Source organism: Lutra lutra, chromosome 1 (assembly GCF_902655055.1).
Source record: "Lutra lutra chromosome 1, mLutLut1.2, whole genome shotgun sequence".
Lineage (NCBI taxonomy): Eukaryota > Metazoa > Chordata > Mammalia > Carnivora > Mustelidae > Lutra > Lutra lutra.
Window position 1 is genome coordinate 220,739,179 of NC_062278.1, and position 108,013 is coordinate 220,847,191.

General features: G+C 58.5%; 6 protein-coding genes across 12 annotated transcripts; 4 read left to right on the forward strand and 2 right to left on the reverse strand.

Annotated features, from left to right (window-relative positions):
• Positions 1–3,561: 3,561 nt before the first annotated feature.
• ZFR2 (zinc finger RNA binding protein 2) lies at positions 3,562–40,767 on the forward strand. 3 transcript variants are annotated; one of them, XM_047706135.1, is made up of 20 exons: positions 3,562–3,785; positions 19,157–19,370; positions 20,303–20,420; positions 20,864–21,088; positions 21,192–21,481; positions 24,281–24,463; positions 25,830–26,058; positions 27,121–27,278; positions 28,134–28,253; positions 29,612–29,736; positions 30,368–30,500; positions 31,179–31,369; positions 33,726–33,897; positions 36,225–36,363; positions 37,243–37,340; positions 37,787–37,882; positions 38,540–38,651; positions 39,174–39,271; positions 39,838–40,035; positions 40,406–40,767. In XM_047706135.1, the coding sequence occupies exons 1-19, from the start codon at positions 3,562–3,564 to the stop codon at positions 40,015–40,017; spliced, it is 3,105 nt and encodes a 1,034-aa protein (XP_047562091.1). In that variant the 3' UTR covers positions 40,018–40,035; positions 40,406–40,767. The 3 variants fall into 3 exon arrangements, with proteins under 3 accessions (XP_047562091.1, XP_047562080.1, XP_047562098.1); XM_047706124.1 differs by having other exon boundaries at positions 39,838–40,767; XM_047706142.1 differs by lacking the exon at positions 37,787–37,882 and having other exon boundaries at positions 3,630–3,785; positions 39,838–40,767.
• Positions 40,768–53,526: 12,759 nt separating this feature from the next.
• Positions 53,527–59,754, forward strand: MATK (megakaryocyte-associated tyrosine kinase). Its single transcript, XM_047706235.1, has 13 exons — positions 53,527–54,048; positions 54,225–54,284; positions 54,629–54,742; positions 54,847–54,962; positions 55,066–55,285; positions 55,860–55,953; positions 57,201–57,266; positions 57,996–58,095; positions 58,174–58,258; positions 58,347–58,420; positions 58,523–58,718; positions 59,127–59,213; positions 59,307–59,754. The coding sequence occupies exons 1-13, from the start codon at positions 54,019–54,021 to the stop codon at positions 59,544–59,546; spliced, it is 1,482 nt and encodes a 493-aa protein (XP_047562191.1). The 5' UTR covers positions 53,527–54,018; the 3' UTR covers positions 59,547–59,754.
• Positions 59,755–63,160: 3,406 nt separating this feature from the next.
• Positions 63,161–64,485, forward strand: RAX2 (retina and anterior neural fold homeobox 2). The gene is made up of 2 exons (XM_047706248.1): positions 63,161–63,376; positions 64,082–64,485. The coding sequence occupies exons 1-2, from the start codon at positions 63,161–63,163 to the stop codon at positions 64,418–64,420; spliced, it is 555 nt and encodes a 184-aa protein (XP_047562204.1). The 3' UTR covers positions 64,421–64,485.
• An 863-nt stretch (positions 64,486–65,348) lies between these two features.
• On the reverse strand, positions 65,349–68,858 carry MRPL54 (mitochondrial ribosomal protein L54). Its single transcript, XM_047706262.1, has 4 exons — positions 68,733–68,858; positions 68,301–68,575; positions 67,512–67,677; positions 65,349–66,853 (listed from the first exon to the last, which is right to left on the reverse strand). The coding sequence occupies exons 2-4, from the start codon at positions 68,416–68,418 to the stop codon at positions 66,721–66,723; spliced, it is 417 nt and encodes a 138-aa protein (XP_047562218.1). The 5' UTR covers positions 68,419–68,575; positions 68,733–68,858; the 3' UTR covers positions 65,349–66,720.
• Positions 68,859–69,170: 312 nt separating this feature from the next.
• On the forward strand, positions 69,171–76,882 carry APBA3 (amyloid beta precursor protein binding family A member 3). Its single transcript, XM_047706223.1, has 11 exons — positions 69,171–69,325; positions 69,968–70,570; positions 70,659–70,698; positions 73,913–74,058; positions 74,207–74,293; positions 74,381–74,542; positions 74,981–75,157; positions 75,239–75,451; positions 76,076–76,195; positions 76,303–76,443; positions 76,540–76,882. Exons 2-11 carry the CDS (start codon positions 69,995–69,997, stop codon positions 76,609–76,611), a joined length of 1,734 nt encoding a protein of 577 aa, XP_047562179.1. The 5' UTR covers positions 69,171–69,325; positions 69,968–69,994; the 3' UTR covers positions 76,612–76,882.
• Positions 76,840–103,957, reverse strand: TJP3 (tight junction protein 3). Of its 5 annotated transcripts, XM_047706195.1 has the most exons (22): positions 103,751–103,957; positions 103,435–103,519; positions 92,755–92,811; positions 92,516–92,625; positions 91,669–91,771; positions 91,105–91,429; positions 89,803–89,906; positions 88,613–88,778; positions 88,235–88,343; positions 86,828–86,886; positions 86,527–86,593; positions 86,143–86,299; positions 85,341–85,449; positions 85,027–85,264; positions 84,700–84,911; positions 82,330–82,425; positions 79,483–79,553; positions 78,970–79,180; positions 78,787–78,887; positions 78,344–78,607; positions 77,481–77,527; positions 76,840–77,103 (listed from the first exon to the last, which is right to left on the reverse strand). In XM_047706195.1, exons 3-22 carry the CDS (start codon positions 92,800–92,802, stop codon positions 77,001–77,003), a joined length of 2,700 nt encoding a protein of 899 aa, XP_047562151.1. In that variant the 5' UTR covers positions 92,803–92,811; positions 103,435–103,519; positions 103,751–103,957; the 3' UTR covers positions 76,840–77,000. The 5 variants fall into 5 exon arrangements, with proteins under 5 accessions (XP_047562151.1, XP_047562121.1, XP_047562131.1 ...); XM_047706165.1 differs by lacking the exon at positions 103,435–103,519 and having other exon boundaries at positions 103,751–103,904; XM_047706175.1 differs by lacking the exons at positions 103,435–103,519; positions 103,751–103,957 and adding an exon at positions 97,535–97,613.
• Positions 103,958–108,013: the final 4,056 nt, after the last annotated feature.

Genomic DNA, 108,013 nt, shown 5'->3' on the forward strand with positions numbered 1-108,013 from the left:
GTTGCCCCAGAGCAGGGGAGGAGAGCCAGAGCCTCCTGGCTGGAGGAAGTGGAGCTCTGGGAAGAGACACTTTACTGTCAGTTGAATGGGAAATCCAGGCCAGTCTTTGTGTTGGGCACTAGGGTCCAGTGTGTGAATCAGAAAGACTTTGCTTTTGCAGAACTCCCATTTGGAGAAACAGATGGGCAAAGGAGTCTGGGCTGATTTAGAGACGTCTTTGGAGCAGAGTGGCTTGGGGAAGGGCGCATGGGAAGACTTCCCGGGGTGGAAGGTGGGCAGTAATGACGTGAGTTGGGCCCTGAGGAGTGGACAGGAGTGGGAGGGATGAAGAAGCAGGAGAAAGGCATTCTGGACAGATTGACAAAGCAGCGGTCCGGCCCCTAGGAGCGGGCACAGGGAGCTGTCCGTGGTGCTGCGGCCACTGCCGAGCAGCCTTTGCAGAAACCAGGCTTGGCTCTTGTAAGGTTTATTTTTAACGGTGGTGGAAATATACATACATACCATAAAACTTGCCTTTCTGATCACTTTTAAGTGTCACATTCAGTGGCATCAATTACATTCACAATGTGCAACCATCCCCACCAACCATCTCCAGAACTTTTTCACTTTTCCAAACCGAAACTCTGTCCCCATGAAACACTAACTGCCCTGCACCCGCAGTTCGCCGTTCTCCCATAAGTTTCTCTCTTCTCTTTTCCTTTTTTAAAAATATTTTATTTATTTATTAATTTGACACAGAGGGAACTCAAGCAGGGGGAGTGGGAGAAGGAGAAGCAGACTTCCCACTGAGCCCAATGCAGGGCTCGATCCCACGCCCCTAGGAATCATGACCTGAGCCAAAGGCAGATGCTTAACGACTGAGCTTAACGACTGAGGCCCGCAGGTGCCCCTGCAAGTTTCTTGAGATGAGAGATGTTGCACTTTGTGGTTGTTGTGTCTCAAGTCCCTAGACCAGTGGTTCTCACAGTAGGGCAGGGATTCTGCCCCTAAGGGACACTTGGCGGTGTCTGGGAACATTTTTGGTTATCATGACTTGGGGGATGGAGACGATGTTGGCGTTGGGTGGGTGCAGACCAGAGATGCTGCTCACATCCTACGACGTACACTCCAGGCCCCCCACAACGGAGAATTCTCTGGCTCCAAATACCAACAGCATGGGTTGAGAATCCCTGTGCTAGAGAAACACGTGACTCATAGTCTGTTCTCACTGAACGGGGTTGAGGCAATGAAATTGCTGAAGCTCCTTGACTGTCCTTTTCCTGATTTGCACAGGGGATTAATACAAGGACATTCACGCCCCATTATTAGTTGCTTCTGTATTTGTAAATCTGCCTACTGCCTGAAATTAATCTGTAATGTTTGTAACCTCCAAATCAATACTCCCAGTGGTTTCAGGGTCATTGCAGACAACGCAGAGTGGTGAAAACTTTGAGTGCTGCCACACATGTTCCCAACTGGGTTTGAACAAAGCACCACTTTCCCAACTTATTCCAGCCCAGGTTGTAAATGGCCCCTTTCGGGATCCATTTACTACCACGATTTTTGCATTTTTGCCCTTTCGTTGGTGGTTTTGCTGTTTCCAATGGCCCCCACGTGCACTGCTGTCTGGTGTTTCTGAGCACAAGAAGGCTGGGGTGTAGCTTACAGAGAAAATATATGTGTTAGTTACACTTTATTCAGGCATGAATTATACTGCTGTTGGCTGTTAATGAATCGACCATGTGTATTAAATAAGGTGTCTTTAGACAGAAGCATACAGAGCACCAGATTATGTGTTGATGAGTTGATGAAAATATTGTGACCAGAGGCTCGCAGGAACCTACCCCAGGCTTTCCCCCAGGGGCCATGCTCCAGCATTCATTCTCGCTGGGTTTGCTGCAACTTTATAAGACAGAGCTGCTGCCCATAATGAGAAGGAACTGTATCTACTTCTAGGGGCTACTGTAAGGACCAGATAAGATCGCGCATGCAAAGCGTTTAATGCTTGTAGTAAATAACATGGTGGGGGGGGAGGGAGGGAAAGATATTATGTAATCCAGAGAAAACACTGAAACAGACTTGCTTTTGTATAAAGCATGAAGCCGTCCTTCGCTCCTCGGAGCTGCAGGGATTTGGAAGGATGCCCTGTGTAATTACCACTCTGAACTCTAGCCAGGGCATGGTGGGAGAGTGGCACTTGCCAGACCCGCTCAATTGTTCCTGGTGACCACACATGGTCATGAAGACTCAGGTGGAAGAATGCCATCCACTCAACCACCCATATGGCTTTCCTTGGTACCCTGGGCTTGCCATGGTTTCTGTCCAAGAATTAACTAGCCCTGTGCCCACTTCATATCAAGGAGGAAAGGAATACCACCCCTCCACAGTCGGTACATGTACTGTTTTTTTAAATTAATTTTTTAAAATTGGAAGTAATTATAAATTCACATGCACTAAGAAATAACAGAGATCCTGTGTACCCTGTCCTCTCATCTACTCAATGGTAAAGTCTTACACAATTATAGCACAGCCTCACCCTTGCCTTCCATACCGTCAAAGCCAGATGTCCTCAGCACGAGGTCCCGCACATTGTCCTTGTATGGAGCTTCCACTCCCCATTCTCTCCTCCCTTACCAATCACAAATATGTTCTCCATTTCTGTAATTTTCACGTTTCAAGACTTTTATGTAAATGGAATCACGAGAGTATGTAACACACGTAACCTTGTTGCACCGGCCTTTCCGCATAATTCTCTAGGGCTTCATACAAGCTGTGTGCGTCAGGAGTGGACTCCTTTTTCTTGCTAAGTAGCGGTCTCTTTATCTGAAATGTGCAGAACAGGTAAGCCTGTGCAGATGAAAAGCAACTAGTGCTTGCCGGGGGGCTGGAGACTGAAGGGCGACGGCTGATGCAGACGGTTTCTACTCCGGGTGATGCACATGTTCAGGAGTCACGCAGTGGCGATGGGCGTGCAACTGTGCCCAGGGACTAAGACCACTGAACCGCACACTTCCAAGTCCAGAGTGCGAACCGTTGCACTGACCGCACACTGCAGGTGGGTGAACCGCACGGCCCGTGAACGCCGTCTCGGTCAAGAACGAACTCTCCAAGTGACTCACACTTGGCTGTGGTTTCTCCGCCTGCCACGGGAGCCGGGGCGTTCTCTGTAGGGCGTCCCGGGCCACCACCCACTCCTGCCAGGAGCCACAAAGGTGCCTAGATCCTGCCCGCCCAGTGTCCCTGGAGGCAAACCACTGCCCCGCACGACCACTAATTTAGGGCCAGCAAGTTTTAGGAGCTGAGTGGGCTCTTAGAGGGTGCCCAAGGGACAAGCAGGGCGTAGCCGCATCAGCAGGGCCACCTGCACCCTGCAAGAGCGCTCAGCGCAACCCCCAACCCACCCAAATAGGACACAAACCGGAAGGATCTCGGTCTCCAGCTCCAGCGGTTGAAGGCTGGGCGGGGCTCCGGGAAGGGGCGGGGCTCGAGGCCGACACCCCGGATGTTGAGCGGGAAAGAGGGACTACAGGAAGGGGCGGGGCTTGAGGCGGGGGCGGGGCTCGAGGCAGAGTCGGCCGGCAGATGTGCAGTGGGAAGCGAGAGGGCCCGAGCTTCGCGCGGGGTGGGCGGGGCCTGGGGCGCGTGGCGGGGCGCGAGCGGCACGCGGCGCGTGGGCGGGGCGCAGCTACGTCACCGCTGGCGGCCCCGCCCCTTCGCGCCTCGGGTCGGCGCGCGCTCTGTGGAGACGCCAAGATGGCGACGAGCGACTGCTCCGGCTTCGCGTGGGGCGCCGGCCCACAGTACAGGTAACGGCCCCCGCGCCGCCGCGCCGCCGGCCCGACGCGGGCCCACTCCGGCCCCGGGGAAGCCGCTGGCCGGCGTGTTGGCCGGAACCAGGCTGGACACCGGTTGGGAGGCCTGCGCCGGCCAAGATGGCCGCGCAGCCTGGAGGCCGCGGCTCGGACTGTGTGTGTCGGAGGGTGCGCTGGCCGGGCGGGGGGTCGATAGCAGAGGGGGCGCTCGGGCCCGAGGGGAGGGCAGCGGCCCCCGAGGCGGGCACACAAGCTCAAGCCGGTGGGGCGGGGAGACGCTTGGCCGCAGGGTGGCGGCGGAGGGGCAGAGCTGGCGGGTGGAGAGACCGGGGCCGCGGGGCGTGCGGGACTGTTCCGGAGGGCACCTGACTGCGCAGGGCGTGGAGCGGAGGCCTAGGCGGCGGAGGGGGGAGTGGGAGGGGACTTGATCCTTATTTGGAGGACAGACAGGCCCGGGAGAGGACCTGGCAGGGCAGGGGGAGGTGGGGTCAGGGGGTACTGACCCCTGACGGCGGCGGGGTTGGCGAAGGAATTCAGGGACGTTGGCGAGGGGGATGAGGCTTGATGGGGGTCAGGCGGAGACTTGGGTGGGGGTTCCAGACTCGACGTTGGGGGAGGGAGAGTCCTGGCACCCAATAGGAGGGTGGTGGGCACTAGAGGCTTCCAGGGGAGGGCGATGGGGGCAGAGATAGGAAGCAGCCGAGGGAAGGAGGGATCTCTGGGTCGAAGCACGTGGGGTGCGCTGTACCCCAATGTACAAATACCCCCACGCTGTTCTCCAGGGCCTTGGAGCATCTCTGCCGTCCTTGGAGCGTCTCTGCCGTCTCCGTCCTTCAGCCCGACACTCAAGAGCAAGTCCTGGGCAGGGCTGCAGGGCTGGCGTTCGGGGCGGGGCCGGGCGGGGCGGGGTTGGGGTGGGGCGGGGAGCGCTTCCCTGAACCGGTCCTTCTCCAGCTGTAGCCCGGCTGAACCTCTCGGGCCGGTTTCTCACAGGCCGTGAGGACACGAGGACGCAGACTGCCCATTGCACCGCCGAGACACGAATGTGGACCGCCCTGGGCACCTCTGCTGCACATTTCGGTTTCAGCTCGTAGAAGACAGATGCGTGGACAGTTAGGGCCGAGCTCTCAGCCCCGGGGGTTGTGATCCTTCGAGTTCTTTTCTTCGGGGTCGCAAGGGGACAGAGCAGGGCTTGGGAAGGAGGGCTGTGGACGGGAGGAGGGCTCCTCGTGTTTTCTGCGCTTGGAGTGGCTTCCGAGGTGGGGCGTTTGGCTAGTCATGGATTTTTGGAGGGGGCTGCCCTTTCAGCAACACAGTGTTTTTATTTAGCCTTCTTTGTTCCCTCCGCCCTGCCCTCGGGGTTGCTCTGCTGCCGGTGCTTGGTGGCCGCGGAATCCACTGGTAGGGAGGCTGAGAGGCGTGCACTCTCGGGCGGGCTTTACCTTCTGTCCGCTGGCAAGTGCGTCTTTCCTTTCTTCCTGTTTCTTTCCCGGTGCATTCTTCAGTCCCCAGTGGGAAGTCACTTGGATGTCGCTGTCTATTAAGATTACCTTCCCGGGGAGGGGTGCCCTGGGGGCTCAGTCAGTCAAGTGTCTGACTTTTCGGGGTGTTCTCAGGTCGTGCTCCCAGGGGCCTGGAGTCGCCCCTCGAGCGGGGGCCGGGCTCAGCGCAGGATCTGCTTGTTCCTCTTCCTACCCCTGCTCGGGCTCTCTCTCTCAGATAAATAAATTAAATCTTTTTTTAAAATGACCTTCCAGAGGAGGAATGACGTACTTGCACTCTGGAGTAGGTAATTCCAGGGCTTCAGCAGGTGCATCTGTCCGTTATTTGCAGTAATTACGTACACACTTCAGCCTCGCTGCTGTCTGTGTGCTGATGACGGGTGGCACCGCGTCCTCGTGTGGAGCGAAGGATGTGAAACTACCCTAAATGAAGTGCCAGACTAATCTGTGCTTCGGAAGGGTCCCCAGGAACATGAGTTCTTAAAAGAGTAGGGGAGGGCGCCTGGGTGGCTCAGTGGGTTAAACCTCTGCCTTGGGCTCAGGTCATGATCCCAGAGTCCTGGGATCGAGCCCCACATCGGGCTCTCTGCTCAGCAGGGAGCCTGCTTCCCTTCCTCTCTCTCTGCCTGCCTCTCTGCCTACTTGTGATCTCTGTCTGTCAAATAAATAAAATCTTTAAAAGAAAAAAAAAAAAGAAACGAGTAGGGGTGCCCGGCTGGCTCAGTCAGAAGGTGGGACTCTTGATCTCAGGGTCATACGTTCAAGCCCCACGTTGGTTGTAAAGACTATTTAAAAAAATAAAATCTTAAAAAAATAAAGTAAACTTAGGGGAAACTGAAACACAGGTATCATAGTAAAATAAATTACAGTCTCACAAGACCTTGAAAAGAGATCCTCTGCGTTATCTGAATGACTTTAAGTAGACATTTTCTTCTGGGGTAAGTGACTTTGCTTGGAACCTTCAGCTGCCTTTAGGGTGTATTCTTATATAATGTGCCATGGGAAGACTAATTAGATGACAGATTTTGGGACTGCATGCCAACTTTTTGGTAGCATTTGAATAATAGTATTTACAAAGCCCGTTTCAGAAATTGTCAAAGTGAAGACAACAGTTTTTTTCTTAGAGGAATTTTGAGTAGGTTTTCTTGGCTTTTTTTTTTTTAAAGATTTTATTTATTTGACAGACAGAGATCAGAAGTAGGCAGAGAGGCAGGCAGAGAGAGAGAGAGGGGAGGAAGTAGGCTCCCTGCTGAGCAGAGAGCCCCATGCGGGCTTTGATCCCAGGACCCTGAGATCATGACTTGAGCTGAAGGCAGAGGCTTTAAACCACTGAGCCACCCAGGCGCCCCGGTTCTCTTGGCTTTTAAACTTTTTTTTTTTCTTAAGATTCCATTTATTTGTCAGAGAGGGAGAGAGCACAAGCAGTGGGAGCAGCAGGCAGAGCGAGAAGCGGGCACCCTGCTGAGCAAGGAGCCAGATGGGGGACTTGATCCCAGGATCACCACGTGAGCCAAGGGCAGACACCCAACCGACGGGTGCCCCTTGGCTTTTAAACTTGATAACCACAGCCTCGGATAGGAATATTCCTTATATCATTGTCCTCTATTAGTGTGGGGATCTGAACTTTTTGAATTGTTGGTCGGAATTGGATGCACATTCACTCTTGAAGGTATAAGCAAAGTTGATGATTACTTGTTGGTGTGATGAGTCGCAGTTGTTGTATGTTGTGTGGTCTTCTAAATCTCCTTGGGCCTTTTCAGAGGTAGAGTTAGTGCTGCAGATATCCAGAATGAGGGATTAATCCCATGAGGAAAATTGAATTGGGCAGCGCTTTTCATGAGTCCCAAGTGCAGTTCTCAGTGTGAGCAGCTCAGGAACTCCAGCATGGTTCTGTATGTGTTTAAGTAACTTTGGTGATGGAAGCATCTAGAACTCGGAGCTGTATGCTGGAGGTCCACACTAGTGGAACAGGACACTCTGGCCTCCCCTGTTACATTTCCTTCCCTCTTGGTTCAGCAGTTCTGTGAGGGTCCACCTGCACGGGACATCTGGCTGCCTCTGCCTTCGCACTCCCGTGAAGTCTGAGTGAGGCAGCGGCTGGCTTTGGGGTAAAGCTTGATTTCCCGTCAGGTGAAGCTCTCTTCTAATAAGCTTTTGAGATACTCTCTCACTCTCTTTAAAGATTCATTTACTAGAGAGAGAGAGTGGGAGAGGGACACAGGGAGAGGGAAGAGAGAATCGCTAGCGGACTCCCCACGGAGCACGGGACACAGCACTGGGCTCTGTCTCACGGCCCATGAGTTCACGATCGGAGCCGAAAGTGGGGCTCTTAACTGGCTGTGCCAGCCAGGCGCCCCGCCAGTGGCTCCTTTCTCATTGGAACGTTGTTGGTTGAACCCAGCGTTGGTAACTGGACATCTGTCGTACTTGCTCATGAGAGCCTCACGTTGGCTGTCGAGCCCTGCCTCCCCCTGTCGACATAGGAGGTACATGTGTTAGACCAGGTGACAGTGGGGGTTTCTCTACCTCTGAAAGCAGGAGAGGGCTGGAACCACGCGTGACCCCGCGCCAGTCCCCAAACATTGGCTTTCATCCGCTGGATTCACAGCAGTAGACAGGCGTGGCCATCGTCGCCCTGGTTGGAAATTCTTTGGCTTGCACTGCTTCGGGGGGGCGCACACAGAGTGCTTTCTCTTTGGCTTACCCGGCATAATGTCATCAAGACAGCATTTTGAGGCATCTGCCTGGCAGGCTAACCTTGTGGCCACCCTCCATGTGGTGACCACGTTCCTTTGCAGAAGAATGGAAGAGTTGCCAAGCCCAGAATCCGGCTCACCCTGGAGGCTCAGGAAATGCCCATCACCAGCTTCTGGAATCCCTGCCTCAGAACATGGCGCCGCTCAGTGGCTCTGCCTTGAGGAGCCAGGCCGGCCCTGATTCAGAGCTGGAGGCTCTTGACTACAGTTTAAAGAAGGTTGCAGATGGGGCTGGGGAGTGAGTCTCTGTCATCTTCTCAAGACCCAAGGGTTTAGTTTATCAAACTCCTTTCCAGTACGTTGAAATGTTTTCTGTGGGTTTCTGGATCTGAAATGAGCATTTCTCATGGAGAAGGTAATAAGACTTTGATAATTTATTTATTGTTATTTTTAAAAGATTTTATTTATTAATTTAACAGAGAGGGAGAACCAGAGAGTACAAGTAGGGGGAGAGGCAGAGGGAACGGAAGAAGCAGGCTCCCCACTGAGCAGGGAGCCTGATGCGGGGCTCCATCTCAGGATCCTGGGATCGTGACCTGAGCTGAAGGCAAAGGCTTCACCGACTGAGCCACCCAGATGCCCCAGAACTTTCGTAATTTAAAAAAATCTGCTAGGGCACCTGGGTGGCTCAGTGGGTTAAAGCCTCTGCCTTCAGCCCAGGTCATGATCCCAGCATCCTGGGATCGAGCCCCATATCGGGCTCTCTGATCAGCAGGGAGCCTGCTTCCCCCTCTCTCTGCCTGCCTCTCTGCCTACTTGTAATCTCTATCAAATAAATTAAATAAATAAATAATTTTTTAAAAATCTGCTAAAAAATCAGAACTGTAGGGCCCGTGGCTAGCTCATTTGGAAGAGCATGTGAGTCAATCTCACGTTCATGAGTTCAAGCCCTGATTATAGAGTATAGAGATTATTTAAATAAATAAACTTTTTTTTTAAGTCTTTTTTTTTTTAAAGATTTTATTTATTTATTTGACAGAGATCACAAGTAGGCAGAGGCAGAGAGAGGGAGAGGGGCCCCGCAGGCCTCTGAGTGTTCCTCAGCCCTGTGAATCGCCGCACACGCGCCTGGAGAACCGCGCCGAGGTCGGGGTGCGCCGCAGCGCAGGTGCCCGTCGACGAGAGAGCTCCGGCTGCGGGTGCTCGGCGGGAACGTCAGTCGCGCTTGGCGTGCGCCACGGGACAGTGCTAGGACAAGGGCAGGTCCACGAATAGGTGAAGAGCTTTGTTCTAGGAAGGATCCGGAGAGAAAAGGATGATACCGAGTGAGGTTTCGCACCCGCTGTGATTGCGGGAAAATCATTTTTTCCCCTCAGACACTGAATGTGTTTGGTTGTGCGTGTGCGTGTGCGTGTGCGTGTGTGTGTGTGCGTGTGTGTGTGCGTGTGCGTGTGCGCGTTTTTCTGCCGCGTGTGGGCCGCCGGCAGCGGTGTGTGGCGGAGCTCTCCGAACGCGTCATGAGCTGCTGTACGTTGCTCAGACATACCCCCCTGAGGTGAGGGCCACATCCCGGGTCCGCGTGTCCTTTCATGGTGAGCCTGTGGGAGCAGGCGACAGACAGCACGTTGCTCAGGAGGGCCCTGGTCGGAACCGGCCCTCTGCCCAGTCCCTCCGTCTCCAGCCCTCGCTGGCCCTGTCAGGTGACTGAGCGCGGCGGTACCAGCGGGTCTCGCCGTCCCTGCGTTCTAAAATCTGATCTAGGTGATGTGCTCCCTAACACCCTGCCTCCCTGAGACAAACACGTAGACCAGGAAACCTCTCTGCCGGGGCGGTGGCCCTCGGCCTTGCACTCTGAGCAGCAGCTTCCAGCTCTGTTAGCGCGGGGCCGCGGCCGCCTCCACCCGGAGCAGGTTTGTGGCTTTTCATTCCTGTTCCCGGCCGTCTCGGGTGGGAAGTCGGCAGCCTGCCCACCGTGTTTGAGCTTCACACTCGCTTCCTTCGGCCCGGGCGGGAGGCTCGTTGCTTTACTTGATGTAGCTTGCCGGCGTTTAAAAATCGGGAGACTTTGGGGGGCCTGGCTGGCTCAGTCAGAGGAGCATGTGACTCTTGATTTGGGGCTCATGAGTTCGAGCCCCATGTTGGGTGTAGAAATTACTTAAATAAAAAACATTTAAAAAATAGGGGTGCCTGGGTGGCTGAGTCGGTGAAGTGTCTGCCTTCGGCTGAGGCCATGATGAGCCGCGTGTCGGGCTCCCTGCTCCGTGGGAAGTCTGCTGCTCCCTCGGGCTGCCGCTCCCCTGCTCCTGCACGCGTGCTCTCTCTCTGACAAACCCATAAATAAAATAAAAAATGGGAGAGTTCAGACGGCGTGCGGGGAATCTGATACCCACACTCAGCGGAAAAACCCTGATTTCCAGCCTTGCTTAAAATCGGGAGATCCGGCACCCCCGGCCTGTGCGGGCTGCTGGGCCGCGTGAGCTCCTGCTCAGTTGTCCTGCCGTCTCAAGAGAAGGCTTCGCGTTCTGCAGGCCAGTACACTGCGGGCAAGGAAGAGTGAGGGGCTTGCTCAGGGCCCTAGTGAGCAGAGCAGGACTGAAGCCATCCCCCTGGCCTGTGGCTCTCCTCCCGGTTCCCAGGCTTGAGACCTCTGTGACTCCCGCTCCGTGCTCGCGCACAGCCCTCTCGTGCTTAGGCCTCCTCTCTGCCATCTTACTTGAAAGGAATGTCTCCCTTGAGCCTGTGGGATTTTAAGCCCTGGAGGTGCCTGAGTGTGGACGCGGGAAGGTCCGTGCCACCGCGTGCAGGAGGAATTGATCACTTTCCCGAGAGAAATGCCGCATCGCCCGGGGCCAGCGTAAACCTGCCGTGTAACCTGTCGACTGCTTTTTGGCTCCTGCTGTCCCAGCAGGGATTCTGAACCTGGGGCCTGCGAAGCCAGGGTGACTGCAGGCGAAACTGCCGTTTCCAAGGAGTGGAGGGAAGGAAGTCTCCACTTCCGCCTGACTGGAAACTGAGAGAAGGCGAGGTGACCAGTGACCTCCCATCAAGGGGAGCCTGAGCTGGGGCGGGGTGGTCTCCGGCTGGACGTGTGGCAGCGAGCCTGGGAAGGAGAAGGTGCCTCTCCTGGCCTGGGCTGCTTTTCCCCCAAACGCGAGGCTCGATCCCCCACTCCAGACCTTGGTGTCCTCGCCTGTTTCGCAGGTCTGAGTTTCTCAGCGGCACGTTTGACATGGGGGCAGGTCGCTCTGGGGTGGGCCCCATGGGGGGTGGAGCAGCATCTGTGGCTGCTGACCCGGCGCCAGCAGCACCCCAGTCGTGACAACCGCAGATGTCCCAGCATCACCCACTGTTCACTAGGGGCAAAGTCACCCCGGGTGAGAACCCCTACACCAGATTTCCTAGCTTTTGGCAACCGAATGGGCCGTGCCTGTGGGAGGTCTTTGCCACGAGCTGTGTTTTGGCTCAGTCAACTCCTAAAACCTCAGTGTGGCAGGTCGGTTGCCAAAATGTCCCTGTCCTTCGTTCTTGTGTCCTCACCTTTTCTGCTGTGACCGTGCTGCGTTTCCCATCTGGAAGTGACCTCTGTTTCCTTGGCCCTTGAGTCTGGGCTTCCGTGTGCCGTGTCTTGCCAACGGACTGCCGTGGAAGTGATGCCGTGTAGACTGCAGTTGGGGCCCCCCAGGATTTCTAACTGAAACCTAGTCCTCCAGGTGATGGTAGCGGAAGGTGGGGCCTCTGGGGGGGCTTAGGTTATGAGGGTGCAGCCCTCATGAAATGGATGAGTCCCCTTATGAGAGAGCCCCCCTGCCCCCGCAACAGAGCTCTGTCACCCTGTCCTCCACCCAGTCCCTCACCAGACATGGTGCCTGCTGGCACGTTGATCTTGGACTTGGCAGCCTCTAGAGCTTTCGGGAACACCGCCGCATGAAGGCCCCCAGGCTGGCCGTGGAGGAGGAGATGCCACAGGGTCGTGGCGGGAGTGTCCGTCTGCTCGCCAGCAGCGCTCCAGCTGTAGACTTCAGACGCAGCGCAGCCCCGCCTGCAGAAGCTTGAGGGAACCGATTGACGAGTGCTGCTTTAGCCAGGAATCTGCTAACCTCTTCAGCAACGGGCCAGAGTAGATACTTGCAGCTTTGTGTGTATCGTGTAGTTGGGGGCGGCTTGTCAACAGTAGGAACACCCCCCCGCACCGTTCCGGGGCTGAGCCGAGGGTGCTGGTGGAGGAGGCTGGGTTCTGGTGAGAGCCCCCTGGCGGGTTGTAGACAACGTGCCTCCCCGCTGTGTCCTTGCATGGAGGAGGGGGAGGGGAGCAGTCCCCTCTTGACTCAAGGGCACTCCTGAAGGCTCCGACCTCCTGACGCCATCTAATCCTAATCCCTCCCAGAGGTCCCGCCTCCTAACACTGTCGCACTGAGCAGTAAGGTTTCAGCATTGGATTCTGGGAGACGCAGATGTTCGCTCCCTAACACCAGGCCATATGGCATCTGAGCTCCCCCACGCCAGGGCTGCCGCTAGGGCAAAGTCAGCGGGGAACAGTACCCAAACAAGTGGGCCTGGCTGTGTGCCATCGAAGCCTTCGTTTTTGACTCTGATCTGTGAATGTCATGTAATTTTCACGTGTCACGAAATAGTTCTTTAATTTTCTCCAGCCATTTGAAAATGGGAAAACCATTTTTTTGCCGTGGGCCTTACAAAAGCAGGCAGTGGGCAGATGTGGCAGTCCCTTGCCAAACCCTGCTTAAAACCCTCCCATTTCTCCCCTCTCCTCCCCACCTGGGCACCGCTGTGCCAAGCCTCTCTTGAGAGTGGGTGTGAGATGCACAGCACATGCCCTCCCCGAGCCCGAGGGGCGTCCCACGCTCCATGTCCTCCTGGAGCTCCCTTACCTAACTTAAAGGGAGGCGGTGCTCTACCCTCCCAGACCATAAACACCAGCAGGTGCTTTTGTGGTGTCCCGTGCCACCGGTCAGGATGCGGTGGGTCTCACGGTCCCTTTCCGGGCCGCCACCACTTTGATCGTTGTTCATCACACGTTGACTCCTCTCGACCGCCCTGCAAAGCCCCATCGTAAGTGTTTGGAGAGCCCTGAGGAGGAAAGAAGAGATGTGACGGTGAGGAGGAGCCCTTCCCCACCTCCCAAGGCCAGAAGAGGCCTTGCGTGAAGGGCACCTGGGATTGTGGTGGCTGGGGCTGGGATGTGGTGCCCCCAGCCCCGAGAGAAGGGCTGGTATGGACATTGAAATGGGAGAAAAGCATCGGGGCTGACCAGGAAACGGTGCTGTGTCCTGAGGGCCAGAGGATTCGGGGGGTGGCAGGAGGCTAGGCAGTGGGCTCACGGCTCTCAGATGTAAGGCAGAAGCTGGGGTTTATGCAGTAAGCAATGGGGAGTCACCAAGATATCTGCTCATAAGATTTGTCCTGTTTTGGGATGCTAAGGGGGTGCTTTGGGCTGAATTGTGCCCCCCCCAGCCCCCATTGGGACTGGAGGTAGGGCCTCCTACAAAGTCATTCCAGGTATGTGAGGACACAGCGGTGGGTCTGAGACAGCCATCCTGGCCCCATTCTGTGGGCTGTGCTTGGTCTGTGGTCAGTGGGGTGGGAGCCAGGCTGGGCAGGAAGCCGCGAGAGGAGGCCGGCACCAGGAGGCGTATGTGGAACGTACATGGCTGGTACCTTGCAGCATCACCAATAACGTTTGGTGGTTTAAAGAGATGCCATGAACCCTTCCCTCCCTTCAAAAGTCGGGGCTTAATCCTCTGCCCTGAGGTGTGGGTTAGATTCGGTAATTCACTTCTAACTAATGGCGCGTGGCTGAAGTTCGGCCTCGTGATTGGTGTCAGAGGCTGGGTCAAGTCCGGCTTCCGCACCCGACTCCTCGCTTCTCGCCCTGGGAGAAGCCAGCTGCTGTGTCTGAGAATGCGCAAGCCGTGCTGGGAAGAGCCCGCGCAGGAGGCTCCAAGGCCCCTTGCAAACAACCCGCACCAGACTGCCCTCTGGCTGAGCGAGTGCGCGGGAAGCACAGCCCACGGCCCAGTCTGGCCTTCAGATGCTGCCGGCCCGGCCCCCGCCTTGCTGGTGACCTCAGGAAGAGCAGGAGCCCAGAGCCCAGCCAAGCCACCCCTGCGTTCCTGACCTGCAGAAACGGCGAAGGTCAGCGTCACTGTGCGAAGCCGCAGCAGTGGGATGATGTCTGATGGCAGTACGTAACCCGTGCGCGCTGACCGTGTCCACCAGTAGGAAGCTGGGCAGGAGAATTGTGACCCATTCAAACCCGCCTTTAAGTTCGGGAGGCCCAGCTCGGAAGTGCCAGTGGACCGCGTACCATACGCCGGAACGCTTCATAAACCAAGCTGGCAGAAAGTTAAATACAGTGTGTTTCATCTTACCCTCCTTGAGAAGTAAACCTTCCCAGTGGCCAGAAAACAGAGGCCAGAGTTTTCCTGGTTGGCAAAACATCAGCGATGACTGAATTTCTCTGTTATCATGCATGTCTGGGCATTCTGTTGAGGGACTTGTGCTGTTTGATGTCTTTTTTTTTTTTTTTTTTTTTTTTTTTTAAAGATTTTATTTATTTATTTGTCATAGAGAGAGAAGCGAGAGTGAGCACAGGCAGACAGAGTGGCAGGCAGAGGCAGAGGGAGAAGCAGGCTCCCTGCCGAGCAAGGAGCCCGATGTGGGACTCGATCCCAGGACGCTGGGATCATGACCTGAGCCGAAGGCAGCTGCTTAACCAACTGAGCCACCCAGGCGTCCCTGTTTGATGTCTTAAATAAAATAAATTCGTAAATGATTGTATATGCTGTAAAATTTATTTTTAATTTACTTATATTATTTTATTTCAGCATGAATGATGTTTGTGTGACCAAGATTTTCATATGTCATTTGAGTTTTGCTACTATAATGACCTGAAGTAGGTGTCATCGGTGGGCTGACTTGCGTCCTCCCTAAAATTTATATGTAGAAGTGCTCACCCCCAAGACCTCACTCAGAATAGGACTGTGTTTGGAGATGGGGTCTTTAAAGAGGTGATGAAGTTAAAATGTCACAAAGGTGGGCCCTGATCCCATATGACTGGCACCCCTGTAACGAGGGGATGGGGACACAGACACACGTCCAGGGACGACCCTGTGAGGACATGGGAGAAGACGGTGTCTACACGCCCAGGAGAGACGTCTGGGAAGGAACCGGCCCTACCAGCTGCCTGATCTTGGATCTCCGGCCTGCACAGCACTGTTGGAGCTGCTCTGTTGTGGGACTTTGTAACAGCAGCCGGAGCCAACCAGCACAGCCCCTTTCCTGATCGGGGTTCCACCTCAGAGCTGCAGAACACAGGAGATGGTCAGAGAGCCTGAGTCCCTAGAGGGACGGGCCACAGCCGGTGCCATCCCGGGATCCTCAGAGGGATGTGAATTCTTACACGGACGCCTGGGGGTGCGAGGCCTTCATTTCTGCTGGACTCTCCCTTAAGAAAGGCTGAGAAAGGCTGAGCTAAAAGATCTAACCTTAAAATGCAGTTACAGCTGGAGTGTCCAAAGCAGGTGTATTTGCATCAAAAACACTGAGTAAATATAAAACATGGAAAATCAACATAATATTTCATGTGTTTCTAAAAAGTTTCTTTCTTGGGTGCCTGGGTGGCTCAGTTGGTTAAGTGACTGCCTTCGGCTCAGGTCATGATCCTGGAGTCCCGGGATGGAGTCCCACATCAGGCTCCCTGCTCGGCGGGGAGTCTGCTTCTCCCTCTGACCCTCCCCCTTCTCACGCTCTCTCTCTCTCTTATTCTCTCTCTCAAATAAATAAAGTCTTTAAAAGTTTCTTTCTTAAAATATTAAAACATGGGCGCCTGGGTGGCTCAGTGGGTTAAGCCGCTGCCTTCGGCTCAGGTCATGATCTCGGAGTCCTGGGATCGAGCCCCGCATCGGGCTCTCTGCTCAGTAGGGAGCCTGCTTCCTCCTCTCTCTCTGCCTGCCTCTCTGCCTGCTTGTGATCTCTCTGTCAAATAAATAAATAAAATCTTTAAAATAAAATAAAATATTAAAACATGTCTGTTAAACGTTAAGACAAAATATGGGGGGTGGGGAGTGACTGGTAGTGGTTATGAGGTTTCTTTTTATTGTAGCAAAATAGACATAAAATGTACCATTGAACCGTCTCTAAGCGCACAGCTCAGCGGCATGAGGCACACTCACCCTGTCCTGCGAACACCCCCACCCTCTGTTTCCAGAACTTTCCATCTCCCCAAAAGGAGTCCCCATCCCCACAAAGCACGGACTTCCCACCCTCTGCCCCAGCCCTGGCTCCCACCATCTCTCTGTGTGGACGGGACTCCTCCGGGGAGCTCCTGGGAGTGGGGTCCATGCACCATGTGTCCTTCTCGGGACTCCTCTGGGGAGCTCCTGGGAGTGGGGTCCATGCACCACGTGTCCTTCTGGGTCTGGCTCCTCTCACAGCCCAGTGTCATCGGGGTCCCTCCACGCCATGGCAGGGTCGGGATTCTTTCTAAGGGCAGATAATCCATTATGTATGAGTGTAGACCATACTTTGCTTTCATGTTCTAGAGCAAGAGGTTGGGAGAAGGGTCTCTCCAGGGCCTGAACAGGAGGCCCTTTAGTCACAAGCCGGGGAGGGGCCTCCATGCTTGTGTGCATCTCAATAAATGTGTGTGTGTGTTGCGGGGGGACTTCTCGTGTGGCCCGTAGGTCTTTCTGTGATGGTGGAAATGTTCCCTCTGCTTTCCACCACAGTCACCACTAGCCACCTGTGGCTCATGAAGCCTGAATTAATTACAATGAAACTAAATGTTGAATTCCAGTCCTCAGCCACCGGAGCCACACACTGTAAGTGCATAGGGCCACACATGGCCAGTGCCACCATATTGGACCATGTGGCTCTAGAATGTGGGGCCAGGTTCGGGCCCTCTAGCCCAAGTGAAGGGCAGCGTGGGACACAGCAGAGTTAAAAACGAAGGGAACACAAGTGTTTTATGGAGCTGGTGCCTTCCAGCAGCCTGGGGGTGTCGGGGCTGGAGAAGCAGGAGGCGGGGTAGGGTGCAGAGTAAGGGCGTAGCTTTATACACAACCCAACGCTGACAAACGACACTGTGTGGCATGAAGACTTGCTCCCAGGTAGTAAAAGTCTAACAATCACAGCCAACCCCAGACGGGGGCGGCGGGGAAGGAAGGAAGGAAATCTGATGGGGGATGATTCAGTTTTCATTATTTAAAGAAGTTCTGAAACAAATATGGCAAAATAGGAAGGCTTGGGGCACCCCAGGGTGTGCCCTTGTTATGTGCTAGGCTCGGAATATTTTTGTAGTAAAGAGGCCTTAATACTGAGGGATTCAGATCGCTGGCCGGCCGCCTGCTCCACCTGCTTTTGGCCAAGAAAGTCTCTGAGACGGGGAGAAGAGAGCCCCGATCGCACACGCAGCTCCCTGGGGAAATCCGCGGCTCGCACAGTGCTCGGGGCGCTTCTGTCTCACCTGGGAGAGGAAGGCATCCTGGGTTCTTGCAGAGCTGGCTTCCCTTTGTGTCATCATTTCGCTGTAGAGCTGCAGATTTCGAGTTGTTCAGACGGTGGCCTTGCACCCGGGAGTGGCCCCTGGGGTCCAGGACGCTGCCTTCGATTGCATCTGGAAATCGATGGGAACTGCGGGGCTGCCCCCACCCACCCTTTCCCAAACACGTGTCCCCGTGGACGCCTCTACGCACCTGCTCCCACTGCTGTTACTGCACACCTACCGTGTGCTGGGTGCTACTGCAGTGCCCGGAAAGACCTTGGGACACTGCCATCCTGTGCCCCTGTGGCCTTGTGCTGTGGGGGAGGGGATGACCAGGGCACAGACAGGTCGGAGAGGATCAGGTGGTGCTGGGAAGAAAACTCCAGTGAGGTGAGGGGGAACAGGGTGCTGCTGCTGTCCTAGACGGGCTCAGAGAGGGCTTGTTGGAGGAGGTGACATTCGAGCAGTGACTTCCAGGAGGGGACAGGGAGCACCAGCATCAGGGCTGCATCTCAGAGCCTTGGAGGCTTCTAAGCAGGAGGGCGACACGGGTAGGTGTATGCTGTGCTCTGGTTGCCAGGGGCACGGACATGCCAGGGAGGGGGTGGGTGGGCCCCAGGCAGGGGTGAGGCCCCGGGCTCTGCTGGCCCCCAGCTCCTGCGAGGTACGTTTGCACTTGACTGTGTGGTTGACCCTCGGCGTTCTGCTCAGCCTGGAGGGCATTCCCCATGTTGTCCCAGATGGGCAGCAAGCCACTCAGAGGGACGGGGCAGCTTGGCTGTCATTGTGTGGCTAGCTTTGGGCCAGAACGTGTGTGAAGGTACCAGGTGTGTGAGCACCGCTGGCTGCGGTCCCTTTGTCCCCAGGCCTGCCTGCCCCAAACCCCATGCATACACCTGGGGTTGTCCCCTGGTTTGCGGGAGCTTCATGGGACCCGTGATGGGGCTAAAAGCTTTGACGGTACCTTCCCCACAAAGGGACTTTCCCAAGGACCGTCTACTCAGTGGCTGACACTTAGGAGAGTGAGGGGCGCTTGGGTCGCAAAGATCTGGGTCTGAATCGAGCACTTGACCTGTGTCACTGATCTGCAGAATTTCCACATTCAGAAACGGGACCGACGGACAGACAGACAGACATGGCGACAACTTCACTGTGGCAGTACAGGGAGAATGTGTTGGCGTAGACAGAGGCCTCAGTGCCGCGCAGAGCAAGCCGGCAGTAAAGCCGGTTCTCATGACTACGAGTTTGTGGTTGCATGTTCACCGATCTGCATTTTAGTAATTGGGGGACCCACTCATCCCTCGGTCACAAAATGCCGTTCAAGTCCAGCTTCCATTGAAGAACCTCGATGTCCAGGAAGAGCTTGCTGCCCACACAGGTGGGCTGAGAAGACCAAGGGGCTCAGGCCCTGACTTTGCCACTTCCTGTGCCTCAGTTTCCTCTCCTGCAAATGGGGACAAGGAGGGTCCCGGACGCAGAGTTGTTAGGATGTTGTGTTATTTTGTGAAAAGTGCTGAAACCCCAGCCTGCTCCTGTAGCAAGGTCTTAAGAAACGTCAGTCACAGGAAGAATGGATGCACCGTAGGCATCCAGAGCGGCGACGCCCGCGGGCTGGGGGCACCTAGCTCGTCTGATGTGGCCGGCTTTTGTGTGTGTTTGTGGTTCTAGCACCGGGCCTCCGATGGCTTTTCCCCTCCCCACCTCTGGAGCCAGCCTCTCGACGGGACCCGCTGCTGGAATGGGTCCCGCTGTGACCCCACCGTTTCCCGCGGCTGCCCTGCCCCCCAGTCCTGTCCCCCCAGCGGGGTATGGCGGGTGCCAGCTCCACTCGAGCCCGCCCCAGGAGCCCGCCCCGGCGCCCACCATGGCTCCCTCCTACCAGGTATCCGCCTGGCCTTTCTTTGACTAGCACCGGATAACGTTGAGGGGGCACGTGCAGTGGGCGCCCCGCACGGGCACACAGACGGGGACACGGACTTAACCTCTCTGCCCCTGACAGGGAGCAGGGGATGGGCTTGTGCTCGTTGGGCATTTCTGGTGCTGACGATGCCAACTTCCCCTCCCTGAGCTCCGGGACTAGAGATCTGGCTGCTGCTTTTCCACTTGGAATTGCTAGCGTGTCCCATGCCGGACACGGTCCAACCCTCCTGAGCCTCTGCCACCCACCGCTGGGACCCCCTAATGTCAGAGGGTGTACCACGGGCTGCCCAGCTGGCAAAGTTCACGCTGTCTGGTTCCACCTTCTTGTCTGGTTCCACCTTCTTCCTCCCTCCCTTACTTCTGGGACTCCCCCTCCAGCCTACCCCCATGCCCTTGCGCACCCCCAGGGCTGGCCTCTGCTTTTGTCCTCACCTGCCTGTCGTCGTCCTCTTCCACGCAACACCCTGTGTGCCCCTTGGCACCGCACCCAGACCCTCCCTGAGCCCCTGGCCCCATTTGTCCCCCCGGCCCCCTTTCCTGGCTGCAGCCGCCGAGCTCAGAAGCCCTCTGCTCCTCCTGCAAGCCCGCCAACCGGCTGTCCCTGCCCGGAGCCCCGCCCCCACGCCCGCACCCGCTGCCGTCCCTGCACTGCTCCTCCGAGGAGCTGTCTCTGAGCTAGGCATTCCGCAGAGCACTTCTGCTCTCAGATGGTAACATTTCCACGAGAGCGGCCACATCTGTGTCACTGGTCACTCTGTCCCCAGCTCCTGAAAGGGCCCGGTTCAGAGCAGGAGCCCAGGAACCCTGGGAACACACACGCGTGGGGTGAGCGAGGGCACACCCTGCCCTGAGAGGCTCCCCCGACTCCTGTGTCGCTCTGGTAACCCCTCGCAGGACAGTTACAGCCACGGACCTCCGACAGATGCCGGAAGCTACAGTAGCTTCGAGAACAAACAGTATTGCCTGCCTGCTGCCTGCCAGCCTCAGCTCACGGCCACGGCCTGCCAGCCAGGTGTGTTTCCGCAAGGAGCCACTGGCTTTACGGGGGGGGGGGGGGGGGGGGGGGAGGGGCCCCCTCCCCCGCAAGGTCACACTCCAAACTCTGCAGTTGGGCAGGAGGGCTGGGAGTCTCGGGCTCTCTTCTCCACTATGCCTGGAAGGCTTGGGTGGCGGTGGGGGTGGGGGAGAGAGGACGGGAAGGAAAGAGGCAGAACGAAAATTGGGGAGCTAACCGGGTTTATTCCGGGAAGGCTTTCCCCCTGGAAGGAGGTGAGTTCTGCTGAGAGCCTGGAGTTTCGGGATGGGAGAGCCGGGGGCTCTGGACTTGCAGGCGGTTGTGGCCAGTAGGGGTCTGGGGAGGCCACTGGCACAGTTACGGGGCAGCGTGGCTCCCGCTGTCCGCCTGCGGGTTGTGGTAAAGGGTGGCTTTGCAGAGAGGTTCTGCTTGCCCTCCAGGGACTAAAGGACCTTCTGTCCAGCCCAGTGGAGGGTACAGCCAAGCACAGCCCCTACAGCCAGCAGCCACTGCCACGGCAGGGCAGCCAGCCAACGCCCCAGCCTTGAGCTACACCGAGAACTACACCTACCCACTGGCGACCAGCGCTCTGCCCACGGCCTCTGTCTCCCCACTGCCTTCCTATGCCCCAACCTCCTGCAGCCCCGCCTCTGCCCCGGACACGGGTAAGATGCGTTCCTGTGTACCCGAGGGCACAGGCCATGCCTCTCGCAACGTCCTCCAAACCAACCCGTCTCCCTATGTCTGGTTTTTCTCTCTGCTTCCTAGGACCTGCCTACCCGAGCTATGAAGCAGCGGTGCACTCGGCAGTCGGTCCTCTGTGTCCCCCACCGCTGCCCCTCCAGCTGCCACCGCCTCCCCAGCTGCCCTTCCCACTCCCCACACCCCCAGGTTCCCTGTGGGGCAGCCCCAGAAGCAGTCCCAGGGCCAGCTCTGCCACCAGCAGCCTCTCTGGAAAGCTTCTGGCTCTCCCCAAGGCGTCGAAAGCCAAGGGTGGCCCCAGGGAGCCCCCGCTTCACTACTGTGACATCTGTAAGATCAGCTGTGCTGGTCCCCAGGTCAGCTGCCCTCCACACCTGCTGAGCAGGCCCAGAGGACCTTCCTGGGGACTGTGCTGCCCGCCTTAGCCTGGGAGAGCCCCCTTCCCCCACCTGGCTAACCAGACATCAGGGGCATTGCCTGTCCCCAAAGGCCTGTTAGTAAACTAGCAGCGTCGAGTGCACGTCAGGTTTGCCTTTCCCGCGTGCTTGTGGAAGGCAGAGGGGCAGGCACGACACTGACTGCTGGTGGCAGGATCGGGGTCTTGGGGCTCCCCTTGCCTGAGTGGGCAGCGGTGGGCAGAGCCCCTTCCTTGGCCTTCGGTGGGGCAGGCGCAACAGACACAGTTCCAAGAGGCGCCTGGGGGTGGCGCGCCTCGCTGCAGGGCCCTGGGTGGACGGAGGCAAGCGTGTACGCGCGCGTGTGCTCGTTGTCTAAGGGAGATCCCCCAGCCACACTCCCAGGTAACCCAGCTCATCCTCTGGAAAGGTCATCAGACACGAGGGCCCTGCCTTCACAGGAATCACGTGCTAGTTTTGTCTTTCTGAGAGGAAGCTGGAACCTGGAGGGGTGCATAGACCCCAGGATCGCAGGCCATCAGGGTGCGTGGGGAGACCCTGGAAGCCCCCATCCAGCCCCCACTTACCTAGGCGGCCCAGGGCCCTTTGCTATCTCCTGCGTCTCTCCAGGCCTCTTGATTGAACCTCATGTACGCTTTTTCTGCAGTGAGACTCGCGCTCGTTAAAGGGAGGTTAGTTTTCTCTGCTCCCATCTCAGCTTCTCTGCGTGACTTTTATGCCGCATCTTGGGATTCTTGGTTCCTCTCACGGGTCCAACACCAGCCTCTCCTAATTCTAGACCCTTCACAACACTGTGTTGCGTGAGTGCGGGACGCTCCCCAGGAAGGGGACACATGAGTGCTGTGGGGTAGGTGGGAGCCCAGCCCTGCGCTCCCTGTCACCGGAGCAGGTGTCGAGCTGGTCTCCTCGGGGACAGCTGCAGTGACAGGCTTTGCTCGAGCATGTCCCCACGCGTGCAGTGCGCCACAGAAATGTGACCTCTCGTTCCCAGCTTTTTGCTTAGGTCTGTAGCACTCTTCAGATTGGAGTTTTTAAATAAATTTTATTTATTCATTTGACAGAGAGAGAGAGACCACAAGTAGGCAGAGAGGCAGGCAGAGAGGGGCCAGGAAGCAGGCTCCCTGCCGAGCAGAGAGCCTGAAGGGGGGCTCGATCCCAGGACCCTGAGATCATGACCTGAGCCGAAGGCAGAGGCTTAACCCCCTGAGCCACCCAGGCGCCCCCAGATTGGAATTTTGACGGAGGATGTTGTAGGTTGCAGGCGGATGTAATCATGACTCAGAGACGTCCCTGTGTCCCCAGCCCAGCTTCCCCAGTGGCCGCCAGTCTCCCAGCCAGGGTGTTGACCTTGATCGAGGCTCCTGCTTACCCTCATGTCTGCAGTTTCACTTGTCCCCACGTGCATGCGTGTCTGGTTCTGTGTGCACTCACCCTCCGGGCGGGCTCCTGCTGCTGCTGCCACCATGCCACCACTGCTGGGACCCTGAGACTTTCGAGCACTGACCCACCCACCCCCTGCCCTGTGCCTGCTGCGTGCGAGGGTGTCCGACCCTGGGCTCCCCGTGGCCCCTGGCAGTCCTGGTGCCTGTTCTCGAGGTATCTGTCTAGGTGGCCTCTCTCAGGACGGCCCAGTTGACCGTGTAGCCTCCAGGCCAGCCCTGTGGGGCCAGGGGGAGCCCTTGGAGCTGCAGGAGCAACAGACTGGCCTCTTCCCAACGCGCCCTCTTGGTCTCCCTCTCACATGCTGAACACGTGTTGGTGGCGGGGAGTCCTGGGGCAGGAAGACAGTTGCAAACGGTTCCTCTTACTTTGAGCTTAGGACCCTGTGCTACACATGCCATAGGTTATCTCCTGCCACTCGCTGTGGCCTCTGCGTGTCAGGGGAAGGCCTGGGGCACGGAACACAGGACCTGGGACTGGAAATGAGACTGTGGTTGGTCGAAGCCGTGGGGTTTAACGGGTGCGCGTGTAGGACGCCGGCTGCCTTACTCCCGACACTAGCGGCAGCTTCCCATTAGCGTCACTGGGTCTATCCTTCCAGGCTTTTCTCTGCCCCACAGGCTTTTACCCGGTCTGTGTGTGTGTGTGTGTATTCTGTGGCTCAGGTCAATGTTCAGAAGTTTCCTGAGTTCCAGTAAGTACTGTCTCTGCCCCTAGTCTGCTCCAGAACCAGCCCGTGTCACTGGCCCGTGTCACCATGTTGGCCTGAGTCTTGGCATAGTCAGGGCACGTGGGTTGAGCTGACCCGCTTGGAGCGTGTTCACTGCAGCTGGCCTCGTCTTGAGGGTTCCCGGAGGGGAGTGTGGGATGCCACTAAGAGCTTGGTCACCTGCCGGATGCCATCCAGTATTTCGGGCATGGCGGTGCAGCCCGCGGGGCCTGTGACGCATGCACCTGCTCTGGCCTGGCCCGCTTCGTGTGTTAGCCGCCTTCTGACAAACGTGCCCCATGCGATTCAGGTAGCGGATGTGCTCGTGTGGTTTCTGAGGTCAGATCCTGAAAAGCCAGCATTTTCCTTCCAAGGAGCCCCTGAAGCCAAAGCAGCTCACCCATTTTTAGAGGAAAAAGAAACCTGTGGTCCAGGCTGAGCGTCTGGCCTGGTGACTGGGTTTAACGAAGGGGCACTCGCGCGTCTGCGTGGCTGGTGATCGGAGCAGGGGGCGGTCTGGGTCTCCCCATGAGTGAACCGTGTGGGCGCATACACACACACATCTCAGACCTCTCTCACTCTGCCTGCAGACCTACCGTGAGCACCTGGAGGGGCAGAAGCACAAAAAGAAAGAGGCGGCCCAGAAGGCGGGCACCCAGGCCAGTGGCGGCCCGTGTGGGGTGCAGGGGAGGCCGCACTGCGGGCTTTGTGCCGTGTCGTGCACAGGGGCAGACGCCTACGCCGCTCACATCCGGGGAGCCAGGCACCAGAAGGTAGGAGCCCTTGGGGCCTGACAGCCATGAGGGGGCCACCACCAATGACAGGAAGCTGTTCCTACGGGGCCCCAGGCCATTGCATTCCTCCGAAGGGTGTTCCCCTGCCCCCCTCCCCGGAACAAGGCGTGGAGCGGCCTGACGGCCTTGTCCCCAGACTGCGGGGAGACCGCTCTGGGCCTTGGGTATCTACGTGTTTATAGAAACGAGGGTTCGGGTGTTGATGAGGTCAAACTGCATGTTCTGTTTGGGGTCTGCTATTCAACAATGATGTCGATCCGGTTCAGTTACACAGCTCAGCCAGTAAGTTTTCATGTCGATGTTGATAGCAGTGTTTTAATTGACAGGGAGTAATTTAATACCCGTGTTTGTAGTATCGATTACTATCGTAATATGAACATTTTCCTGTGGCCTTGAAAGTGCCTGTATTATGTCAGCTTTTGGAGAAACTTGATGGGATTCCCCAGCCTGAGAAATGGGAGGGAGACCCCACCTCTCTGCCCAGGGTCTGCCCTTGCCACGCTCCAGCGGGAACTTTTTAAAAAGCAGCAACCCTTCCCAAATGGTGTCGATAACCTGCAAGGCACTGCTTGCTTAAGGGGTGTGTGTTGCTGGCGGGAGGGAAGCCTGGCGGGACGCCAGCTTTAAGCCATGTAGTTAAGGGAAGAAGGATTAGGAAGGCCCCTATCTCAGGGCCCCACACAGAACCTGCCACGCTCCCTCCTGCCCCCGGGGTCTTTGCTCCCACCCTCCCCCGTGGCTGGCCCTCCTCCATCTCCCCACGGCAGAGCTGGGCCACCCTCAGATCACCTTCCTAAGGGCCTGTCCTGTCCCCTCCTTCGGCCCAGCCAGAGCAGGCTCTCAGAAGCCTGAGCGAACTCAGGAAGCCCGCAGGGGCGAGAGCAGGCGCACAGAGGGGAAGCAAACAGCAGGAGGAGGAGTGGGGGAAGGGGAGGCACGGGCCTGGCTATTCGGGGGTGCCGGCAGGAGAGCTGGGACCCAGGAAGCGGGGCCGTTCTGGGGGCCGGGGAGAACCTGTGGCCAGCTCTGGGCAGGGGCAGGTCTGGGCTGTGAGTGTCAGACTTGGAGCCGGGAGACAGTTCTGAGGCGGTTGTCCGTGAAGATGCTGCTGGCTGTGAGGTGGTCGTTCCGGGAGTGCAGTGAATGGGGCCTGGAAGCGGGAAGCATGTTCTAGCAGGAGCGATGCCTGCGTGCGAGCCAAGGGCCGGCTGCTGGGGCCTGGGACTGGACCTGCGCGCTCCCTCCCCGCACTTTGCACCGTCCAGACACCAGGTGCTCTTCCTGCCTCTCGTGGAGGTCTGATTGGGCCCTGACGGGGGTGGGGGGGGGGCTGGGTCTATTCCAGGTCTTAAAGCTACACACGAAGTTGGGGAAGCCCATCCCTGCGATAGAACCCGTGCCCGGGGACTCCAGCTCGACCCAGGCCACCTGCGCCAGCCAGCCGGCCCCCCTCACTGCGGAGAGTCCCCCCGCGGGCTCTGCCAAGCCCACAGCCCCTGCCGGTCCCAGCGTGTGTACCCTGAGCAAGCCAGCACTGACCAAGAGACCAGCGGCTTTGAAGGCCACGAGTGTGGGTACGTGTCACAGCCCAACGCCACATCCTGACTCACTCCTCACGCTGGGATTTCAAAGAAGCGCTTGTCCCCTTCCCTTGTGGCATGCGTGCTAACCATCACCTCTCTCCAGAGGGCCCAGGCCCTGGATGGAGGCCAGGGGTGGGGGAAGGCAGCCTCTCTCTGCCACATTCCAGCCGCATTTGGGCGATACCCTTAGGAAGCATGGACAGGGCCCGTGGGGCGGTGGTGGCAGGATTCACGCCCTGGTGCTCAGGGTGAACAGAGTGGGCTCTGATGAATTATGTGGGTCTCAGGAAATTGAGGCGGACTCCTGGGTCCCCCACCTGCAGCCCCACCGCCCCTGGGTGTGGTCTGCCCTGGGGGTGCAGATCGAGTGGCAGCAGCTAGGGCCCATGTACACACACACTCCGCCGACTGCTTCGTGGCATTGCCTGTTTGCCCTCCGCAACTCTGGAAAGTAGGTTCCCGGTTTGCAGAGGGACAAACAGAGGTGAGGCAAGGTCACATGCCTGGCGCTGGGCCACCTCACATACAGTGGAGGTGGGATTCAGACCCAGGGCCGCCCCAGGCTCTGCTCTCCACCACCGGCTTTGCCCAGGAAGGGGGAGGAGGATTCATTTTAAGTCTCAGTGGCCCTGTGTTTGGAATCACCACACGACACGAACCGCAAACCAAAGAGGGGTGTGGTAACAGAGACCCGTCTCCCCTGGGGAGCCCATGCTAAAAGGGGGCTAGCTTGACCATGACTCTGGGTCCAGCTGGAAGAGTGGGGCGGCCACAGGCTGCTCCGCGAGAGGCCTGCCACCTGGGCCTCCCTGTGGACGCGTTCAGATGGGCACCAAAAGCTGCGTGGTGGGCTGGAGCTCTCAGCTGAGACCCAGGCTGGCATGAAAGGGGCCTTTCAGGACCGGGGATCCGACCGACTGACGTCACGAGGGACTAAATGGGGAGCGGGAGACCTTGGTTTGCATCTCATTCCACCCTTCATGTGGGCGGACGGGAAGCCGGCCCTGGTTTCTGGCTGGCGCAGGTCGTGAGCAGCCCAGCTCTTCCTTCCAGGGCCTTCCAAGCCGCAGGTGGTGGGCAGCAGGGCCCCAGAGGGCAAACGGGCACGCCCCGCACCAGATGGGCCTGGAGGCCCAACTGCCCGCGGAGACTCTGCAGAAGCTTCTGGAAGCTGTGCCTCGCAGCCAGTGGGCCCAGGCTACTTGGAAGAGGTAACCGTGCCGGGCTTCCGCGGTGCCCCGGGCCGTCTGCGTGCCCCCACTCCCCCTCCGGGCTGCGGTGAGGGACTGCAGCTGGGGTCAGGCTTCAGGACCGCGCCCCGGGTCTCCATCTGAGATGTACGTACCTGTCCACGTGCAGTCTGTGGTGAGCCACAACATCTTACGGAACTCACTGGAAGGTCCAGGCACTGGGTTTCAGATCCTAGAAGGCAGGCCTGAGACACACAGAGGCCTGGTATCCCTGGGCATCAGGAGCCCGTGTGCGACTTCCATGGCCACCACCCTGGAGCCCGGAGCCTGCAAGGCCTGTCTGGAACAGCTTCTAGACCCAGATTTGGAAGCCTTTTCCCCTGGCCGCTTCCCTGCTTCCCGGGCTCCCCCTCACTGGCTGAAAGGAAGTGGGCGCGTTAGCACTTCTGGTTGTGTTCAGCCACTTTTGCCCCCCCAGATAGGAGCCCTGCCGGGGAAGCCCTGGCATTTTGTAGTTGAGGCGATGACAAGGTGCGTGAAAGCCTCAGGGGGCATGGCAGGGCCGGGGCCTGTGATGGCTGCAGCTCAGGACGGAGCCGAGGCAGGGGCTCTGTGGACAGGCAGCAGGTGTCTGCACCCCTGGGTGGGGAGCGGGCTGGAGGAGTAGGACAGGACAGTGGCCGAGGGCAGCTGGGGCACTGGAGGGTGTGTTGGTGACATGCCGGCTCCCCCAAAGCCCGCTTGGCAGGCGGGACACCAGCGCGCAGGCCTCCTGGAATGGTCCGGTGTCCCCAAGGGGACGGGGGTGTGCCCCTGCCCGGGGAACCGGGCGTACTGCGTGGGTGGCGGCCGGCTTAGCAGAGCTCTGTGTCTCAGGTGCGCAACGAAGAAGGCAAAGTGGTCCGGTTCCAGTGCAGCCTGTGCGAGTGCAGTGTTGGGAATGCCACAGCCAGGGACACGCACGTGAGGGGCCGGCGGCACCGGCTGCAGTACAAGGTGTGCGGGCTGGGGTGGGGTCTGACCGCCAGGTTTCCTGCACCCCGTCCCACGCCCCTAGCAGGAGCTCCGGGCTCTGGGGGCCTGTCCCCCACATTCCCTGGAGACCACGGCAAACCTGGCCCTGGCTGGGATCCCCATGGCGTCTCTCGGCTCTGGACCCACCTGTTGCCGGAGGGGTCCCTAAGCACATGGAACAGGCTCACAGATGCAGCCGAGATGGGGCACGGGGGCAACGGGAGCCTGGGGGCCAGAGGTCGTGACCCAGCGGCCCCTGCTGCAGCAGGGTGACCATCCTCCGGGAACTGTTCCTCCGAGCGGCCCGGGAGATGGGTGCCGAAACTCCCAGCACCAACAGGGCCTTGGCTGGGCTGCTCCACTCCCCACCCGGGGTTGGCTGTGGGCCCTTCGGCCCCGTGGGCTGCACCGGAGGAGGGGCTGAGAGCTGCCTCCCCCGGCCCCTGTCTCACAGGTTCGCAGGACAGTGGGATGAGTTGTTGTGTGCACACCCCTCTTCTAGCTACTCCATTGGGGTGTCACTCACGTGCCACACAGTTCACCCGAATGAAGATTATGGTTTCCTGGCTTTTACTGTGGTGTAAGCACAGAGCTGTGACCCTTACGTCTCTCTAGTTCCAGAACATTTCATCACCCCAAAGAGAAGCCTCATCCCCATTAGCAGTCACCCCCAGCCCCCAGCCCCCACGAGCCCCCTTCCCAGTCCGCAGACCGGTCTGTTCTGGGCGTGTCACCCGCATGGACTCACACCCCGTGTGGCCTTCTGTGTCTGGTTCCCTCCCTGCGTGTCGTGGGCTCGGGGTCTGTCCCCGGGGGAGCGCATGGGGGCCTCGCTCCTGCTCATGGCCGAGGGACGCTTCTGTGTGTGGGGGGACACACCGTGTATTGGTCCGTCCATCGATGGACACGTGGGCCGTTGGCAGGAGCAAAGGCCGCCTAGATGGCGCTGTGTTCGGGAACGATGAGGGAAGCACCGTAAAGTTTCGCGGGAGAATCTGCGACGCCGTTGAAAACGCGGATTGCTGGGTCTCGCGGCGTTTCCGCTGAGTTAGCTTGATTAGAAATACGCACTTGACGTTGGCTCTGCAGCGACCCATCCGTGGTCAGCGAGGGCGTCCACAGTGGGGTTGGATTTCCTTCTTCCCAGGCTGCTGTGTTGCGGCCGCGCTCCCTGCGGGAGCTCCCTATTTTCCGGGTCCCTGGAGCATCCAGGCTCTGGGGGATGGAGCCCCATTATGGAGTCAGCTGGCAGGAGGCTGTGGGCCATGGGGGCTCCTGAGGCTCCTGGCACTTGTCGAAATGAAGGTTTCCCGTCTCACAGCCCTTCCTGCCCTTTCCAGAAAAAAGTGAACCCAGACCTCCCAATCGCAGTGAAGCCCAGCCACAGAGCTCGGAAGCTTCTGGAGGCCAGGCTGAGGAAGCAGAGGCAGCTGAGCAGGCAGCGGCTCGAGGAGATGCGGCGCTGGTATGCGGGGAATTAGGCGCACAGGGCCCCTGCCGGGCTGCCCTCACCCTCCGCTCGCTTTCGGGCCCGAGGACCCAGGAGCTTGCCCCTGCAGTGTGGGCAGGGGACACCGCCCTCGGGGGAGACAGTCACGCAGGACAGCACAACCCCGCAGCCGTGGGGCAGGGCTCTGGGCTCCCGTTCACAGGGAAGCCCCGGGTCTCTGTGTGCCCTGACCCCGGCGTCCCCTGACCACCGACACATTTGTCACACCTTCCTCCACCCTCTGGAGCAGTTTGAAAGCGTTTCCTGATGCGGTGTCTGATTGACGGAAGATCTGGACAGCATCTGAGCTGGGGAACAAAGCTCAGGACAGACCCAGGGCTGCAGTCACCCCCTCCTTCCCCACCTGTTGCCCTTGGCCTCTGTCCTCCCGGCCCGCCTCGGCTCAGTCTCCCTGGGCCTTGGCGGGCGTTGGGGCAGGCCCCGCCCGTGTCATGGGCCCTGGGAGCCCCGTCAGGTGGCGACAGCCCTCTCTGGTGGTCCTGGAGCCCCAGCCTCGCTCAGCCCCTGGAAGAGGCACGCTTGTGATGCGGCAAGCCCTGGGGTCTCACAGCCGCTTCGAGCAGCTTTTCCCCCTGGGTCCCTGCAGGCGCCAGGAGCTGTGCAGGAGGCGACTGGAGGAGGGGCCTCAGGCCCCCGATGAGCAGCCTGGACCCTCTTCGCCCGACCAGCACTCTCCTTCCCTCGCCAGCAGGCCGGGGGCACCGCCCGGCTCACCTCTGGTGGGTGGTGGCCTTGTCCTCGTGCCAGAATGCCTCCAGCTGTGGAGGCCCCGCGGGGCGGCAGCCTTCTCAGACCCTCCCTAGAAGGACCTGAATCCTTGACTCCTCCAGGAGCGAGGAGCACGACTCTGAGCCACGACCCCCGAGAGGCGCCCAGGGGTGGGAGCTGGCAGGGCCTGAGGGTCACAGCCCAGCCCTGTCACTGGTCACCAGCAGGAACCCCAGGCCCAGGGCTCGTCACCGGCCACTGGAGTTCCCTTGGCTCCCAGGCCCAGGTCACCACTTCCCTCCGGAGCCCTTGGCATCCGTCCATGCAGGCTGGGCCCGGACTGGATGGGAGCCTCCCGTTCCCACCTTGCGGGGGGGAGGCACCCCGCTGAGTTGGCTGCAAAGCCTCAGGCTCCGAAATGGAAGGACATAACCAAAGGGGAGCCCACAGGCCCCACGCAGTCCCACATCCTCACCAGTTCACCGCCTCGTGGGTCCCCATCCTTCCTTCGCCTGGCTCTCTGCTGTCCCTTGCCTGTCACCCCCAAAGCCAGCCTGACTCTGGGGGCTCTCCAGGGCCCCCTGCTGCATGTGCCGTGCCTCAGCGGGCCTGACGCTCACCTTGTCCCCTGTGCGCCCGGCGCCCGGGGCCTCGCTGCCTGCTCATGACCAGCCCGTCTTTCCCTGCAGTCCGCACGGCGGCCGGAGTCCAGTGATGACCGGCATGTCCTGTGGAAGCACGCGGCCATCTATCCCACGGAGGAGGAGCTCCTGGCCGTGCAGAAGGCCGTCTCCCACTCGGAGCGCGCCCTCAAGCTGGTGTCCGATGCGCTGGCCGAGGAGAACTCCGGAAGCCCAGTGCACACGGGCGGTGAGCACAGGTAGTGGGGGGTCACTCTCCGTTCCCCAGGCCCCGGGCCGACTGAGCGGGGCAGGGAGGCCCTCCGGGTGGAGGGTTGGGGTTCTGGACAGGACATGGCTGGCAGGGGGGCGAGGTGCCTCACTCTGATCAGCTTTGAGCTCTCCGAGGTCCCTGGGACTTCCCAGCCTGTGGGCAGAACATTCCCCAAATGGACACTTCCTATCGAAGGTGCATCTAGAAATGTTCCTCATGAAGGGGGAACCGGTCTGTTTCTCATCTGTGAAAGGGAGACCGAGGGTGATTCTGACCCGTCCTCTTCCTCTGAGGGTCGGTGAGGTCCCCGAGTGGGAGAGCCCCCGAGCGCCTGCGTGAGTCACTGTTATAGTCGCTGTGGCAGTGGGGCACAGAGGCCTCTCCACCTGGAATCTGGACGAAGTCCGTCTTCCAAGTCCTTTCTCTCTGGGTGGCCGCCCTTATATGATGCTCGAACACGCCGTGCAGCTTACGTCTCAGCCACGCTGGCGAGGACCATTCCGGGGGCACGGACGACCTTGTGCGCCCATCACCCCGGTCGGCCTCTGCAGCTGGCGGAGATCCGTCCTGTTAAAGTCCGTGCGCCCCCGCCCCTGCCTGGCACCCCCACCCCGCACTGCCCGTCCCCAGTGCTCCACCCGTGCTGGACACCGCACGCGTAGGCCAGAGAGGTCCTGCAGCGTCCTTCCTTTTGCATCTGGCTGGTGCCACTCAGTTCCTTGTTAGTACAGTGTCTGCACCCTGGGGGAGCGCACGCGTGCCCTCGCGAGCGAGCTCACTTGGCCTTCTCTGGGAGAGGGCCCCTCCTCCACCCGTGTGGTCGTAGAAGCAGGGGTGCACCCAGCCCCCCACTGGCATCCTCGCGCAAGGTGGCAGGGTCGCGTTCCAGCTTGACGTGGGTGTTGTGTGTGCACGCCCACGGCGCTTAGCCCAGCCCCTGCAGACTCGTGCGGTCCGGTGACCACAGGTCGGCCTCCACAAGGTGCGTCCCAGAGCCGCCCCTTCACGACCCCACACTCCCCCTTCCGAAACCTCTCAAATGCCGGTGCTCGGAAAAACAAAACCGGCCTCGTTCCCCCAGCTTTCACATGACGTTTCCGTCCCATCGCGTGTGCGGTGGCAGCCCAGAGGCCAGGAGCTGGCCCCAGAGAGCGCGGGACCCGTTTTGACATGAGAGAACCGTGGCGCTGTCACACTTGAGCAGCAGTCCTGCACCGGCGCCAGGAAAGCAGGCTCCACAGAGACCAGACTGTGGGTTTGGGGCTCTTTGGTTTCACAGTGGGTGTGAATTGAGATCCAGGTTGATCGATGAGCCTCTGAGTCTCTCGTCTGCAGCCCGCCCCCCACCCCATCCCCTGCCCTCTGCCCTCCGTGGTCCTTGCCCCAGTCCAGCCATCTCCCATCCGCATGGTGCCAGTGACCTCCCGGCCCAGTCCTCTGGGGGGGCGCTGGGCTCCAGCACACGTGGTCCAGAAGCCGACAAGAAATGCATAAATGGGGGCACCTTGGGGGCTCCGTGGGTTAAGCATCTGAGTCTTGATCATTTCAGGGTCGTGAGTTCAAAGCCCACGCTGGGCTCCTCACGTGCAGCCTACCTAAAAAGAAAAAAGAAAGAGAAATACATAAATGAATTTAAAAACAAAACAAAACAAAAAACCAAAGCCAAAAAAACAGCTCCTCCTCTCCCCAGGAGTGTTACAAAGTGAGCAGCAGCCGCTCCTGGAGCCGCGGGATGAATGTGCCCGGGCAGAGGGCCCAGCAAGGGAGCAGCCTCATGGGGCTGGAGCACAGGGACCAAGGGAGGCTGGGGGTTGGGTTGGGAGAAGCTGGGGTGTCCCCCACCTCCCCCCTGCAGAGGGGCAGCACCGGGAGGGGCCGTGGGGCAGAGGCGAGCTCAGGCTCCCACTGCGGCAAGCTGGCCTGGGCTTCAGAAGGGCAAGCAGGGACCCGGGTCAGGGTGCTGTGGGGCAGGGCCTGAGGGGAGAGGGCAGGCTCCCAGCCAAGGAGCTGAGGTGCGGGCACAGTGACCTTGGAGACGCTTAGGAGGACACAGAGCCCAGGGCCCTAGCTGGCTGAGACCAGGGGCCACGGGGATGGCCATTGGTGGCCTTCCTCAGAACGCGGATTATCAGGAAGGAATAAAAAGCAGCAGTCCTTACTGGGCACGTGCGACTTGGTAGGCTTGTCCCCAGGGGCGCAGGCCCATTTCACAGACGGGGAAACTGAGGCAGAGGCCCCACAAGGAGCCCATGAGTGCAGGAGCGGGGGGACCCTGGCGGCGGCCCTTTCTCCCGACCCCTTTCCCCTGCGGGTCTCACACATTTGCGGGCTTGTCTTGACAGTGGTGGCTCCCCCTCCGCGCGGGTCCTGAAGGGCGTGATGCGGGTTGGCCTCCTGGCGAAGGGCCTTCTGCTGCGGGGGGACAGGAAGGTGCGGCTGACCCTGCTGTGCTCGCAGAAGCCCACGCGCGCCCTGCTGCAGAGAATCTCGGCGCAACTGCCCCAGCAGCTCCCGGTAAGATCCGCGGGGTCCGGGCGGCCGCAGACGGGATGGCCTTGTTTCCAGGCGATTTGAAGAAACAAGAGATGGGCTGTTGGACCCGGACTGGGTTGTTTTTATAGAAAAGTTGACGAGATAGCGATCTCCGGGGTTCCTTTATAAAGCGAGTCTAGGGTAAAAGAAAGGAGGAAAGTGTCCCGTCACTGCAGATGCCGACTTACCAGTCGTTACAGGGGTGAGTGGAGCTGAGCCTGGCCCTGTGAAGACCTGTTTGGGGACTGTGGGAGGGACCTGGGCTCCTCTTCTCTGGACTGTCCTGGGACGATCTCAGCAGAGACCGTGACTGGCCGAGGACCAAGTTTACTGGGGCGGTGGCGGGGGCTGGTTCTCCTTCCTGGTGAGTCTTTTTCTGCATCCCCAGAAAATCCAGCACCGGGGGCTGCACAGACCCAAGCCTCCCCCCCAGGGCCCCCACTCTGGTCACGAGCAAGCTGACATCCAATGTGCCACTTGTGAAGAAATGGAAATCAGATGCCAAGGAAGGAGCACTGGCAGGGACGGGGGGAGGCACATCAGACAGGATGGGGGGAGCCATGTGTCCTGATAGGAATGGGGCCCTCTAGGTGGGAGCTAGAGACCAGGGGAGGCCTTGAAAGATGGAGGAGCAGTGGTCCATGTAGAAGGACCTGCATTTGTTGGGGCCTAGATTACACCAGGCCTGAAGGCCGTATAGGCAGGTAGGCCTGCGTTTCTCAGGGAAGCGGGAAGACAGGAGGGTTTTGAGCAGAGGAGTGACACACCCCCACTTGGCTGATTTAAATACTCCTTTTCATGGCTCAGTTGGTTAACCCTTAGACTCTTGATAGTGGTTCAGGTCATGATCTTGGGCTCAGGGGATCGAGTGCCATGACGGGCTCCATGCTCAATGGGGAGACAGCTTGAGGCTCTCTCCCTCTCCCGCCCCTGCTGCTCCTCCCACCCCCACTCTCGCAGATGAGTGCACCAGCTCTTTATTTATTTGAGAATAAAAATTGATTTAAATAAATCAATAAATATAGATTTAAATAAATCAATAAAGATCGATTTAAATAAATCAGTAAACACCTGTTTCCTTCGCACCCATGGCACGGTGGTTTCCTGCTAGCTACTGTAGGGCTGTGAGTGTGGCTCAGATGCAGCCTCACAAAGGCAGCCCAGGCTGTGGCTGAGCTGGCAGTGCCCCACCCCCCGAGTAGCGGGAAGCATTTGACCCCAGAGTCTGACTTAGGCACCCCCATGCTGGCCAGGTGGGGAAAGATGGCTTAGCAGGGGCAGAGAGCATTTCTAGGGGTGTAGAGACAGCTGCCTGGAGCTCCACACAGCTGGGGGGCGCCCTGGCCAGGCATCTCAGAGACTTCAAAACAAGGGGAGGTACGCCATAAGGCCTCTCTGAGCAGTGCGCACTGGACCATGTGCCTTGGTTCTAAAGTCTCCTGGAAGGGTCTGCCTGTGAGGGTGACCCCTGCAGGGTACCCCCAGTGAGGGCTGCGGGCTGTCCCTGGGCCCCTGTGGCAGGTGACGACCAGAGCCAGAGGGGGCCTGGGTCTTGCCTGGAGGCCAATCGCTGAATGGGTTTTCCCCGTTCTCCCCTGCTGTGCCCAAATAATAGCTTGTTCCACTGGCAAAATCACCTTGCTGTTTTCACTTATCACCTCTAGGGTCCAACCCCCTGTGCATATTTAAGGAGCCTCATTGCGTTATGTGGCTTGAGGCGCCCCTCCGTGTAGTTGGACATTCAGGTCATTTCCAGCGAGCAGGTAACCTTGTACAGACATGAGAGCTTATTCCAGGAGCAGAATTGCTGGCCAAAGGCATGAGGCCAGATGCTTCTGGTAAATGTTGCCAGGTCAGCCTCCACCAGCAGATTATAGATGGCTGGGTTCGCCAGCCCAGCTGTGCCCAGACTGTTGAGGTCTGTCCTCCCAGGGGACAATGGTACCTCATTATAATTTTAATTGGTTCTCTCTTACCATGGGAGAAATTTGTGTTGTTGCATAAAGAGGGTCATTTCTATTTCTTTTCCTCAAGCTACCTGTTATGTCGCACACCAGTTTATTTTTTTAATTGGATTGCTGGCCTTGTTGATCTGTGGGTGTTCTTTACATATGAAGGCCCCTACATACTGGGTTTGTTATCTGTGCGCGTTGCTGTGTAGGTGTGCTCCTGCAGGGTGGGGGCTACATGTAAATCCCTTGCCAGTTCCAGGCCCCCAGCACAGGGCCCAGCACTCGACTATCCTTGCTTGCTTACCTGTGGTTCTCAGCTGGGGTGACACAGACTCAGGTTGCATTCGCCCTTCACAGATGGTGACAGAAGACAAGTATGAGGTCTCCTCTGACTCCGAAGACAACATCATCATTTCCTCCTGCGAGGAGCCCGGAATGAGGGTCTCTGTGTCGGTTACCTCACCCCTGATGCGGGAGGACCCTTCCATGGAACAAGGTGTGGCCAGGCCTGTCTTCCAAATTTGTCATTCTCGAACCTTCTTCACGATTGTTTTGTCTAACCTTCTTAAGTCAGTTCATTTTTGTCACTTAAATTTTTCAAGAGGAGTACCCTTGAACCATTGGTGGAAAAGGTTACCAGTTGTCATGGTTATTAAAAAAAAAAAAAAATACCAGGGATAGAAAAACATCATTAAATTCTTAAATTCTGAAAGCCCCGTTAGGCTTTGCTCAGACACATGAACAAGGGGCATATGGGCAAGTGTGAGTGGTCCAAGGCCGCTGAAGGGGACTGGCCAGAGGGAACCCCTGCTGTGTCCCTCCCCCGTGGGGGTCCAGGGCCCTGCTGGCTGTCATTGGAAGGGAGCTTCGAAAGCCCCTTCTCGCAGACACACCTCTGCTGGCCCCATCTCAGCCTGAAGGAGGGATTGGTCCGGGACATTTATGCACAAGGGACACTCCGTTCCATCGCCTGACCTCTGTCTGTGATCCAGGGCCTCCTGCAGCAAGGAGATGGGTGTGGGGTAGTGGTAAGAAGGCAGGAGAAGGTCCCGCTCCCAGACTTGGGGCCTTCTCCATCAATGATGACACCTGTTAGAATCTGACCTACTTTCTCCCTTGCCGTGATGCACTTGGAAGTGCCTGGAAACCTGGCTTCATTCATAGCTTCCCACCTGAACCATAACTTGCTCACCACAGGATGGCAGAGGGAGAGGATTTGCAGAGAAATAACTTCTCTGTTCCTTGTAGTGTCCTGGAGGAAAGACAGTCCAGAGCCCTGGACCTTCCAGAGACCCAAGGGCTGGGGCCACACGGCCCAGTGAGGCAGGAGGAGGAGGGGGAAAGGGCGCCATGCCCACATGCTCTTTCCTTCTAGAGGGAATGCAGGTGCCTCCGCCGGACCCAGGCGACGTCCTGAGCCTGGAGAAGAGCCTCCAGGCACTGGCTGCCCTCCGCCATGCCAAGTGGTTCCAGGTCAGGGGGCGGTGGTGGTGGCATGCGGGGTCTGCCCTGTTGCTCAGGGGAGTGGGCTTGGGGTTCAACCAGGAAGGGCAGCCATCTGCACGGCATGGCCCCGGCTGGCCGGCCGGCCTATGTCCCCCTGCCCAGCACGAACCGACACTCATGCCAGGAGCGTGCGCAGAGTGCTCGCAGCTCTGGGGGTAGGGCTGTCGTGGCCCCAGATCCACCCGATGGTGGCTACTGGGGGCTCCGAATGGGGCCTGTTCGGTCAGCGTGGGGTGTTTTGGGGAAAGGACTCGGCTCCCAGCTGCCACGTTGGAGGCCAGCCGGCCTGTGCCGCCCCCTCCCCACCAATGAGTCCCTCCTGGGCCTGGCTCACAGCCCTGAGCGTCCGCCCTTGTGCCTGGGGCCCCGTGCACGTGATTCCCTGACCCGACGGTGTACTTCTTCTCTCAAAGGCTCGCGCCAGTGGCCTGCAGCCGTGCGTGATTGTGCTCAGGGTCCTCCGTGACCTCTGCCGGCGTGTGCCCGCCTGGGGGGCCCTGCCGCACTGGGTAAGGCAGCACCACGGGCCTCGTTTTGCCTGAGACACATGCCCCCCGCTTCCCAGGGCTGGGCTGTCCAAGCGCCTGAGCAGCAGCTGCTGTGCCCCCATCCCAGCCTCCACCCCTGCCCTGTGTGCAGAGGGGACACAGCTGTTGACACCACCCCCTTAGGGACACGAGGTCCATGCTGACACCGAGAGGAGTGTTTCCCTATGAGTCTAGAAGCGCCCCCAAGATCATGCGTGTCCCTGCAGGACCACTCCAGGCAGGGTGGCTCCCTGGGGCGGGGGGCGTGCCAGAGCAGCTGGGTGGGTCACTGGGATCCTCAGCCAAATGCACCAGGGTCCCAGAGAGCGGTTCTTTTAACCCTTGGGATGCTGGCCCGTGGTGTTGTGGTGTTTTTGTGCCCGGGATTAGCTGAGGAGTCGGAGATGTGGAGAGCGAGGTCATCTGTGCTCAGCCAGGCCCCAGGGAGGGGAGGCTCCAAGGGTCCCCCTTTGTTGCAGAAATTCAAGGGGGAGTGGCCATGAGGGAAGGAGCTCGGGGTCCCCGGAGACCCCGCCCAGCCCATCATTGCTGCTCTCACTCTGGTTCAGGTGGGAGGCCAGCTGCCCCGAGAGCTCTCCTCCCAAGTCACGGTGTCTCTCCTGTCCCCAAACTGCCCAGGCCATGGAGCTGCTGGCAGAGAAGGCTCTGAGCAGTGCGTCGGGGCCCCTCAGTCCTGGGGACGGCATGAGGCGTGTCCTGGAGTGTGTGGCCTCAGGGACACTCCTGACAGGTCAGTCCCCCCAGCCGGGGAGCCCAGAGCACGAGAGCATACTCGGGGGCCCCGTTCAAATCAGACAGGAGGATGGGTGGACAGACCCACAGGCTCCAGGGGAGGCACGTGGATGCACCCACGGAGGAGAGCGGGGTGCGGGCTGGGGCAGGAGAGGGGCCTGCCCTGGGGCAGCATAGCCCTGGTTCTCGGGGGTCCTCCTGTCCTTTCTGGAGCGCCCCAGGAATCTTGGCAAAGGAAACGGCCGGGGTAACGTGGATAACGGGCTGTAGGCAGGGGTGTTCATGCCGTGTATTTTCCACCGCCAAGGGGAGACCCCACACCGCCCCGCGGTTGAGATGTTCGATGCAGAAAGGGGGTTTCCAGGTTGTTCCAGTGACGCAGGATGGTAGCAGGTTAAGAGAGTGGAAGCGAAGCAGTGACCCATCTGTGTGGTCACACAGTGTAAGGGGCGCAGGGATAGACCCCGCAGTCTCTCACAGGCTGCTCTCTCCTTTGCTGTTCCCACTCCCCCTCGCCAAGATGGGCCTGGGCTCCAGGATCCCTGCGAGAGAGACCAGAGGGATGCCCTCGGGGCCATGACATGCCAGCAGCGTGAGGACATCACAGCCAGTGCCCAGGTGGGACAGCGGCCCCAGTGACTCCATAGGAGTGGGTGCGGGGGGGTGGCCCCCTGTCCCCCCCTCCCTTCTGCAGAGTTGGGCAGCCTGTGGGTGACAGGACTGCTCCTGGGGGCGGGGGAGCCCAGCTCAGGGCCGCATACCCTGGGCCTCGCTGGCTGGGACTTTTCCCCTTTGCCCCCCGAGGCCCCCCTGCCCATGGTGTGCCAACACCCAGCCGTGGCCTCCAGCGTGACTGGAGCCGCCAGCCCTGAGCACCCGGCTGTGGGTTCCCTTTTGTTGGCAGGGGTATTAGCTCTCCCAGCGACCTGGAATCCATAGCGGGCCTGGCGCTTACGACGCGCCCCAAACAGGAAGCGCCAGGTTGTTTGGGATCTGAGGCGAACGGGAGATGCAGCGTTTGGGGTCCCCATAGAGGGGCAGGCAGGGGCTGATGCCCCGAGGGGTGTCCTGGCAGTGTCCTGCCCTCCGCTGACCCCAGGGAGCCCCCTACCTCTCTTCCGCCCAGAGCCCAGGCGGCGCGGGGTGCCCAGGGGTGGGGGTGCTGACCGGCTGTCTGCCCCCAGCACGCCCTGCGCTTGCTGGCGTTCCGGCAGATCCACGCGGTCCTGGGCATGGAGCCTCTGCCGCCCCCCAGAAGCCGGCCAGGGCCGCGTTTCCGCAAGAGACTGAGGGAGGCGAGTGCGGCCCCCGAGGGTGACATCCAGAGGAAGCAGGGCCGGCCGGGCGAAGAGGGGCCCGCGTGAGCAGCCTCACCCCTGCATGTGAGTCCCTGGATTCATCCCGACGTTGGAACGTCGTGTTTTCTCCATGGGTTTCTTTAAAAACACTTGTGTTTCAGTCCTCAGTGAAACCCTGTTATCAGGGCGTGAGAGCCGCAGGGGGCTGCCCCCTCCCCACACTGCGGCCCCTGCCTGTGTGGGTTTCCGAAGTGTTACCTTTGGATCTCGCAGCTGCTCATGCCCTTGAAATCCTGCCGAAGGGCCTTCTCGGCTGGGGAGGCAGGCCAGGGAGAGCAGGGGGCTGGGGGCCCAGCCTGAGGGCACAGCCAGGCCCCCAGCCTAGAGACCCCCCAACCGCCAGAGGTCTGCAGGGCCTGAGCTGGTGGTGTTTCTCCCGCTCTTGGACCCTCAGGGAGGGTGCTGGAGCCCAGCGGTGGTGAGGGCGCAGGCTGGGTGCTCCCCTCGCCCCCCAGAGATGTCCGTGACCCACAGCCGGCCCTGACCCCGTACTGACGAGCACCTTCTAACACTGCTGTCTGCCACTTTGCATTCAGGCCTGGGCTCTGCCCTCGTTCCCACTCGGGTGCGGCCAATGCAGGCCCAGGGCTGGGCCTGGTGGGCGTGGGGGCACCCCCAACCCCCACCCTGATGCAGCCAGACTCCCTCTCTGCTGCGGCGTTTTGTCCAGCTGCCCGGTGACCCTGATAGAGAAAAGCCCATCTGGGCTCGATCTATCCCTTCAGTTCCTTTTCTGTGTTTAGGGGATGGCAGGAGCGTGGCCGCCCGAGAGCTCGCAGGAGCCGGGGGTAAATAAATCATGTCTGTTGGCGTGGACTGTGCGGTCTTGCTTGGGGTGCAGGTGTCCCTGTGGGGCCCTCCAGCTGCTCCCACAGGGCTCCAAGTAGGGCGCCGCCTCTCTCTCTGGGACTCGGGCCACAGGTGTGAGCAGCAAGGAGAAGTCCGAGGAGCTGGGCCGCCCGAAGGCTGCACCCCGACATGTGGGTCCCTCGGGTCCTCCCCACACCAGTGTGCCCTGGGGACCCCACCCGAGAAGCAGTCATCTCGCACGTGCCCCACGGCTGCTCAAGGAACCCATTTTGGCCTGGTCCCAGAAATGAACAGTGGGCCCCTGAGTGGGAAGGTGGGGGGCCCGGAGGGCTTCCTGGAGGAGGAGGTGGTGGTTTAGCTGAGTTGGGGTTGGGGGCTTTCCACCTGCAGGGCCCCTATGGAAGGTTCCTTGGAGTTTTCCCAAATGCTCATTGCAAACCTCAGGGGGGAGGGGGCGGTTCACACGGGGAGCTTTGGTCCCTGGCTGAGTTCACAGCTTCAAGCCCCTGAGGTGCCCCCAGGCAATGGCACAGGCAACAGGGCAGGGAGCAGAGAGGAGGCAGCATGGGGAGTGACACGTGTCAGAGCACAGGCTGGTGCACAGACCAGGGCTGAGAGACACCAGGACCCACTTCTCAGAGCGGGGCAGGGGACCGTCAGCGCCTGGTGCAGGCGAAGCCCAGCCTTGTACTAACCAGCCGTTATCTGCTGCAAGCCGGAAGCAGCCGGCCCCTGTCTAACCACTGCTATCTCCTGGGGAGGGCGGGCCGCTCTCTTCTGCCTCTGGAGCCCTGGGCCTCCTTCCTGGGGGGAGGGGCCCAGCCCCCCTGCCTCCTGTGGGCACTCTGGCAACACCTAGGAGTCAGAGCCAGCCCCTCAGCTGGTCCTGCCTGCAGCCACGGATGGGGCACAGGGGAGGGTCCCGACCTTCTCCATTTCCTGCAGCAGAGCTTCACCGCAGCCACCCCCCCTGCATCTGTCCGTGGCTCTGCCATTCAACCAGCTCCCCAGGCTCACCACCACCACTGGGGAGTCCTCCCGGGTTCCTCTGTGCCCCACTTCTGCCTGCCATCACGGTGACCCATCTGCTGCTTCAATCCTCTGGCAGTAGGAGCTCAGGATAAAACCCCAAATCCTGACAAAGCCCCACAAAAGCCCATCTGCCACCCTCTTCCTCCATAACTCCGCTTCAGACCCACCAGCCCCTGCTGTCTTCAGACCAGCCAAACTTTTCTCACCCCAGGGCCTTTGCACATGCTCTTCCCACTACCTGGTAAGCTCTTTCCTGACCTATATGGCCAACGACGCCTCCCTTCCCTCGGGTCTCAGCCCAGATGTCGCCTCCTCACAGACTCCTTGAGCACCTCACCCTGTCACATAACTATATTTGTCTTCTGCTCACCACACACCACTGGTTGCAAACCATGCGTTCCCTGCCTTCTCCCAGGGATGGGAACTCTCTGTGGGCAGGGAGTGCATCCACTTCACTCGCTGTGGTATCCACGGGTCTAGAACCTACTGAGTACATAGTAGTCACCCAATAAATGTGTTAAATGGTTGAATCCCCGTGCTGACAGCCAGAGAGGAGTCTCACTGTCAGAGGAACGTGCCTCCTGGCTGGGAGGACGCTGTTCGTTGCCGTCTTATCCCAGGAGGCCGTTGTCCTGGTTTGGGCGACAGGCTTCAGCTAAGGCACGGGCGACAGGACGAAGGGAAGGGAGGATGGCTTGGCCCCCAGGGCGAGGACTTGGCGGCTGCGACCATCACACCTGCACCTTCGTGGAAAGCCGCGCATCCCCGCTGCTATGACCTGCACGTGCTTCCCGCCAGGGGCAGCTCTGGGAAACCCCTTAACCCACGGTTCGCTGGTCCCCACCCCTGGCTCCTGGGGAAGACAGAGAGTATCTTCACCACCGAGTGGTCTAAAACCAACCCTGTTGACAGGGAGTTAAATCTTTCCCCCCTAGCAACTCCAAAAAAATAAAAATAAAAATCAAGCAGTTGGTTAGCGAAGCCTTGGGTCCAGATGGATGAAGCGTCTGGGGGAACGGAGCTCCCTGCAAGCCCGAAGAGGGGTCGCTTCTGATCTTCCCTCTCCAGCCGTCTCCCCCACCGGCGGAGGACCCCGGAGCAAGCCCCCGCGCGCAGGCGGGCAGGAGACCGGGGAGACCTCAGGCTGCCGGCCGCTGGCCGGGAGCCCGGTTGCTAGGAGACGGTGAGTGTGGGAGCCGTGACGCGGCGGCGTGGGCGGGGCTGCAGCCGGGCCTGGGGGGCCGCGCAAGACGGAACCGGCCTGGCACACCTGCCACCCCGCTCGGAGGGCAGCCGGGAAAGCCCCCCCGCGTCCTGGTCTGAACCCCCCCCCTCCCCGCGCTGGCCGAGGCAGCGTCTCCGCAGGCTTGGCCGCTCGGGCTGCCCTGGGTGGGTGGGTGGGGCGCCTCCGAGGTCTCCCTGGACGCCTGTGGGCTTGGCTGCCCCGGAGACGTGCCGAGCGGACCGGCCAGAGGACGCGGGTTTCTCCTGCGGTGGAGAAGGCGACCTGGGCGGGGTTGAGGAGCGAGCCAGTGCCCCGTTTGTCTGCTCAAGTGGCCAGAAAGAAAGCTCTGGGAAATACGAAGGTATTTACAGCGCGATGTCACCGCAGCGGTGTCCCCGCAGGCCACAGGGCGCACGTGCCCCACGTGCCCGTCAGCAGATAGATGGACACACTTGGTACAGTCCACCCAGACTATGGAAGAAAGGAAGGACCCTGACCCCTGCCAAGACGCGGAGGGACCCCGAGGACACGGGGCTCAGCGAGAGCAGCCAGACCCAGAAGGACCCCTCCCGCAGGTCCCCACTCCCAGGAAGGCCCCAGAGGAGTAGCGTCCACACAGACAGACAGGAGAGGGTGGGAGCCGGGGCTGGGGCAGGGGTGGAGAGTCCGTGCTTCACGGGACGGAGTCTCCGTGTGGGGGATGGAAAGTTCTGGAAGAGGACGTGGGGGTGGCTGAGCCGCAGTGTGCACTGAGCCGCGCGCTTGGACGCGGTACGACGGTAAAGACGGTGAGTTTTACGTCGGCTTTTGCAGTCGAGAGCTCGAGTGCGCTGGGTTTTCCATTATGCAGAAGGCGACGCTTCAGAACGACGGCAGAGGAGTGACCCGACCAGCCCAAACACCCCGTGTTTCCTTCCTTCCGGCGTCTCCCACGCTCTTGGGTGCGGAGCGGCTCTCGGTTCGGCAGATTCCCGCTGTCCTCCCCTTGACTCTGTCACAACGCGGATTTCTCCTGGGGGTTTCAGTGCGCTCAGATACTTTGTCCGATGTAATACTTCTGCAGACCTTACAACGTAATTTTTAAATTGTGGCAATGACCGCATAACATAAAACTGCTTCATTTCACAGTGTACAATTCAGTGGTTTTTGGCGTTTTTGCAGAGGAGTGCAACCATCACCACTATCTCATTCCAGAACATTCCATCACCCAAAAAGAAGCTTCACCCCCATCAGTAGTCATGCCCCACTCCCCTCCCCAGCCCCCTTCCTGTGGTCTGGGTGCGTCGCACGCGTGGACTCACAACCCCGTGTGGCCTTCTGTGTCTGGTTCCCTCCCTGCCCGTCGTGGGCTCCAGTCCATCCCCAGGGCAGTGCGGGGGGCCTCGCTCCTGTCTGCAGCTGAAACTCCGTGTGTGGCGGCCCACATCTTGTCAGCCCCTCATCTGCTGATGGACGTTTCGGTTGTTTCCACTTTTTTGGCTACTATGATGGGATGTAATTTTTTTTTTAATATTTTATTTATTTATTTGACAGACAGAGATCACAAGCAGGCAGAGAGGCAGGCAGAGAGAGAGGAGGAAGCAGGCTCCCCACTGAGCAGAGAGCCCGATGCGGGGCTCGATCCCAGGACCCTGGGATCATGACCTGAGCCGAAGGCAGAGGCTTTAACCCACTGAGTCACCCAGGCGCCCTGGGATGTAATTTTTTAAGAAGATTTTACTTATTTGAGAGAGAGAGATGGAAAAGAAGCACAAGCAGGAGGAGCAGAGAGGAAGCATCTTCCCGCTAAGCAGAGAGCCTGATGCGGGACTTGATCCCAGGACCCTGGGATTATGACCTGAGCCTAAGGCAGACGCTTCACCGATGGAGCCACCCGGGCATCCCGGAAGAGATGTAATTTTTGACAGATGCGTAGTATTCCACAAAAGGACAGTACCCGAATCTTAGCCACCCCCTACTGGTGGACACTTAGACTGTTGTCAGATTATAAACGACAGTGCGACAAACACGTTCTTGTACAGTTGGGATTCTGCCTCTCCCATAGATAGCCCAAAACAGAACTTCTCGATCAAAGGGCATGAGCGCGTGAAGGCATCTGAAACTCCCGTGGGCAACATTACGTTCCCCCAGAGCATTGCCAGTCTCCCTCTCGTTAAATGAAGGAGCCCTGTTCTCCGCCCCCAAGCCGGGACTGTGCGTTCTCATTTCCAAAATATGTTCCTTCGCATGGACCGAAGTGTAACAGTTTGGTTTCCTTCTGTGATGTCTTCCCATCACACGGCCGTTCTCCCATCTTCTCAATTACGCAACACGTGTTTACGGAACATCTATCACGCGCCATGGACCGCCATTCACGTGGATCTACCCGCGAGAGTGTGGAAGCGTGTTCCATATCCAGTCAGCAAGCACTCGGTGCCTTCCCTGGGAGGACCCAGAGAACCAGAAGCTGTAACTTCCTGCATGAGGGTGACTCCAGTCTCACTGTGGTCCTTGAACATGTGAGCTGTGGGTTGGGGGGCGGGGGTCAGGACAGCTCACTTCGCTTCCCCGAGCCTCTGTAAAGCTTAATCAAAACCAGCAGCACCAGCCTTGCAGAGCTGGGGGAGGACTCAGTAGTAAAATGCCGTTTTGCACACTTGCTGCCCTAAAAGCTTCTGCCTCCGGGACGCAGGTATGGGGGAGGACAGGTGTAAAGGTGGAAACCGGAGATCAAGATGGAAGTCGCACATTGAACAGTGACCCCTTTAGCTTTCAGAGCAGTTGTTGCTGGTGTTTGGGACTCCCGAGACCAGTGTCTCGTACTCAACCCAGACTGAAGCCACCCTAGGGGCAGGGGGGCCCCCTACCACCTTTGCAGCACGTGCCTCATAAATTCTAGCTAGTGATAGACTAAAACACAAAAAGAGGAGAAAAAAAGTAACTTGTTGGAGGAAGGAGACAGAACAGAAGGAAGCAGTTGGAGAGAAACCCTTCTGCAGGTTATCCTTGGAGAGCTTGTAGAAGACACAGTGGACGGGAAACAGCTTTACATTTGTTTTTCGAAAAAAGAACATTCCAGGGGTGCCCAGCTGGCTCAGTCGGAGGACCATGTGACTCTTGATCTCGGGGAGGTGAGTTCAAAGCCCACGCTGGGTGTGGAGATGCCTTAAAAAAAAGAAAGAAGGAAGGAAAAAGAACATTTAAAGAACTAGAAAAAGCCCTTGGAAGTTAAAAACCTGATAGTCAAAATGGAAATGCTGGCAGGCTTGGAAGAAAAAGGAGAACGAGAAGACAAAAGAAAAAAGGTGGGAAGCCCAATATATGACAGAAGAGAGACACCAAAGTGAAAGAAATCACCAGGGATGTCATTTGAGAAAGTTTGCTAGGAATGGAAGACATGACAAAGCCCACTAACTGCCCAGCACAAAAGGTAACAGAAAAAAAAAAAAAAAAAAGACCCCACCCAAAAACCACACTTTGAAAGTGCAGGATGTGGTGAAGGAGATTCTACAAGTGTCCAAAGAGAGAGAAACAATGTGACAAGCAGACAATGAGGAAACAGGATAGCTTTGGGTTGTTCAACTGGCCAAGACTGGAAGCTGGAAGACACAAGACAAAGCAAAGCCACCACCAGCACAGTGTCCTCAGCCAGAGCACCAATCACATGGGAGAGTGGAGGGAAAATACCTTCTCTGGAAATGCCTAGAGGGTGCACATTCCCAAAACGAGGGCAAAAAACAAGAAACAGGGAGAACTTGAACTTCTCCCCTCGGGGCCAGCTGCAGCCGGGCTGTACCCCTGGCCCTTCTCTGTTTCAGCACTTGGGGACCCCAGAAACAGGAGCTACCCCCTAGGAATCCCCAAGTCCTGAAACAGAGAAGGGCCAGGGGTACAGCCCGGCTGCAGCTGGCCCCGAGGGGAGAAGTTCATTCTGTTGGAAAGCCTGGGGGGAAGAGAGTGACATAGACACACAAAACAAAGGCAATTACTAACTTCAGGAAAATAACAAAACAAGTCCTAGAAAACAAAAGTGTTCCGTAGTGCTTATTGATCTGCTGCGAACAATTTACATGAAAGTCTGCTATGTGCCAGGCTCCAGAGACAAATGACTGACCAAGTCAGAGACCGTCCTTGCCCTTGCTCATGGAACATATGTTTTGTGAAGGGGGCCAAGGCAAGACAGGAGGGCAATCCACAGGAATGAGAAAGACAGGGTCACAGGCAGTGGTGTGGGCTCAGATGGCGGGGGGTCATTATGGGTGGTCAGTAAGGGTCTCTTGGAGGAGCTGGTGAGCGGAGAAGGGCCCATCAGACCATGTCTCCAGTTGCAGAATGAGCGATGCAGCGATTTTCCTCGAAAGAGCGGAATGTTCCTCCACCGAATCCCCAAGTCCCTGGCAGGGAGGAGAAAGCTAAATTTAAAGGGGTACTAATTGGGGCAGTCTGATCGGGCCACGTGCTCCAACAGAAGATCCGCTGGGGGCCCAGCAGCTCAGCTGTTCCCACATCTGGCTGCCCCTGGCCTGCCTCATCTGCTTTCTAGAAAACTCCTTGGGGGGTCTGTCATATACCCAACATCTCGCTGGGCAGTGTGTGGGCTGTGGAGCCTGACAGACCCAGGTTAAAACCGAAGCTTGCCACTTCCTGTGTCCTGGGCTGGGGGGAGCCACAGAACCCTTTGAGCCTCAGTTTTCACATCTGTGAAATGGGTACAATGACAATATTTCCCTTCACACATGTCAGTCACTGCTCATTACCTCACACTTCCCCAATATTCACTGGCTTAAAAAATATGTTCCAAGCATCTCCTGTGCGCCAGGAACGAAGGCCACAGCAATGAATGACTGTCGCAAATCCCCACCCTTGGAGAGCTGATGTTCTAGCCAGGACGCAGCCAGTAAACGAGAAAAAGAAGTAAAACATGTGGTCATTTAGACTATGGTAGCTCTCCAGAGCTACAGGGGGAGGGGATAGGAAGTGTCAGCAGGTTGAAATATTCTGAAGGGTGCTGGGATGTTGGGTAGGTCTGGGGAAGTATCCCAAGCAGAAGGCACAACTGATGCAAAGGCCCTGAGGTGGGAACAGGCCTGGGAGCTTTGAGGACGCTTCCTTGACCCCTGCTTTACAGACTACATTTCCCAGCTTCCCCTGCTACTAAATTTGGCCATGTGGCTAAATTCCACCCAATGAAATGAAGCAAAGGTGTCACATGCATCTTCCAGGAAGAGTCCTTAAAGGGACTCTTCTCCCAGCTTCCTGCTTCCTATTGGCTGGAATGCAGATGGGAGGGCTGGAGCTTGAGCAGCCATCCTAGCTCAAGAGATGGAAGTTCCTGTGCTGAGGAAGGCAGAGCAGCAAGACGGCAGGAGCCTTGGTTCCTGACACTGCCCAGGAGTGCATCCCTCAGAGATTAATTTCTATCTAATTCCAGCCTCTAGCACTTGGGGTCTTCCGTCCCTGTGCAGCCAATCCTACTGTCTGATATGTGAAGTGCATTGTTACACGACTCCTTCTGTTCTTTGCCTACGTTGAGTGAGTCCTCACGCCTGATCAACAGCCCCAGCCAGCTGTGTGACCACAGACTAGTTGCTTTGCCTCTCGGGAACTCAGCCACTCCAATCCTAAAACGAGAGGATTGGCTCCCCCCAGACTGCCCGGAGTTAGGAGAAGGGGGTGTTCTACACACCGGAATGGCCAACCTAGGAGAAAGGTAGGATGGGAAGAGCAGTGAGATTTGAATAAACGAGGACCGGCATTCAGGAGGGAGAGGAGGTGGGTCCCTCTGGGTTCTTCTGTTGCACGGGATGGAAAACGGCACCGGCAGACCCCGTGGAGGGAAAGCAGGTTTGTCGGCTCTTGGAAGGGGACGTCCAGGAGATCCCACTTCCTAGCTGGGTTCAGGGTGCCCTAATCTGACTCACGAATTCCTCGTCTGTCCCAGTTGGTTCATTTCATCCTCCCACGTGTGGACCCATTTTCAGTATGAGGAATCTTTTTGCTTACGAGTGGCAGAAACCCCTTCGGAAGCAACCAGAAAGCAACGAGTGGCTTCCGGCGCTCGTCATAGTGTGAGCTCGAGGCACGGCTGCAGGCAAGGGTTTTAGTTCTTCCTGCAGGATTCCGTCCCTGCTTTCTTGTTGAGGTGGGGTGTTTAGGTTTGAAGCCAAGGCCAAGAAGGAGTTCTTGAGACGTCATTGGTGCAAAAAGGTGGTTTTATTAAAGTCCTGGGACAGGACCCCAGGGCAGAAAGAGCCGCCTTGGGGCCATGAGGAGGGACCCATTATATATTTTCAAGTTGGGAAGGGGTCAGGGATAGTGTAAGCCTCCCAGGGATTTTGGAAACGAGGCTCCGGGATCCTGAGGGTGTAGCTATTATGGGAAGGGTCGTTTCTTACCATTTCGTAAATCCTGAGTCCCGAAACCCTTCAAATGTACATCAGCGGGTCTTGGGGGTGCTTGCCGACCTGTGTCGTGGGGGGTAGAGATAAAAGAAGTTTCCAAAGGAATTTTTGTATGTTAGAATAGGCTTATAGGGTCCTGGGGGTTGGGCTAGGATTGACTTTTGCCCTTGGCCAAGTGTCAACATCAAGGCCGTTGAGTCCCTAGAGGAATGTCACTCTGCCTCTTTCAAGGACTTGTCAAGGGGCTATAGGTAGTAAGGAAATGTAATCATTTTTCTTCTGCCTTTGTTTCCCACATCACTGAGCCTGGCCTCCTTCCCAGGCAGGCTGATGGGCTCAGTCACCCAGACCCGGTCCACAGCCCTCACACAGACACAAGAGAGCTGGTGTCTCCAGCGAGGCGTCTTTGCGGGCCGTGGAAGCAAGCTCTGGCTCTGAGAAAGGTGGGGGCACCCGAGAAGACCCCATAAAAGTGGTGCTGTTTGCGGTGCGCATGGGCGCTGGAGATGCCAGCTGGACAAGGTGGGAGGGCGTTCCCGGCAGAAGGGACAGCCAGCCCCAAAGCACGAAAATTCCTGCAGCAGAGAGTTTCCAGACCGTTGCATGCTTTGTGGGAGCAGAAGGAGACGAGGCCGGGGAAGCCGGCTGTCAGCCGAACCGGAAGAGCTCGGGGTGCCGGACCGAGCGCTTCAGGCTGCAGGGAGCTATGGAAGGATTTAGTGCTGGGGAGGGCCGTGGTCACATTTTCACCCTTAGCCATGCAGGGGAAGGTGAGTGGTCACAGGGAGAAAAAGCAGAGGCAGCTGGGGAAGCAGGGAGGGCCTTCTGGGTTCCCAGCCTGCACCAGGCGGGTGGCCTGGGGCGTCGGAGAATTTCTGGAGTCAAGTCAACAGGGTAGAAATCTGGAGGCTGAGGAGCCCGGGACTGGGTCCTCCTGGAGTCCTGTCTGATGGTGTGGCTACCAGCTGGCTTCAGGCTGGTAGAAGGAAGGGACTAGTCCCCCCACTCCTGGGAGGAGGAGGAGAAACGGGGGTTGCCACCTCTGGGATCTGCAATACCCATTTAGTCTTTGAGATTCCCAGTGGCCAATGCCTTTTTTAAAAAAAATGATGATATTTATTAGATTTTTATGTAATGAGTTTACAAGGAATCATAGATATTCTATTGCTTAAGTTATTATTTTTTTAAGATTTTATTTATTTATTTGACAGACAGATCACACGTAGGCAGAGAGAGAGGAGGAAGCAGGCTCCCCGCTGAGCAGAGAGCCCGATGCGGGGCTCGATCCCAGAACCCTGAGATCATGACCCAAGCCGAAGGCAGAGGCTTAACCTGCTGAGCCACTCAGGCGCCCCACAAGGGGCCAATTCTTGAATGCTTTCAGGAGTGGGAAGTTCACCCCTTCTGTAGCTCTGACCCAAAGAAACCAAGGACACAAACCTATCTCCCCAGAGGCAGGAACAGCTCAGGGCCCCATGCCCATATGCTGAGGGGGGGCGGCCCCCCGCACTCCAGGTTAACCCTTGGAGATTTGGGAACCTGGAGCTGTCCGCTGACGTCTGTCGCTTTCCATTCTGCAAACCTGTGATTCCTCTGATCCCTCCTTCTTGGGTAGGGCCTTCCAGAGCATGGGACAAGGATCCCTGGGGTCCTGGGGAAAACTTAGGTATGACTCAGACACTAAGTATGAGTTCACAGGGGGGCAAAACAGCCCCTTTCAATCCTCTCCCTGTCTCCCCGACTGCATCAAGGAGAAAGTCTCTCCCGGTGCTAGGGCCTCCCAGGGGGTTACACATAGGCTCCTGTCCTTGCTGAGCAGAGCAGGCAGGCCTCCATCATGGGACCTCTGTCTGCAGCCTCTGGTCTGAAGCTACTGGTGTTACTTGGTTTCCTGTGGCCACTTTGATGTTTCTATTTCAGGCAAGTGATGATGGTTTGCCATATATGGTGGCCCCTGACCCAACTGAATGCTGACTGCAGTGTCCCCCAGCCCTGGGTCCACAGCAGGGCCCATAGCTGGGAGGTGTGGCCATACTGGGACTCTCCCACAGCCCAGCCCGGGAGGCCCTGCTTAGTGGAAATATGCTGGGATATCCCCCCAGTTGACATCAGCCCTCACGGTGAATTCCACCACATCAAAGGAAAGAGGTCTTCTCCCTCCCTCTCCTCCTGCCCACTGCCCTCGCTGGGGATAATCGGAGCTGTTGGGAGGGTCCCCTTTTGGAACTTTCCCTGTGGGCTTATTCTCTCCAGTATAACAGGAGAGGAGAGGAGAGAGGAGAGGAGAGAGAGGAGGGGACGTGCCCTTTGGGTTGAGTCATACAGTGGTGTTGATGGTGGGTTTCAACAGCTGTGGATTCTAGAACCTCAACACATACAATTTCCTAGTTTTTGTTCTAGAATGTTCCATAATAGGGATGTTTTGCAATTCTGTAACTGGGCCTCTGTCCTGAGAAGTCACATGATGCCTTGGAGCCAGACACTTAGCCCTTTGGGCTGACAGAAGATTGAACGGGACTCAGGCTCCCTGGGCGTCCTGGGCCTTCACCCGCCTCCTGACGAGAGCCGGCCTTGTCCAACGGACTCGGCCGGCAGAAGCGGAACAATTGCTGGGCTGCGTGCCCTGGGGCCCGTCCGGCGCCCAGTAAATGCTCATCAAACCGTCGTCTGAGGTCGAAGCCCGCGCCGCCGGCCCTAGAACCCCCGGGCACAGCGGGGCTGACCCCGGGCAGGCTCCAGCAGGAGGCCTCCGGTTCCTCAGGTCCCCCTAATGTTGCCGGTGACCCTAACAAACCTATGACCAGTGACATTCTTGAGCAATCGCTCTGCGCCAGACGCCAGCACCAACAACCGTCTTGGCAGAGGAGGTGGATGAGAAGGGCGTATCGAAGTCCGAAGGATCCGAGGCATAGTGTGGGCTCTGCGGTATGCTTATCGCCCCAGACGGGCAGCTCACTCTCCCCATTCCCCGCCCTGTGCGTGGCACCCGCTCCGCGCTCCAAGGCCACCGTTTCCCAGGGTGGGCGGGGTACGCGCCCCGCGGCACGGTGCCAGGGAGCAGCGTGGAGCGCGCGACTGCCCCGGGCCCCCGCCCCGGTGGGGCGGGCGGCGCCGGGGACCTCAGGGGCGGGGCGGGGAGGGGAGGGGCCGGCGGCGGCGGCGGCGGCGCGCGGAGCAAACCGCAGTGCGGCCGGCGCTAGGACCTGCGGGGGCCTCCCGGGCCGCGGCGCCTCCCGCTCCCCCGCTCCCCCAGCCCTCCTCCCCCCACCCCAAAATGAGGAAACGGAGCAACTTGTTCCAAGTTGTGCAGCCAGGGCTGCCTCGGGGTGCGCAGCCAGCGCGCGGGGGCCCTCCTGGGTGTGGGCGCGGGGCGCGGCCCCGGGGCGCCCCCTGAACAGGTGAGCTTGGTGGCTGGGGGGTGGAGGAGAGGTGGGGGTGAGGGGAGAGACTGCGGGGCAGTGGCGGGGTGTCGGGGGGAACCCCGAGGGCTCCGGGGGCGTCCCGGGCGTCCGGTGGAGAGGCCGGTGTGAGCGCGAGAGTGCGCGTCCGGCGGCGTGCGCAGCGGGTACGCGGCTGGGGTAGCGGGTGGTTAGAGGCGATCGGGCGCAGGGTGGGGGTGTTTTTCTGGGCGCGAGTGTGCGCGTCTGCGAGCTCCCGGGTGTGTGTATGCGCGCGTCCACGTGGAGGGATATTCGCGTGTGGCCGAGATGCGTGTGCGCGGCCCTCCGTGTAGCTCTGCGTGCCGGGGTGGCCCAGTGTCTGGCGCCCCGCGGCTGGCGCCCAGGTGTTCAAGTGTGGGTCTGTGTGTGCACTGGGGGCGGGGGGTGGGTGGGTGGGACAGGTACACACATTTCTGGATGTCTGAGAGTCTGCCCGTGTGTATACATGTGTAGAAGTGTACACACCTGTCTCTAGGTGAACGTGCTTTTGCTTGCATACCCGCGTTCCTGTGGGTACCTGTGTCCACCTGTGTCCAAGCCCCATGTGTTTCTGTGTGTGCTCGTGTGTACATGGATCAGTATGTGTGTGAGTGCACATGGGGCTGGGGGTTTATGGGGGTAATACTGGAGGGTCAGAGGCTTGTCCCCCTCGACCATCCCCACTGCCCAGCCACCTGCTATAGGGTCCAAGGAGGAGGAAGGGGGTGGACAAGCCCCTTTCCCAGCAGCAGTGAGAGGCCGCTTGTCTGTCCTAGGTCGGTGTTGGGACTGGGGGCATCAGAGAGGCTCTGCGGATGGCCAGAGGAGCCCAGTAGGGCTGCATGCCCCCTCCCCCACCCCCTCCCGGCCCCACCCTAGGTCCAGAGATACTTAGGAATGACCTTGAATCACCTTCTGTTTCCTCGCCCTGCCCCTGCCCACTTATCAGAAAAGAGGAAGAGCCAAGCTCAATTAGGTGGCACCACGGTCCCCACCCACTGTGTGGCCACTGGGGCCTGAGCCAGCAGGCACTTCTCCCCTCCCCACCCTATGGCCACTCACTCTGGGCCCACCTTGTGGCCCCGTTGCCCTTTCGGGACAATGGCGGGGCCGAACTCTATGGTTTCCTTGCTGATGTTCCATGGCCGTGACTGATAAGGAACTCCTGTGGGTAAAGACCACCTCCCCAGAGAGGCTTTGGGGAGCCACCACCTGGAGCCCCCGATGGGGATGCCCTCCCACCCTTGCCTCCCCCTGGCCTGGGCAGGAAGTGGTTAGTTAGTAATGGCCTTGGGCCCCAGTCTGCCTCAGATCGGGGCTCTCCAGCTGCTCTCTGCCTGCCCCCAGGTGAGCCCCCGCTTCCTCCGTGCCTGGCATCCCGCGTTCATCTCAGCCAGGATGCCAACGGTGAGTACACCCAACCCAGGCGCTGGGGTCCTGGGCCATCCTCCACCTGGCCCACACCCGCGGGACCTCAGCCCCATATCGGGGGGCTGTCCTCTGGGACTCAGGCCCCTTCAGCCAGTGCTGCACACTTTTTCACTGTCACCTGATGCTACTTTTCTGCCACCTTTTCTTCCTGACCTTCTGGTTTGGGCCCCGGAATTTTTGAGTGAGATTTCTGTCCTGGCTGCTCCCTCTGGATTCCGTCTCTGCCCTGCTATCTTTTGCCCAGTTTCTACTTCTTTCTCTCCCTGGGCCTCTCCTTCATGCCCCTTTGCCCCTCCCCCACCTCTTCCCCCACCTCTCAGAGGCGCTGGGCCCCAGGCACCCAATGCATCACCAAGTGTGAGCACACGCGCCCCAAGCCCGGAGAGCTGGCTTTCCACAAGGGTGACGTGGTCACCATCCTGGAGGCCTGCGAGGTGAGTGGTGGCTGGAGGGCCTGGGCGCGGGCGGTGAGGTGTGTCTCTGCCGGGACCCGGCCTCCCCATGCCCCCGGCCCGGACTCCTGGCTCCCTCCCTGCAGAGCAAGAGCTGGTACCGCGCCAAGCACCACGCCAGCGGGCAGGAGGGCCTGCTGGCGGCCGGGGCGCTGCGGGAGCGAGAGGCCCTGTCGGCCGACCCCAAGCTCAGCCTCATGCCGTGAGTCTGGGGACGGCCCGGGGTGGGTCTGGGGACCGCCCGGGATGGGTGGCAGGGGGGCCGGGGCCGCCTGGCCCTAGCGTGCCCTCCCGCTCGGCCGCAGGTGGTTCCACGGGAAGATCTCGGGCCACGAGGCCGTGCAGCAGCTGCAGCCGCCCGAAGACGGGCTGTTCCTGGTGCGCGAGTCGGCGCGGCACCCCGGCGACTACGTGCTGTGCGTCAGCTTCGGCCGCGACGTCATCCACTACCGCGTGCTGCACCGCGACGGTCACCTGACCATCGACGAGGCCGTGTGCTTCTGCAACCTCATGGACATGGTGGAGGTGTGGCCGCCGCAGGCCCCGCCCCCTTCCAGCCCCGGGACCCCGCCCCCTCGCCCAGCCCCAGAGCCGCAGGATCTGCACGCTGGAGGCCGAGGGACCGCCCCTGGACCTCGCACCCCGCACCCCGCTCCGCCCGATTCCGGCAACTGCTGGGCCCGGGACACCCAAAGCTTCCTGCTCAGTCCCAGTGCGGGAAGGAGCGGTTGTTCCCCGCAGACCACCAGCCCTGCAGCTGGTCTGGGTCTCCGGGTCCACCTCTTGGGAGGGACAGGGGTGTTTCCTCTGGGCACCCCTAGGAACCTCCCTGTCGACACTAATCCACAGACCACAGCCCCACCTTCCCCAGGATCCTCCTGTTTCCTAGCTTGGATCCTTTCCGTTCCCATGGAAACCAGTCCAACTCCCTGGGTGGGAAGCGAAGCCTTTCTCCCTGGCTCCTGCCGGCCCCACTCAGAGCGTCCCCGCTGGGGAGGGCACAGAAGGCAGGGATTCCCTGCCAACCCCCTCCCCGTCCCCCCCTCCCCGTGGAGGGGGCCAGGCTCACTGCTGCCTCTGCCCCAACCCCACCCCGCAGCACTACAGCAAGGACAAGGGGGCCATCTGCACGAAGCTAGTGAAACCCAAGAGGAAGCAGGGCACCAAGTCGGCAGAAGAGGAGCTGGCCAAAGGTAGGGACCTCCCCCTCCCCAGGGGGCCCACGGCCAAGACCACAGTTGCATGAGCATGTGGCTGTGCCGGCACTGTGAGCGAAAGACCTGGGGCAGCCCTCAGGTCAGGCAGGGGCACCCACAGATGCCCACAAGCCCACAAGGAGTGAATTCCCACCCCTGCTGCTGCTTCCATGTCTTCCATCATCTGCCCTGTCGTCTGGGGCAAAGGCCTGAACCCCAGCCCCAGCCTGGCCTCAGACCGTCCCACCAGGCCACCTCTTCCATGGGACCCCTGCCTCTGGGCCCCCAGAAGTGACTTTCTACCATGAAAATCCACCCACGTCGCTCTCCTGCCTTCCAGAACCTTCCCTTGTGGCTGAGCAATCTCTCTCCGTTCACCTACAAACCCTTCCTCTTTTGCTTGCCTCCTGGTTTTCCTCTCTGGCCTCTCTGCTATCGTGCTTTCTGTTCCCTCCACCTGAAGTGCTCCCCTACCCCCCAATAACGAGATCTTCGATGCTCGAGGCCCTGAGCGAATGCCCCCTCCCATGGCCACTCCTCCCGAACCTGATGATGGTGTCTGTCTCTCCCAGGGAAATCTGGATGATTCGGGGATGGCCCCAAGGGGAGGCTGGTGTCCCTGTCCTTGATCATGACTAAGGGCTTGTGATTTAGAGGGGAGGCTTTGGGGAGGAAGGCGAAGGGGACTAAAGAACCTACTAGAGGAGAGAGGACGGGAGAACACAGGCATGATTGAGACAGGGAGTCAGGGAGGCTGGACCCCAGATGGCCCTTTAGAGCACTGGAAGATTCTAGAAGATTCTGGAAACGTTGCCAGAAGATTCCAGAAGCTTTACTGGTCTCCATGTCTCTTGTATTTTTTGGTGTGTATCCTGGGTGGCCAGAGGTACAGGACTTTAAAGGGAAGAGCCTCTGGATATTTGGAGGGACACAGTGTTCAGGTAGAAGTGAGAAAGGCAGCCCTAAAGGGTTTGTCAACATCACCCCCTGGACCTGATGGGGCATTCCTGGAGAGCAAGCCTGGGGTCCACCCCCCCATAACCCCTTTCCTCAGGTCATCCTGGGGTAGACAGGCTCTGCTGCTTTCCAGCACTTGATAACAGGGCTGGGAGTGGGGGGGGGGGGTCTCAGGCCGTTGCTGGGAGCAGCTGTATGTGTGCCCCAGCTGGGACGCAGCGGGGGACACCACCCGGCTTCTCGCCAGGTGGGGCCCATTCCCCTGTGACCCCGTCCCCGCCCCACAGCTGGCTGGTTACTGAACCTGCAGCATTTGACGCTGGGCGCACGGATTGGAGAGGGTGAGTTTGGAGGTGAGTGGAGGCCTGGGTCAGAGGCTGAAGGGGGGAGGGGGGCGTGTTCAGGTTTAGGAATCACTGGAGGGTGAAGTAATTCATCCCCAGGTTAGCGTCTGCTCTGTGAGGGGCTGACGTCAGCTCCGGGAGGCGCTTGGCGGTGGTGCGTGATGCCTTCACACCTCCAGGCTCTGTGCTTGGAACGCCCCTCCTGGGAGCTGTTCCCCTGGAAGGCTCTGGGGCTTACTGAGGTCAGGGGTCAGCTTCCCTTCTCTGTAAAGGGCCCGAGTGCACCTATTCCAGGTGTTTCGGGCCAGACAGTCTGAGTCTGTGTTCAGCTCCGCCTTTGTGGCAGGAAAGCAGCCGCAGACACAGGTAAATGAATGGGCAGGGCCGTGTACCAATAAAACTTTATTTGCGGCCGCTGACATGGGAGCGCCTTGTAATTTTACTTTGTTGCAAAGTAGTATTCTTCTTTTGATTTTTTTTCCCCAAATATTTAAAACTCTAAAAACCACCAGAACTTAGGGGCCTTAACCGACTGAGCCACCCAGGCGTCCCTGAACTTGGGGGCCTGGCAGAAGCGGGGTGCCCTCTGAAAATTTGGCCCCCGAGCGGCAAATGCTTCGTGCTTGTCTCGGATCAGCTTGTAGGCATGAAGGGTTTCGGGGCCTGGGGCCCCGCAGCGGTGTTGGGGTGCGTGGGGGTCGGGGTAGGTGGGCATTCCTACGCCCGTTCTCCCCACAGCGGTCCTGCAGGGTGAGTACCTGGGCCAGAAGGTGGCCGTGAAGAATATCAAGTGTGATGTGACCGCCCAGGCCTTCCTGGACGAGACGGCAGTGATGACGTGAGTTGGGGGCGGGGCGGGGCGTCGTGGGGGCGGGGTCTCGGCCGAGCCCTCACGCCCACCTGCCGGCCCCCGCAGGAAGATGCAGCATAAGAACCTGGTGCGTCTGCTGGGCGTTATCCTGCACCAGGGGCTCTACATCGTCATGGAGCACGTGAGCAAGGTGGGGGTGAGGCCTGAGGTGCCCTCGGGGCCTGGGGGGCGCCGCCGAGCAGCCTCGAGCCCCCCAGGCCCATCTCCCTCCCCCGCAGGGCAACCTGGTGAACTTTCTGCGCACACGGGGCCGGGCCCTCGTGAGCACCCCCCAGCTCCTCCAGTTTTCCTTGTGAGTGGGGCTCCCGGGGCAGGGTGGAGTGGGGGGCCTCCAGGGTCAAGGGGACACTGAGGCTCGGAGCCACCCCCGCCTCGGGCTCCGCCCCCTCCCCAGGCACGTGGCCGAGGGCATGGAGTACCTGGAGAGCAAGAAGCTGGTGCACCGAGACCTTGCCGCCCGCAACATCCTCATTTCCGAGGACCTGGTGGCCAAGGTCAGCGACTTTGGCCTGGCCAAAGCTGAGCGGAAGGGGCTGGACGCAAGCCGGCTGCCCGTCAAGTGGACGGCGCCCGAGGCTCTCAAACACGGGGTGAGCCCCCCACCGCCCCTGAGACCCTCAAAGCCCTGGTCCCACCTGCTCTCACCTGCTCTGTGACCCTGGGCACAGCTCTCATTTTCTCTGGACCTCTCTTAAGGGAATGGCTCTACCGCCCCAGTGAGCACTTGACCCACGGTCGTCCCCTTTTAGCTTGTGTTTGGCCTCTCCCTTGTGTGAACCTCTCTGGGCCCGGGTTTCCCCATTTCTGAAACAGACAGGCTCTGTCCTGGGCCCGAGAATACCAAGGACCCTTCCCTGCACTGGGTCTGAGTCCCCCTTGGCTGGGGGAGGCTCAGAGGGAGTGGTCTGTTGGGAGGAGACCAGAGAGTGAAGGTGAGCCCAGGAGGACTTCCTGGAGGAAGCTGGGGCCCCTCCTCACCCTGATCCTGGGCCCCATAGAAGTTCTCCAGCAAGTCGGATGTGTGGAGTTTTGGGGTGCTTCTGTGGGAGGTGTTCTCATACGGCCGGGCTCCATACCCCAAGATGGTGAGTGGGGCCTGGGGGGAGGCTCTGGGCTCCCTGCGGGTCTGACGACTGTGGCCCTGACCCCAGCCACGCCATTGTGCCCTCTGCCCACAGTCGCTGAAGGAGGTGTCCGAGGCCGTGGAGAAGGGGTACCGCATGGAGCCCCCTGAGGGCTGCCCGGGCCCCATCCATGCCATCATGGGCAGCTGCTGGGAGGCTGAGCCTGCCCGCCGGCCGCCCTTCCGGAAACTGGCAGAGAAGCTGGCCCGGGAACTGCGCAGTGCAGGCGCCTCGGCCCCAGTGGGGGGCCAGGACGCGGACAGTTGTCCCTTGCTCCGAAGCCAGGAGCCCTGACCCTGCCCATTGGGGCCTTAGGCCCCAGAGGAGAGAGTGAAGGGCACGGGGTGGGGGTACGGCCAGGCCTGAAGAGGGTCAGGACCAGTGAGCGGCCCATCTGGCTCGTAGCAGGGGCAGGTGCCTGCAGGGGACTCTAGGCAGCCCGTGGGCACCGCGGACCTGGGAGGCGAGGGGTCAGCCCTCCATAAAGACTGCTTTCCAAGGACGGCTGGTGTCTGAGTCTCTCTGCGGCCCTTGGCGTCCTGCACCCCATGGGACCCCCCGCCACCATCGCTCAGCCCGGGGCCATCCGCCTGCCCGGCGTCTACCCACTGAGGGCCCTGCCCATCTGGGATCCTGCAGCCACCGCAGGGACACAGGTCCCCAGTGATGGAGCCGGAGACCCCCCGGGCCCGTATCACGGCCACCCCCGCGGACCTACTTAGGACCATGATTCCCGCTGTGGTACCCCCACGGCCGCCGTATTGGGGTGATGCCTCTGCCGCCTCTGCCCCAGCCCTTGCCCCTCAGGGTGGGCAAGAGGGAGCCTGGGAGGGTCTGCCCTCGTGATGCTTCCAGACCAGTGACTCCGGGGGAGACTGGCTGCCAAGTGTGGCCCTGCCCCTCTTGTCCACACACCACACAGAATTTGGGACTCGGGCTTGGACCCCCAGGTTCTGAGCTTTGTGGCCCTGACCTGTGGTGACCAACCATCCGACCTGAGAGCATTTCCAGGATGTGGGGGACATTAGTGCTACACGTTAGTGCATCTGGTGAGCGGGGGAAGGGGTCCCCCAGCCTGGGCTCCAGCAGCCCCTCTATGAGCAGGCATCTTTTCGGGGTAGCAGTGGGGATCTGAAGGCTCACACCAGCCCAGGGCTCCGCGCACACAGGCTCAGTTACTGCTGTGACTGACCGTCACCCCCCAGCTCAACTGGTGTTTCCATCCAGCCAAGCTTCTAGGATGCCTGGAGGGGTCTCTGGCCAGGCTGGGGTGGTCCTCACCCCAGGAACCCCCAAGCTAGGGCTGGGGAGGGATCGCCAGACCACGGCACACCCTCCCCCTTTGGCTGGCCCACCTCCAGCTGAGGCTCCGGGACTTTCACAAGGTCACACTGAATGCCTGTGGTGCCCCCCAGAAACCCTGCCCATCCTCTGGCCTCAGTTTCCCCACCAGCACCTGAAGGGGCTTCAGGATTCTTCCTGGGGGAGAAACAAGGAAGGGAGGCCAGTGGGGCTGAGCGTGGCCTGACCCCCACCCAATCCAGCTGGAGGGGTTGCGTGGCCCCGCCCCACCCCGCCCCTAATCCTGTCCTCTAAGCTGACACAGCGTCTGCACCTTCAGCCCAGTCCGCTAAGCCACCAAAGCCCCAGCGCCTAAGGCCCAGATCCCTCTTGCAGCCTCTTAACCCACCCGGGGCCAATTAGCTAATTGGGGCCTGAGAACAGAGCAGCTCGTTAGTAATGAAGCAATTACGGACTTAGGGACCCCCCCCACACACACCCGCCCTTTACTGCAGGCCTCGTGCCCCCCGCTCCAGAGCCTGGAGCCCACCTCAGGGCTCCAGACAGGGCAGCTGGGCTCACGGGGCCCCAGGGAGCCTTGGGAAGCACCAGCCACCCCTCCCGCCTGGGCTGAGGATGGCTGGGGCCCCCTGCCGGGCTTCCCCCACTGCTGGGCACTGAGGCCCGACCCCTGTTCCTGGCCCTCAGCAGGAGCCACAGCTGGTTCCTCATCCAAGGCCATTAGTGCGCACAGGTGGACCCACTCCTCCGGGGCCTGGCGCCCCGTTCACGGGGGTGCCCACAAGTCTGTCTCTCCTTCCTGCGCCCCTCTCCCTACAGAGCCAACATCCGGGCAGGGGCCCTGTCTTCCTCGAACTTGCTTCCTGGTCCGTACACGGGCCTGGGCCTCCTGCCTCCCTCCGCAGAGACAGTCTCCCTCCCGTCCTCCGTGTCTCTGAATCCATCAGACACTTTCTTGGCCTCACCTTAACCCCCAACCCCAGATTCCCCTCCTCTTGGGCACCAGGCTCTTTGGGTGGGTGGGGGCCGGGGTGGGCAAACCAGCCTCAGGGCCTTCCCCTGGGACCTGCCACTGCCTCTGGGACAATCTTGTCATCCCCCTGTCTCCAAAATGGGGGTCTGGGTATCACCAGTTCCTCCCTGTTCCCCAACTTTCTCCCGGAGGATTGTTCCTCTGCCCCCCTCTCCCCACCATGTCCGTCCCCAGAGCCCTTGCCCGCCTCCCAGCCTCCCATCTTGCTCACAATAGATGCGTCCATCTGAATGCCTCCCGCCCTGGTCCACAACGTTCCGTGGTTCCCTGGTGACCTCCCCTTCATGCAGAGCTGTGTCTCGCATCTCAGCCTTGACCTCCACCCCCCATTCTGCTGACTTTCTCTAAAAGAGCAACCCCCCCTCTGTTCCCCCTCCCTCCCCTGCTGGGGTTTTCTCACTGGCCTTGGGAGCACCTGACATGCTCTGTCTTCTTTGAGGATTGTCTGTCTCCCCTACTGGCATGTCAGCTCCAAGATGTGTTCTGTTCACTGCTATGAACAGTACCCAGGATACAGTAAGTGCTCAGTAGCATTCACTGAATGAATGAAGAGTGAACTTCTATTCATTCCTCAAAACCCAGCGAAAATGACCCCTACTCCCTGGTCAGCTCGGCGTCTCAGGGAGCCAACTGGAATGGCCTTCCCCTGTCAGGACCTTGGCTTCCCCCACCCCTGTCACCATCTGTGTGTCTATGAGGAAATTTCTGTGGCCCCAGCTGATAAAAATAGTAGTGGAGGACTCTGAGCACCTGCTGTGTGCCAGTCGCTGTGCAATGCTCTCTACTTGGCATCCCTCCTTGCCCCAGGAGAGCCCCATCAGGGAAGTCCTGATGTCACCCTTCTACAGCTAGGGAAACTGAGGCCCCGAGAAGGGGAGGCCCTTGCTGGTATCCTGTGAGGGGAAGTGGACCCAGGCCCGTGGTCACCCCCCCCACACACAGCAGCCTTCCTCCCCCGTGCCCGTCCTCTGCAGCTCAGAGCAGCCAGTGCCCGGGCGGGAGGGGCCGCCTCAATTAATCACCTTGCGCTAATCTTCCCCTCACTGGACCCCAGCCCGCTCCCCGCCCCATCGGGCAGGGCCAGGCCAGCAGCAGACGGGGTGCTGGGCCCGCTGGGGCCGGAGCTGCGTGGATACTGGGGCCGTTGCGGGGCTGCTGGGGGCGGTGAGTACAGGGCAGGTGGGCGCAGTGGCAGCTGGAGGTCCAGAGAGGCCCCCACCCCAGGACGGAGGACTGTAGGGGCAGCCTCCTGCCTTCCTGGGGGTCCCAGGCACATGGAGGGATGGACAGACAAACCGACCAAAGCTGAGCTGTAGGTCGATGGAGGCCGTCAGGGAGGGCTCAAGTGGGGAAGTGGGACTAGAGGTGGAAGGACAGACACACAGAGAGGAGATGGACGGACAGCGAGAGCATCCCGAGGGCCAGGGGGCTGGGGAGGCGGAAGGAAGGTGCATCTGACCCCAGGCCCAGCGGATGCCGGGGGCTCCCCTGCCCTCCCTGGCTGGCAGTCCCTGCTGCTGTCTCACCGCCTTCTGTCCTGCTGCCGCCCGGCCAGGTGGGGCGAGGAGAAGCCATGTTCCTGAGCCCCGGCGAGGGGCCGGCGGCGGAGGGTGGGGGGCCGGGCCCGGGCGAGGAGGCCCCCAAGAAGAAGCACCGGAGGAACCGCACGACCTTCACCACGTACCAGCTGCACCAGCTGGAGAGGGCCTTCGAGGCCTCCCACTACCCAGACGTTTACAGCCGCGAGGAGCTGGCGGCCAAGGTGCACCTGCCCGAGGTGCGCGTGCAGGTGAGGGCGGCCACGGCCCCGGGAGGGGGCCAGAGCAGCACTGGGACCCTCCTGGTGTGTAGGCCTGAGATCTCAAAGCTGGGAAGACTTCCCAGAGGAGGGGAAGTGGGACTGGGACCTTAGCATTTGAGTAGGAGTTTTCCAGTTAGAAAGGAGAAAAGACTGGGATGTCTGGCTGGCTCGGCTGCTAGAGCATGTGACTCCTGACCTCAAGGTTGTGAGTTCGAGCCCCACACTGGGTGTAGAGATTACGTTAAAATAAAATAGAAAGAAAGGAGAATGGGTGATCTCTAGGCATCCAGGAGTGCAGGCTGAGCTGTGGGACAGGTTGCACCGGGGGCACTTCCCGCTGGTGCAGAGCCGGTGGCCGCGGAGGCAGAGCGCGGCTGAGATAGAGCTTGTGAAGGGCGTCCACTGCCAAGCCGAGCGGCTTGGACCCGGTGCCCAGGGCCAAGAGAGGCTGCAGAGCCTGAGGGGCTCGGCGGAGTGGCGAGGAGGGCTTAGTTTCAGAAGACTTGGGGCTGATTTGGTGGGGGGCTTGGGGGACCCTTCGAGACAGGTCGGGATTGCAGCAGGTGGGAGTCAAGCCAGACAGAAGGCAGAACCCTGCAGAGCTGGGAGCCCCGAAGGACACAGCGGGGTGGGGAAGAGAGGGCTGGCTCCTCTCGGGTCCTCAACTGGGAGCACCCCTCTCGCTACCTCCAGGTGTGGTTCCAGAACCGCCGGGCTAAGTGGCGCCGCCAGGAGCGTCTGGAGTCAGGCTCCGGGGCTGTGGCAGCCCCAAGGCTCCCTGAGGCCCCAGGACTGCCGTTTGCCCGCCCCCCAGCCATGCCACTGCCCCTTGAGCCCTGGCTGGGCCCCGGGCCCCCGGCCGTGCCAGGCCTCCCGCGCCTCCTGGGCCCGGGCCCAGGGCTGCAGTCACCCTTTGGGCCCCATGCCTTTGGTCCAGCCTTCACGGAGGGCTTCCCCCTGGAGGAGGCATCCTTGCGGCTGCTGGCCAAGGAGCACGCACAGGTTCTGGACAGGGCTTGGCCCCCAGCCTGAGTGGGGCCCACCCAGCCCTCTCTTCTCCGCCTGTCCGTGGCCACCCATGCTGGAGCCCCCACCCCCAGCCGGCCCTGCAGGGAGACTGGCACCATCTCAGGAACGAGATGGCCTGGCCCGGGGCCTCGGCCTCCCCATCTGCCAGACTGGCATGGGGTGCATGGTGAGGCTCTGGGACAGTGAGGCCATCGCGAGCTGCACTCCTGCACCCATGTCCCCTGCCCGCGCTCGTCCTTCACAGCTGAGCCCCAGCCCTTGGGCCTCCTGCTCGCAGAGAAACCCCTGCTTTTACTCCGTGCGCCCACCGGGGCCCGTCGCTGCACCCCTCACACAGCTGCTTTGTGGGTGAGGAAACTGAGGCCGAGAGAGGCCAGGCTTGCCGACCAGCCTCCCCAGAACTCAGATGGACCCCAGGACAAGGAGGCCATGGAGGGCAAGGAACAGGATGTGACCAGGCTTGGGGCTGGCCTAGCGTCAGCACGACAGGGGACCTCCCCATGGGACGTGGCAGCAGGGGTCACGACGGAGGGGAGGGGCTCAAGGGCAGAAGCTGCAAGCGACCAGCGCCCTGTCTGAGCTCGGTCCGTGAAGGGACCACAGGCTCACTGCTGGGTCCTCACGCCAGCACATACCCGCTGGGGTTCAAGCTGGTCTGCTCAGCTCAGCTCACCTGGCATCTCATACATGAGTCCCATGGCCGCGTGTTCTTTGCATTGTGGCAGCTGGGCCGCTCACCCGCCCAACCAGCCGCCACCCACCCACCCAACCATCCACCAGCCGTGCAGTGCAGACACGCTGGCGAACAGATAAGAACCCCTGGCCTGATGGAGCCCCGCTGGAGACCAGCAACACAACTGAATAAACACACGTACGTGAAGCGCCCGCTGGCTTTAAGTGCTGAGGGAAAGCAAGACAAGAGGCAATCGAGTGTGTGGCAGGACTGAAGTTTAACAGGGCAGTTGTGGGCCTCTTGGAGGTGACATCAGAGAACTGGAGGAGGTAAAAGAGCGAGCCATGGGGACACCTGGGGGAAGAGCCACCCAGGCAGAGGGAACGGCACGTCCAAACGCCCTGGGGCAGGACTGGGCCCACTGCGTGGGAGGAACCACCAGGAGGAGGTCCCTGGGGCTGATCAATGAGCAAGGCGCAGGCAGGGAGGTGACAGGAGGCAGGTCTGGTCAGGCTTTGTGACCATCACAACTGTTTCTACCCTGAGAGTCGCGGAGCTCCCCGGGCGGGAGGGTTGGGACCTGCTCTAGACGGGCCACCAGGGCGGGTAGGTAATCTGCTTGGCGCGGTCCTCCTAAGCGGATGAGGGCTCTGGGTTTCCTGGGAGGAGGCAGAACTAGCCCCCAGCCCTGCCCACCCCGCTAGACAAGACAGCACAGAGGGGCCTGGAGGGCCCTGGTTCAGCCCCCCAGGTGGTACCCGAATCCGCCACTCCACCCCTGCAATCACACACCCTCTCCGGCCTGGCCCTGGAGCCCCTGCCCCTAGCCAGGCAGGACAGAAGTGGGACCGCTGGGAGCTGGTTCTCACTGAGGCTGTGGGCCAGGTTCACGGGCCCAATGCAAGACTCCCGATGCATTTCCTGGTGGGGTGGGCGCAGGAGAGGTTGAGCCCCGGGCACGAGTGGGGTGACAGGAGGACGGTGGGTAGACCTAGGTCCCGGGGCTCAAATGGCCAATGAAGAGAACACGTGACCTTATAGGAAGGAGAAGGAAGTCCCATCCCTCTGGCTGGGCTTGCTAAACCAGGTAGGGGGTGTCAGTCAGGAGTCCTGGAGCTACCCCCGTCCAGGAACTACCCACTGGGGCGACAAGGACCCAGAGCCAGAGGGAGTGGGCCATCTGGATACCGGAACCCCCGAGCCCAGCACACCCGAAGGGAGAGTCCGCCCCAGACGCTTCAGTCTCTCTCCCACGGTCGCAGAGCTGGGAACAGCGTTGAGTCCCCTACAACTGAGAGGCGTGTCTAGAAAAGCCTCCCCCTGGAGCCGCGGGCCTCAGGCACCCCCTCACCCCCCGAGCCCCTGGGCCTGCCACCCTGCCCACCCGCCCGAGACAGCACCAGCAGCATCCAGGGCCTGCCAGGGACGCCCCCAAGGCCCTAATCCAGCCTTGCCGTGGGGACCAAATGCACACCAGCTCAAGGGTCTCCTCTGTCCTCAGAAAACCCCGTTTTCTCCAGGAAGATAAAGTCTCCCGTGGAGGCCAGGTGGAGAAGCCGAGGCGTGCCGCGGGGTCCTCCTCCAGGGCCTGGCGTGGTCCCAGCACTCCGGGCGGCCGGCTGCTGGCCCGCTAGAACTTCCGGTTCTTGCTCAGGCGGTTGTGACGCCAGATGTTGTGTTTCCGCAGCAGCCGCCAGTACTCCCGAGTCTCGGGGTCCAGCTCCTCCAGCTTCTTGGGGGGGCCCACGCTCATCTGGAACAGCCTGCCGTGGCGTGGGCAGTTATCAGGCAAGGCACGCCCCCAGAGGGCCCCCCACCCAGGGCGCCGTGGGCAGAGGTGGCAGCAGCCTGGGCCCCGCAGCCCAGCCACATGGCGGTGGTGACCTCCCGGGGCATGACCTCCCCACCCCGAGCTGGGATCCTGGCTGGGGAAAAAGCTGCCCCATCCCAGTGGTGCTGGTATCTGAGGTGGGGACGCCCCGAGTCTTCTGCCTCCTGGTCACTGTCTGTACTTCCACAGTACAGACCCCACCCACTCACTCAACATTTCTGAACTGTCCCTAAGCTTTAAGGATCAGCACAGTCAATGGCTTCTATGTCCTGCTACTGGTCCTGCGACCAAGAGCAAAGTCTTCCCCGCATCCCCCGTAGCCCTGCGAGGGCCGAGATCCATCACCTCCCCGCCTCATCTCCCTCTATGCGCCGCCTTCACTTCCTGCTGTTCTAACAAACCAGGTGCAGTCCTGCCCCAGGGCCTTTGCACTGACTATTCCCTCCACCTTTAAAGCTCCTTCCACCCACTGGGGTCTTGAGTCCTGCCTCCCTCCTCCAGGGAGGCCCCACAGAAACCTCAGATTTGATCAGCCAGACCCTCTTCACCCCCTCACGCACTCTCTGGGCTCTCCAGCCTGGCTCACTCACCACTCAGGGTACTCTGCATCTGGCTTCAGGACCACGTCCTGGCCCTCCTTGTAGATGTTGACACCCATGGCATGGGTGGTGAGTCGGACAGGGTCTGTGCACACGTCTGGGTCCTTCAGGGCCTCACTGGCCACACCACCTTTGCCGCCTTTGCCCCCCTTCATGACTGCGGGGTGGGAGAGTCATTTCTGCCACCTGCGGCCGCGGGAGGCCGGCCTTCCCTTCTGCCCCTCTTACTGTGGTGCCCCCCACCCCAACTAGACCGTCTGCTGCACCCAAGACGATTTTAAGTGGGACATGGCCTGCATCGAACAATGACGCTTGGAGGGACCGATCACTGCTCTCCAGCTCTGTTCATCTCACAGAGAAGGGGTGGCACGCGTCCTGAAGGCCCAACCCCTCGTCAGCTCCCTCCTCCCAACACAGAGCAGGCCAGGCCATACCCGGGAGGTTTTGCCTTTGTTTCAAGCGCCTAATGCTCGGATGGGCCCCAGTCGTCCTCAAACTTCCGGTGGCGATTTGCTCAAGATCACACAGTGCCGTTAAGGCCACAAACAGGACTGGGACCCAAGATCATGACAACCCCACCCCCCAGCAAGAAAAACACCCCGCACCTGCGCAGTTGAGTGCAATCTCCCTCCCAGGGATCTCATACTGCGCCTGCGCACAGCGCCTGCCTCTTTGCGCTTGCGCAATGATTCTAGAAAGCCCCTCCCAATCCAGCGCCTGCGCACTACTTCTCCAGTGTTCCAAACTTCTCTCCTCTGGGTCCCTCTCAACCCAGCTCACCCGGTCTCTTGGCATAGCCCCGTATGAGGAGTCTTCCAGGCTCGGCAGGGACCGGGAGCTCCCGGGTCCGCCAGCCGGTCCAGGTCCACGTAGCCCCAAAGAGGCGTCTGGCCGCCATGACGTATGCTGACTGCCCGCACGTGCACTTTTCCGAGAGACGACAGCGGCCAAGGGGTGCTTGGGAGTTGTAGGCTCCTACAGATTTCTGGGAAATGTAGTATTCCAGTCTTGGGCGTCCACGGTGCCTTCTTTAATCTTTTATAGATACCCTGTTACTGTTAAGAGGGGACTTTCAAAAAATATTTCATTGACTTATTGTCCTTCTTCAGTTATCACTTTAAGGTCACGCTTTATACATTCCCGATTCTATTTAATGGGCCATTACTGAAAGCCTAAAAGTAGCTAAGACCTAAGACTCATTATATTCCAGACCTTTTGCCAAATCCGTTCCCAGCGCGATCTCCTTTAGTCCTCACAAGTAGGTGGTAGGTACTATTATTAGCTCCAGCTTCAGGGACGGAAAGTTATGTCAGGACGTGCCCTCCGCCTCCCAACTGGGAGCGAAACCGGAAGTCCGTCTACAATAGGGTCCCTGCGCTGCTTCCGGTGTCCCTGGGGTCGAAAGAGACCGCCTCTCACTCTGATACTTCCGGGTCCCATTTCTTCCCATCTGCCATCCATTGGAATAATGCCCACAGCCGTAAATGGCAGGCAGTGATCACTAACCCCAATTTGTAATTGAAGAAACCGGTCCAGAGGCCAGCCCGACTTCCGCTCTGCGTAAAGAGGCCCGGGATTCGAACCCTTGGTTCCGGCACCCAGGGCTCCCGTGTGGCGAGGCTGGCTGGGCGAACTACATTTCCCAGCAGGCTCCGCACACGCGCGCAAGCCCAGTGGGTGCGAGCGCTGCCGGGACAGACCTGGCGGCGCCGCGACCGGGAATCCCGGAGCTGTGGCCGCTTGAGGACTGTCAGGACGGGGACAATCTGGGGGGCCTCGAGGTCCGAGGCCACCTGGTTTAGGAAGTGAGTGCCTCGGTGGGCAGAGCGGGGTCTCGAGGCGGCGGCTGGGGAAGAGGGTCTGAAATCTTGAGGCTGGGGTCCTCGAGGGGACCGGGGGCTTCACTCGTAGCTTTAGGTGGAGTTACGTTTTCAGGCTGGATTCTGAGGTCCGGGTCAGAGTCCGGGGTTGGTCTTGAGCGTGGCCTTGGAGGTTTTGAGACTAGGCTCTGCTTTCTGGCGTCTTGGATTTCTAATATTGAGTCTGGGGTCCTCTATCTAGTCTTAGGCTGAGGTCCTGAGTGCGAGGTGTCGGGGACCTGCACCCAACGGGTCTGTGTAGTCAGGCAGTGTCTTCAGCCTGGGTTACAGGTCGTGGTAGGGGAGACTTGGAAGAACCAAGTCTGGGGGAACAGGGTCCACGGGTGGAGAGAGGCCTGGGCTGACAGGTCCAGGGGCGTACTCCCGGGTTCCGAGCTTATGAAGCCACTCTCTTACCACTGCCTATTTGGCATCTCGATTTCCTCAGCTGTGAATTGGAGACCATAGTGGACCATACTTGCAGGGTGTGGTGGGGGCTAGAGTCTGTGTTCTACACGAACAGCACCCACCTGGAGCTTGACACCATGCTGGCACTCGAGAAGTCTTATCGTTGAATCTCTCTTGCAGATGCTGGCCTGAGCCTGGGGTCCAGGCATGGAATTCCTGACAGTTTCCCAGTCTCCGGTGCGCCCTCCAGCTATGGACTTGGAGGAGCCCAGGGACACACTTTCACCCTCTCAGGACGTCCCCCCCAGTTGCCAGTGGGACCCGGTGCTGAGAGGCTCCGGCAGCCTGGGACAGATGGAACTCGATGGGCCAAGTATTGAGGACCTGGTACCCCAGTTTGAGGCTCTGCCTGGTGATCTGGTGGGCTTGTCCCTGGATGGACCTCCCTGCCCTTTGCACGTGGCCACGGGCCACGGCCTGGCCTCTGGGGACATTGCTGATGGCCATGGGCTCTTGTCTGCCGAGGCCGGCCGGGACGACCTGCTGAGCCTTTTGCACTGCCAGGAATGCCCTCCTTCCCAGTCTTGTCCCAAGGAGCCTCCAGACCCTGCCCCTCGCCCGCTACAGCCCCCTGAGGACCCAGACGGAGATACGAGCGCCCCGGAATGGGCGGAGGGAGCTTCTGCCGAGCAGGGTGGCAGCAGGAGCTCCAGCAGCTCCCCGGAACCCTGGCTGGAGACAGTTCCTCTGGTTGCTCCTGAAGAACCATGTGCCAGTACCCAGGTAGAGCCTGTCCTGCCCCCCAGGCCACCTCTGCTGCCAGGAACCAAGCCAGGGCACTCAGTCCTGCCCCTCTTCTATCTTCTTCCAGAGCCCCAAGACCCCGGTGCCATACCCTGCCCTCCAGGAGGGTGAGTGTCCCGCCCACCCTGGCCCCAGAGATTTAGCAATTTCAGAATCACCCCAATCAGGCTCCTCCCAAAAATGGCACAAAGCTTGCCAGTAAGGAGTTGCTTCTAGAGAGTCTCCAAGGTTGGTTGAGTAGATTCCAGATGGTCTGGAAGAGAGTGTTGAGAATGTTCTAGAATGGGTGGGGGCAGGAGGGGCAGGCGTGGCATTCATAGCGCTGGGTTTTAGAGCAGGGGCTGGCAATTTACCGTCTATGGGTCAGATCCAACCTGCCCGTTTGGGCTTGTCTCATGAGCTAACAGGGGCTTTTATGTCTTTAAGTGGTTGTAGAAAAACAGAGCAGCATTTCTCAATGTGTGAAAACAATATGCAACTCCCATTTCCGTGTCCACAAATAAAGTTTTATTGAGACACAGTCATGCCCATTCATTTACATATTGTCTACGGTGGTTTTCCTGTTACAACGGGCAGGTTGAGTAGTTGCAGTGCAGACCGACTGGCCCACAGAGACAGACTGTCTGCAGTTTGACCCCCTGCATAGAAAGTTTGTCAATCCTGGGATGCCTGGATGGCTCAGTCGCTGAAGCGTCCCACTCGAGCTCAGCTCAGGCCTTGATCTCCGGGCTGTGAGTTCAAGCCCCGTGTTGGGCTCCTGGCTAGGTGTGGAGGCTCCAGGGTGTGCTTTAAAAAAAAAAAAGAAAGAAAGAAAGAAAAAAATTTGTCAATCTCTGCCCTGAAAACATGGAAAGAACCAGTTCTGGGCACCTAGAATGTTCTAGGATTTCCCCCCAGTCTGGGGCTGCAAGTCAAAGAGCAAGTTTTATGGTTGTTGGAAGGTGAAGCTCATTTGGACTTAGAGTTCCAAGAAGGTGCTGGAATCATGGGTGGAGCAATGACTTACCTTGGGAGTTCCAGAACTTGGCATTTTGCTGTGGTTCTAGATTTAAAAGAACCTGGGCTTGATTGTGTTCTAGAATGGTGAACAGAGCTGTTTAGACTGGGGAGTTTTGTAATCATGGAGTGAATAGAGCTTATCTGCTTACAGTTCTAGACCAGGGGGTGTTCTAGGCCTGTGGACAGGGCTGTCTGGTTCCAGAGTAATCAGAAAGTTCTAGAGTTGCGCTATAATAGAATCATAACGTGAGTGATGTGTGACTTTTTTAAAAAAATAGTATTTAGTGTGAGAGGGAATGTGTGCATGTTAGCCGGTCGAGGGGCAGAGGCAGAGGGAAAGGAAAGTCCCAGCCAGGGGTGCCTGGGTGGCTTAGTCAGTTAAGCATCTGCCCTTGGTTCAGATCATGATCTCAGGGTCCTGGGATCGGGCCCCACGTTGGGCTCCCCACCACTCCCTTCCCCTCTGCTGCTCCCTCTGCTTGTGCTCACTCTTTCTCTCTCTCAAATAAACAAATGAAACATTAAAAAAGAAAACCCTGAGCAGACTCCTCACTCAGTGCGGGACCCGATACAGGGCTCGACCCTATGATCCTGAGATCAGGACCTGAGCCAGAATCAAGAGTCAGATGTTCAACCAGATGAGCCAGCCAGGTGCCCCTGTGTGTGACTTTGAATTTCCTAGTTATCTGCTTTAACAAAAATAAACACGGGGCACCTGACTGGCTTGGTCAGAGGACATGCGACTCTCGATCTCACAGTCATGATTTCAATCCCCGTGTTGGGTGTAGAGATTGCTTAAATAAAAAGCAAAAACTTAAAAAAAAAAAACACACACCAGAAAAAGTAATAACATTTTAAATAACTCAGGCGAGCTAAGGTGTCATTTCTTTGTATAATCAACATCTTAACAATTATTTTACCTTTTTTTCATACTAAATTTCCAAAATCCAGTTTGCATTTCTGAGGTGCATAATCCCTAAACGTGTGTGGCTGCTAACATACTAGGTGGTGTGGTTCTAGAAACTCTGAGTGGACCTGTTTTTCCAGAATGCTTAGATCCCAAAAGATAGTGGGCAGAAGGGGCTTTAGATAAAACTCACTTCGGGTCATCCAGAGCTGGGGCCTTCACCCGCAGTTCTTAACCAGAAAAGCAACCGCTCCTTGTTAGCACATTCTAGAACTGTGTGGTTCTGGATTGCTCAGGAATCACGGAACCTTGACTGCAGAGTTCCCATGCGGTGCTGGGCTAGGTTGGTGGAATTCTAGAACTACGTGCAGAGTTGCTCTTTTCTGGACTACTCAGATCATTCTTAGGCTCGCTGGGGACAGCCGAGGTGTTTCGACCATTTGAGGATGTTCTAGAACCATAGGAAGAGCTAGCCAATGCCATCACGATTAGGAAGTTACAGAGTCATGGAGTGGGAAAATGTGGTTCTGGAGGGGTGCTGATTTCTAGACCCTGCAGAATTCTGTGGGGTGGGACCTGTGGGAAAGCTCTGGACCACGAGGAGCCATTTGGGGTTCTGGATAGTGTGAGAATTTTAGACATGGGGGAAGTTGTCTCTTCCTGCTCTGATTGGGGAGTTCTAGAACCGTGGAGTTGCCTGCAGTCCTGGGCTGAGAAGGGAGAGTTCTCGAACAGTGGGCCAAGCTGACTGGCTCCAGATTGATTCGGGGGACTCCTGAACCGTCGAGAGCAGTTGTCTGTGGTTTTATAAGATTGCTGGTTTTATTTTTTATTTTTTATTTTTTTAAGATTTTTTTTTTATTTATTTGACAGATCACAACTAGGCAGAGAGGCAGGCAGAGAGAGACAGGAGGAGGAGGCAGGCTCCCTGCTGAGCGGAGAGCCCGATGTGGGACTCGATCCCAGGACCCTGAGATCATGACCTGAGCCGAAGGCAGAGGCTTTAACCACTGAGCCACCCAGGCATCCCGAGATTGCTGGTTTTAGAAATGGGACTGCCTGAGTCTAGCCGGATGACAGAATTCTAGAAAGCCAGGGTGGAGATGCCTGAGTGCTGGAGTACTTCGGGGATCTGGGCTCAGTTCTAGACTCCGGGAGGGCTCCTGAAACTGCCCCATGGGCAGAGTCCGAGCTGGTTGTAGACGGACAAGAGATCTCTAGATGTCTGGCTCCTGCCGATGGGATGGTTCTGGAACGGTGGGCGGATGCGTGTGGTTCAGGGGGGCTAAACCACGGGGTAGAACTCTGTGCTTCCAGACCCCTGAGGGAGCTGAGACCCAGGGCAATGCCCGTGGGGTTGGACAGGCGTGGTTGGGAGCTCGCACAGGCTGACCATCCTCCACTGTTGCCTTCAGTCCCTGGTCCCTGTGACCACGAAGACCTCCTAGACGGTGTCATATTTGGGGCCAAATACTTGGGCTCCACCCAGCTGGTGTCTGAGCGGAACCCGCCCCCCAGCACACGCATGGCCCAGGCCCGGGAGGCGATGGACCGTGTCAAGGTGAAGCCAGGGCTGGTCAGGAGGGCTTCCCCGGGGCCAGTGGGCGGGTGGGTGGATGGGCTGCTGGCCAGGTCCCCTGAGGCCCTCGGAGCCCAGCAGAGGCTGGGTCTTCGCAGACCTCCACCTCCCACCCACCCCCCACCCACAGGCCCCCGACGGGGAGACCCAGCCCATGACGGAAGTGGACCTCTTCGTGTCCACCAAGAGGGTCAAGGTTCTGACGGCCGACTCCCAGGTATGGGGCCGGGGCCGGGGGCCGGGGTATGGGGGCCCTGCCGAGAGCCCGCACAGCCCGCCCAGTCCTGGTTTCCCCCCACTCCAGGAGGCCTTGATGGACCACGCCCTGCAGACCATCTCCTACATCGCTGACATCGGCAACGTGCTGGTGCTCATGACACGGCGGCGGCTAGCCCGGCGGCCGGCGTCCCAGGCCCCCAGCCACAAGCTCTACAAGATGCTTTGCCACGTCTTCCACTCTGAAGACGTGAGCAGCCCTGCTCCGGGCATTCTGGTGGGGGGGTCGGTGGGGGGGGGAGTGACTGGGGCTGGCCCCACCCTCTTCCAGAGCCCACCTGGCCATGCTGTCACCACAGTGTCTTCCCACTGGTCCCCAGTGCTGGCCGCTGTCTCCCTCCCCACCCCCAAAGCCCCTGGCCCTTCCTGGAAGCCCTGGAGACCGGCGGACCCCTGAACCTTCCCTGCTCCAGGCCCTTCTCCCTCTCCTCCCCTCCCCCTAGAGATTCCCCAAGACAGTGGCTGGTTTCACAGTCCCCAGAAGCCACAGGGGACCACACTGCCGCCTGGGAATCATGCCCCCACCGTGGGGGTGGGAGGGCTCGGCCCTGAGGACGCCAGAGGGTTTGGGGGACCTGAAGGAGGTGGGTGGGACACCCCCCAAGAGATGTCGCCCATCGGCGTGCAGGCCCAGCTCATTGCTCAGGCCATCGGCCAGGCCTTCTCCGTGGCCTACAGCCAGTTCCTCTGGGAAAACGGCCTTGACCCCAGCCAGGTGGGCGCCCAGCAGAGCCAGGCCGCGGGCCCTGGCCACCTCCACAACGGGGACCTCGACCACTTCTCCAACAGTGAGAACTGCAGGGAGGTGAGCACGCGGGATGGTGGCCCCCGCCCCCCCCCCCCCGGGCAACCCTCATGCCTCCCCCACCCCGTGTCCCCCTCCCAGGTGTGCATCGAGAAGCGCCGGGGCGAGGGCCTGGGTGTGGCCCTGGTGGAGTCGGGCTGGGGCTCCCTGCTGCCCACGGCTGTCATCGCCAACCTGCTGCATGGGGGCCCCGCTGAGCGCTCGGGGGCCCTCAGCATTGGGGACCGCCTCACTGCCATCAACGGGACCAGCCTGGTGGGGCTGCCCCTGGCCGCCTGCCAGGCTGCTGTCCGCGTGAGTCCCCACCGTGGGGTGTCTGGGTGTCCTTCCCTGGTGCCATCTGGAAGGGGCAAGGCAGAGTGTGAGGTCCCACCTACCCCAGTGTGCTCAGGGAGACGGAGCCTCCAAGAAGGGGCACGCTGGTCCAGGGGGACCTTGATGGTGTGGGGGCAGGATTTGAACTCAGGCAGTCTAGCTGCAGGGCCAGGAGCCTTCCTTTCCGCCACAAGGCTGCCAGTGTGTTCTTGAGCCTTGACCCTTGTTGCTGGCTGGGGAAACTGAGGCCCGGAGCTGGGGAGGACTTCCCACACTGTCCAGCATGTTACTGAGTGGGCATGGCAGATGCTATTAGAACCGTGCTCTTGACGGGGGAAACTTGAGACCACAGATATTCTAGAGGATGTTCTAGAACCATAGGAAGAGATGGGGAGGGGAGAGGTCACCGCTTGGCCCCAAGGCCTCCCGGCTTGAGTCTGTGTTCTTCACTGCTTCTCGAGGGGTCTTCTAGAATCCAGAGCCTTGACTCCGAAGTTCCATTTCATGAGTGGGTAAACTAAGGCCCTGGGGTGCTGCAGTGTGCCGAGAGGCCCGACAGCACCCTGGAGGCCCCACTAGGCCAACAACCCCCGTCCCGTGCAGGAGGTGAAGTCACAGACCTCGGTGACCCTCAGCATCATCCACTGCCCGCCGGTCACCACCGCCATCATCCGCCGGCCGCATGCCCGCGAGCAGCTGGGCTTCTGCGTGGAGGACGGCATCGTGAGACCCTGGCCCCGGGACGGGGAGGTTGTGGGGGGAGTGGGGGCTGGTGGCCCCGAGTGCGGCCTCCTGAGCCACTGTGGCACCTCTGTCCCCATGCCCTGCAGATCTGCAGTCTGCTCCGGGGCGGGATTGCGGAGCGCGGGGGCGTGCGCGTGGGGCACCGCATCATCGAGATCAATGGGCACAGCGTGGTGGCCACGCCGCACGCCCGCATCATCGAGCTGCTCACCGAGGCCCACACGGAGGTGTGCGGGCAGTGGGCGGGTCGGGGGGCAGGGGCCTCCTGCCAGCGCGCCGCCCCCCACAAGCCGCCACCTCCTCTCTGCCTTCCCTGCCCCCAGGTCCACATCAAAACGATGCCAGCGGCCACCTACCGCCTGCTCACTGGCCAGGAACGGCCCGTGTACCTGTGAGCAGCCCCCAGCGTCCCATCCCTCCCGCCGCCGTGCCTTAGCCCCGGGAGCCCTGAGAGCCTGTCTGTGGGGCCTCCAAGGCTTCTCAGTGCCGTGTTGTTTTCTGACGGAAAACATTAAATGCTTAAAAAAATGGGCAAAATCTTGGCTTGAGGTCTGGGGGGTCGAGAGAGGAAAGATAGGACCAACTCTCACTCCGTATCCTTCCCAGAAATCACCAGACACCAGTGTTGTGAAAATACTCTATTTATTAAAAAGACTGGCAGAAGGAGGCGGGGTTCTAGGTTCTGAATGGGAAATTGAGTCCCAGCTCTGGGTTTGGGGAGGGGCGGGGGGAGGGGGGTGGGTGGAGAAGAGAGTATGGGTCAGCCCGGCCACCTGGGAAGGGGTCACAGGTCAGTGGCCGGACCCCAGTCATAGCCGTCCTCATCAGAGGATTCCATATCTCGAGCTCGTGTAAACTTTTTCTTCAGGGCTTCCCGCCCATATGTCCTGGGGAATCAGGAAACAGGAAAGGCTGTGGGCGGTGGGGAGGCTTGAACTACCCTTACCTGAGACTGACTCTCTGCTAGGCACAGCGTGTGTGGACAGAGATGAGCAGGACTATGGATTTAGGGGTCAGCCCTCATTAACGAACCCCTACATATCCTTCAAAGCCTCATCTCATGTCTTGTCCTTCTGGAAGCTTTCCTACTCCTCTCAAGAAACAGGCCCTGACTACCTGTGGTGGGACTGGCCCTTCTGCTTTCATCTCACCCACTAGGCTGAGAGCACATGAAAACAGCTTGGTTCCAGGTCCCTTCATTCCATGAGCCTGTGTCCCAGGAAAAGGGCTGACGGGCTCCAGTCTGGAGTACAGGAGCTCTTACCGCACACTGTCCTGTCGCCTTTGACTGTGGTGGGGGTGGCTGTCCACCTAGGAGGGGAAGAAAGGAGATCAGCACTTCCCCCAAAGTGAGGTAAATTGGGATGAAGAGCGCCCCCCTCCCAGCTCCCCACCTTGGCCCAAGCAGTGCTGCCCACAGGCTCTCTCCTCGCTCACAAGGCCGGCAACTCCTCTCTAATTTTTAGTGAGAAGATATGCTGGGATGGGGGTAGGGGAAGACCTTGGCTGAGATCCCCTAGCCTGTCAGCACAGGAAGAGTTGGGTTTCCTGTCTCCAGAATTCCTCAGAGGGCTGCTAGGAGTTCATAATCATGTATGGAACGTGCTCAGGATAGTGCCTGCCCCATAAGCAAGCTTCCGTGGACAGTTGAGCAGGTCGGGTACTGCTCAACTCCTGGGAGAACATCATAGATGTGTACATTTTCACATTTAATTAAAGAGGGCCTGGAGGAAGGGGTACCTTTGTCAGATTTACAGAAAGGCACTTTGGGAACTGAGGCAGCCTCACAAAGAATACTATATGTAAATATTTGTTATTGGTAAACACCCAAGTCGTATGGGCTGGGACTTGGGTAAGCTGGGACTTGGGTAAGCGCATTCAGTTTAAACCACTGCCTTGTGATGTGGAGATTGATCTGTTCCATTGGATCCCAGATAAGGAAACACTGCAGTTAAAACATTTGTTTAAAGTTGTTCAGTGACTCACGGGTTTAAATAGCCTAGGTGTGGGTCTGAGACACTTCTGTTTGTTAATATCCTGGGGGGAAACAGGCCCTCCCCCACCCTGGGGTGTGTCTCAGCCCCATCCCAAGACCCTTGCCAGGGCCACCCCCATGTCCTTGCTCACCTGGGCCCCTTGGGGACTGGAGGCTCTCCCATGATCCCGCAGGCTCTGGGGCTCATCTGCCAGAACGGGCTCCGAGGACCGGGCCAGAGCTGGCGCTGGGGGACCCTCGTCGACGTCCGTGTGGGGCCCGCCCTCGCCGTCTGTGTAGCCCTCGCCGTCCGTCTCATAGTCGCTGTTGACCCTGCTGTCACAGCTCAGATCCGCAGAGCTGTCCGCCAGGCCGTGGTGTGGGAGCTCCAGGTTGTCGTCCGAGGAGTCGTCCAGCTGTGGGGCGGGGCGCCCAGGCTGAGCCAAGACACCCCCCAACCAGCCAGGCCCTCCCTGATCTCAGACCAGATCCCCGACCCCAGACACCAGCCTTCGATCTCAGTCCCAAACCAGGTCACGACCCTGACCTCAGGTCAAAGCTGGACCGGGGACAAGCCCCCACCCCTGACCCGCACCTGGTCCTCTGCGGTCCAGATGGGCCGGGTCTGCTGCTCGCGGATGATGGCCTTAAGCTCCTGGTACCAGCCGTCACTCTTGCCATGCAGGGGGATGGTGGCTGCGGGGAGGGGGGCATCAGCGCGGCGGGGAGCCTCGGCCCGGCCCCATCGCCTGCCCCCGCTCCCCGGCTCCCAGCCCACCGGTGAAGAGGTGCTCGCTGTGCTTCCGCAGCTCCCGGGCTTGCGCGTAGAGGCGGCGCGAGCTGCGGCGGGACGCGGGCGCCAGCCACTGGCGCAAGGCCTTGAGGGCCGGGCGGCTCTCGGGGGCGCAGAAGACCACGATGGGGTAGTACTGCACGTAGTTGAGGCGTTCGATCGCCGACGGCGTCACATCCAAGAGCGCATGCTTGTTCTGGGCCCAGCCCAAGTGGAGGTGGGGGCGGGGGCGGCGGAGGAGTGGGGGGCGGCAGAGGAGTGGGGGGCGGGTGGAGAAAGAGACCGCAGAGACAGAAACACCGAGATAGAGCGGAGACGGGTCAAGAGGCAGGTGAAGAACAGCTCATCAGAGATGCGTGTGCGGGGCGAGGTCAAGGTGGAGCCCAGCCTCGCACCGAAGGTCCTGCAGGGGCGGAGATGGCCCAGGGCTGGCCTGTCCCTCCCAAGCCCCCATATCACAGCACCTCCCCGAGGGGCGCTGCGGGAGTCCCTGCTTACTTTCTCCGCGATCATGCGCACGGTGTCCAGCTTGATGATCTTGGAGGGTCTGTCCGTCCTCAACACACTGTCTGTAGCAGGGAGAGAAGCCGGGGGCTTTGGAAGAGCGCTCGCCCACAGCCCATATGCAAGCCCACCTACCCCTCCCCCGCTCAAGAACCCACCATGGCTCCCCATCGCCCGGAGAGCATAGGCCGCAGCTCCCCGAGCCTGGCGCCTGACGCTTCACTGCGCTCAGTCTCCCTGCTGACCGTGGCCTACACTGCTACTGACCCACTGGGAAACAGCCTCGGGGACAGAACGTCACTGGCTCAGGGTCACAAAGCCAACAAGGGGCAGGGGGAGGAGCCTGATTTGGGGTCTGTGTTGCAGACACTGGCTCTCCCAGACTTGACTCCAACTCCAGGCCTTTGCTCAGACTGTGGAAGAAGCCTCGTCTCCCATCCCCCATCAGTCCTCCAGGACTTGAGAGGGAGCACTGCTTCCTCCAGGAAGCCCTCTAGCAAAGCCAGGCAGCTGAAGGAGACACGCCCTGCCCTGGGGCGTGGAGGGGAGGCTGTTTTTTTTTTTTTTTTTAATTGTTATAAAATGTGCATAACATAAAATGTGCGTAACATAAAATGTACCACCTCAACTGTCTCAAGGCGCACAGCTCAGCGGCGTGAAGCACACTCACGCTGTCATCCCTACCCTCCATCTCCAGAACTTTCCATCTCTCCACACTGAGACACTGTCCCTGTGAAGCACGGACTCCCCACCCCAGCCCTAGCCCCGGCTCCCACCGACTCCTGTCTGTGTAGACAGGACTCCTCTGGGGCCCTCCTGGGGTCCTGCGGGATGAGTCCTTCTGGGTCTGGCTGCTCTCGCTGAGCCCAGTGTCCTTGGGGTCCCTTCATGTGGTGGCAGGTGTCAGGGTCCCTTCCTTTCTAAGGCTGGACCGTGTTCCCACGTGGGGATGGACCACGGTGTGTTTACTCATTGGCCCTGGGTCGTGTCCACAGTTTGGCCGCCGTGGACAATGACGCTGGGAACTGGGGGGGTGGAGGGCAGGGGCAACATGACCCCTGCCCTTTACTTCTCTCAGGCGTAGACCTAGATGTGGACTTGCCGGCTGGGTCAGATGATGACTCTGTGTTTAACTTTCTGAGGAGCTGCTAACTGTCCTCCCCAGTGGCCGCCCTCTCCGTTCCCCAAGCCACGCACGAGAGCTCCGACTTCCCACATCCTCATGGACACTGCCTGCGCTCTGTTGGCTTTGACACTATGGCCCTCAGGACCCTAGAGCCTCCTCCTGCGGCCAAGTTCCTGTCCCACAGACCCTGCGTCCCAGGTTGCTCTGGAAAAGCCTCCTGGAAGGCTGCTGAGCCCCCGGGGCAGGGAGAAGGCCAAACGGACACCTCCTGAAACGCTCACACCTCCCGAGGCAAGAACCCTGTCCTGGGAACCCCAGCCGTGAGCCGCTGTCACAGACACATCTGGTGAGCACAACAGGCCCCATCTGAGAGACGGGGAAGGGAGGTCTCCGGGAGGGCACACCACCAGCTCAGGGCCACCCGGCCATGAGGAGCAGGAAGGAATTTAGGACACTGACTCCCCAGCACTGCTTCGAGTTGACAGGTGCCCGTCTAACGGCCTCTCTCCATCAGAGGACCCTCCGGCAGCTCGATGAGCTGTTGTGTCTGCAAACGCCTCTCCCCCTCCTGTGGGGGCTCCTGACCGAGATCTCAGCCCCAGGGGGCTCTGCGCGGAGGCTTTCCGTGTTCAGTGCATGCACTCTGCAAACGTTTCTCACTGGACAGCAGCCGCAGGCAGGATGTTAAGGCAGCAGGTGTGGCTGTCTCCCAATAAAACTTTATTTGTAAATGCTGAGATTCGAAGTTCATTAGCATTTTCACGTGTCACAACATTTTTCTTTTCACTTCTCTTCAACCATTTAAAATGTGTAAGTACGGGGGCACCTGGGTGGCTCAGTGGGTTAAAGCCTCTGCCTTCGGCTCAGGTCATGATCTCAGGGTCCTGGGATCGAGCACCGCATTGGGCTCTCCACTCAGCAGAGAGCCTGCTTCTCTCTCCCTCTCTCTCTCTCTCTCTCTCTCTGCCTGCTTGTGATCTCTGTCTGTCAAATAAATAAATAAAAATTAAAAAAAAAATAAAATGTGTAAGTACGGGGTGCCTCAGTGGCTTGGTGGGTTAAGTGTCTGACTGGGGATTTTTGGCTCAGGCTGTGATCTGGCAGTTGTGAGATCGAGCCCTGCAACGGGTTCCCTGCTCATGGGGGGGTCAGCTTGAGATTTTCTCTTTCCGTCTAACCCCTCCCCCCTTGCATGTGAGCCCACGCAGGTGCGCGCTCTCTCTCTCTGTAAAAATAAATAAATCTTTAAAAAAAAGTGTAAATACCAATGTTAGTTAGCAGGCTGTATTAAAGCTTAGCTGATGGGCCAGGTTTGGTCCAGGAGCTTTAATCTGCTGACCCCCTACGCTAGCTTGTTTCTGGAGTGGCTAATTTGGGGCCTCCTCAGGGGAGCGTCTCTCTTGTTCAATGCTGTGTTGGTGGCTCAGTAAATATCTAATCCACAAATGAAGGACCGGGTGGCACGCTGGCTGCCTGGTGAGCTGTGTTAAGAAGGATTCTGAGGCTCTATCTGGACAAAAAGCGCCAAGATTGATTCCCGACGTCCGACCCCCAGCATTAGAGATGTGCTGGTGCCTCCTGTGCTCACGTCTCCATGGGCTGCTAACAGCAGCACCAGCTCGGCCATCAAGCTGCTTTGGCCCCAGCGGCGGGCAAAGTCTTGTCAAATGACCCCGCCCCCCAAAACAAGGCCGCTGTAGGACCTGTGTTCTCACCTGCGATTTCGAACTGGTCAGGCATCTCAGCAGTCAACTTCTGCAGCGCGATGTCCGCCACGGGCCCCAGGATCACCACCGGGCGCTTGAAGCTGGCTGAGGGGTAGCAAAACGACAACAATCAAGGTCCCATTTGTAGTGAAGACTACGAGATCTAGCAAGGCCCATGGCCGCTCAGCTAAAGACTACATCTCCCAGCGTCCACTGCGGGCAAGGACAGCCATGTGACTGTATCCCGGCCAATGGGGTGCAAGCACAGTTGATGGGTGCTGTTCCGGGTTGTATCCTTCCTGGAAGGATAGGAGCCCTCTTCGCCTACTGGCCTTGCCTCTTTACTTAAAAAGAGGCGTCTTGGGGCGCCTGGGTGGCTCAGTGGGTTAAGCCGCTGCCTTCGGCTCAGGTCATGATCTCAGGGTCCTGGGATCGAGCCCCACATCGGGCTCTCTGCTCAGCGGGGAGCCTGCTTCCTCCTGTCTCTCTGCCTGCCTCTCTGCCTGCTTGTGATCTCTCTCTGTCAAATAAATAAATAAAATCTTAAAAAAAAAAAAAGAGGCGTCTTGTTTGTGTCTACAGGTGTCACGTGGGGTCCGTTAGAGCCGCCGAACCTAGCTAACTCAGTGGTCAGCAAACTACAACCCAGGGGCCACATCCGGCGCACTGCCTGTTTTATGAATAAAGTTTTATTGGAACATGGTCACATCCGCTCCTTTAGGTATTGTCTCTGGCTGCCTTCCTGCAGAGCGGAGTCCTTCTGATGGACACTACCCAGCCCACAAAGACTAAAACGGTGCGTCTCTGACCTTGTACAGGAAGAGTTTGCCAATCCCTGGACCAACGGATGCACCATTTTAGCCGGGAGGAAACTGGTGCAGAGAGCACCCTGGCAGGAGAAAGGGGGTAACCAGCACCCCCCTTTGTACCCTGACTCTGTTCTTGTTCTCTTCTCCTGGACTCCAGGTCTTTCTCTCTCTCTCAATACCTCTATACATTCAGATTTCTAAACATTCTTTGGTCAACATTAAGTTGGTGGCTTTTTATTTTTTAGTCTTTCTCAAAAAATAAGTTTTTCTCCTCTCTTGGACGTTGGAGGGGCAACTGCGGAGCAGCTCAGCCCATTCCCATCCCTCTGGCAAGTTTTTTTCTTTTAAAGGTCTCTGCACCTGCGGTAATTCCTTCTCCCCCCAAAGCTGTGGGCAAGGGCTCGCTTCCCCCGCTGCAATCTGGATGGGCCTGTCTCCGCACCAGCCCAGTACTCAGAGGAAGGATCTATGATCTACACGCTGCTTTTGTGTGTATTTCTAAATATTTGATTAATTTCTTAAGATATTTAGCTTTTTTGAAATTAACTTTTAAAAATATACATAACCTAAAATTTACATTTTACTCTACATTTGAAGGTGTGCAGTTCAGGAGCATTCAGTACATTCACAGGGCTGTGCGGCCACCACTCCTAGTTTCAGAATATTCTCATCACCTCATCAGGAGTCACCCCCCTGTCCCCTCCCAAGACCCCATAAGCAGTCACTGGAGGAGCCTTTTCCCGTCACTGGAGGAGCCTGTTCTCGACGTGTCACGCACGTGGACTCACACCCCCTGTGGCCTTCTGTGTCTGGTTCCCTCCCTGAGCTTCCTAGGCTTGAGGTCTGCCCCCAGGGTGGCACGCTGGGGCATCTCCCTCCTGCTGGGGCCGAGGGACGTGCCCGTGCGTGGGGGACACACTGTGTTACATCCCTTCATCTGCTGAACATTCGGTTGTTTCCAAATCTGGGCTGTTGTGAATCACACCGCTGCGAACATGCGCGTGCACGTTTGGGTCTAACACCTGTTTGCGGTACGCGTGTATTTTAAAGGGTGTCTGTTTAGCGCCGGCAGCACCCACAGAATGTGCAGCCCCAACTCCCCCACCCCGCTGTGCTGTCTGGTGCCACGTGTGGCTGCGGGGAATTACAGCGCGGCTGGTCTGAACCAACATGTGCTTTGACTGCAAAATACACACCAGATTTCGAGCACGGTGCACGCACAGAAAAAGATGCGAAATATCTCCCTGACAACTTATAATTGTATTATCTATTAAAATGATACTTTGAATACATTAACAAGATACCTTATTTAAACTATCTGTAACCATTTCTTTTTTGATCATATATGCGGCTAATTCGATTGGAAATAGGAATTAAATTTTTTTAAGGAAAGAAGCCCTCTCCTGTTTCCTCTGGTTCCCTACAATAACCCCAAATGGGTATTTTTGGTGGGAGGAGAGAGATGAGGATGGGGGCTTCCGAAGAACACGTGGTCCACAAATTCAGACTATCTTATGAGCCTTCCTCCTGGCCCAACCCCCTCGCCCCGCCCCCCGCCCTGGAGACCCACCTTCTCGCAGCACCACGCGTTCGTAGGGCGGGTAGTGCCCCTGCCTGGTCAGAGCGGACAGGTCCTCGCGGCTCCGATGGGTGGTCTTCTTGGCTCCGCGCCGAAGGCCCCGCAGCCGCCAGAACTCGGCCCTCGCGCTGGAGCCCCCGGAGGCACCCGGCCCGGCCCCCACGGCGCGTTGGGCCTCCTCCAGACTGGCCAGCTGCTCTGCCCTGGGGAGAAGCAGGGGGCTGGTCACCGAGGGCGGCAGAAAAGCAGCCCGGGGACGGTGGGCGGCGAGGCCGAGCCCGTCTGTGGCGGGGCAGCCGAGGACGAGGGGCGGCTCACCTGCTCTGGTTGGGGATGATGCCCCGCTCCTGCTCCCGGAGGTCGCGCCCCATGCGCACCGCCAGCCAATGGCCCCCGCGGGCGCGGCTCTGCCCAGGGCCGGAGTACAGCGTGTCCAGCACGTGGAAGACGTCCCCGCGGGTGAAGCCCAGGCCCGACGGCGGGCTGGCCTCCAGCTCGAAGTGCGTGCGGATGTAGAAAGAGTCGCCCACGCCGGACTGCACCATTTTCCGGAAGACTGCGGACAGGGGAGGCTCTGTGAGCGCCTGGGGCCGCCGCCGGGCCCCAGCCCTCCGGGCCACACACACACTCACTGTCCTGCTTCCGCTGTGTCACCAGCGTCACCTCCTTGCCCGGTGGCAGCCCCAGCAGGAACTGCACGGCCTCCTCCCGGGTCAGGTTCCGGAATGGCACATCATTCACCTGCCAGGAAGGGGGCGCGAGATGGGACGCAGCCCCAGCCGCCCCCCACTCCCGGCGCCAGGCATCCCAGCTCCGCCCCTGGACAGAGCCCCCTCCCAGGAGGAAGACAGCGGGGACTGGACGTGGTGCCCCGCTGGCAGGGGCGAGGGGGCCCGGGACAAGGACACCCAAGGCGGTTAAGATTATAAAATTAGTGTAAGGAGGTGATGGTTGTAGGGGCAGGAAAGGCACCAGGACGGCACGACCCCGCCAAAGCGGTGGCCCAGATGAGCCGTGTCCCGGTCAGCAAGGTCGTGATCCGGCCAACAAGGTCATGACACTGCCAGGGAGGCTTTAAAATGTTCAGATTTTAAATTTGAACATTTATTTGGTGGCTCAGTGGGTTAAAGCCTCTGCCTTCGGCTCAGGTCATGATCCCAGAGTCCTGGGATCCAGCCCCTCATCGAGCTCTCTGCTCCGTAGAGAGCCTGCTTCCTCCTCTCTCTCTGCCTGCCTCCCTGCCTACTTGTGATCTCTGTCTGTCAAATAAATAAATAAAATCTTTAAAAAATAATAATAAATAAATAAATAAATAAATAAAATGTTCAAATGTCCGTCGGGGGGTGTGACCAGCCCGCGGGGCGGGCACAGGGGAGGACACACGGGCAGGAACAGACCCAGGAGCCACACCCACTGCTGGCCATCCCCAATCACCTGCAGAATCTGATCTCCCTCCTGGATGCCCTGCCCGTCAGCCGGGCTGCCCTCCTGCACCCCCGACACGAAGATGCCCACGTCATTGCCCCCAGCCAGCCGCAGCCCGATGGTTGTGCCCTTGGGAAAGTGGACGACCCTGGAGTCGGGGCTGTACCTGGGAGGGGAGGCAGAGGCCAGGTCAGGCTGGAGGGGGCCGGGGGGGGGGCATGCTGGGCGTCCTTGGGAGAGCCCCCACCCCCTCCAGGCCTCAGTTTCCCAAACGGCCCCATATGGTAGCCACATCAACAGACTGGGGCCAGAAGGCAGGACTGTGTGTCCTAGAGAGGCGGCCCCTGGATGTGTGGGCCTTGGGCCAGTGGGCTTTCTTTCTGGGGGACATACCCGCGGTCCTCCACACTCTGGCTGCTGGACACCCTGTAGATGTCGTAGCTACTTGGCCTCGGGGAGTCTGAAAGGGAACAGCAGTCTCTTTCCAAAGCACATGGACTGGTCCAGCCGCCATCCTGCTGCCGGATGGCCTCCCCACCCTACAGTGCTGTCACTCAGCCCTCCACCCTCCCCAGGTTCCTGACCTCTGAGGCCCATGCCAGCCTCTCCCGCCCTGCCTGGCACAGCCTTACTGGCTGGGATCAGAAAAACCAGAGGGACGCTCAGAGTCATCACCCTTCCCCCATCAGCTCACCTGTTTCCGAGACGGTTCTGGAATCCACCGAATTTTCCCGCTGAGGTGGGGGGCTCTCCCTGGAGGAGAACAGACTTGGGGTGAAGTGGGGGTGGACGCTGAGAGGCGACTGTCAGAATTCTGACTTCTCTGCCCCCGGGTTCAACTCCTGGTCCTGCTCCTTCCCAGCTGGGAGACCATGGGGGCCGCTGCTCTCTCTGGGCCCCAGGGATGGCTACAGCAGCCATGTGAACTAGTTGGGGAGGGGATCACCCACCCTCAAACCCGACAGTCCTAGGGGGCACCATGGCTGTAACCCGCAAAGATCACGCATCAGAAGGGACCCGCCAAGCCGCCCCAGCTCCAGAATCTTGGACATGGCGTGAGGACGTTTCCTTGCGTTTGGAGCTGCTAGGCTTTAGGGCAATTTGTTACACGGCCGCAGATAACAGAGAGACCCCCTGCCTCACAGATGCAGGATGCTTAAGCAGGATGCCCACTTTCTTATCCCTACCTGTTGGGGGCTTAGGTTTTTAAAGATTTTTATTTATTTGGTTGACAGAGAGACACACAGCGAGAGAGGGAACACAAGCAGGGGGACTGGGAGAGGGAGAAGCAGGCTTTCTGCCGAGCAGGGAGCGCGACTCGGGGCTCGATCCCAAGACCCTGGGATCACGACCTGAGCCAAAGGCAGACGCTTAACGACTGAGCCACCCAGATGCCCCTGGGCACTTGAGTTTTTAGGCATTGAATTGTGTCCCCTCAAAATTCATCTGCTGAAGTCCTAACGCCCCCACCCCATGTCTGCGTGGGACAGTCCTTGGAAACAGGGGCATTGTGGGTATAACGAGCAGAAAGTGGAGACACTTGGACACAGAGCAGAGGGGCACAGAGGGGAGATGATGTAAAGACGGAGAGGAGGTGGACCCCTGCTAGGGCGGCCAGCAGGTGGGGGGGGCTACTGGAAGCTACCGGAAGCTAGGAGAGAGCCCCACCCCCACCAGCGAGCCTCCAGAGAGAGCGTGGCCCCACCCACGCCCTCCTGTGATGTCCTAAGCCCTCCTGTCTGAGGCACGTTGTCACAGCCGCCAGAGGACACAATGCAAGGTCACGGCCCCCATCCCCATCTGTAATCAATGTCACAAGGAACAGGAGCCCTCCGACCTCGGCACACATCTGTGGCTGTTGTGCCCCGAGAGAAAATCCCTAAAGGTACATGATGCGTTCTGGAGTCTTCTGGGCTGTGATGTGAAATTCAGTTCCTTCTGCATTAAAGTCAGGCCATAGCAGGACCCAGAGCCAGTCATGGGAGCAGGGAGGACTGTGGGTAGACAGGGGAAGCCTCTTCCAGGCAGGCCGCCAGGTGCAAAAGATGTATGTGCCCATGTTCCCCTTGGGCTCGACCCTTCTGGCCGAGGGGGTACGTACTCGGGGGAGTCGGTTTGGCTGGCGTCCAAACTCCGTCGCGCGTGCCGGGGTGGCGGTGGGACATGGGAGGGCGGCGCCTGGGACAGCTCCGAGCCGAGGTCCGAGATGTCTGCAGGGCAGAGCATGACCCCTCAGGCCTCGGCCCGCACCTCCCAGACTAGATCCATTTCACAGAGCGAAACATCAAGGCCCCTCACAGCAGAGGGGCCCAGACCAGTCAGCCTCCAGCCCTGACTTACTGTGTGGCCTTGGGCAAGTTTCTGTCCCTCTCTGAGCCTCTCAGGAGCGAGGCTCGCCAGTGCCCTCCAGGCTCTGCCCGGTACTCTCTGCCTCCCCTGCCCTCTACTCAACCCCCAGGGCCTGCTTCCGGCCCCTCACCGTCCAGGAGGGAGCTGTCGCTGTTGCTGTCGCTGACCGCCGGTGGGATGTTCACCAGGAACTGCCCTTGGTCTCTGAGCACCAAGAGAGTCAGCTTCCCTTCTGACTTCTCTATCAACCGCCGCGTGTCGCTCAGAGACAGATTCTTGCTGGACACACCATTGATCTAAAAGGGGCCGGGAAGGAAGAAGACAGGAAGGGAGTTAATGCAAAATTGGGGATACCAGAAACAGTCTGTGCGGTGTGTGGGGGGGTGGTTAGACACACATAATACCCAGGAACTCATAAGAACAGCCAATCTCAAGAAGAAATAATAGAACTGGATTCCTCCTGCTCCGAGGAGACCATGCCCGGAAGTACCTCCCACAGAATTCCAGAATCGGCCAATTTTCTGAGGGGCAGGGTGGGCACTAGGGGAAAATTAGAAGCAAGTTGACTCCCCATCTTCCTAGAAGGGGAACTTCTCAGGAGACCCAAGGAACAGTTGTTAGAAACAAGTCTAAATAGGGAACAGGGAGTAGATAGCCAAAGATACTAGAAGAAGACAATTGTAGGAGGTACTAGAAACAGACATTTAGAGGTGTGTTAGAAACATAATTTGGGGAAGGATTTAAGGTCCTCTCCGGGGCGCTCCAGGAATCCCTTTCCAACATTTCCCCAGTGGTGTGTCTGTTTTCATCTACCCTGGGGATTGTGAGTTTCTCATCCCCCCTGCTGGGCTACCTATTTCTAGTATCTGCCCCCAAACCACTAGAAACAGACAATTCCTCTGGGTCACTAGAAACAGGAAACTCTGAAGAGGCTCTTAAAGCAATCCACTGGAAACAGTTTGGAAATCAAACACCAGGAATCACTAGAAACAGGTTTTCAGAAAAGGAATCTGGAAAGAAACCAGCTCTAAGGCAGAGCCATGCCTCTAATCCTGGCCTCTGGACTGTCAGCACCGAACACCCAGGGCGAGTTCTGGAATGAGCGCCGTGGCCAGCGCCCCCATGGGATTCTGGGAATACTGGAACCTGATATTTGGCCGTGTTAGAGGAGAGGATGGGGGCAGGAGGGAGCCTTTGTTGTCCTCTCTAACCTTTGGGAAACAGGCAACACCCAGGAGGCCCATGGTTCCAGCCAGCTCTGCTGACCTTGCCGGTAGCTGGGTCTCCCTGTCCTGTCCTCAACAGTAAGTCTGGGCTCACCTGTAGGATGAGGTCACCTTCCTGCAGCTCACGGTTCCTGGCGGCCAGGCCCGAATCGGTGATGTGCTTGATGAAGATCTGACTGCCCAGGGTGACCCCGAACTCTGTGGGGGGAGGAGGGAAACTGAGGCAGGGCCTGGGGTCTGGGCTGCGGGCTCCTCTCAAGCTCAGACTTCTCACCTGCCCTCGACCCTCCCGCCGGCCTTCCGGGCCACCCACCTGAAGGGAGAGCGGGCCTGGCCCCCTCCATGCCACCCTGGGGCTGTTCTGAAAACCCACCAGCCAGGATTGTGATGTCAGCACAGAAGGTCACGGCCAGGGGCCTGGGAAGGAACAGCGCCCTGGTCCCCACTCCCCAACACCCTGCTCCATCACCCCACGGATGCTACTAATGACATCACCACCAGGGTTCAGGATGTGACCGTTGCTATTAAAATCCCAGGGTGGGGGACCCCTGGGTAGCTCAGTCGGTGAAGTGTCTGCCTTTGGCTCAGGTCATGATCTCAGGGTCCTGGGATTGAGCCCCGTTTAGGGCTCCCTGCTCAGTGGGGAGCTTGCTTCTCTCTCTCCCTGCTCTCGTGTTCCCTCTCTCTCCCTCTCAAATAAATAAAATCTTAAAAAAATAATAATAATGATAAATAAAATTCCAAGGTGGGGACAGATGTCCTGGTGCCATTTGTCACATCGTTACATTTAGAATTCTAAAGTCCCAGTGCTGCCATGGACTCGAGATAGGGCTGGAGGTCACGTCCCCATTGGTGGCACAAAGGGGATTCAGTGATCATAACACTCCATCCACGTCACAGTATGTGGACTCCCTGGGGCCGCTCGAAATTGTCACAAACTTAGTGGCTTTAAAATGATACCGATCTGCAGTCTTATAGTTCCGGGCTCGAAGTTCTAAAACCTGGGTGCAGGCAGGACCCCCGGGGGCCCCAGGGAGACCCGGCTCCTGCCCTTACCTGGCCCGCAGGCCGTCCCCTCAGCTCCCTGCTAGCAGCGCAGGGTCTGCCCATCTCTGGGACCCCCGCCCTCTGCCTCCCTCTCATGAGGACCTCATGGGGATCCTAGGCCCCCTGGGAACCCAGGGTCACCCCCAACTGGGCAGGCGTGACAAGGTCCCCTTCGTCGCAGGAGGGGACACATCCATAGGTCGCGGGGTCCAGGCCAGGCACATCGGTGGGGGCCTTTACTTTGCTGACCACAGGCCATGCAGGATGGGGGCCAGCGCAGTGGCGGCGCCCCTCAGTGGGAACTCTGCACACCCCCCCGGCCTCCAGCACGCCCCAGCCGCGGGCTCACCTTCGCTCTCTCGCTTTCGCACCAGCACGGATTTCACGGGCCTCATGTGCACATCCTGCCGCGGCAGCCGCTTGAAGCCAGACACCAGGGCCAGCCCATTGGCCTCAGAGCTCGCCCCGGGGCTCCTACGCCCGTGGCTGCCAGCCCGGCTCCGGCGGCCCGCCCTTGGCCGGCGCGAACGCTCGTCCCAGGAGCGGCCGGAGCCACTGGACGTGTCCCCTTCATAGCCACGGCCGTGGTCGGCCTCGTCGGAGTCCCGATGGCCCCGGCTAGAGGGGCCGGTCTTGGTGGCGGGCAGCTGGATCTTCCGGGGACGCTTCACCGTCTGTTAGGGGAGGAAGCGGGGGCCGGCTCAAGGCTCTGCCCCCATCCACTGGGTGGTCCCGGGGGACCCTGGCCCCCTCTCTGGGCCTCAGCATCCAAGCTGCGAAATGGGGACAAGAGTCCACTTGCTTGTAGAAGCTTATACTCAGACTGCCCCTGGGCTACAGGACCAGCTGGGGCTCAGGCTGGGGGAAGAGGCAGCCCCTGGCCCAGGGCCTGCCCCCCCGACCCCCCACTCACAATGTTGGCCAACTTCGTGCAGGTCTTGAGTATCTGAATGGCAAAGGTGGAGGTGACACTCTCCATGGAGACCCCATTCACCATGACGATGTGGTCCCCCAACCTGAGGGAGGGGGCTGGGTCTCAGGGAGGAGCCCTCACAGGGGAGCCCTCTCCCCAGGCCTTCCCTGGGGGCTCCTGACACTTCCCCCAGTGCCCCACTTTGGGGTGGGCACCCCCAGTTCTGCAAGGCCTGCTTCTAATTCGCTGCGGTCCCATATCTCATAAAGAACTTAAGCGTTCTGTATCTCAGTTTCCTCATCTGTAAAATGGGGCCAATCATAGATGCTTCTATAATAATAAAATGCAACCACAGAACAGGAGCTATGGTTATAATGGGTGTCTCCATACCCCTCATTTCTTCTGTGCATCCCCTCTTCCTCTGTCTGGGTTTCAACATCTTTTTCTCTCTCTGAAGCTGTTCCTTGAGTCTGAGCTGAACCAGATCACCCATCAGTCGCTCAGGTCCCTGAGCCATTTTCCCCAACATAACTCCCCAGATGCAAACATAACTTCTGTTTGTTTGTTCTCCCCAAAGGCTCAGGACTCTGGGTCTCCCTCCAGCCAAAACAGCCTTCCCAGTCCTCTCATTCCAGGAATGCCTGGGGCCACTATGACCCTCAGAACTACATCAGAGGACTAGAAAGTGCACTGGGGAGAGGGAGGGCCACATCGCTAACTCGGTCCTGCCACCAGCTCCAAGCCCTGTGTTGCCAGAGCTAGAAGGCAGCAGGCACTGTGCTGGCTCCTCGCTTTGGCCACACGGGTCCCTCCTCTCAGCCAGCACCCCTGCTGCCTCCCTACTCACCGCAGTCTGCCCTCCGCTGGTCCCCCAGGCAGCACATCAGACACAACCACGGACCCACTGGGCCGGTCTCGGCCGCCAGAGATCGCAATGCCAAAGCCTCGCTGGGGGTCCTAAGAGATGAGGAGACGTAGGATGAGCATCTGCTTCCCCTGGGGACAAAGATTCTCCCGTCTAGTCAAGCAGCCCCGGATCAATAGGACGTTCCTGTTGGTGGCCACACGGGGAGAGGGAGGCCTCACCTTGCAGAGCGTGGCTGTGTGTTGTTCCCAAATGGTCAGCTCCTCCATGTCCAACACCTGGAAGGAGGGGATGCAAGGTAGGTGTGAGGCCATGGCAGGTCCACTGAAGCACTTGAGGGTCCCCTACCTGGGTGGGGAGCCCGGGTCTGACACTCCCACCGTCCAAGCCTGTGGGCAAGTGGCCACCTCTCTGGGGGCCTCAGCTTTTGCATCTGCGAAGTGGGTCTACGTCAGGGTTCTCAGTGGGGACTGCTCTGCCCCCTAGAGGATATCTGGAGACATCTGTGGTCATCATGACTCCAGGAACAGGGTAAGTGGGGGCCAGGGGTGCTGCTCAACCCCCGCAGAGCAGGGCAGTCCCCCACAGAGAACAATCCGGGCCCAAATGTTCATATGCCAAAGCTGAGACCCCGGTTTAAGTGAACCATACTGGTAGGAGCGGAGAAGGCAAATGCCTGGGGGATCGGGTCTGGGGGGACCCACGCCTGGGGATCAAGCCAGTTCTGCCAGGCAGAGGGCATGCATTCCGCTCCAGCCCCCTGGGGCCTCCTCACTGTTCCTCCAATACCTGGGGCCTTTGCACACGCTGTTCCTTCCTCCTGGAACTCTCTTTCTCCCAGATCTCCACCTCACTCCTCCCTTGGCCTCCTGTTCATCTTGGCTCATGTGTTACCTTATTGGGGTGGCCTCCTGACCCCCCTGTTCAGAACAATAAGCCATCCCACTCCACAACAGACCCCCTTAGCCACCCTGCCCCAACATGGTTTCCCAATTCGTACAACCTGGGACCCCTTGACTTTCTAGATTTTTTTTGATCTGTCCATCTCCCCTCTCTAGAAAATCAAATCTGGAGGGCAGAGATTTTTGTCTGCCTTGTTCGAAGTGGAGTCCTGATTCACAGCAGGGATTCAACAGCTGTTGAAGGAAGAAAGGAAGGGGAGGAAAGAAGGAAAGGACGGGCTTTCCTTGTGCCGAGGACTTTGCATGTCCTATCTCATTTAGTCTGAAGGGAGCTTCTATTATCTATTATCCCTGTGTTCCAGAGGAGGAAACTGAGGCACAGAAAGGCAAAGTCACCTGCCAAGCCAATAGAGCTGACAGAGGTGGAGGCTGGGGAATGTAGACCTACCAGATCATGGATGGGGAGGCAGAAAGGAGGACCCCCCCCCAATTCAGTGGCCCTACTTCCCTGGGGTGCCTGGTAGAAAGGACCTCCCTCCCCAGCCCGGCACCGCAGGTGGGTGATTCTCTGGGCAGAAAATCCCTGTGCTGGCTGTTGCTGCCTGGTTCCCGGGAGAGCAGCATTCCTAACTCCCAGGGAGAGGGGCATGGGGCGGAGGAGAGAGGAACAAAGCCCAGGGCGGGGCCTCCCAGGCACTTCAGGCTCTGATACCGGGAGCGAGAGCGGGAGCAGGAGGGAGAGGGCAGCGCTCACAACCGAGACTCAGCCCCTTTGGCTGGTGGTGGTCCTGGAGCCACTCCCAGCCTTGGCTTCCCCTGCTGTAAAATGGGTTGCCCTTCATTCCCGCTGCCCGGTCTTTCAGGGCTGAGGCACCCCTGGAGCGGGGCACGGAGGAGCCACATGCCAAAGGCAGAAAGAGCCTCCGCCCCCCCTTCTGCCCCCCTCCCAAGACGCAGCAGGTGTCTCTTTCCTCCTCTGCACATTGATAAGAAAACCTGTTCCGAGGGCTTTACACACACCAACTTGCTCAATCCAGAGGGGCCCTAGGATGTGGCCTCCTCCAAAAGGAGAGGGAAGGACGGCCCAGAGAGGTCCAATACCATGCCAGAGGTCACACAGCCGATAGCGGACCCAGGCAGCCCGTACCACACCCCTGCTCCTCGCCACAGACCCCAGCCCTCTTCTGCTTCATTCTTCTTTTCTCCAGAAACTTATTTTTCAAAACAGAATCTTTTTACTTGGCTTCGATTTTGTGCTGAATTTGGATTTGTGCTGAATTTGGCCCCCCGAATTTGGATTTCCTGGCCTTCTTCTAAGAAACAGCCCCAGGGAACTAGGGCCCCCAGGGGACAGGTGCAGGTGGCCCAGACTTGTCCTGTCTTGCACGGGTTCGTGCCTCCTCGGTTGTCAGAGGCCTTGACTAAACCCAGAGGGCCAATCCTAGCACCACCCCCCACCGGCCCCCCTCAGCCCAGTTCACCTCTACGGTTTTCCCCAATAGACCCCTGTGCCTAACACACGACCCCAGGATTTGCACACGGTTAGCCCTTGCCTCTCCGGGTCTCGGCTCCAAAGCTGCCTCCTCAGGGAGCCAGCCCTGGCTAGCCAAATTTCCCTGGCTCCCTATCACTCTTCCGTGTTTCATTATGTTTTATTCATGGCATCCAAATCATCTTAAAATATCCTGTGTGATCATCAGTTGGCAAGTTTCTGGTCTTTCCCCCTGGGCTATGAAGGCTGGGTGAGCCCGTCTCTTTGCACACTCTGGTCATGGCCCTTGGGCCATGGCCCTCCTGGGCCCTGCGATCAGCCTCTGCTCAGAGCCTTAGCACGAATGATACTCTCTGGCAAACTCCTATTCAACCTTCATAGCCCCAGTGCCATTGTCTCCTCCTTCAGGAAATGAGTCTTCAGTGGCCCCATACACACTTCTCACATCCTTAATTACTGGAATCTGGAATGTCCCTGTGCACTATGTCCCATACACCCCTCTAGTCTGGGGCATGCTAGTGGGCAGGGCTGGGGGCCCAGGGACCCCAGCATCGTCCCCACAACACCAGCAGGGAGACAAGAGTTTAAGGGAACGAGTGAACGGTGACATGAAAGGTCTATTCAGCCAGGAGATCAACAGTGTGTCAGGAATTCCTAGACCCCTCAGCCAGTGACCCATCTGGGAGAGCCCTGAGGGGGCGGGGCCGCACCTGCTTCCCCACGCGGTGCCCCAGGCCGGTGACAAACAACAGAGGGGAGGAGGAGTCGCCCAGAGGGGGCAGGTCAGGTGGTACCAAGTCACACAACCCCAGGCACTAGGCTCCGGGACTGCAGTCCTCTCTCCCACGCCCCGCCCCCAGCTCCGGGAACAAAGGTGGGGGAGGCGGGAAAGGGGGCCACAAACAGGCGAGTTGGGGAGGGGATTCTGGAAGCTGTTTCCCCGCAGCCAGGAAGAAAGCTGGCGGGAACCTTAGGGCTCGGGCAGTGTGGTCTGGGCCAGCCATATTTCCCCCCCGGGCCTCAGTTTACCCCACCCCCACCCCCGCGCGATCTCCCACCCAGTGCGGACACCGTGGGTCGGTGTAAGCTCCATCTCTGGAGGGCGAGGTCCCCCCAAATAGAGACACGGAGATCCCCTCCCTCCCAGCAGGTTTGCTCTTGTGGAAAAGGGGCATCTCAATCCCTGTCTCTGCCGTCCCAGTATACAGCAAGCGCCCAATATATGGTGGTTGCTTCTCCAGCAGCTTCCTCGCTTTCACTGAAGCTACCCCAGCCCACAAAAGAAGTGATCGCTGCCGTTCCACTGTGGCTCAAACCTAACTTGAGGGAAGACCGCGGGAGCCCAGCGTAAACATCTTCACAAGGCACCCAGCATGTGCCAAGCGCTTAAAACACATTTTTCTCCTAGGATCCTCCCTACGCCCTTCTTTTAAAACGGTCATCAGTTTTATAGGCGAGGTACAGAGAAGCTTTGTTTTGCGGGCCCAAAGTTATACAGAAAAGTCAGGATTTGAACCCCGGTCTACCGGGTAACGAGGAGGACCCTGGGGCAGGCAAAGCCCCCAGAGACTGCTTTTGGACACCAGCGGGCGTGAACGCCCCTCGCTGCGCAGCCTCGGGCTAGCTACGCTATTCCTCTGGGCCTCAATTTCCCCATCTGTAAGCTGGGGTGATCTGGGGTCCTGGGTCCAGGTCGCAGCCCCCACTCCGGCTAGATTCCCCTCCCCCTCCCGCCCTCGGCGGGCTACTCGCCTGGAATCTCACGGTCATGGTCCACCCCCAGGACTCTCCAGCGCCCCTGCCCCTGGGGGGCCTTGGAAACGGTCACTCTGTCCCCACCTTGGGGTGAGGGAGGAGGCTGGGGAGGCTGGCGGCAGAGCGGCCGGCCCTCGCCCTTCTCCAGCCCGCTTCGCGGCTCCGGGTTGCACCTGCCCCTCTTCCTCCTCCAAGTCCCCTACCCGCCCCGGCCCCGCCCCGACACGCCTCCGGGACGCCGCGGAGGGAGGCCGCCTTCACCCCGGATCGCGGGATCCAGGCGCCGGGGCGGGCGAGCCAGGCCGGGTTTTCCACCCGGCTGAGCCCCGGCAGGCCGTCGGGGCTGGAGACCCGCCCGGCAAGGCTGCCGCGAAGACCCGGCAAAAATTCCACCGCGTTTCCGAACGGAACCTGTGGTTCAACATCCGTGGACCCGGCCCCTTTCGGAAATCAGGTGGGACCACGGCAGCAGGAGCAGGTTCAGTGCCGGAGACGTCCAGAACGGAGCGCTAGCCTTTCTCGGGGCGTCGCGTCGCCGGGAGTTTACCCCCATTACATAGAGGGGAAACTGAGGCCCGGTGACGTCAGCGGCAGGGACTTATGTTGCACGGAGGGGCGCGGGAGCCGCCACTCCGCACTGGCCCGGGCCCCCAGCCGAGGAGGGCGGGGCTGGTGGGAGGAAATTCTGGGAGCAAAGGTCAGGCTTCCTCCTCAGCCTCGGAAGGTGAGATCTAGGAAGGACAGGACCTGGGCAGGAAGACCTCCCCTGTGGAAGGTGAGGGAGCGAGGAATCACCTGGGTGGGCGGGGCTGACGGTGGCTCCACCCACACCTTCCTTCCGGCTATATTTACCTTGACACCCAGCTGTCTGGGTGGTACCTCATGCCAAGGTCGAAAGGGCAAATCCGGGGCATACGCTTCCCAGCCTCATCCAGTCCGTGCTGGCAGAGAGGAATCCCACCCACGCTGTGGCGCAGAAAGTAGGGAAGAAACGAGGAAACTGGGGGATCAGGAAATGCTTCCTGGAAGAGGGAGCATTGCAGCTGGGGTTTTGAAGGTTGGGTAAGAGTTTGCCAAGTGAACAGGATGATATAATACAATCTTTGAGCCCCCCCCGCCATGATTTCTTATCCCTCCCCGCTTCAGTTCTCCCCAAAACACGAGTCCGCCAGAGCCCAGCCCGCCAGCATGGGCCTCTAAGCATCTCCAAAGTTCCCCCAAGACGGTAAGCCTTGGCAGAAACCCATCTAAGGACCCGACTCTGGAGGGGAGAGCTCCGCTTTTCCCCAATATGATCTTTGGCCACCAGCAGGCGGTACACAAAACCATTTTAGGTAGAACAAGGTCAAACTTTTTTTTTTAAATAGCTGTGTATTTGTTTTAATGAGTCATAGGAAAACATAAGTGAGCTCCCCGCTGACACGCGTCCGTGGGTGTTGGTGGCTGTGAGTGCCCGGGAGTGGCCCGCGTGTGGGGAACACCCCGAGCTCCTGCTTCACTAGAGACCTCAGCCCCAGTATCTATGGACTAAAGGGGTTCAATGTGCGGTAATGAGGCTCCCGGCTCACGTTTATCGAGAGTTTGCTTCGCTGCAATTATACATAATGATGGGCCTTAAGCCCACTATTCCAGCCACCCTCGAGCCGGATCACTTTAAGGACGTAAAAATCTGCTTTTCCCCAATCTACTTCATTCTTGCATTCATTGTTTTTATTCAGTCATTAACGCAAGAAAGTGCCTCCTGCTCTAGGCCAAGTACCTAAGCGGGAACCCAACTGACTTCCTATCTGAAATGTCAGTGCCAAATTCAACCAGGAGGGGGCAGTGCGAGCATGGCGTGAGGGAGTGGGGGGAGGGAGCATGCCTTGGACAGCGGGGTCCCCGAACTAACCCTGGGATGACCCTGCTCCGTCTTTCCGAGTGCCTAGGTGGGGAACTGAGGCCCAGACAGAGAGCCGGGGCTGGACAGAGGTCCCTGAGAGTGGTGGCCGCAGGAGGGGTGAGAGCCTGGGGATGGGGCCCACGGAGGGGGTTTGGGGCCCCGTGTACACCAAGGGCTGATGTGACAGACCCAGGAGAGCCAGATGATATTCGAATCGTCATGTAACATAAATAGAAAGTGCTACTGAGACTTGTGAGAGCATTGGGAGGGAGACACGACAGGGGCTGGGGGCTCAGGGAGGGGTTCCCCGAGGAATGGCACTCAAAGTAAGAACCGAGTTTAGGAGGAGTGCCCTGGGTGAGAGGGATCCAAGCAGAGGAACAATTACATCTAAAATAGATGAGGGGGGCGCCTGGGTGGCTCAGTGGGTTAAGCCGCTGCCTTCGGCTCAGGTCATGATCCCAGGTCGTGGGTTCGAGCCCCGCATCGGGCTTTCTGCTCAGCGGGGAGCCTGCTTCCTCCTCTCTGCCTGCCTCTCTGTTTACTCGTGATCTCTCTCTGTCAAATAAATAAATAAAATCTTTAAAATAGATGAGGGAGGAGCCATGGAAAGATCTAGGTGTTCCAGGCAGAGGGCGCAGCCTGTGCAAAGGCCCTGGGGCAGGACCACACTTGGCACGTTGGCGGAACAGCCAGGAGGCACTGGAGCAGAGTGGTTGGGGGAACGAGGAAGGTCATGCAGAGGCCTGGGGGCTCAGGTGAGGACTTGGGCTTTTACCCCCAGGGAGGACAAAAACCTGGAGGGCAGTGGGCACAGTGGGGGGAACCCTGATTTGGGTGATCGCAGGCGCCCCCTCGTGGTCACTGGGGGAGGACAGGCAGTGGGGGGCTAAGGCAGGAGCTGGGTACTAGGGAGGTCAAACCCGGAGGCCCTTGCAAGGTGTGGCTTTAAAACAAATGTTTTATTTTGGAATCATTTAAAATTGACATGGGGGGGCGCCTGGGTGGCTCAGTGGGTTAAGCCTCTGCCTTCGGCTCAGGTCATTATCTCAAGGTCCTGGGATCGAGCCCCACATCAGGCTCTCTGCTCAGCGGGGAGCCTGCTTCCTCCTCTCTCTCTCTGCCTGCCTCTCTGCCTACTTGGAATCTCTGTCAAATAAATAAATAAAATCTTTTAAAAAAATTGGGGCACCTGGGTGGCTCAGTGGGTTAAGCCTCTGTCTTTGGTGTGGGTCATGACCTTAAGGTCCTGGGATCGAGCCCCACATCAGGCTCTCTGCTTGGCGGGGAGCCTGCTTCCCCCTCTCTCTCTGCCTGCCTCTCTGCCTACTTGTGATATCTCTCTCTCTCTCTCTCAAATAAATAAATAAAATCTTAACCAAAAAAAAAAAAAAAAAAAAGAATTGACCGAGGGGCCCCTGGGTGGCTCAGTCAGTTAAGCATCTGCCTTCAGCTCAGGTCACGATCCCAGGGTCCTGGATTGGAGCCCCTCATCAGACTCCCTGCTCAGCAGGGAGCCTGGTTCTCCCTCTGCTGCTCCCTCTGCTTGTGCTCTTTCTGTCTGTCAAATAAATAAATAAAATCCTTAAAAATAAAATAAAATTGACCGAAAAGTTGTAAGTACAATTCAGAAAGTCCCCAGATGACCCTCACCCAGTCTCCTCCAACACTAACATTTTCCAGGACCGCGGTGTACTGTCAGAACTAAGACACCAACATCCTAGGTCACCGTGAAATGAACTGCAGACTGCTCTCACGCGTGCTCATGTGCGCTCACACGCGCCTACGCGCACACCCAGAATGCTGACGTGAACTTACAGATGGACAGTAAGCCCGACGATGGCCACAGGGCAGTAATCAACAGCCTCTGTTGGACAAAATTTGTTTGCATTTCTATGGACGGCTCGGTCTGGCATGCTGCTGCCGCCACCCCTGCAGGTTTCCTCTAACTTACAGGGCGGGGATACAGTTCCGAGGCCAGGAGAAGCGCAGATAGTTTTAGAGGACACCCCAAAGCCTGGCATTGATCGGATGCTCAATCGTTCTACAAACGCTAGGGAGCCATTGAAAGTTCTTGAGCTAAGGTCGCAGCTTATTAACTGCACATTTATTTATGGGATGATTTTTGGAAGACCTCTTCTTCCCACTGGCCTGTGAGCTCTACCCTCAGAGTATCCCAGGCACTTAGAACAGTGCCTGGTATGCAGGAAGTGCTTAATAAATGAGTAAATATCTCCTGGGGCGCCACCTAAGGTTCTGAGCAGAGGAGAAAGGCCACTGCTGTGTGCCCTGGGAGGACACATTCTCGGGGTGGGGACTGCGGCGGGCCCAGCCACAGAGCACATAAGGACTGGCAACGTGGGGGTGGGGGTTGTGGGGGAGGCTGTGCTCCTCCCCTGCAGCAGAACTCCCCCCCAGAGCTCTGGCTTCCTCCCGTGGTGGGGAGGGGGAGGGCCGGGTAGGGATACGTTCTGTGAGTCCCCCTCCAGCCACAGCCCACATTGCAATCTTCTAGAAGAGTCTATATGCCCCTCCTTACCTTCATTCCCCCCTATGCCACAGTGGTCTCCTTAAGGTGCCCCGGGACCTCCCACGTTGCCAAGCCCTGGGACATCCCTCCACCCTCCTGTACACGCTGCCCCCATTCTGCTCCTCCCCCCTCCCCCTTGCCACCCGGGCATAAGGAATGCATCTGACAAACCCCAAATGAGGCGCTTTCTGCAAAAGACCTGATCATCCCCCTCCCGGTAGTGAAGGTCAAGGGACAAGGTCACAGCCGGGAGGAAGCAGGGGAATCCTGACAGCTGAATGGGCTCTTCGGTCCTAGATGAGGCCCCAAGGCAGAAAAGGAAATCCCTGCGCTCTGATGACAGCCTGTGCTCAGCTCCTGGTGAGGGAGGTGTTGGTGTCAGTCCTGGCCGCAGCACCCCATGGTCGGGACTTGTTAGTGTTGGATCCACACCGACAGGCGAGGATCATATGGGGACTCTGAATTGTATCTACAGCTTTTCCGTCAATTTTAGATGATTCAAAATAAAATGTTTGGTCTAAAACCACACTTCGCAGGGCCTCTGCCTTTAGCCTCCCTGGTCCTCCTGCTCCTGCCCCTCACCCCCAGTCTGTCGTCCCCACAGTGGCCACCAGAGGGTGTCTGGGAGCTCACGAGTCAAGTCCCACCCTCCTCCGCCCACAGCCCTCCAGGGCTCCCACCTCCCTGGGTCAAAGCCAATCTTCTGTGTGGCCCCCAACACCCTGCAGGACCTGCCCGGTCTCCTCCCTGTCCTCCCCTCCTCCCTCTCTTCTCTCCCATTCTGCTGCAGTCAGGTCTTCTGGCTGTTCCTCCAACATGCCAGGCCCGGTTCAGCCCCAGGACCTTTGCATGGGCTGTGCTGTCTGCCTGGAATACTCATTCCCCAAGTAGTCACTTCCTCCATGTCTCCTCAAACGTCACCGTCACAGCAAGTCTACCCTGATCTTTCTATTGAGGGTTGTAAAATACCTCTTTGACTGTTTCACTCCTGTCCCTGCTGCTTTTCCATATTTCCCTCCCTGTGACACTGACCAGTCTTTAACCCCGGATACAATTTCCTTCCTTATTATATATCCTGTTTCTTGAATGTCTTCCTCTGCCAAAACACAAGTCCACAAGAGCAGGGATCTTCATTGGTCTGGTTCCCTGCTGAATCGCCAAGTCCCAAAAGGGCACCCGGCACACAGTAGGTGCTCATTAAAGCAAGTTCGCTCCCTGGGCAGCCCTTCCTCCCAGCGGTGTCTCCCACTAACCTCAGCCCATTCCAAAGGGTGTCAGGCTCCTCCCTGAGCAAACACTGCTCGTCTGGCTCAAGACCAGGCTGAGGAGGAAGAACAGGCACCCATCAGCGGACTTTCGCCAGAACTCAGGGCCATGCGGAAGCCCTGGCCATGGAGGAAGGAATTTTATAAAATGCTGAGCCTGGAGTGTTGGTTGTTGAGGGTGGGGTGGTCAGGGGCAGCCTCCAGACCTCCTGCTCTCCTGTCTGCCTGAAATCCTGACTTTGCTGTGCAGCTGCGGGCAAACAGCTGTCCCTCTCTGAGCCTGAGTTCAACTTCTGTCTATTAGGAAGGAGGATGGGACATGGCAACTAGCTTGGCATTCTGAGTTCTGGTTTGGGGTGGGACCGTTTACCCCAACCCCCCGACTGAGAATCGATTACCTACACTCTCCTTTGCTGCTCTCAGCAGCCCTGGGTCGTGCTGACTCGAACTGTACCCATTTTACAGAGTGGAAAATTGGGTTTTGATAGGAAAATTGGCTGGTGGCCGGATCTATCCGACTCCGTGGGTTTTCTCTTCAAATCCCAGGCAGGTGGGATTCTCACAGTCCAACTATATCCCCTTCCAATGCCACAGACTCCAGATTTGAAGTCTCTCCACTCCCCGGGAGTGACCCCCAATTCCAGACCAGGTGTGTACCCCGAGACTCGTGTGCCTGTACCTCCCTGGCCCCAGAGGGCCCTCTCTGTCCCAGACAAAGAGACTTGAAGTGCAATCAGACACCCGACTGGCCAGGAAGCTTTGTCTTGCGCTTTGGGGAGCAAATGACCCAGAAAACCCTCTTTCCTCTCTACCCTGTCCCCTCCGGGTTCTGGGCTTTTTTGACCTGGGGACCACCCAGCACCTTGCCCACAGGAGGCTCTGCCCATGCCCCGCCCCCCATCTTGCTTTTCTCCATTGGCAAGTTTTGCCCAGAGAAGGAATCGAGACAAGTGAGATAAACCCACCGCGCGGGACCCCTCCCTGGTCCCCTGCAGGTCCCAGGAGTGAGGGAGGCACGTGCCACAGCCTGGAAACTTGGGAGTCTCTTCGGGAGTTCCAGGAAGTGCTGCCTCACCTGCTGCCTCCCTACCCAGGCCTCCCCTTCTCGGTGTTGGGGGCTCAGAGGCCAGCCTTTGCCTCTTCTTCCTCCCTGGCACCACCTGGGGCAACAATGACCCTTTCAATTCTCTGGCTCCGGTGTCCTGGGCAGGTTGCCAGGGGCCGTAACTGCTAGCCAGATAATCCCTTAGAAACTATGTCAAATGCCCACACAGGAGTGTCTGTCTCCTGCTTTCCGGGCAGTCGAGGGGAGATGATGGCGGTCCCAGGACCCCGTGGTCAGGGAGCTGGTGCTGCTCTGTGCAGAGCAGAATGGGGAGGGGAGGACTTACCTGTCTAGGAGGCAGGATGGCCTCTGGGCAGGCGGCGGCAGCCAGGGCTCAGGTGCCCGCCTGGCATGGGGGTGGGGAGGGGCCCTGAGGTTTGAGCTCTGTCCTCCCCACTTGGTTCCCCAACTTTTCCTCCCTTGCAGAGGCAGCGTTCTGTCCCGTGGCAGGTGGAACCAGCAGGACAAGGTGCACAACGCCAGAGAGAGACAAGCCGCTGGTTGGGTGTGTGGCTTTGTTGCAAGGCGCTCTCACGTGGGAGCAGCTGGCCTTAACCCCTGCTAGCCCAGAGGCCAGGGACGCTGAGGGACTGACTGCCCTGTTTGTGCCACTGAGCGCCAGGCCCTGGCATCAGCACAGGGACTGGAACATACAGGCGGGTCCTCGGGAAAACGAACAGCTCTCAGCTCCCCTTCTCACAGCCCTCCTGGAACCTGGGGCTGACAAGCCCTTCCAGCAGGCGTTCCATCCCACAGATTACTACAGATTACTGGCTCCTTCCCGCTGGACAGATCTGAGTGCAAATTCTGCCAGTGCTTGGACTCCTGGATTCCTACTCTAGGAGTCTTCAACTGTTACCTTGCTGGGCAGCTTCGGGCAAGTTGCTGTGTCTCCTCAGTTTTCCCAGCTGAAGAATGGCAAGAACCCACCAGCCTCTGCTTCCTAAGACTGTTTCAGAAGTTGGATAAGTGAATGAGTGTCTGGACAGTGCTTATAGAACCATGCTGGGTACGAAGTACGTCCACACCCTCTAGCCACTATCCATCCACAGGTCAGAAAGAAGAAGGTGCGGGTAGTTGTAAGACACACGTCGGATCTGGAAGGCTCGGCATGCAAAAAAAGAACGTAAAATAACTCATTTTTTATTTTGATTCCCACACCTAGAATGTTTTGGGTTAGGTGACATATATTGTTAAAATTAATCTTACCTGTTCACTTTTCATGCTTCCAAATGTGGTCACTAGGAAAATTTAAAATGACATTTAAAGTTTTAAATTTAAACTGGCTTGCGTGATCGTTCTATTGGACAACGGGGGAGCAGGGGCTTAACGTGTACTATCCATCACGTTCTGTCGTCGTTGTATTGCATCTGTGTTCTTTTCCAAGTATTTATTAGCACCAAAACTGCTCTGTCTCATGCCTGTTTATCTGTCTTCTCTAGGATGTCGCCTCATTGAGGTTATGGATTTTTGTCTTGTTCATTCCTGTGGCCTAGAACAGTATCTGGTACACAGTAGGTGCTCAATAAATAGTTGTGGCCTGAATGAATGCGTGGATGGATGGATGGATGGATGGATGGGTGGATTATGGGGAAGGGGATGGAAGGACCAGGAGTCCTCCTACCAGGGGCACCTGGCGCTAATGGTAACAGCCGCCAGGGGGCGCCAGAAACCAGGTAACTGGCCCCAGCCAGGCAGCCTCAGTTTCCCAGCCTGCAAAATGGGAATCCAGGAGCAGGACCCTGTGAAAGAATGAAGTAGGAGAATCAGAAGCTGCGAGCCCCCCGCCTGCGACCCCACCGGGATCCCTGCCCCTCCTCTCCTTTCCCTTGCCCGAACTTTCCTGCCTCCCACAATGCCAGTTTGGGGTTGTTTTTCCCAATAATGCACGCACTCAGAAGGGTCAAGTTCTCATGCAGGCTTGCTAAAATCAGCAGTGCCCTAGTCACCCCACCATTTCTCCCCTCCCAGAGGCACCCCCCTCCTTAGCGTCTTTTAACTGATTATTTTGACATTCACTTCCGCATGTCTAAATAAGACCAGTTTGGCCACTTTTTTTTTTTTTTTTTTTTTTTTTTTTCAGTTTTAGTGTTGACTTCCTTCCAGGAGACATTCTGAATCAACCTGAAAGTTGATTTTTTTTTTAATTTGGTTTCTTTTCATGACCTTATCACTGGCCCAGCCACTCAGCCCTTCTCCAGTTGGAGTCAGTGGTTGTCAAATTCAAGCATCTGAACTGCCTAGAGTAGGGGTGGGGGAGTGTTGCTTGAAACCCAGATTATAGGCCCACATATGGAGTGTTTCATACATGAAGTCTGGGGCTGCCTGAGAATCTGCATTTAAAAAAAATGCTCCTGGGTAAAGCTGCTACGGCCAGTCCAAGGACCATGCTTTGAGACCCATCCCTCTAACCTTTCAAAAATGGGTTTTAAAGGAGGGGTGCCGAGTTGGCTCAGTCAGGGGAGCGTGTGACTCTTGATCTCGGGCTTGTGAGTTCCAGCCCCGTGTTGGGTGTAGTGATGACTTAAAAACAAAAATAAAATCTTAAAAAAGAAACAAAACAGATTCAAGATGATTCAGGAGATCCATCATGGCATATGTCCAAAGGGCTCTTTCTGGAGGTTTTTTGTTATTGTTGGTAAATGATGGTAAAAATGCACACAACATAAAATTTACCACTCTCACCATCTCTAAGTGCACAGCTCAGCGGCACGAAGCACACTCACACTGTCCTGCAGCCACCCCCCACCCTCTGTCTCCAGAACTTTCCATCTCCCCACACGGAGACTCTGTCCCCACAAAGCACGAACCCCCACCCCCTGCCCCAGCCCCAGCTCCCACTGTCTCCTCTTTGCGTGGACGGGACTCCTCCAGGGCCCTCCTGGGAGTGGGGTCCTGCGGGAGGTATCCTGCTGGGTCTGGCTCCTCTTCCTGAGCCCAGTGTCCTCAGGGCCCCCCCACATCGTGGCAGGTGTCAGGGTCCCTTCCTTCCTGAGTCTGAATAACATTCCAATGTGTGGATGGACCACATTTTGTTTCTCTTTCATCCTTTGAATCCCTTAAGTCTTTGGACTCCACTCTCTGCTGGCTCCCTTCTAACCAGGTACAGCTAAACTGGGGGTCCCTTTTGCCACACCCTGAGTCCTGTTCCCCATCCCTTCCCTTTCATTAAAAAATTATTTATTTATTTTAAAAAGATTTTATTTATTTATTTATTTGACAGATCACAAGTAGGCAGAGAGGCAGGCAGAGAGAGAGAGAGGAGGAAGCAGGTCTCTGCTGAGCAGAGAGCCCGATGCGGGGCTCGATCCCAGGACTCTGGGATCATGACCTGAGCCAAAGGCAGAGGCTTAACCCGCTGAGCCACCCAGGCGCCCCTTAAATTTATTTTTAAAATTTCTTTTCAGTGTACCAATTCATTGTTTATGTACCACACCCAGTGTTCCATGCAACACGTGCCCTCCATAATACCTACCACCAGGCTCACCCAACCTCCCACCCCATTATCCCTTCCCTTTCTTGATTTGTCTCCTTATATTGATGGGAAAACATTTCGGAAACATCTTTCTAACCTCTGGGTATGATTGTGACCTGCTCCATCTTCCTGATTCCCCATCGTCCCACTGCCAAGCACCCCAGAGCCCAGTCTCCCACCTACCTTGCCAGCACCCCAGACAATGGTGAGGGACCAAGTTTCCAGGGTCAGACAGGCTTGGGTGAAAACATTCTAGGTCTGTCCCTTACCATATGGGGACCCAAATCCCTCCACTTGCCCCCCCCCAGCTGAAATCGTTAGTCATGAACAAAACTAATAATAACAACATTTATTACCCCCTGAATCATGACCTCAGAATTAGTAACCATCAAGCCATATCATCAATAAATTCACCATTAAACTTTAACGATGATGTGAACACAATTCTTCCTTTTTTTTTTTAACACAATTATTCTTAACCCAGTTCATAAATACACTGACAGGCAGCATGATTCTTTGTGATTTCCAGCAAGTGACCTCCACGTTCTGAGATCCTGTTTTCTTTGTGTGTAAAATGGGAGTGATGACAGTCCCCATCTGGTTGATCAATTCTATCAAATATTTATTTCCTTCTAGGTGTTATGTTCTATATTAGGTACTGGGTAAGTATTATTAACAAGGAATAGACCCCTGATTTCCGGAGAAACTGCTCACAGAAGCTTTCACATCCAGTCCGACATTTAATTACACTGTTACTTGTAACTTGCCCGTATGTTACACATTGTGTTATGTATTATATACAACGCTTGCACGTTCTCTGTCAACATTATCTCTACGCTAGTAATATCATACTTTTGTCCAGCAATGGTATTATTATGCCTGGACCTTAACCTCACGTATTTTATATACTGTGCTTGCTTGTCAGTACAAATCAAATTTATTTTGGCTTATTACATCACTTATTACGTCATTATAAGGACTACTCATGACCAAGCACGCACCATACGTAAGTGTCATGGGCGCTCTGATGGTAAGTAGTTGGTTAATTGTAGACCGGTGATTGGGTTTATGACG

Bases quoted from the DNA above. Each gene is read 5' to 3' on its own strand.
- ZFR2 (XM_047706124.1), top strand. From the start codon at position 3,562: ATGTGCAGTGGGAAGCGAGAGGGCCCGAGCTTCGCGCGGGGTGGGCGG. The intron at 19,371-20,302 runs GTATCCGCCTGG...AACCCCTCGCAG, and splicing joins CCATGGCTCCCTCCTACCAG to GACAGTTACAGCCACGGACC. The intron at 31,370-33,725 runs GTAGTGGGGGGT...TTGTCTTGACAG, and splicing joins CACACGGGCGGTGAGCACAG to TGGTGGCTCCCCCTCCGCGC.
- RAX2 (XM_047706248.1), top strand. From the start codon at position 63,161: ATGTTCCTGAGCCCCGGCGAGGGGCCGGCGGCGGAGGGTGGGGGGCCG. The intron at 63,377-64,081 runs GTGAGGGCGGCC...CGCTACCTCCAG, and splicing joins TGCCCGAGGTGCGCGTGCAG to GTGTGGTTCCAGAACCGCCG.
- TJP3 (XM_047706154.1), bottom strand. The intron at 82,426-84,699 runs GTGGGTCTCCAG...GCTACCCCTCAG, and splicing joins ACGCGTGGTGCTGCGAGAAG to CCAGCTTCAAGCGCCCGGTG. The intron at 78,888-78,969 runs GTGGGCTGGGAG...CCCTCCCCGCAG, and splicing joins CAGCGAGCACCTCTTCACCG to CCACCATCCCCCTGCATGGC.
- MATK (XM_047706235.1), top strand. From the start codon at position 54,019: ATGGCCGTGACTGATAAGGAACTCCTGTGG. The intron at 54,963-55,065 runs GTGAGTCTGGGG...GCTCGGCCGCAG, and splicing joins CCCAAGCTCAGCCTCATGCC to GTGGTTCCACGGGAAGATCT. The intron at 55,286-55,859 runs GTGTGGCCGCCG...CCCACCCCGCAG, and splicing joins ACCTCATGGACATGGTGGAG to CACTACAGCAAGGACAAGGG.
- APBA3 (XM_047706223.1), top strand. From the start codon at position 69,995: ATGGAATTCCTGACAGTTTCCCAGTCTCCGGTGCGCCCTCCAGCTATG. The intron at 75,158-75,238 runs GTGAGCACGCGG...TCCCCCTCCCAG, and splicing joins ACAGTGAGAACTGCAGGGAG to GTGTGCATCGAGAAGCGCCG. The intron at 76,196-76,302 runs GTGAGACCCTGG...CATGCCCTGCAG, and splicing joins TCTGCGTGGAGGACGGCATC to ATCTGCAGTCTGCTCCGGGG.
- MRPL54 (XM_047706262.1), bottom strand. From the start codon at position 68,418: ATGGCGGCCAGACGCCTCTTTGGGGCTACGTGGACCTGGACCGGCTGG. The intron at 67,678-68,300 runs GTGAGCTGGGTT...CCCACCCCGCAG, and splicing joins GGGCTATGCCAAGAGACCGG to TCATGAAGGGGGGCAAAGGC. The intron at 66,854-67,511 runs GTGAGTGAGCCA...ACGCCACGGCAG, and splicing joins GATGCAGAGTACCCTGAGTG to GCTGTTCCAGATGAGCGTGG.